Here is a 112,411-nt window from a genome sequence, read left to right as displayed (position 1 = left end):
CTTAGCAGGAGTGCTTCGTCTGTGAACTCAGCCAGGACTGACGATGCGCCCCTGGCATACCAGGTGAGCTCCAGCACAGGATCCAGACCAGGAGCTGGAGCCACAGCTGCAACCAAACACCCATGAGAAGTTTGTGACATGCACTGTGACAGACGCTGGCACAACGGAAGAGCAGAACCTTTGAGGGGATCATGTCATGACATGGCACACGCAATGACAAAGGTCTATACTGCCACACCTGCAAGGGACGCCTCGCTCACATTTGGGCTTGGAGCGGGCAGCTCTCCAAGTAAGAAGCCATCACGTACCCATGCCGTCTCCCAGCCCGTCAGCCCTGGCACCCCGCTGGGAAGCTGCATATCCATCGCTTGCAGCCAGGCCTGTAAACAAACAGAACAGAGAAGCTCCCCTGAAATCACACACCTCCGCCCCAAAGTCACCCGCCTCCCAGGTACTGCCACACCTCACAGGGCACGCAATACCAATAGTAACTACAATGGGTAGGGCTGGAGTCACTCAGGCTCCACCTGAGTGTCAAGAAAACGCACTGGTCTGGGACCAAAATAAGCCCAAAAGGGGGAAGTTGTTGTCTCAACTCCCAAATTACTACACTCTGGTTTAGAGGGTAACTACACGTGAAACAAATCTGTGCACAAAGTTCAGGTCAAGCTGACCCACTCTCTGAAGCAGTTATGCATGAAGGGACTTCTCATGAAGGGAGGCAGCCTTAGGAAAGCCGGGAAACAAAGACCAGAGAGCAGTAAGAACACCATTATCTAAGCAATGCAGAGCGAAGCCTTCAAGTGAGGAAAGTTTTGGTCGCGAGAGAATGCAAGCTGACAAGACCTTGCCATCCGCTGACATCAACAGAAAATTAGGTGAAAATAGGACAAAGACAAATGTGGCAGTGGGAGGTCACGACCTCCAACCCAAATAGGTCCCTCCAGAAGAGGGCAAAACCCTGCCTGGGAAGCACGCGTATTTAGTAAAGTCCTTCACCAGTGTTAGCTGAGGCACAGAAGAGCCCACGGTCTCCCAAAACAAGAGGAAAAGCATGACCAAGGTACCAGAACCACAACTAGAAAGAGGTAAAGCACCACTGACTCAATGCACAGCCCTTCAGTTTAGCTGCCTTCAAGTCAGGTGTCCTGCCTGAAGCTGGGTGTCCAGCCCCCACCTCTCCCTGCCCCCAAGGTGTCACGGAGAGTCTTCTACCCGTCAGGGACAACAACGGGCATGAAGGAGGCTGTGAAGCTGGGGCTGCTGCGATCCTGGCCAGGGCATGCCTACAGACGCAGCAAAGGCTGCCAGGCTCAGTGACCCCAAGCTGCCTGTGCATCCTCTCGGCCACCCACGGGCAGTCTCCCCTCCGGCAACTGGCAGCAAGGCACGAGCATCTCCAGTTCCTGCCAGCTGGGTACCAACAGCTGCCCACAACAGCTCTGGCCGGGAACGGTGTCACCAGGGCCGCAGCTGTGCCTGGGACTCAGCCTGAACCACAAGCCGCAGCAGAGACTCCGGACCATCTCTGCAGCTCACCAGTGCTTGCAAGGCATGAAATCCAGCATCAGTGCAGCAAGGCTCTGATCGATCCCTTTCTGCTTGTGGAGGCTACGGCTTCTCCACACATGCCTCTGCCCTCAGCTTCCCAACTTCTCTGGTTCAGAGGGACGTATACCCACCTGGTGCTGCTTTATCCAGATCTTTCATGATTTCCTCTAGGTCTGGCGATGACACGTGGGGAGGCTTCTCTGTATTGCCAACAGGTTTTCTTCCTTGAGGCACGTGAAAGAAAGTATCAAGTTAAAGCTCTCACTAATAAGATACTTAGCAGGAGTGCTTCGTCTGTGAACTCAGCCAGGGCTGACGATGCGCCCCTGGCATACCAGGTGAGCTCCAGCACAGGATCCAGACCAGGAGCTGGAGCCACAGCTGCAACCAAACACCCATGAGAAGTTTGTGACATGCACTGTGACAGACGCTGGCACAACGGAAGAGCAGAACCTTTGAGGGGATCATGTCATGACATGGCACACGCAATGACAAAGGTCTATACTGCCACACCTGCAAGGGACGCCTCGCTCACATTTGGGCTTGGAGCGGGCAGCTCTCCAAGTAAGAAGCCATCACGTACCCATGCCGTCTCCCAGCCCGTCAGCCCTGGCACCCCGCTGGGAAGCTGCATATCCATCGCCTGCAGCCAGGCCTGTAAACAAACAGAACAGAGAAGCTCCCATGAAATCACACACCTCCGCCCCAAAGTCACCCGCCTCCCAGGTACTGCCACACCTCACAGGGCACGCAATACCAATAGTGACTACAATGTGTAGGGCTGGAGTCACTCAGGCTCCACCTGAGTGTCAAGAAAACGCACTGGTCTGGGACCAAAATAAGCCCAAAAGGGGGAAGTTGTTGTCTCAACTCCCAAATTACTACACTCTGGTTTAGAGGGTAACTACACGTGAAACAAATCTGTGCACAAAGTTCAGGTCAAGCTGACCCACTCTCTGAAGCAGTTATGCATGAAGGGACTTCTCATGAAGGGAGGCAGCCTTAGGAAAGCCGGGAAACAAAGACCAGAGAGCAGTAAGAACACCATTATCTAAGCAATGCAGAACAGAGCCTTCAAGTGAGGAAAGTTTTGGTCGCGAGAGAATGCAAGCTGACAAGACCTTGCCATCCGCTGACATCAACAGAAAATTAGGTGAAAATAGGACAAAGACAAATGTGGCAGTGGGAGGTCACGACCTCCAACCCAAATAGGTCCCTCCAGAAGAGGGCAAAACCCTGCCTGGGAAGCACGCGTATTTAGTAAAGTCCTTCACCAGTGTTAGCTGAGGCACAGAAGAGCCCACGGTCTCCCAAAACAAGAGGAAAAGCATGACCAAGGTACCAGAACCACAACTAGAAAGAGGTAAAGCACCACTGACTCAATGCACAGCCCTTCAGTTTAGCTGCCTTCAAGTCAGGTGTCCTGCCTGAAGCTGGGTGTCCAGCCCCCACCTCTCCCTGCCCCCAAGGTGTCACGGAGAGTCTTCTACCCGTCAGGGAGAACAACGGGCATGAAGGAGGCTGTGAAGCTGGGGCTGCTGCGATCCTGGCCAGGGCATGCCTACAGACGCAGCAAAGGCTGCCAGGCTCAGTGACCCCAAGCTGCCTGTGCATCCTCTCGGCCACCCACGGGCAGCCTCCCCTCCGGCAACTGGCAGCAAGGCACGAGCATCTCCAGTTCCTGCCAGCTGGGTACCAACAGCTGCCCACAACAGCTCTGGCCGGGAACGGTGTCACCAGGGCCGCAGCTGTGCCTGGGACTCAGCCTGAACCACAAGCCGCAGCAGAGACTCCGGACCATCTCTGCAGCTCACCAGTGCTTGCAAGGCATGAAATCCAGCATCAGTGCAGCAAGGCTCTGATCGATCCCTTTCTGCTTGTGGAGGCTACGGCTTCTCCACACATGCCTCTGCCCTCAGCTTCCCAACTTCTCTGGTTCAGAGGGACGTATACCCACCTGGTGCTGCTTTATCCAGATCTTTCATGATTTCCTCTAGGTCTGGCGATGACACGTGGTGAGGCTTCTCTGTATTGCCAACAGGTTTTCTTCCTTGAGGCACGTGAAAGAAAGTATCAAGTTAAAGCTCTCACTAATAAGATACTTAGCAGGAGTGCTTCGTCTGTGAACTCAGCCAGGGCTGACGATGCGCCCCTGGCATACCAGGTGAGCTCCAGCACAGGATCCAGACCAGGAGCTGGAGCCACAGCTGCAACCAAACACCCATGAGAAGTTTGTGACATGCACTGTGACAGACGCTGGCACAACGGAAGAGCAGAACCTTTGAGGGGATCATGTCATGACATGGCACACGCAATGACAAAGGTCTATACTGCCACACCTGCAAGGGACGCCTCGCTCACATTTGGGCTTGGAGCGGGCAGCTCTCCAAGTAAGAAGCCATCACGTACCCATGCCGTCTCCCAGCCTGTCAGCCCTGGCACCCCGCTGGGAAGCTGCATATCCATCGCCTGCAGCCAGGCCTGTAAACAAACAGAACAGAGAAGCTCCCATGAAATCACACACCTCCGCCCCAAAGTCACCCGCCTCCCAGGTACTGCCACACCTCACAGGGCACGCAATACCAATAGTGACTACAATGTGTAGGGCTGGAGTCACTCAGGCTCCACCTGAGTGTCAAGAAAACGCACTGGTCTGGGACCAAAATAAGCCCAAAAGGGGGAAGTTGTTGTCTCAACTCCCAAATTACTACACTCTGGTTTAGAGGGTAACTACACGTGAAACAAATCTGTGCACAAAGTTCAGGTCAAGCTGACCCACTCTCTGAAGCAGTTATGCATGAAGGGACTTCTCATGAAGGGAGGCAGCCTTAGGAAAGCCGGGAAACAAAGACCAGAGAGCAGTAAGAACACCATTATCTAAGCAATGCAGAACAGAGCCTTCAAGTGAGGAAAGTTTTGGTCGCGAGAGAATGCAAGCTGACAAGACCTTGCCATCCGCTGACATCAACAGAAAATTAGGTGAAAATAGGACAAAGACAAATGTGGCAGTGGGAGGTCACGACCTCCAACCCAAATAGGTCCCTCCAGAAGAGGGCAAAACCCTGCCTGGGAAGCACGCGTATTTAGTAAAGTCCTTCACCAGTGTTAGCTGAGGCACAGAAGAGCCCACGGTCTCCCAAAACAAGAGGAAAAGCATGACCAAGGTACCAGAACCACAACTAGAAAGAGGTAAAGCACCACTGACTCAATGCACAGCCCTTCAGTTTAGCTGCCTTCAAGTCAGGTGTCCTGCCTGAAGCTGGGTGTCCAGCCCCCACCTCTCCCTGCCCCCAAGGTGTCACGGAGAGTCTTCTACCCGTCAGGGACAACAACGGGCATGAAGGAGGCTGTGAAGCTGGGGCTGCTGCGATCCTGGCCAGGGCATGCCTACAGACGCAGCAAAGGCTGCCAGGCTCAGTGACCCCAAGCTGCCTGTGCATCCTCTCGGCCACCCACGGGCAGTCTCCCCTCCGGCAACTGGCAGCAAGGCACGAGCATCTCCAGTTCCTGCCAGCTGGGTACCAACAGCTGCCCACAACAGCTCTGGCCGGGAACGGTGTCACCAGGGCCGCAGCTGTGCCTGGGACTCAGCCTGAACCACAAGCCGCAGCAGAGACTCCGGACCATCTCTGCAGCTCACCAGTGCTTGCAAGGCATGAAATCCAGCATCAGTGCAGCAAGGCTCTGATCGATCCCTTTCTGCTTGTGGAGGCTACGGCTTCTCCACACATGCCTCTGCCCTCAGCTTCCCAACTTCTCTGGTTCAGAGGGACGTATACCCACCTGGTGCTGCTTTATCCAGATCTTTCATGATTTCCTCTAGGTCTGGCGATGACACGTGGTGAGGCTTCTCTGTATTGCCAACAGGTTTTCTTCCTTGAGGCACGTGAAAGAAAGTATCAAGTTAAAGCTCTCACTAATAAGATACTTAGCAGGAGTGCTTCGTCTGTGAACTCAGCCAGGGCTGACGATGCGCCCCTGGCATACCAGGTGAGCTCCAGCACAGGATCCAGACCAGGAGCTGGAGCCACAGCTGCAACCAAACACCCATGAGAAGTTTGTGACATGCACTGTGACAGACGCTGGCACAACGGAAGAGCAGAACCTTTGAGGGGATCATGTCATGACATGGCACACGCAATGACAAAGGTCTATACTGCCACACCTGCAAGGGACGCCTCGCTCACATTTGGGCTTGGAGCGGGCAGCTCTCCAAGTAAGAAGCCATCACGTACCCATGCCGTCTCCCAGCCTGTCAGCCCTGGCACCCCGCTGGGAAGCTGCATATCCATCGCCTGCAGCCAGGCCTGTAAACAAACAGAACAGAGAAGCTCCCATGAAATCACACACCTCCGCCCCAAAGTCACCCGCCTCCCAGGTACTGCCACACCTCACAGGGCACGCAATACCAATAGTGACTACAATGTGTAGGGCTGGAGTCACTCAGGCTCCACCTGAGTGTCAAGAAAACGCACTGGTCTGGGACCAAAATAAGCCCAAAAGGGGGAAGTTGTTGTCTCAACTCCCAAATTACTACACTCTGGTTTAGAGGGTAACTACACGTGAAACAAATCTGTGCACAAAGTTCAGGTCAAGCTGACCCACTCTCTGAAGCAGTTATGCATGAAGGGACTTCTCATGAAGGGAGGCAGCCTTAGGAAAGCCGGGAAACAAAGACCAGAGAGCAGTAAGAACACCATTATCTAAGCAATGCAGAACAGAGCCTTCAAGTGAGGAAAGTTTTGGTCGCGAGAGAATGCAAGCTGACAAGACCTTGCCATCCGCTGACATCAACAGAAAATTAGGTGAAAATAGGACAAAGACAAATGTGGCAGTGGGAGGTCACGACCTCCAACCCAAATAGGTCCCTCCAGAAGAGGGCAAAACCCTGCCTGGGAAGCACGCGTATTTAGTAAAGTCCTTCACCAGTGTTAGCTGAGGCACAGAAGAGCCCACGGTCTCCCAAAACAAGAGCAAAAGCATGACCAAGGTACCAGAACCACAACTAGAAAGAGGTAAAGCACCACTGACTCAATGCACAGCCCTTCAGTTTAGCTGCCTTCAAGTCAGGTGTCCTGCCTGAAGCTGGGTGTCCAGCCCCCACCTCTCCCTGCCCCCAAGGTGTCACGGAGAGTCTTCTACCCGTCAGGGAGAACAACGGGCATGAAGGAGGCTGTGAAGCTGGGGCTGCTGCGATCCTGGCCAGGGCATGCCTACAGACGCAGCAAAGGCTGCCAGGCTCAGTGACCCCAAGCTGCCTGTGCATCCTCTCGGCCACCCACGGGCAGTCTCCCCTCCGGCAACTGGCAGCAAGGCACGAGCATCTCCAGTTCCTGCCAGCTGGGTACCAACAGCTGCCCACAACAGCTCTGGCCGGGAACGGTGTCACCAGGGCCGCAGCTGTGCCTGGGACTCAGCCTGAACCACAAGCCGCAGCAGAGACTCCGGACCATCTCTGCAGCTCACCAGTGCTTGCAAGGCATGAAATCCAGCATCAGTGCAGCAAGGCTCTGATCGATCCCTTTCTGCTTGTGGAGGCTACGGCTTCTCCACACATGCCTCTGCCCTCAGCTTCCCAACTTCTCTGGTTCAGAGGGACGTATACCCACCTGGTGCTGCTTTATCCAGATCTTTCATGATTTCCTCTAGGTCTGGCGATGACACGTGGGGAGGCTTCTCTGTATTGCCAACAGGTTTTCTTCCTTGAGGCACGTGAAAGAAAGTATCAAGTTAAAGCTCTCACTAATAAGATACTTAGCAGGAGTGCTTCGTCTGTGAACTCAGCCAGGGCTGACGATGCGCCCCTGGCATACCAGGTGAGCTCCAGCACAGGATCCAGAGCAGGAGCTGGAGCCACAGCTGCAACCAAACACCCATGAGAAGTTTGTGACATGCACTGTGACAGACGCTGGCACAACGGAAGAGCAGAACCTTTGAGGGGATCATGTCATGACATGGCACACGCAATGACAAAGGTCTATACTGCCACACCTGCAAGGGACGCCTCGCTCACATTTGGGCTTGGAGCGGGCAGCTCTCCAAGTAAGAAGCCATCACGTACCCATGCCGTCTCCCAGCCCGTCAGCCCTGGCACCCCGCTGGGAAGCTGCATATCCATCGCCTGCAGCCAGGCCTGTAAACAAACAGAACAGAGAAGCTCCCATGAAATCACACACCTCCGCCCCAAAGTCACCCGCCTCCCAGGTACTGCCACACCTCACAGGGCACGCAATACCAATAGTAACTACAATGGGTAGGGCTGGAGTCACTCAGGCTCCACCTGAGTGTCAAGAAAACGCACTGGTCTGGGACCAAAATAAGCCCAAAAGGGGGAAGTTGTTGTCTCAACTCCCAAATTACTACACTCTGGTTTAGAGGGTAACTACACGTGAAACAAATCTGTGCACAAAGTTCAGGTCAAGCTGACCCACTCTCTGAAGCAGTTATGCATGAAGGGACTTCTCATGAAGGGAGGCAGCCTTAGGAAAGCCGGGAAACAAAGACCAGAGAGCAGTAAGAACACCATTATCTAAGCAATGCAGAACAGAGCCTTCAAGTGAGGAAAGTTTTGGTCGCGAGAGAATACAAGCTGACAAGACCTTGCCATCCGCTGACATCAACAGAAAATTAGGTGAAAATAGGACAAAGACAAATGTGGCAGTGGGAGGTCACGACCTCCAACCCAAATAGGTCCCTCCAGAAGAGGGCAAAACCCTGCCTGGGAAGCACGCGTATTTAGTAAAGTCCTTCACCAGTGTTAGCTGAGGCATAGAAGAGCCCACGGTCTCCCAAAACAAGAGGAAAAGCATGACCAAGGTACCAGAACCACAACTAGAAAGAGGTAAAGCACCACTGACTCAATGCACAGCCCTTCAGTTTAGCTGCCTTCAAGTCAGGCGTCCTGCCTGAAGCTGGGTGTCCAGCCCCCACCTCTCCCTGCCCCCAAGGTGTCACGGAGAGTCTTCTACCCGTCAGGGACAACAACGGGCATGAAGGAGGCTGTGAAGCTGGGGCTGCTGCGATCCTGGCCAGGGCATGCCTACAGACGCAGCAAAGGCTGCCAGGCTCAGTGACCCCAAGCTGCCTGTGCATCCTCTCGGCCACCCACGGGCAGTCTCCCCTCCGGCAACTGGCAGCAAGGCACGAGCATCTCCAGTTCCTGCCAGCTGGGTACCAACAGCTGCCCACAACAGCTCTGGCCGGGAACGGTGTCACCAGTGCCACAGCTGTGCCTGGGACTCAGCCTGAACCACAAGCCGCAGCAGAGACTCCGGACCATCTCTGCAGCTCACCAGTGCTTGCAAGGCATGAAATCCAGCATCAGTGCAGCAAGGCTCTGATCGATCCCTTTCTGCTTGTGGAGGCTACGGCTTCTCCACACATGCCTCTGCCCTCAGCTTCCCAACTTCTCTGGTTCAGAGGGACGTATACCCACCTGGTGCTGCTTTATCCAGATCTTTCATGATTTCCTCTAGGTCTGGCGATGACACGTGGGGAGGCTTCTCTGTATTGCCAACAGGTTTTCTTCCTTGAGGCACGTGAAAGAAAGTATCAAGTTAAAGCTCTCACTAATAAGATACTTAGCAGGAGTGCTTCGTCTGTGAACTCAGCCAGGACTGACGATGCGCCCCTGGCATACCAGGTGAGCTCCAGCACAGGATCCAGACCAGGAGCTGGAGCCACAGCTGCAACCAAACACCCATGAGAAGTTTGTGACATGCACTGTGACAGACGCTGGCACAACGGAAGAGCAGAACCTTTGAGGGGATCATGTCATGACATGGCACACGCAATGACAAAGGTCTATACTGCCACACCTGCAAGGGACGCCTCGCTCACATTTGGGCTTGGAGCGGGCAGCTCTCCAAGTAAGAAGCCGTCACGTACCCATGCCGTCTCCCAGCCCGTCAGCCCTGGCACCCCGCTGGGAAGCTGCATATCCATCGCCTGCAGCCAGGCCTGTAAACAAACAGAACAGAGAAGCTCCCATGAAATCACACACCTCCGCCCCAAAGTCACCCGCCTCCCAGGTACTGCCACACCTCACAGGGCACGCAATACCAATAGTAACTACAACGTGTAGGGCTGGAGTCACTCAGGCTCCACCTGAGTGTCAAGAAAACGCACTGGTCTGGGACCAAAATAAGCCCAAAAGGGGGAAGTTGTTGTCTCAACTCCCAAATTACTACACTCTGGTTTAGAGGGTAACTACACGTGAAACAAATCTGTGCACAAAGTTCAGGTCAAGCTGACCCACTCTCTGAAGCAGTTATGCATGAAGGGACTTCTCATGAAGGGAGGCAGCCTTAGGAAAGCCGGGAAACAAAGACCAGAGAGCAGTAAGAACACCATTATCTAAGCAATGCAGAGCGAAGCCTTCAAGTGAGGAAAGTTTTGGTCGCGAGAGAATGCAAGCTGACAAGACCTTGCCATCCGCTGACATCAACAGAAAATTAGGTGAAAATAGGACAAAGACAAATGTGGCAGTGGGAGGTCACGACCTCCCACCCAAATAGGTCCCTCCAGAAGAGGGCAAAACCCTGCCTGGGAAGCACGCGTATTTAGTAAAGTCCTTCACCAGTGTTAGCTGAGGCACAGAAGAGCCCACGGTCTCCCAAAACAAGAGGAAAAGCATGACCAAGGTACCAAAACCACAACTAGAAAGAGGTAAAGCACCACTGACTCAATGCACAGCCCTTCAGTTTAGCTGCCTTCAAGTCAGGCGTCCTGCCTGAAGCTGGGTGTCCAGCCCCCACCTCTCCCTGCCCCCAAGGTGTCACGGAGAGTCTTCTACCCGTCAGGGAGAACAACGGGCATGAAGGAGGCTGTGAAGCTGGGGCTGCTGCGATCCTGGCCAGGGCATGCCTACAGACGCAGCAAAGGCTGCCAGGCTCAGTGACCCCAAGCTGCCTGTGCATCCTCTCGGCCACCCACGGGCAGTCTCCCCTCCGGCAACTGGCAGCAAGGCACGAGCATCTCCAGTTCCTGCCAGCTGGGTACCAACAGCTGCCCACAACAGCTCTGGCCGGGAACGGTGTCACCAGGGCCGCAGCTGTGCCTGGGACTCAGCCTGAACCACAAGCCGCAGCAGAGACTCCGGACCATCTCTGCAGCTCACCAGTGCTTGCAAGGCATGAAATCCAGCATCAGTGCAGCAAGGCTCTGATCGATCCCTTTCTGCTTGTGGAGGCTACGGCTTCTCCACACATGCCTCTGCCCTCAGCTTCCCAACTTCTCTGGTTCAGAGGGACGTATACCCACCTGGTGCTGCTTTATCCAGATCTTTCATGATTTCCTCTAGGTCTGGCGATGACACGTGGTGAGGCTTCTCTGTATTGCCAACACGTTTTCTTCCTTGAGGCACGTGAAAGAAAGTATCAAGTTAAAGCTCTCACTAATAAGATACTTAGCAGGAGTGCTTCGTCTGTGAACTCAGCCAGGACTGACGATGCGCCCCTGGCATACCAGGTGAGCTCCAGCACAGGATCCAGAGCAGGAGCTGGAGCCACAGCTGCAACCAAACACCCATGAGAAGTTTGTGACATGCACTGTGACAGACGCTGGCACAACGGAAGAGCAGAACCTTTGAGGGGATCATGTCATGACATGGCACACGCAATGACAAAGGTCTATACTGCCACACCTGCAAGGGACGCCTCGCTCACATTTGGGCTTGGAGCGGGCAGCTCTCCAAGTAAGAAGCCGTCACGTACCCATGCCGTCTCCCAGCCCGTCAGCCCTGGCAACCCGCTGGGAAGCTGCATATCCATCGCCTGCAGCCAGGCCTGTAAACAAACAGAACAGAGAAGCTCCCATGAAATCACACACCTCCGCCCCAAAGTCACCCGCCTCCCAGGTACTGCCACACCTCACAGGGCACGCAATACCAATAGTGACTACAATGGGTAGGGCTGGAGTCACTCAGGCTCCACCTGAGTGTCAAGAAAACGCACTGGTCTGGGACCAAAATAAGCCCAAAAGGGGGAAGTTGTTGTCTCAACTCCCAAATTACTACACTCTGGTTTAGAGGGTAACTACACGTGAAACAAATCTGTGCACAAAGTTCAGGTCAAGCTGACCCACTCTCTGAAGCAGTTATGCATGAAGGGACTTCTCATGAAGGGAGGCAGCCTTAGGAAAGCCGGGAAACAAAGACCAGAGAGCAGTAAGAACACCATTATCTAAGCAATGCAGAACAGAGCCTTCAAGTGAGGAAAGTTTTGGTCGCGAGAGAATACAAGCTGACAAGACCTTGCCATCCGCTGACATCAACAGAAAATTAGGTGAAAATAGGACAAAGACAAATGTGGCAGTGGGAGGTCACGACCTCCCACCCAAATAGGTCCCTCCAGAAGAGGGCAAAACCCTGCCCGGAGAGCATGCATAAAGACCTTCAGCACTGCTGTCTCAGGATGGGTACAATTTTGCTGTAGAAGCAAGAAACATGTAATCAGTCCTGTGTATGATAAGGAAGGTGCAATATACTATGAAGTATAAGAAGTGTGCACTGGACGGGGGAAGGGAGGGAAGATTCCATCGTATCTTCGGGGATCTGTCGACAGGCTGAACCTGTCTTCTCCCACATAGAGATGCCAACTGGGTAAGAACTATATTCAGTGACTATCTCATACCAGCTTTTATTAGGTGCGTTGTTTTAAGCTTGATTTGCAGTTACTATATTATCACCAGCAGTCTTTGAACCTTATCCTTTCATAAACTAGCAGTTTGTATAATAAAAATCTTGAGCTTGTGTAAGTCTCTGGAGATCTGAATAACTGATATAAGGATCTGGCTCAGTGACGTTGAATAGGTTAGTTGAATCACTCTCGTCTACAGTGGGCTGTCAAAACGCAGGTAGCGGGCTAGCTGGTCGGCCATGAGGGTATCGTCTGTCTGGGGAAATTGACAGGTTGATCAAATATGAAGGGTTTGAGGAATCCCCCTTCTTAATGTGACACACCTGTTGGCTGGGACCGGAAAGCTTTCAAAGTACTGTTTCCAGGCCACGTGCAACACCCTTCAAAGACCAGGTGGACAAACATACAGCCTCTTAGGAATTCTTACTGGGACAACTCTACTGGGCACTAAAGAAGCCCACAGGAAAGGACTGGAGGGAAAAAAAAAATCACCTTTTTTTTTGTCTCAGGGAGAAGTGCCTACTTCTGAGACTACTGAGAGTCTGCTGCACCACAGCTGCCCTGTTACTTCCCCTGGCCTGCGAGATGGGGCTGTGTGTTGGGGACCTGGCGTTGCCCAAGGAGAGCACTGCAGGGCTAGAGCAGGAATGCTCCCGCCTTCCTGAATGGACATCTCCCAAGGACAGATGTCCCCAAAGCTGATAGCCAGAGCGCAGCCCAGGAGCAGTGGAGTCACGGCACCAGGCACGGCTGTGACCCAGCCAGAGGACAAGCACTCCCGTGGACTAATGCCTGGCCCTGCTGTGCAGCTCTGGCCCCGACTCGCAGGCCGGGGAAGGCTGCCACACCACACTGCCCAGGGTTGGGTTCCAGCCCTCACCCGCCAACCTACCTAATCGCCATGGAGCAGCCCAAGTGTCCTGGGCTTGCAGGGCCACCAGGAGGAAGAGGATAAGGATGCAGGAGAGGGACACAGCCCCCTGTGCCTGCACCATGCTGCTGCTGCTGCTGCTGCTGCTGCTGCTGCTGCTGCAGTCACCACTGCTGCTGCTGCTGCTGGCACTGATGGACCACGCCCACGGCACAACGTATCATGGTGTGGAACACTGGGGCTTGTGACCTCACAGCCCAGCCTCCTCAGGGCAGCCATGCCCCCGTCATGCTGCCACCCACCCAAGCACCCCCCTGGCACACCCCACCCCAGGAAGGCAGGGCTTCCAGTGGAGACCGAGACTGACACTGCGCTAAGGAGTGTTTTGACTGTCTAGAGCTTGATGATAGTGATGAAAGGGCCGAGTGTTTATGGGTACGAACGAGGGGAAAGGCCAGCAATGCAGATGTCATGGTGGGAGGCTCTTAAGACCACCACAGCAGGATGAAGAGGCAGATGAAATATTCTATCAATCAGCAGCTGGGAGAAATCTCACCATCGCTACCCTTGTTCTCATGAGGGAATTGAGCTTCCCAGATGTCTGCTGGAAATACAGTACAGCAGAGAGGAAAGGCTCTAGGAGCTTCCTGAGCTGTGCGGACGAGACCTTCCTGACCCAGCTGGTGAGGGAGCCTGCTAGGGAAGGAGCACCCTGCAGCTGTTGTTTGCTAACAGAGAAGGACTTGTGGGTGATGTGATGGCTGGAGGCCATCTGGGCCATGGCCATCGTGACATGTTAAGAGGTTTGATTCTTGAGAAGTAAGGAGGGGGGGCAGCAGAACTGCTCCCTTGGACTTCCAGAGAGCAGACTGCATCTGTCCTCTTTTTGAATAAAAATGCCGCGGTTTAGATATACGACTTATTTATAGAATTACAAGCATGGAAAACCAGTCTTTTCCATAAGAAAGCAACTACGGAACCTCTTCACTGACAGTAAATACCTCAATACGTGAGTACCCCATGCCACATGCCAATACCAACTCCAATGCAACATAACTGAAATACCTCCACTGGAGATACCAGTTCTGCAATTAAGTCTTGAGCTTTCCTCACAGAGCCTGCCACACCACCCGCTAGCATGTTCCGTTAACCTCCCAAACACTGGCCTTGAGAACCTGAGTGTGAAGCTGTTCTCAAGCACAAGCATGGAAATCCAACCATCAGTGGTCCGAGAGGTATGCAAAGATGAACATCTATGTCTCCCCTGTTGACACTCCTGAGGATAGGAAGCCAGAAGAGCTGTTCAGTTACCCAAGTCTAAATAGGTTTAGTATCTTTACTGAAAGCTGGCGAGACACAAGCCTAAGAAATCTTTGCTCCATATCTAACCATCGCTGAAACACTGAATCGAAAGGAAGCAAAGGAAGACAGAAGACACGCCAGGTCTGCCAAGCAAAGAACATGAGGAAGTTTCTCACCGCACAGAAGCACAGCTGCAGACAGAGTTCCTGCTGACAAGCAGGCAGTAGGAGTGAACTTTATCCATTTGGGACCCTTTGAGAACACCAGGCACCCAGATAGTGCTGAAGGATGCTTTGTACATAGCGGACCCTCGGAGAGAAGCAGACATGTCCAGTTTTATGCCCTGGGGAAGTGCCCTGACACTGTCCTGCCCCTCGGGTGGCGTAGGATAATTAAAATACAGGAACTTATTAGTAAGCATGGGCTAATTCCTGGCCCACTGTGATGCTAACAGTAGCCCACAAATCTCTCAACTAGTTTTGCTCAGCCTGTATTTATGACAGTTACATTGCTCTATGTTGTGGGGGAAAGCAGGTGACACAGCTTGCCCCCTTGATGCACAGGGCTGTGTTTCAAAGGACTACGACAAGCCCAGAAGAGCACAGCATAGAACAGCTTATACGTAATTGAGTATCACATCACAAAACATACTGCATGCATCTATCCATGAAAATGGGGTTTATGTAGGCACATGCAAAATGGGTCTCCTGCTCAAAACCCAGCAAATCCTGATTTTAAAAAATCATATACTGAAATGTAAGACGACATACCTTTGGGTTTGTTGCTAAATCCCCATGTCGATGTAATTCCTTCACTGCCATCTGAAATCGTTCAGCTTAAGGCACTTTCCACGCCAAGCAAAGAAAGCTCAACTCAGAAGGGAAAGATCCTTCTTGATGGGACGCATCATCTGTGACAACCGGACACCTTCCCGCCCACTGAAACATAGCAGCAGAGTTAAAAGCAGCTTTTAAATTCCAAGTGGAGAGGTGCAAAGTCTGAAAACTACAGGACATTCTCTTCCTAGCACAAAATAATCAACTTTTTCCCACTTCTCTGCAAACCCCAACCCCGGTGTTTTGTGTTTTTCACACTGCAGCACAGAAAGCCAGTACCCACAGCTGCACAAGGACTTCCAGTGCCAGTGTGCAAAGCATCGAGGAGTCTGGGCTCAGTCTTGGCAGTACAGGAGCGATCCACCTCAAACGCACTGCACAGTCTGCACCTGGGGGTATCACAGGTCAATAGTTAATCACTGCTTTTCCTCCCAGTAACAATAACGAGAGAAAAAAAGAAAATCTCCTTACATCCATGGCTCTTCTTTACAGGCTAGAGGTTTATGGAAGTGATGACCCATTTCACCCAACATTCAAGACACCTTCTGAACAATTTTCAGAACTGTCCCAAAACCCCCAGATCTTACACAACAATCAGTCCAAAGAAAGTACAGAGGTCTCTGCGCTACTGGACACATGCAGGAACACTTGTGTTTACTGGACACCTTTGTAAAGGGAAAAGGCATTACACCAGCGTACCAGATCCTTGCCCAAAAGACTTTTCAAACCACCTGTTTGTTGACGCAGTCACTGCACTTCAACCCTTCCACCCACGACAACATCCTCTCAGGGGGCAGACTTGCCTGCTCTTGATCACAGAATCAGTCAGCAGAGCTCATATTGAACCAAGCTAAAAACTGGGCCCAGCCTCTACGTTCACGGTTGGGATACACGGCTCCTATCACAGGGCTCACATGGCAGTCCCACCTGGCTTACGTATCTGAAGTTGCATTTCCCACGGGTCAAATATTCCTCTTCACATCTGCCTTGAAACTGAGGGCTCATGGTCAGCGAGAGAAGGGAGTTCCTTGCCTCCTGTGCAGTCAGGTCACGTTCCCCTGCTAAAGGCAGCCTGCTCAGGCCTCCCATTTGTGTACAATCTGTTAAAAGAGTAAAATCAAGTCTGAAGGTTATTCATTTGCTTCCTTAAACATTCTACCATTTGCAGCATTCGGCCCCCAGAAGATGACTTCTGACATAGCAACTTCAACCAAGCAACTGGCAGTTCAACAGAATCACCAACAGCCAGGTCTGTACCCTTGGGGAGACACTTTCAAAGCTCTTTGGAGGATCGCACTGGATCTGTGTGCTTTAGACCCCACTGCGTGGATTTACTGTTTTACTGGCAAAGGTTTTATGTACCACACGTGAACATCTTCAAAACACCTGCTGTAATGGTCTCATGCGTAAACAGACACAATGATCCTCTAATATCACACACGAAGAACTCAATGGATGCCCCTACCAAGGCAGTGGTTCCCTTCTGTAGCCACTGAACAAGCAAAAGGATGGATCAGAATGACATTATCAAGCTCTGAAGCAAAATTTCTGTCCTCCTTTAGCTGTAATTTAGAGCTTCATTGAGTGCTGAAGAGTGTCAGCCTGACAGCTCTGAAGCAGGAAGCGCTTGATCCTCTGTGCCAGAACCACACCGGCACTGGCCACACAAGCTGCCTGCGTACTCGCAGGGTCAGGGTCAGGGTCCGGGTCCGGGTCAGGGTCTGTACTGCCCTGCCACCGCAACACAGAAGTGAGGAAAGTGAAATGGAGATAGAAGTGTTCATTTTCCACGTAGTTGATGCTGGCAGCTTCTTGCCTCCAGCATTCCTGCACCTCAGGAGCCTGGGAAATGACAACAAATGAGAAAGTTCCTAAAAATAATTTGCCTAACACACCACAGCGTAGCACTTCCATATGCCCACACCACACTTCTGGCTCCCAGCTGCTCTCCTGTGCTTCCCTTTAGCTACCTGGGAGGCACCTTTTCCATCTCCTCAGATCTCAGAACACCCAACTCATGGCTCTAACATTCTTCCCCTTCCTCTCAACATCTTCCTGGTGGTCTCCGCTTTCTGCCCTCCAGATTAGGGCCTTATCATAACAGGACAAGGATAGCACTGGGGGTTTTTTCTGTAAGGAAGCCAAATACTTAAAACTCTTAATTAAAATATAAATTTTAAAGAGGAAGGGAAAAGCCAAAATGACAGCCAAGTGGAAGTTTCATTTGGTGCTCAAACCACCTGAACACTTCTGCTGCAGCTGCAGCCGAGAGCTGGCCCTTAGATGCCTGATCAGGATAAAGCCCCAAATCCTGCCACTAAGGTTTCAAATGACAAAATAACATCATCTAAGGGAAGGCAAAATGGATAAACACAAACATCGCCGTATGTTTACAGGGCCTTCACAGCACAGTGGTTCTCTGATGGCACCCAGAACTTAGCAGTATGAAGAATTACAAAGGTCAAGTGCTCTTTATAAGCGATGCACCCTTAAATCAACACTAGTGACAAAAGAGCCAAGCACTTGACTTGCAGAACGGCAGACGATTCCTGACTTTCTCCACAGCTTCTACTACTGATGAAGCTTACAACCACCTCACCATTTGGGAACAACATCCGTTGCTAGTGTTGCTCTGGTTGGAAACCCAGCAGGCTGGCACGTTCCTTCCTTCAGAGCCAGAAGGAATTTGTCGTTACAGGAATTCTCATGCCACTGAACTGGCAGCAAGGTACACAAGCCTCTTAATCCCTTTTTATACTTCTGCGCTTGTGCCATATAACCATTCTCCACTCTCCATCTCACCACCTCTCCAAGCAGAAAAGTCCCATCTGCCACACACTTGTCACAAACTACGTAGGATATGACACAGGTTTCAAATACACCGGAAAGTATCAAATCAGACACTTTAAAACATAAAAGAAAACTAAAAAAAGGTGGCAGTGGGAAATTATTTTCTACCTTGACTGTTAGGTTCACAAGCTGCTAGTAGTTAACATTAATGGCGCACTATTTCAAGGTCGCTGCTAGTAGTTAACATTAATGGCGCACTATTTCAAGGTCGCTGCTAGTAGTTAACATTAATGGTGCACTATTTCAAGGTCGTGATGGCAACCTGCAATGTGTGGGTATCAGCGAGAGAACTGCTGCCTTGCACCAGTTCAGGTGCTCCACCTATACCTTGTCACAGATTTGAATTTTTTGTTTGCTTGTTTTAAATGCTTATCAGGGTAGGATTTGCCTACCAAGACCAGATTTTAAGTGAAGTTACATTAAGCTGCTCTTGCTTTAAGTACAGCAAGATAGCTCCACTGCTACATTCAGCCACAAGAACGTAAACGCCTCCAGCTTCATAGACACCCATACATTATTTTTGTAAGGAACAAATGACTAAACATGGAACAACACTATGGAAAAAGCAAAAGAATGCACACAATCAGCATTTCCCTATTTGGACCAAAACCCAAACATCTCTAACAGCAGATAAGTCTGAATTAAAAATCAACCACATCCAGATCCCAAACGGGGTAGGGGTTATTGTATGCCACAGACCTGGACTTGACTGTTGAAGGAAATCACGCGCTACGGAAAATTTGAGGTGGTTCTGCGGAAGGTTAACTACAGCCTTGGCAACTTCCTTGGGACATGAAAGGTACGTGCGCTACAGTACCACCCGCAATAAAGGAAACCAGTCTCGCAGTTTGAGTTCAATACCACATCCGCAAACCAAATGAGGCTGCTACGTTTGAGGAACACTGATGGAAACCTCACCTGCCATCCCAAAGTTATGCTACGGCATTTCTTCCCTTTTTGCCACTTTCCTCAGCCTTGGTACATCTTTTGCAGAATCTGAAGCAAGGGCCCATAGCTTCTTCCTGTTTCTAACAGTGAATGTCTGGGTTTCACACGTTGGTTTCTTGTGCGGCGCCAATAAGACCCAACACTCGCCTTCAGAAATGCATCCGTACACTAGGCAAGAAAAGGAAAATTACCAGTCACGACATTGTACTGCCCACAGGGCAACAGAGTGCCCCACTCGTAAGAGGATTTAAGGCCGTAAATAACCCTCAAATATCTTCATGAACAAGCACAGTTTAATCATGTGCTTTTAATCTGACTACCGACACAATCTAACAAGAAGACACATTAAGGGAAGCAGAGCTGTAGTTAAAAAAGTGGGGCTTCTCTTTCCTCTCCTGAGGGTTTACCATCCAGAGCTGGCTGAAGTTCTGAACCTGCAAACCGCTCCCCCATGCTTGTATGCTCGCTCTGGGAAACAAAGACGGCTGTTTGAATTCTTTTGCAGGTACAATCTTTCTTTACTTTTGAGTTGGAATGAAATGAAAAGCTGCCATCAGTCCCACTTACGGCACAGAGACACCCCTATGTTCCACGCACACGCCTGCCCAGAAACGCATGCAGAGGGAAGCCATCCCTTGGGTATCAAACACAGAAACAGCACTGAAAACCTTGACTTCTGAGAGTCCCTGCAGCGTTCTCCCAGGCCAATACACAGCATGCTTGTGGCAGGATCACCACTGCGTGTGCGTCACTTGCTTTCATTTCCATCTTCATCTCTAACCTGGCACTTGCCACCTCCAGAATGCAGCATGCATAAAAGCAATTCCGTTTACTACAAGCACAGCACCGTGTGAACCTTCTGCATGAAGCCCGGTATTTAAAGGAATTGCTATAAAGAATAAAAATCTGCCGGCACCACTGACACACAGACACGCTGTGTTTTCTGAAGAGGGCCGATACATGAAACCTGCAAACTAAGGACTGCGACAAACTAAGCTCGCTCCTTGCCCCTCTTCTTTTGCCCTCAGGCTGGTGCAGGAGCTCCTTTCACCAGAGCAGGCACACCACAGACACAGCCTCACCGAGGGGAAGGGTGGGGAGGGGATAAGGGCAGAGGGGGAAAGGAAAGACCCACAGAAGCAGCTTTGCTGCCCACTGCCAAAGTCACAAGCCGCTCACGGATCCTGTCCCCTCGCCCTGCCTCTGCTGGTCTGTGCCTCCGTCCCCCTTCCCGCCCCTCCGCTCCTCTCCCTAGCCCTCTCTCCTGCTGCTGATCCTGCATCCCTTGCGGCACCCCCCTGCCCCTCTGTCTCTGTCCCGCTGCATCCCTCTGCCCGCTCCTCGTCAGTCCCTGTCCTTTCTCCATCCCTGCCCAGCCCCCCCCGCTCTCCCTGCCCCTCTCCGGCCACCCCTCCGCCTTGACCCACCTCTCCCTGCTGCTCAGTGCCTCCCTTCCCCTCGTCTCTGCCCACGGGGGCTCCGGGGCCGGGGCCTGTGCTCGGGCAGTCCCGGGAAGGGGCCATGGCGCCTACAGGGCCCGGGCTGGGGGCTGGTGTCCCCCCAGGGCCTGACTGCTGGGCAGGGATGTCCCATGGCCTGCTGGGAGAAGGCGTGCCCCGGGGCATGCTGGGAGCTGTAGGCCCGGGGCCGCCCCATGGCCAGGTTGTTCCCGGGGCATGCTGGGAGCTGTAGGCCCGGGGCCGCCCCATGGCCAGGTTGTTCCCAGGGCATGCTGGGAGCTGTAGGCCCGGGGCCGCCCCATGGCCAGGCTGTTCCCGGGGCATGCTGGGAGCTGTAGGCCCGGGGCCACCCCATGGCCAGGTTGTTCCCGGGGCATGCTGGGAGCTGTAGGCCCGGGGACCTGAGTGCATCATGGTGCAGGGACGTGGCAGTGCAGTAGAAGCAGATACTGTGGTGTCGCTGGGATGCCCGGAGAACTACAGGGAGGTCAGAGCTGGGACCACCCATCTCATGCCCTCTCCTCGCTGCCCGTCAGTTCTACTGGGGAAAGACACCCTGGGTTCAGGCTTCTTGTTCCAGCTTTATTGAATTGCAGCCGTTCTCTGGAGAAGAGCTGCACCTCTGCCTGGCTTAGCAGCACCAGCAGCACAGTGATCGCAGGGTGCATCGTGTCGTTTGCCGCACCCTTGGAGTGCTCAGGATGGAGGTGGTCTGAGCTGCCAGGGAACAGATGGAGGGTCCACTGTCTTCCTCCAAGGCCTGAAGGGCTGTGATGGAAAGAAACGGAGCAGAGATGAACTGCCGTGTCTGCGAAAACCACCAGGCATCCCCTCCAGCCCATGCTCCCTACTCACTGCTGCAGATCTCAGCCAGCTTCTCCTCCCTTTGGTCCCTCAGGAGCTGCCCAGCAAGCCCTAGGGACAGAGCTACATCAGACCCCCCACTCCCCAGCGTGCTCCCAGCAGCACAGCCCCCAGCTCAGCTGGCTGGGCTGCACGCCCTCCTCCCCCTCACCGGGCTGACCCCAGGGAAGAGCAGTAGCTGAGGCCGGTGGGACTGAGCAAGGCAGCCACCGAGCCCACCTGCATGGTCAAGGGTGGGAGAGAGTGGCCAAGGCCCTGCACGGGGCAGCCGAGGCTCTGGCAGCCACAGGGCTGCTCCTTGCTGCCGGTGCAGCAGCGGGACTGGGGCTGGGCTGCCAAAAGCGGGACCCTGGGGGCTGTGGCTCACCGATGAACCTGACGGCCGTTGTTCGCAAGGTGGCCTGAGCATCCTCCAGGTATGGCAGGCTCTGATTCAAGTACCCTTCGGTCCTGCGCCTGTCCCGCCGTAGCTGGAGAGAGCACAAGGATATGGGCATGTCACACAGCCTCCCCAGCTGGCCAGAGCAGTCCCGCCTGCCAGCACCCGCCGCTGCCCAGAGCCCTCCCTCCCGCTGTGTGCAGGGAGAGGGGTGTGGAGAAGAGCCCTTGGGGCTCTCTTCTCGAGGACAGGGAATAAGGATGCAGCTCCAGGCTGTGGGCTGCGGGCTGCAGCAGGGCAGGTGAGGCACAGCTGCAGAGCGCACAGGGCAGACCCGTGGGGCAGCCCTCCTCCAGGGGTTGTCCTCACCAAGCACTCTGCGATCCTCCATGTCTGATGGCTCTGCAGCAGGTTTTTGAGCTTTTTCCACTTGAGGAGCTCTGCTGCAGCGAGGAGGGCTTCCCTGGAGGCCTGCAGAACAGCAGAAACTGGGAGGTGGCACCACGGCCTGGGGAAGGAGATCTGGCATCTCCCTGCCTTTTCCTTTCTTCCTGGGGTCATCCTGCCCTTAGGAAGCTGGGAAGTACCCTGGCCCAAACATCTCAGGTTTTCATCCCTATATCTCTGCTTAGCTTTGGAATCTGTGCCTTGGCCACGCTGTGGATTTGGTCGCTCATGTGAAAGATGAGAGGGAACAAGCCCACTTCCACTTTTGTCTTCACCTGCCTCTTGTTTTTCCTCACCACAGTCTTCATTAGGTCTCTGAAGAGGCTGATGGAGAGCTCTCTCAGCTCGCTGAAGCCCTGGTAGGGAGAAGCAGAGTAGGACTTGCGTCCTTGTAGGTAGCTGTCCCCAACCAGTGCCTGCCTGCCCACGAGGCTTGGGCTCCCCCATCAGCCTTACCACAGCAAAGAGGGGCAGGAGCTTCTCCAACAGCTGGACAGCGATGGGGCTGGCCTTTGTCTTCTTCAGGTGACCCACGACGTTTTGCGAGACCGCCAGGGACTTCATCTTGATATATCCACAATGCACATCACACCAGTGTCTCCGCTCGTGTGACTACGTCCTCAAACTGCTGTTTTTTCTCACCACTGGCCAGTACTCTCCCCATTGATGACACAGTCAATGAACACACCAACCATTTTCACAGTGAGCCTGTCAGCAGCACCTTATCGTTCCTGGCGATCACCTTCACCTCCACCAAAGGCCCTCATGGGCAGCAGAGACAGCACTGTCAGCAACCTCTTTTCTTGTCAGGGCTGTGCTTCCCAGTCGTGTTTCTCTCTGCTGTTGAGGACAGCAGCGTTTGCTCACGTCCTTGGCATCCAGTTTCAGCTTTAAGATTCCAGGTGCCATCCCCTCGGCCTCGTCTGCTGCTGCTGATCGTTTCCCAGTAAGGGACAGACCTTACACACTGCAGGTGCTGCAAACTGTGCCTTGCACAAAGGCACAAAATCTGTCTACAGCGCTGTCTGGGGTGCCCTCTACCCTGCCTGGTGAGGCTGCATCTGGAGTGCTCTATCCAGTTCTGCAATTCCTAGTTCAAGAGAGATGGGGAACTACTGGAGCAGGTCCAGTGTATGGATCCAAACATGAGGGGACCTGGAGCATCTCTCTTGGGAGTAAAGGCTGGGAGCTGGACCTGTTTACCCTGGTTTTCACCCTGCCCTGGTAGCCATGTGAAAGACATGGTAAAAGTTTTGCTACCTGCTTTCTGTGTTGAGAAATTTAAGTGCTCCCTTTTGCATTCGTACAGAGCCCAAATGCTCCGTGGAAACCTCCAGCCACAGCTCCCCCAGAGAAGGTGTCAAGAAGGTTTTCTCTTGCTGGATCTCACCTTGCCCTGGTGCCTATGTGCAGGACACCACAAAAGTTTGGCTACCTGTTTTCTGTGTTGAAAAATTCAAGAGCTCATTTTCGCACTCGTACAGAGCCCAAATGCTCCACTGAAATATCCAGCCACAGCTCTGCCACATAAGGTGCCACAGAAGAATTCTCTTGCTGTTTCTTACCCCGCCCTCCTAGCCATCGAAAGGCACACCACAAAAGTTCTGCTACCAGCTCTCTGTACTGAGAAGACTGGCCACTCACCTTTGCACTCATGCAGAACCCCACAACACGTTGGCAAAGTGCAGCAGTGCTCTCCTGGAGAAGGTGCCAGGCAGGAATTCTCTTGCTGCTTCTCACCCTGCCCTGGCAGCCATGTGAGGCACAGCACAAAAGTTCTGCTCCCTGCTTTCTGTGGTCAGAAAATTGACCCAACACTTCTGCACTCATGCAGAGCCAAAAAAGTACGTCTTGGGCAAGTGCAGCATTGCTCCCCTGGGAGAAGGTTTATTACTTTTGCTACAGAAAGGAGGCGATACAGCTGGTCCTGGGAAAGGAGAAAGCCAACAGCTTAAAACAGGCAGGGGAAGGCAGGGCAGTTAGGACTGCCTTTATGGAGTTCGGTGTTGTTCGCGTAGGCACATACACCTTTTGGCACGTCAGTGAGTGTAGGGAGTAGGGTTATGGCACTGGCTGCATGTGCACAAACTCGTGCTCTCCGTTATCTATGGGTTGCTTTTATGGCGTGTAGAAACTAGGTTGCAAAATTGAGCCTTGGAGTCCAGAACGAGGCAGCACTGTATTTGTGGGAGTCCAAGTAGCGTCTTCTCTCCCGAGAGCCACACCTCACCTGTCCCCCTTCAAACCTTGCAGCCGGTCACTTGGTTCACATGTTATCAGAGAATACCAAACAGGTGCAAGAACATGCTGGTACCTACTCCCTGTGAGAGCTTGTTCAGCACTGCTGTCTTTCTCAGCTGCTGGTCAGCCAAGACGACTGCATCTGTGTGTGACAGCTGGCATTCCAGCGGTGACCTCTGCACGCCGCACCAGCTCCAGCAGTGCCGTCTTAATGGCAGCTGGCTGTAGCCCATCCAGCTGTGTCAACAGCAAAGTGCCGCTACACAAAAAAGTCAAATGCCATGAAGCAGTCAGCCACGAGTGGAGCTGACAGCAAGCGCCAGCCCTGCCAGGCAGCCATGGATGGGAGGAAGCCCAGACAGAACCACCTGTGAATGCCCGGAAAAGCAAGCGAGGCTCTTGGCAGTGCCGCAGCCCGGGCGGGTCTCTCCTAGGGAACCTGTGTCCCCCCAAAGCCTGCCGGGGGGAGAGGCTGCGAGTGGGGGTTAAAACCACCACAGCCCCCCCGCCAGCAGGGCCACAGGCTGTACCCTGCAGCACAGCTGGTGGGGCTGCCCTGCAGCAGGGAAGGGCTGCGGGTTTCCCTGGAGAAGTGACCCCAAAACGTGAGGCACATCCCAGCTGGGGCTGCTTCTCCCGCAGGCAGCTGCCCTTGGGCAGGCGGCTGTGCCAGGGCTGCCTCCCCCAGCCCTCAGCAGCACAGGGGTGTGGGGGCAGGAGAGGAGAGGAGGGTCTCCCTGAAACCCCCATCTCAGCTGCTTGCCTCGCCCTGGCCCTCAGGACAGCAGGCACTGGCCCCTTCGGGGATCTGCTGGCAAGAGTCCCAGGGCACTCCCCCTTCCCCTTCTGGGGATGCATCCCATCCGCGCAGCGATGAGCAAAGCAGCAGAGAAGAAGCCAGCAGTGGCCCCTCTCCCCCAGTTCTGACACCCACATTCCTCCCTCCCTCCCGGTTCTTGAGCCATATGCCAGCCTCTTCCCCAGTTCCCAGGGCCATACCCCTCTCACTCCCCGACTTGTGCAGCGATGAGCAACCAGACACAGAAGAAACCAGGTGTGGCCCCTCTCAGCATCCCCAGTGTTTTTATTTCAGAGGGGCCCTGGGGGGCCCGGCCGCCTCACTCGGTAGCAGGGCAAGGGGAGGCGGCGCGCATGGTCCCCTGAGCCCGGCTCATCCTCCAAGAACCTGCGCAGCCACTGCAGACCTTCGCTGATGTCTGGCAAGCGGCGGAGGGGGCTGCGGTCTCTGTCCTGCGGGCTGGACATGCTGCGGATGCGCTGGTGGGGCTTGGGGAGTCTGTGCTCCCCAGAGCTGTCAGAGAGCCTCCGGCGCCGGGGACCTCCGGGGCCCCGCTGCTGCCACCGCTGCCACCGCCCCTGCCACCGCCCCAGCTCTACCTGAGGATGGAGACGGCCGTGATGATGGCGGGCTGCCCCACTGTGGTCCACCTGTCCCTGCAGGCGGTGGATGGCCACAATGCGCCCCCGGCAGATGGGGCAGGTGGCAGCGACGGTGGTGTCAGCCCAGTGCTGGATGCAAGCATGGCAGAATGCATGCCAGCACGGATCCACAGCAGCGGGGCCCTCAAGGGGACCCAAGCAGATGGGGCAGGTGTCCTCCCGCCGGGAGATCCTGGTGGCTCCCAGTGCTGCTGGCTCATGCCTGGACGCCTCCATCGCTGGTGCTGGAAGTTGGTGCCCTGTCAGCTGCTGGCGGCACTTACTATCTCACCTGCCACTGGCAGGGCTGGATGGGTGCCGCCGGCAGGACTCGAAGGCTCGGGTGCTGCTGGTGGGACTTGAAGGCTCGGGTTCCACGGGCAGGACTCTCTGGCTCCTCAGCTGCTGGCAGCTCTCAACGTCTGGCGTGCTGTGGCAGGACTCGATGGCCTGGGTGCTGCCCACAGGACTCCACGTCTCCCACGACGCTGGCAGTACGCGACACTGGCAGTGTTGCTGCGCAGCCCAAGTGAAGTCAAGGGGTGACTGTGACCCTCTGGTGACATCACAGTGGTCTCAGGGGTGCACCTGCAGGCGCACCCAGGCACTCGCCCAGCCTCAGAGACAGACCCTGCGATGCAAAGCCCCTCCGGCAGCGTTGCTTCACACCTCCGTGTCTGCTCAGGCCCCTTTCAGGCGGTCCCTGCTGCTGCTGGTAGTTGTGCCAGCATCACACGCTGGTGCAGTGTGTTGGGCTGGCAGAGCCCTCCGGGGGCCACCTGGTGCCAGCCCCTGTTGAAGGAGGGTCACCCTGAGCCGCATGGATGCTGGGCACCCCTGGAAAGAGCCAGGCTCCAGCTTCTTCGCGCCCTGCCTTCAGATAGTGACCTATATGGAGAAGGTGCCCTGGGCCTTCTCTTCTGCAGGCTGAAGAGTCCCATCTCTCTCAGCCCCTTCTCACCGGAGAGATGTGTTGTCCAGATGGTTGGCATCAGAAAGTTTGTGAGAAATATCATGGCCCAGGCCTTCCCTAGAGCCACACACCCACCACAGAAAGCCTTTGGAGACAATTGATGGAGACAACTCTCTCCCACCTCTGCCGTGGGCCAGAGGCAGTGCTAGACCTTTGCCTCCCACCAGTGAGGGACTCCAGGACACATTTCACAAAGGTCAAAGGCTGCATCATGACTCCCATGCTAGAAAAAAAGAGCTGCCGAGATCAATCCCACTGTGGGCAGTTTCTCTTCTGTCTGTTGGCTCGCAGTTCTCACCCAAACTCTCGTGCTGTTCTGCACTGAAGCTAGGCAAGGTCTGGTCCTGACTTTCAGGACTGCCCCAAGTCCTCTCAAGTCAGCTGGACGGCACCATCAGAACTGGGTCCTGTGACAGGTCTCCCGGTCCCACAGCAAGATGTAGGTGCTCCCTCCGAACATTTGAGCCGAATTTCATTAGGCAGGAGCTGCAGTTTTCAGGGTATGTCCCTGCCACGCAAATACATTCCTGACCCTGCTGCTGCTTGCAGCGTTATTCAGGCGGCGGAGAAGGGTCCGGGAGCTTGGATTGCAACCCAATGCCTACTAATGAACAGGCACCACAAAGCCCCTCTCTAACCACTGCCAGAGCAGAGGGATGCACAGACCACTCTGCAATCACACCCAAGGACACAGCCAGAAAAAGAAAAGCTTTTTATTTCCTTTTTTTGGGGTTGGGGTTTTTTTGTAAATATACAATCACAGAAACCTCTGCATAACATTCTCAACAGGACAGGCAGCTCTGCGGCCCTTAATATGACATTACAGTGATTATTTTAAGCAGTGAAAGCCTTTAATCCTCCCCTTTTACCTAGCATAAGGGTTGCTCGACTGAAATATCTACTTTCTTCAGTGAATATAGCCAGGGCGTACCAGAGGTTTGAGCAGTGTTTTGGACTCAGTCATTCTTTGGCTTAACTTCAGGACCCTTCAGGGTGAAACAGCCCTTCGCTCACCATCTGTTCGGAGCAGAGACACAAACCCACTGCCCCTCCAAAACGCTTTACAGAGTGAGAGCTTCATTCAGGGCTCTGAATCAGTCCCTGTGGCTTATTGATGCACGGACTCTGAGAGCAGATTGAAGACTCGAAGACAATCAAAGACACCTCAAAGACACTTTACTAAAATCAAGCAAGCCTTTTTGCCTTTACAGTGGGCTGACGTATCAGCCTGTGATTGTGCTCAGTAATTTTCCACTGTAGCTCTTTTTTCTATTGCAGACACAGCAACTTAGCAACTGCCTTTACCTACAAGGCCACGAGCTCTGCAGACAACTCCGTATCTTGAAGTTTCTCTTCTTGCTCCCATGACTTCCTCCCAACAAGCATAACTGTGTCTCTCTCCCAAGGTCAGTTTTTTGCTCACTGATGCTGTCGAGCTAGCTCGAGAAATATCCACAAGTCCCTGGGGAAACTTATATTCACCATCTATGTTCAAGGTTAATCATAGATTAATAGCAGTATTGTCTAGGTTAAAGTAGTAAGATTAGTTGTTAGCAGCAGTTAAAACACAGGTGCAGCAATAACAATATAACCACGTCCATTGTACAATTCTTTCCATGATTGATTTAGCCTTCAACTGAGTTAATCGGTAGTTAAAAATAAATGTGTATGTTAAACAGTAAGCAATAATCAAATAAGCCTGTCAGATGATTATGATTAGATATAAATGACTTTTATGATTTTGAGTCAAGAAGAGAACAGCATGACCTACACGGCCAACAATTGGATTGAATGATGAGGATCAGCTGACGGGTGAGAATTCAAAGTACTTTCCGGCTGACCAAGAAGAACAGAAGAATCGGAAAGATGATGAAACTTTAAGTGGACTCATATGACTGGACTTTAGGGATTATGTAATTGCTTTAAGAAATCTATCTAAGATGCAAAATGAAAAATTGCAAGTTGCCACTCACTGAGGTGATGCCCAACTCTGTATTGTGATTAAAAGCAAACCTAGAGAAACCCATTCGGCTTGTGGAAATTCTTTAATAATCCATCTATGAAAGCTGAATTCATACCTCTTGCATATACATTCAGTGGCTGATGTTAAACGGCATGAATACCCAGCCAGAGGCTTCTGGAGTTAAAACTGACAGATGCTCAATAGATGGGGTCAACAGAAACCTCTTGTTTTTAGAGGAAATACCAACAACTTTGAACTGTCATTAGACAGAGTTAGAACCAGGAAAATTTCCAGTGCTATTGAAATAGATGCAAATATGTATGAAAGTTCACTGAGAAAGATCTATGGACATCTTTAATGTCTGTGACCTAGAGAAAAAAAAGTTTCACATTTAGAATTCCGGGTTTCCCTTGAATTTGGAAGGGCTTTGCAACATTGCCATGTAACATTTCGCCCCGAGAGAAACGGTTCTTACTGGGAGTGTTCATGTCTTTGTCACATAAATGCCAAGGTAAAAAACCCTAAAAGCTCGGTAACACCAGAGGCCTGCCCCAATCTTACCCTATTTACCGGGCAGTTCTTGGCGTAGTGGCCAGGTTTTCCACAGCAAAAGCAACTGGATGACGGTGGAGGCAGATCCAAGGGTTCCCTCAAGTAACTAGAAGGTTTGGGGAAAAAAAGGAAAAGGTATGCATGTGTCTCTCTTCTTAAAAGAAACATCTCCATACTTTTTCCATGACCTTTGAAGATCACATTTGATACTTACTTGGATGGATCGTATTCATGGCAGGACTGTATCATCATCGCCTTTATCTTATCCTCTTCGGAAGCATTGGCTTCAGCCAGGTTGGCAGTCTGTTTAACAGGTAATGGTTATTTGACACACACATTAGGCTACAAATAGGCTCTCTTTGTACCTTACATAAAGACTTGTGAAGCCAACCCAAGTTTTGTCCAAGCGGACTGAAGCTATGTGTAGAAAAAAGCCCACCAGCCAGCATTTTGAAGCTGGTCTTTAAGCTCCAGACTAGTTGAAGAAGCTAGCCATAGTACATTTAACTGAGAAAGATGTGTGCAAGTAGCATTATTTACATTCTGCAGCATCAAAAGGACACACAACCTCAGAGTCGTGGCAGTTGGTTTTGCTTGCTGAAATTCAGCCTCAGACCCAGAAGCATTAAAAGGAATCAAGCTTTCTGTAAGCCCTCAGCAAGAGAAAAGATTCTTTTCAGCAGACATCTGACCACCATGTGCTGTAGGCAGTCCAAACCGCACGGTTCCGCCCCCTCCCCCGCCGGCACTCGCTTCTTCATAGGAAGTGACTGAACTACAATTTTTTTCCAGTTGGCACTGTCCTTTTAACACGCAAATTGTAATATAAACCTTACGCAGAACTAGATCTTCGAACTATGGAAGCCAGATGTGGTTTTTTTTACACAGTACTTCTTCAAATGTTTCTATTACACACTAGTCCAGATACAAGCAGGGTCGAAGGGGGTGACTGTAAATTATTTGGAACTTCAAGCACCTATCCTACAGACCAGCTGCTCATGTTTTTCTTTTTACATGCATTCACTCACAAAAGCAACCAACTAGTTTCCACATGTTATTCCATCTAGCTGTTCCATAGACGCAGGAACATAATCCAGATCGCCATCTATGAAATCATTTCCAGTAACATTTGCAGAGAACTTTTATAGACACTTGGCTGATTTGTTTGAACCCAAATGGTTTACAAAACACATCCAAAACCCACAACACATTTCTAGGAACAGACCACCATTCAAATATGGCATTCAATACATAGTCATAACAAAGCAGAAAAGTTCTTACTACACATTGCCTCCTGTGCCAGCCTGCACTAAAGAGGTTAGGGTAACAGTTCGGAGCTGCTTTGTTACCTCTCTCCGTATTTCTGAAATCTTTGAATTTCTCAAAAGCTTGGACAGTTTTCCACATTTTAGAGTAAATTTCACATGACTTTACAGAACCAAGGGACAGCCCTGAGGGAGACCAATGTCTTTTGGTGGCTGCTTCCCAAACTAATTCTGCACACACCACCACCACCACCACCACCCTGCCGCAAAATGTTAATTAACACAATTAAATTTAATTAAAAAATAAATTAAATAAATGCAGTGAGCGAGGGAAGATGTTCCCAGTGGGAAGGATTTCTTGCTCCTGGAAATGAGCTCTGGCCTTCATTTTCAGAGGAAAGAACTAGCTCCTCTGCGTTAGGCCCTGCCTTCTCTAGTCTTTGTAACTTTAAAGACTATGTTTTTAATCACTTCTGTGGCTAGCACTACGCCTCTTCACCAAGTGCAATCACTAGTGTTTCCCCAGACAGTGTTACACGTTGCTGAGCACAAAATACAAGCAGTTCCATTACAAAACATGCTTTCAGGCGGTCACATCTGCTGGTGTGCCTCGCATAAACACTGACACAGTCCTATCAACAATTAGGTGCACTTGCACACTTTTCACAGTCTGCACGTAAACAAATTAGGTTGCGTCGTCCTCTGTCTGTATGCCACAATTCAAGCAGTCCCGCACCATTCAAAGAATGGATCTGTAACTGTAATGAGTAGAAATTCAAAAACAGCCATGCAATTGTCCGTGTTCCAGAAACACGTCTGTTCTGGCTGTTGCAAAGGCCACAGAAATGTCCATAACTTAGAGCAAATTACATCCTTCTGTAAAAATTGTGTTAGGTTCCAAAGAACAATTAACGGGACGTATGAAAAATGGTAAACAGCTTCTGAAGTGCTGCTTCTTTGTGTCTTGCAGATGAGTAACACTGCAGCATTACGCTGAGGCCAATAAGGTGCTCCCCTTCCATCTTCCCAAGCTGGGAACTACTCTCTACAGGATAGTATCAAAGTATACGCACCTTTTAAAGTTAGGAGAAACACTCTGAATTATTAACAATTAATGTTTTGCTCATATTACGGCAGATACCCAGCTAGAGAGCACAGTGTAAGGTTTAAAAACACTATTTCGCAAGAAAGTACATCTAAGCATACCTTAATAAGCTGGGCCAGAGAAAGAGGTGCGGAAGGGTCGCCAATCTATTCAGAAAAATTAAACACATATTCAAGTTCTACAACCAAAACATAGCAATAGTTCACCCCTACTGCTGTATGAAAACCTGCGCTATATCCTCTGAGTGTCACCGGAAGAGCCACCTCCAAGCCAGTGGAATTTATACTTGTTCAAAACAAAGTCCAAACCTTAAACAGCTTAAGTTGTTTAGGTTAAGTTAAGGTTAAACAGCCTACGTTGTTAATGAGAAGAAACTAAAGTAACCAACCCTCTTGAGATCAACCTATTGCTCAGAATACCTCAGAGGGGGACCCTTGTCAAATGCTCACAACTGCTTAAAAGACGGAGGGTTAAGGAAGCTGTCCATTTGCAGCTCAAAAGGATCTAAAAAAATTATTTCCGTTTATTTCAGAAGGAAGTGTCACTACAGGAAACATTGTCAGTGCAGTTTATAAATTAATCAGTTAATAGCTCAGCATTTACTAAATGCACACAGGTATGGTTCATGAACGCAGTATAGTTTTTGCGCTGTCTTTCATTTACTTTCATTAGACCCCAAGTTCACGAATTTCTAGATTAAGTTATCCTAAGAGCTTACAAAGTGATCAGATCCAGTGACCTAGAGCTCGTGTAATGCCTCACTCCATGCTAGTGAAGAACAAGCAGTTATACTTACAGATGAAAACCAAACACCACCGCAAAGTAATGTTTGTACTATGAGGGCTATTTTGAAATGCATCGTTGCACGCAGCATTCCCCCCAAGGGCCAAATGGAGATCTAGGCCATTACTAGTCAAGTATCTCCTCGAGTTACTTATTCATGTTTTAGCAGCAGAACAACAGTGTTTCCTGACCGGAAGAAAAATGCTGCCCCTTCTCCAAATGTAAATTCAAAGTGGTGGTGTACTGAAGAGTGGCACCAAGTTCAGCGGTGCAAACCTTGAACCTGCAAGCTCTACAAATGAGCATACATTATTGGTACAACACACAGTCATACAAGAAATAGTCTAGCCTATTCAGTACGAAATGCAATGCGTTACCAGGCACAAATACCATTATTCACATTAGAACCGCGCAAATGTTGGCATTGCTCAGTTTTCACTATGCTGAATCAAATGCATTGGATTTACAGCATACACTATGTTTCGCTGGAAAATATGTTTGAGATATATATATTATAAATATCATAGATAAAACATGTATATTTTATATATTTTTATATATATTAAAAAATTAGTACAAGGCTACATTTCTTAGACTTAGGTGCAGCATGTAGAAAAAAGTTTCAGCTTGTGTTTTTACATACCTCTTTTGATGTTCTACTCGCTGGCTCAGTTTGACTTCTAGAAGAAGAAAGAAAGATGATCAGAACTTAAAATAAAGCACTTGTAACCAACATAAAGCAGTGAAAACAGTTTATAAAACCTGAAAATCAAAACATTGTGTACTGGTAGTCTTATGAATATGGAAATTTATTTCGATACATAAATGTGCTCTCCCGGTACATTCAGTGCAACTGAAATAAAACCCCAAATCCCATTCCTTCTTTGTCCCCAATGACTCTAAGATACAGAATACAGCAGTGCAAGAAGAAGTCCTCAGATATTTTCTTTCTGCTCTCTAAGTACCAAAACTGTGAAGACTGTGCTACATTTTTCTGTTCTTAAATAGTCAGCCATCCAAATACGAAGGCACCTTCAGGCAATCTGTATAGCCCCACTATCACAAACAGGTACCCGATAGAGCACTTTGGTTTCTACACTCCCCTGACAAAACAAGAACAGTTGTCTGTAGAAAAGTGCTTCTTTGTGGAAGCCCAAGCACTGTGTTCAGGTACCTACCATACTTAGCCTAAAGTGACTACCAATAGCAGTAGAAACATCACCTGAAAGCAGTTCCTAGGATTTTCTGTGGTCGAGGAGGCCTGTGTTAAAAAAATAAGAAAAAAAGTCTTGATTACCAGAACTTGCTTTAAGATCATCTGGAACATGCTACAGTATTTTAGGAAACACTTATGACACACAAGCCCTTGCCGAGATTCCACATACTCATTGGTCCGTACCTGCATGCTACTCATGAATCACACATGCAACCGTCCATCAGTTAACAAACAATTCGTACATCATCCAAAGCGTCCCACGAGCAGAGGCAACCCAAAGGCTGCTGTGCAAGTCCTGCACAAATAGAAAGGCTCATACTTCCTGCCACTGCTACACCACCACCAGGCTCGCAAGTACAGCCACGTACCTCCCGAACATGAGGAAGCGCGAGGAAAAGCTTTAGATTCCCACACCATGGTTTCTCCATCCACTTGCCTTGAGGAAGATACTACAAGGTGACTAACGCATTTCTGAAGGCCTCTCCACCATGACAGCATGCATTCACCATTCCCAAACACTAACGACTCTACCAGTTGTTTCCACAATGGTTCCAGCTGAAGGAATAGAAAGCTGACCTGCCCGATCCATTTGCAACTTTAGCAGAGCAGCGGCATTCATCCCTTATCCCCACGTGCAGGTATTTCTTGGATCTTTGATGCTAGTGGCACCTAGCCTCTCGTTTTAGGGCAGCATTCCAACACTAGGAGAGGGTGCCATCCAACCACAAATGGAGGCTCTATTGACAAGACAGCACTAAGCATCCCGATCTAAATTAACCCCCCAAACAAGGCCATGCTTAGCAGCACAGCGCTGTGGCATCCAGGAACTCTTGGTAGTGCCTGAAAGCACTAATATGCCCAAAGCTTACAGGAGAGCCACATAAGTTCAGGGGGGTTTGCTTGCAGATGCTTCATGGGTACTAGGATGCTGCTGTACTGTTTGTTTGAGACACGCTGAAACTCGCCGGTATACTTTATTTATTGAGAACTAACATTAGAAAGACACGGCAAAACCACAAGTCAGTAATATCTACTAATGGTGGAGGAGAGGTCTGTCTTGAAGAAGGCTGGAAAACATGACCATTCAAACCGTGCTGATGCAGCTGATACAGAACTGGACTGTACGAATACATCGATGACAGCAACAATGCTGTAGTCAGGCTTACATTTGAGTATCTGCAATTGTAATCAGATCTCTGTCCTCCATAAATCTGAGGAATACAGCAGTAATACCTGGAGCACAGAGAGCAGCTTAGGGGGAAATCAAACTTAGAAAGGTAACTACTAACATTTGGGAATGTGCTCAACTGCTTTCTGAGCTTCAGGTTTGGAGAAGATCAACTGTTCCTTCACCGTCCTGGCACAAAAGGCAATGCGCTTTAGGACGTTGCTCTTTTTCTCTTGCCCGACACAGGCATTGTCTTTAGGAAACTAATAGGAACCACTGAAGAATGAAACTTCTTGTTTGCACAGTTTGCCAGCTGGCCACTCTCAGTCTTTCCTCTGGAGACAGCATGCAGCCCCGCCACCCCCACCCCTTTGGGGTGTAAGAATACCCTGCCCCCCCGCCCCCAAACAAAGGAAGCAGTCAAACACGGAGACTCGGACTGCTGGCAGATGGGAACAAATCACCGGTTCACACTGCAACGTGTCTCTCCGTTTACTCTAAAAGCACTACAAGCAAAAGCATAAAATAAGGAATCTCTCTGCTTAGAGGAAACAGGATGGAGAACTTGACTCTCAGAAAAACCAACCCCAAGAACAAACTCAATTCAAACATCAGAACAGCTACCACTGTTGGACTTTGAATGTCACGTCCCAGCGGGCTGAAAAATCTAAGTCTGCTTTGGGACAGATACATTCAAATCTGCCCTGTCACAACACAATTTAACAGCAGCTTTAACAAGAAAGAGACAACCGGAATGCCTCCGTAAACTAACAGCCACAAAGAAGGTGAACACACTGAAACCCCTCCCACAGAACACAACGCGTTATGGCTACTTACCCAAGGTCTGTCTTGCCGGTAGCTTTAACCCCTCTAACAGGGACTCTCCTAACAGTTACCGATGAGTGCCTTGGAATCAGGGCATTGTCATCTGTGTATTCTGGAAACAACATCAATACAGAGAAAGCATCAGTCAGCTCGTAAGAGTGATATTAATATGTCATGACACAGCACTTCAGGGAACCCTTTACAGATAGAAAGGCAACATTTTACACACAGCGTCATGCTTTTATCATCTCCACACACTCACGGTACCTTTCCAGAAATCTGCAGGTCTGATAGTCAAACACAAGCAGCAAAATCTTTTCCATTTGTTTTGAATCGTTTCAATGCCAACAGCAAAATGGTCTCTAAAGTCACTAAAGCAGAGTCTGCTAAAACATGAGGCTCTTTCCTGATCTAACTTTCATTGCTTTTGCTCCTGTTAGCTTACAAAACCCTAGAACATGTCTCTATAATAGCGAGCACGGAAGAGGACACCCCCACCCCGCCTCCCACCTTTTCAAACACATCCCAACCATCCATTTTGCCTTCCCACCATCTTCAAAAAGATTCCACCATCTCTTTTTTTTTTTTCCCCCAGTGATGTGTAAAATCCTGTTTACTTTTAGCTTCTATTAGCATTGCTTCTATTACGAGATTTCCGTGATCACGCGGCCCCGAAAAATCTGAACAAGTTGGCCATCTTCACTCAAGGTTCACTGAAGGGTCTTTCCAAGATCATGCCAACATTTAGTCAGGACTCCTGCACAAAGTTATAAAACCCACTACCATATCTCCACAGGGAAGATCTCCAAGAACCCCCTTTAGGCAGAGCATCCTGGCCTAGTTCTTTCCTTCGTCTTCTGAAGGTGACTTTAAGCACGTAGATGCTGTTCAATAAAAACGGAAATTCACGGTTATGTATAAAACCCCAAAATCTGGCATACATGTGTATGACACTGAATTGTATTCCTTAGCTTTGCTCTGACAACCACTGGGGGATTTTTGCATTTTCACGGGGAAAACACCCTTACAAAAGTTCCAGTAAGCATCTGTGTCACAACCTGCACATCTGCCTCTACCTGCATGTCTGTCTCTACTGCTGTATATGACACGCGATCCCGTAACACCCCCAAGACCCCTAACACCGTGCTGTTAAGTCTCCTCACAGATACTCTCCTGAACATGCTTTACCTATCTGTAGGTAAACAGCGTGTTTAGGTCCAACCACTTGAAAGGCTGGGGCCAAAGTTACAGTTACCGCAGCAGGCATGTTATTCTGTTTAAGTTTTAATACATCAAAGAGGAAGAGGAAAAAATCCTGTGAGCACACATTGTCAAGAAAAGACTGTTGTGGGAATGTCACAGAACCACAGGAAAAAAGAAAAAAAACCCAACCGATAAAATTTGAATGTTTAAGGAATGGAGACGGTTTCCAAGTCTTTGTATTTCTGACAAGTCATATCCCAAAGTCTTTAATCACATGCAAGCTTTGCCAGACGGTAGATTACCAAACTGAAACAGCACACTCAGTAATACAAAACCATTACCGTCTCTGAGAATCAAGCACCATTTCTCAGATTCAAAAGAACTGAGGGTTTCTCTAAGAACATTTCTAGGTATATTCACCATAACTGATCTGCCATAAAACTTCAGTACTGCCCTGACACCGTTTGACAGAAATGAAGAAATGATGCTCAATAGCATCTGAATGAAAATGTCTTTGGTGTAGCAAAGAAGCTGTATTAGCAATAATGCCAAGTATACTTTAGACAGAACACTCGTCTACAAGATGGCTTGCCAGGGTCTGCATAGATTCTCACTCACAGATACACTCTTGATCCAAAACGTTGCTACTGAGCACTTTCTGCAGCAGCCAAGCACCACTTTTCCAATGCGGTGGAGTGAAAGTAGCTGAAGACAAATTTCAGTCACCAAACCCACTTTTTTTTTCCCTTTAAATTAGCCACCCACTCCTTTTCTATCACGTTCAGCCTTCTCTGCCGGCTTTCAAAGAAATCTGGCAGGTCTGTGATGACAAGGCATTGTCCCACATTCCCTTATCGTTTTAGCTAGAAGGGTTCCCAGAAACCAAACCTCTTCCACGCGCGGTGTCGCACACGGGCCCCGTACGCTGCTGTGCCTGGCTGCGCACACAGCCCTGACGGCAGCTGCCAGGGCACAACCACAGAAGAGCAGCTCTGAGGCCCCAGCACAAGTCACCACTGCCGGCCGTGGCCCAACCGCCTCACTGGCCGCCTGCGCCATCGCCAGCCGGCCGGTCCCCGGTCCCCGCGCCCGCCGCCCCCACGCACCTTCCATGGTCTGGGCGTTGGTGACCTGCAGGTCGCAGTGGGTCGCCTTCAGCCTCTCGCGGCCCATGATCTGGCGCCTGAGGTGGCGCAGGGAGATGTGGGGGCCGTGAAAGGTGACCACATCGGAGTTCAGCCTGGAGGAGAACTTGTAGTGGACACACGACATGGCCGGGGCCAGGCGGTGCCCGCTCCGCGATGGCACCTCACGCAGCAGCTGGCCTCGCGGCCCCCACAGCAGGTCAGGGCCCACCGAGGGGCTGGGGCCAGCAGCGCAGGCTGAGCCCGCCGGCTCCTCCTCGCAGCCCCGGTGGGAGGACGATGGGGACAGGCCCTGGCTCGGCCTCCGCTCCCTCCTCGCACCAGCGCTGCCAGGCCAAGCTGCTCGCTATGGCAACCCAGGCGGCTCCGCATTGTGACAGAGGGGCTCAGGGGGCCACTCAGCGCCCCTGGGGGAGGGGCCTTCATCAGCCCCGCCTGGGCCGCCGGTGTCCCTGCTGTCCCCCAGCCTGTCACCGCCCCGTGCCCTGTCACCCCCCAGGGCTGCGGTGTCCCTGCTGTCACCCCCTGGGGCCTTCACCACCCAGTGTCACCTGTCAGCCCCTGCGCCTGTGGTGGCTCTCCCAACAGCCCTGGGCACATCACCGCCCCGTGCCCTGTCACCCCCCAGGCTGTCACGGCCTGCTGTCCCCTCCTGTCACCCCCCAGGCTGTCACAGCCTGCTCTCCCCTCCTGTCACCCCCCAGCCTGTCACGGCCTGCTGTCCCCTCCTGTCACCCCCTGGCTGTCACGGCCTGCTGTCCCCTCCTGTCACCTTCCAGGCTGTCATTACCTGCTGTCCCCTCCTGTCACCCCCCAGGCTGTCACGGCCTGCTGTCCCCTCCTGTCACCCCCCAGGCTGTCACGGCCTGCTGTCCCCTCCTGTCACCCCCAGGCTGTCACGGCCTGCTGTCCCCTCCTGTCACCCCCAGGCTTTCCCCAGCCGCTGACCCTTCCCGTCACCCCCAGGCTTTCCCCAACAGTTGTCCCCTCCTGTCACCCACCAGGCTGTCCCCATCAGCTGTCTCTCCTGTCACCCCCCAGGCCTGTTACTACCAGCTGTCCCCTCTTGTCACCCCCGGGCTGTCCCCACCTGCTGTCCCCTCCTGTCCCAAGGCAGCCTGGGGGAGATGCTGGGGCTCTGCCAAGTGGCACTTGGCTGCCCGCACCGCAGGGACAGCGCAGGGAGGGGACATCTCAGGGTGTCGCAGTGTTGTCCTTGTTGTACTCCTCCATGGTATTAATGATGGTTCCTTTTGTAACTGGCTTTTATTCACTCTGTCTGACGGGGCTTCCTCTGGTAGAACCAGTGCCAAGAGGAAAAAAGGGCGCAGTCCAGTCGTAACGGGCGAGGTGCACACTGTCATCTTTTGTAATGCTTCATAAAATAGCTTTTATTTAAATTCTGTATCCGCAGTTTTTTTTCCAAAAATGTTCAGTTAAGGGAAGATGAGAGAAAGGGTGAGTCCACTAGCACGAGCGGGGAGAGCCAGGTGACCTTGACCTTGAGCGGGGATAACCACGTGACCTTGAGCTAGAATGACAGCCCCGACTCTTCTCTCTGCCTCTTCTTGGATATGGTGGTGATCGTGGGTAGGAATGAGAGGGGGCACGACTAGATGATTGAGAGCAGCAGCGAGGGTGGGAAGGGCCTGATCTTGACTTGCAGTAGGTATGCGAACTTCTAGAGCGAGAGGAAGTGGCATAGGGAGACCTGGACCTTAAAAAACAGAACGCAACACAAAGGAAATGAATGAAGTTAATTCAAAACAGTCACTCACACCATTTTTTTTTTTTCCCAGATTTTTTTGGGTTTGGGTTTTTTTCCTCTCCATACGCTTATGTCAAAGCTTCTTTCAGCTGCTGATATACTGCGCTGCAAACCAAAGAGCACGGCGGCATGTAAAGGTTTCTGCTTACGAGCCAGAACGGCTGCTGCTGTGGTAGTGTAAAAACACGCAGGAAGGGTAAGTCTGTTCCCACTCACTTCTATCGCATGGACTGCCCTAGCTATGGATGGATTCCAGGGGTGTCTACTGGTCTCTGCTGGTACATGGACATGCAGATGTCTCACTACCCAGCATCCACCTGCAGCGCAAATCACTCTTGTTGCCGTAAGATGCAAAACAAGTGAGTCTCAATGGCTACAGCGCAGTATCAACTGTCAGGAAAGCAGGGTTTAGCCTGGAGGCAGTAAAGCTCCATTTGAAAATGCCAGCTTAGTCTATTTAACTTCACTACGTATTTGGCAATTTGTACAGGATGCAAAATGCCCCACTTCTAGCCAGTGGTAGCCAAATTCTGCACATACCTCTAGCTCCAACCAAGGCCAGTGACTGCATTTCAAGAAAAATCCTAGCTAAAAGCTTCTAAACTCAGTCTCTAGTAAGCTGACGGAATGCCACTACTCTGGGAAAGATACTGACAGCATTACTACAGAGAGCTCTTCAGATTCCTGCCCAAGGGCTTTTTAAGGACAGAAGACAGCAGCTATCTTTAGATTTTTCTTCACAAGTTATTCCACGTATGTTCATTCCTCCTCCAACTTAAGATTTCCTTACGCAAGTCTGATCTTTTAATTTGTAAGAAAAATTTAAGGATGTCAGCAGAATCTGAGCCAAAGGCACCAGTTTGCAGTCCAGGTTGCAATCCGTCTGTGTGAGATTAGATGACAGAGGCAACAAAGGCAATTCCTCTCACGGATCTCCTCCAAAGTGCTTTGAGGTAACAGTTACAGTCAGAGCACGGAGGCGCAGGAATCCACACCTGTCCAGTTTCTAGCCTCCTCAGGGCTGTCAGGAGGCGAAGGATGTCACTGCAGAGAAGCTCTGGCAAAGAGACACCCGTTCCTTCTCAACTGCTGCCCAGTTATAACTATCAGTCGCCTCCCTAAGGATGGCTCTAAAGTCGCTGAAAAGGAAAAAAAAGAAGGTAAGTTCTTAGCCTGGAATGCAAAGGCACCATCTTGGCTCCCAGGCAGGTGGCACAGATGGCCCAGCAGGGTCATGTCCCCACCTTCCAGGGAAGATAAAAAAAGCGCAGGACGTCTTAGTGGGGTGGGTTTGTTGCATCCTTTCCGTTTGCTGAAAGCCTGAGGAAGGATGTATTCCACGGTAGGACCGGTGGCACATTAGACCTGAGGTTAAAAAAGTGCTGCACATCAGTGACGCTCCCCAAGCTGCTTTCACCACCAAACAGAAAAAGATTTGCTTTCTCCACTGTGGTGGGAATGATACCATAAAGTCTGTCAGGGAGAAAAACCCTCTAAGACTTGCTTGCAAGTTTCAGAAGGCCGGCATTCTTTAAGGCAGTGCTGGGAGCACGGGGGAATGTTTCCTCTGAGCGTGCTCACCCAGTTCCTCGAGGGCACGCACTATGGACAGCAGAGCACTTGCACACTCATAGCGCATTACACATGCATTTTCAGTCAGGCATGGGATGGGTTACAAGTTGCTTGCTTTAATGCAAACGAGCACACACCCTCAGACAGCACTGCTGAGGTTTTTTACTAGCTCCCCGTGCTCCCCAAGCGGGGCCTTGCCCTCTCTCGGGGGGCTATCTGAGTCAGAGGTCATGATCTCCCCCCACAACAATTACCTTTGTCCGAATTCCAACCAGCGTTCTGCGGATCGCAGCACTCTATCGGCTTGTCTCCTCCTGTGGCCACAACGTCCTCACCCAGAGGCGCTTTCTGCATCACTGAAGAGAACGGAGATCTTTTCCCCATCCATTCCTTGATCCCCATCCTTCCCAAGGCTGACTCCCTGGATGAGAGGTCCCTTAATTCGTCACTTCTAACAGCTTTAGAGAGTCAGCTTGGCCTAACCTTTGTGCGCAGGTGTGTTTAACGTAGAGCTACACAGCAAATCAGAGCGTGGTAACTGGGGAGCTCAGACATCTTGTCCCTTTGCCGAGCCAGCAGCCTTCCCTTAACAGAATCCCTGGACACAAACGTATATACAGTGGAATCTATACAGTGGCATCAAAGGTCTCCCCAGACACCACATCTGTCCCTAAAATCCTTCCCCCCAAACAACCCTGAAAGACTTCCCTTGACCCCCTCCTCCACCCTGGCTGTTCCTGAAATCATCCCCCACCTCCACCTCCCCGCCCTGGCCCTAAAACATTTCCCCTGGACCCTGGTGTAGCCCTAAAGTCCCTCCCCCAGACCCTCGGTCTAGCCCTAAAGTCCTTCCCCCAACCCCCCCGTCCTTCCCTAAAGGCCTTCATCAAACCCCCGTCCGTCCCTAAAACCCTTCCCCCAGACTCCCGAATCTGTTCTCTAAATAACACACACACCCTCCACCGCCTACCCCCACCCCCACCCCCCACCCGGTTTATCAATACACACACACCCGCCTCCTCAAACCTCCCCCACCCCCCATACACCCACTCCCACAAACACACATCCTTGCCCCACCCCCGCACACCCCACTCCATCCCTAAACACCTTCATCCATTCCCACCCGTCTGCCCCTAAACCCCTTCCCCCCGCCCCCTCCCCTGCCCCCGTCCCTCTCTCCCTGGCATGGCCCAGCTGCCCAGCACCACCAGACCACTCTGGCCCAAACACCGTAAGGCAATGGCTCCCACCTGCCAATAGCAAGTCGAGGAACATTTTTTTTTCCCTAAATAGAGAGAGTTTTACTTCGTACGTTGCCAACTACTCCAAATTATGTTTTGCTGGCTGACTGGATACACAGCAAAGCTGAACTCCACATCAAATATAATCAAATCTATCAAGTATATCAAATAATGGAATACATCAAATGCAGTTTCTTGTATTACAATAAAAGAAAATAGCATGCAATATAATAAAAGGAACCAGTAGCAGTTACTGTGACCGATATGATAAAAGAGCAATAGGAGCGAAGCATCCATTTGTTATTCCAAAGCGTTAACGTGACTAAGGAATGGAGACATCACTGATTCCCACCCCAACAACACCCAGGCCCACCCTTCGGCTGGGAGCCCCCTTGCAGCCGGTGCCAGGAGTCTCTCGGGAACTGGGAAATTCCCCTGGAGAAGGTACCAGGAAGGAATTCTCTTGCTGCTTCCCACCGTGCATGGCAGCCATGTGAAGCACAGCACAACAGTTCTGCTCCCTGCTTTCTCTGGTGAGAAAATTGACACAGCACATTTACACCCATACAGAACCAAAAACATGGTTTGGGAAAGTGCAGCGCTGCTCTCCTGGAGAGGGTTCCAGGAAGGAATTCTTTTGCTGCTTCTCACCCTGCCCTGGCAGCCATGACAGGCACAGCACAAAAGTGCTGCTCCCTGCCTTCTGTGGTGAGCAAAATTAATCCTTCAGAGTTGCAGTCGTTAAGAGCCCAAAAAAGTCACTTTGGGAAAGTACAGCACTCCTCCCTTAAAGAAGGTACCAGGAAGGAATTCTCTTGCTGTTTCTCACCCTGCCCTGGCAGCCATGTGAGGCACAGCACAAAAGCACAGCAGTATGTAGTAGTAGGTACTGGAGTAAAGGGAGCGTGGGGGAGGAGGCTGGAGCTTGGCACCCTGCTCTGGCACACCTGGGTTTCCTGAGACACGTCAGGAATTGTACCCCAGCCCTGGGTATATTTCCTCATTGCTTTTCTGAGGTGATGGTAGCTGTTGTGTCCTGGCGCAGCTGGTTCCCCTGCCCAGGGTTGGGGCGTTCATGCTCTGAACCCACAGTCGAGGTGCCCGAGCCGTCTGTGCCCTGAGCCTGGAGCAGAGGGGCAGTTGCAGTCTGTCCTTAATTTCTGGGGGGGGTGAAGGGCTCTCTGAGGTCGGGAAGATGGAGCTCCCCGTGCAGCAGCCAGGGGTGGTGGCTGGAGGTGGGCTGTGTTGCGGTTGCTGTTTTGTCCTGCCCCCGCAGGAGAATGTGGCTGCTTTCTTAGTTCTGCTGCTTTCCTCCTAATGCAGGAGGCTGGTCCCTGCAGGCTCCAGGGAAGTGGGGCTCTGGAAGTGCCTAACTCTGGGGCTAGAGGGTAGGGGAAGCTGCTGGACTGGTATGGGGGCATACAGACTGGAAGCCCTCTGGAAATAACTGGTGTGGGCATGATGAGCAGGATTAGTTTCAAGTGAAGTGAAATTATAGTTAGAAAATTGAAACAAATAATCCAGTTACTCTCAAGACCCAGTAATAAAGCACTGATACCCAGATTAGTGTTGTATCATCCCCATTAGATTTCTCTCTTAACTAATAGTTATTTCTAGCTTTCAATCCGAGCTCCAGCTGCAGCATGCCCGTGTGTCCGTAGGACCGTGCTGTTCTCTCATGTTCCTGGCAAGGACAAAAGGAAATGGCAACCCTGTTGTTCCCTGAAACTATGAAGGGCCTGGTACCGTGAACATGCGCAATGCTGTAGCTGTTTCGGGAGTAATGAGCTGAAAGTATTGCCTCGTTTGCAGGATGTGGGTCAAACTTGAGGGGAAGGGAATGGTGGGCTTTGCATAGAATGGTGTCTGGCTGTGTACAGCAAGTCCACATGAAGAAAAATGATGTGGAACAGGAGGAAACAGGAGGGGGTAGGATCTGTGATTTTTTACTTATTGTCAGGATGTACAATAATTTTAGGGTAGAGCTGGGTTTGAGGCCACTGGTCTTTCAAGTCCCAGAAAAAAAAAGAGGTGGGGACATCCATCTGTTCCTTGGCCCAGTTAGCCAGAAAGGGAGGGGAAATGATTTCTCGTCCAAAGTAGTGCTTAGTAAATGCTGTACATACTTACCTTTGACTTTTGTCGGTGCTTGAGACCCACTTTCTGGGGGTGTTTTCTTTCCCTTTCTTGCACACCCACTTTTTGAGAGACAGGTGGGGAGGCTGTCAGCAGGCTGGTGATAGAAGAAGGATGGCCCATGGACCTGTTAAGCCATGCTGCCTGCAGGATAAGGGTGCTTGAGAGGAACTGCCATTAGGATAGCCTGAAGTGGCCAAGCTTTCACATATGCTGTATTTATATTTGAGCTAATTGCTCGTGCGACTTTAATGGTTTCATGCTTTTATTTCTGCTGCTACAGCTTTTAATGCCTGTAGGGAGCCTAGAGTTTGGGTGTTAGTAAGTGAAAAATAAGGCCCTCATTCTCCATGGAGAAAGGCTCTTGGGCATGGTAATTTCATGCCTGGAAGGAGTCATATTTGCTGGATAAGTTTTGTAACCTAACCAAATTAGCTTTGAGAAACCATAGTTGTTAATCAGAGTATTGAACTCTATGGTCCCTTAGTCAAAAACATCACCAACCTCCTTGCACAAAGGATGGGTGTTTGGTTTGCAAAGTAGGAGAGCAGTCTGATTTTGATGCTTGGGGCAGCAGCGATCCCTGGGTTTAAGGTTGTTCATAATACTCTGAGCACTTAGTAGGGTCAGGCACAAAGTCACATCGGGTCAGCTGTTTTTGCAAAATGAAGCAGTGAAGTGACATTTATCCTTTGTTCCCACCAAAAAACTTTTAAAGAGTAATAAAGGACAGTTTGGGTGTTTGGATAATTTGGATAATAATTCCAGCAAATAGTTCCAAAATACATGGAAGAGGGGGAGAAGATGAGAAGTGCCAGCAGTCTTTGATGCGTGTTTGTGGCTTGTGGGACTGCGCCCACAGCAAAAGGCTGTTTTGGAGTGTTTGTTCTGGGCTTTTACTTCTATCAGTCTTAACTCTGCCACTGAAATATGGTCTAATTATGAAACAGGGTGGGGATGCCGGCTGCTCTCCAGTTATGAAGGATGCCACAGCCCGGAGACACAGCTGTCTCCTTTGGGTCTGCCATGGAAGGGGATGCTGGATTTTCCAAGTCCCGTTGCTGTTCCTTGCAGGTCAACTGAGGCATGGCCACTGGAAAGCCCCGCTGGTTCACGGGGTCCTCCAGGATGGCTGGTGGATTCCCGAGGCAAGTGGTAGTGCCTCGTAAGCCGAAGCTAGCCAGAGGGACAGAGAAGCCTGCAACTGTAAGTACCTGCTGCGGCCAGGTAGGAGCTGTGTAAGGCTGGAAACTGCCCCCACGTCCTTCCTCTACCTGCCCCTCCTGTTGTCTGGCAGCACTGTGAAGCTGGACACCACCTCCCCGTCTCTCTGCTGCCATGCTTCTGTCGGAGGTGGTGACCATGGTGCAGTAGGGGATGGACTGTGTGCTGCTTCAGGGGAAGTCCAGAGTTGTGTCTGGATGTGCCACTGGAGCCAGTTTAAAGGAACGTACCGGGAATTGCACCGGAATAGCTGAAGCATGAGCGTGTGCTTCTCTCCGCCCCCTTTGTGTGGGCAGTAACGTTTTGTCACGTCGGGATGCTTGCCAGCGCTGCTCTGACCATACCTGCCCTCCAGGCAGCTGCGCATGTGGTGGGCTGCTCAAGCTCTGCCTGAAGGTTTCAAGAGGTATGGCTGGTCCCAGATGGAACAGGTTCCAAAACAGTTGTTCTGTCCCGTATCCCGTGTGGAGCACAGATCCAGCGCTGCAGACAGCAGCGGAGTCAGGGCAGTTCCTCCTCCCCATCCTCAGACGTCCCTTTTGCTGACCAGAGCTCATTTGGCTGAAGATGACCTGGTGCTGAAGCTCTGTCGAGGAGATACCTTTGCATACTTCTGTGGAGGCGTCTCGGAGGCCCAAACAGAGAAAACAAGTGCTAATTCAAAAGAGATAACTAAAACTTGGAGCCATTCCTCTCCACCTCAGTCTTGGCACAGCACTGCTTTTCTGCTTTCCTGACTCACCCAGCAGTGACATCTCCACATGTGTGGTGGTTGTGAGCGTTGTGCAGGGATGGAGTTAAGGGATTTCTGGTAACTCCTCCCAACCTTTTTCAAAGGTCACTGGCTCACTCCAGCCAAACTGGAAAGGAAACAAATGCCCGAAGAGCAAAATCCCCCAACATGTCACATCAAATCACGAAGGAGAAGCTAATGGGACAAAGCTACTTGTTTGGAGCATGTGTATTGCACTCTCTATCATTAATTTATTAATGGTAAATATTTCAACAGGTAATTATGGGACTTCCAGGACTATCCTAGCGGCTATGATCACAAATTATTCATTGGTGGCTCTTGAAGAAGAAAAGCCTTTCTGAATAAAGGCACTTCTGTAGCTCTTGCTGGTGTTTTGCATTTCAGCTGACTCCCTCTGCACTCCTGAAGGAGATGTCTCTTACCACCAAGCAGAGGCTGGCCAGCACTCGGGAGATGCGGCGACCCCAGATTATCCAGATTCTAGACATGAGCGAAGCCTCCCATCATAAGGTAGCCTTTTCTTGCCCTTTTCCTTGCTGCTTGCTGTGACATTTGAAGAGAGCGCGTGCTTGTGACAGGCTTGCCTCCAGCTTATCTAAATGCCTTGGTGACTAAGTCCTGTTGTTGTTTCAGACTGCTGCCGGTGTGGAGTTCCTTCTGCTGGGGGAAAGGTAAAACATTTTTCCCCAGTGAGATGTTGAAGTCCTGACCCGCGCTAAGCCCATATAAACAACCTCTGTTGAAGTTGGTGGCTTTTGCTGGAGATGAGCTACTGTGGCTAAAGCATGATACTGGGGGAAGGCTGGGGCGGGCCACAAGGACGCAAGCTTGCCGTTTCCCACCTTCCTGCTGAAATAGCCAGCCCTTGGTTTGGTGTAGTCTCTGTCAAACGCTTGGGGTCATAGGATGCCCTCAGTGGTGGCAGCGTTGGCCTTTGAGGGCTGAGGGCCTACGGTGACTACTCAAGGTGTAGCTAAAGCAATTGCATGAATGCTTTGGGTTGGAACATCGAGTGGGACCCGTACAGGGTGTTAGATTTTTCAGGCTGCCAGGTACACAGGGGAGTGGCCCTGGGCAGAGGGGAGTGGGTGTGCTTTATCTGGATCAATGTTTATTTACACGTGTGTTTAAAGCTGCTTTTCTTACAGATCTGCTTAGTATAACACACGTTCCAAAGGGGTAGATGGCTGAGGTAGGCTGTTGAGTGGAAAACTGCCAGCAAGAGACCTGTAGCAAATTGGTTAAGGATTGCCCTAGACAGCATGTGAGGTTGGGAACGCCTCGGATGAGCACACACAGAACCGGCCGTGTGCTGTGGCTGCTGGCTTCAGCACGACCCTGACTCCTGTGGAGAAGCAGGAGACGTGCCTGTGTCTTGTGAGTGTGAAGAGTTCAGCTGGAAGGGGGGAGGCAGAGCAGGGAGGAGTTTTCTGAAAGTAACGCCTCGGCGCTGTAAGCATTTGCTGTTTCGGTATGTTTTCAGACCTGCTTCTGTAGTGGTATTAAAGAAAATGGCAATAATAGAATATAATGACGCATCCATTTAAAGCTCCTGGGAAAAGGAGATGCCAAGTCCAGCCTTGCTCAAATTGCCCAGTGATGCTGGGAAAGTACCTGGAACTTACCACCTCATCTGTCGCTTTCTTAACGGCGGTGTTCCTTTCTGGCCTGTCTTCTCTTCTTCCTGGTTTCTGGGCTGTGTGTCAAAAAAGAGATTTGAGGATGTGTTGGGCTCGGTCTCTGTGTCTCAAAGTAAAGATGATCCCCAAACTGTTTCCCATGGGGTCTCCTGTAATTCTTGGCTTTCCCTTGCTCGACGAGTGCTTACAGCTCTTGCAGTGAGTGCTCTGGAGCTGTGTGACCGTGTTAGCCCAGGGCTCTGCCGGAGGTAAGCGCTGCCTTGCCTGTTGGAGAAGGAGACCTGGAGAAACACCTGCCAAAAGAGCTGCTCACTTGAGCCTGCTTGGCGTGGCCCAGAAACTTTTGATCTGCTCAGAACACAGGTGGGTGAGCTTCTGTTCCCCGAGCGTGAGCTGGGCAGGCGTACTCACCAAGGGACTGTCCTTCACTGGAGGCCAATGTTGTATTCTCTCACCGATGAGTCTTTCTCCCCGCGGCTGAAACTCTCTGCTCTCTTTTGCATCTCCAGTTCTCGGCAGTTGCCCCGGAACAGAGCTTGTTCCAGCCTTTCCCATCAGAGGTGGTATTTCAGAGCTACGTCCCCGATGAGGTCTATGAAGTGCCACTGATTCTGAGGAACGTGGACAAGGTAAGTGCTGGGATGTGGAAGTTTAACCCTGTGCTGGAACTGGAGAGCAGTGTCATCCGTGCGGTGCACAGCACAGCCAGTCGCCTGCTGCAGCACAGCGCATCCAGAATAAAACGTCTCACTGCCTTTATTTTGCGAGACAGTGGAAATCTTCCCATGCTGAGGTTTCTCGCCCTGGTTTTGGCTGTGTGTTGGTAGTTCCTCGCTGAAAGGAGCTTTTCTAGTCAGCACCTTTCCCCGTGGAAGCCCTGCACGGGTGGGAATGTTGAGGGCTGTACAGTTCTTCCCTGCCCTCGTGCTTTCCCTCGAGTGTGCACCGCGTCCTGGTGGCTCTGTGGTTAATCTCAGTTTCCACAGGGCACCTCTGCCTCTGGGTGAGCTGCACAGAGAGCTGAACGGGCTGTCAGAGCTCGGGGTGGGGTCTTCTCCACTTTATGCTGGAGTGAGTTATAATTAGTGGTAACAGCGCTTCAGGAAAGGTGTTTTGAAACAGCAGTGGAAGCAGGCTGATTTAGCAGCAGCAGCGGGAGGCCTTTAGGTGCCCCTTCAGGCTCCTGCTAAGCTTAGTTGGGTTCTGCTCAGGTTTTCCTGAGACAACGTGATGCTCTGCTTGCCCTTTGGAGAGCCACAGCATGTTCGGGGTAAAGTGCCCTCAAAGGTCTCCACCTTTACTTGAAAAAAACCGATCATGTTGAGACTTGCCAAGAAAGTTGAGAATGGAAAAGTTGAAAAATGTCAGCAGTTTTGTTCCACTGTCAAGAGGGAAGTTGGGACCTTTTGAACTTCAGCTGGGGAAACGTTTGCTGGAATGAGGCATGTGCCAAGAGCAAGCTGGTGGGAAAAGGCAGGAGGGAGGAAAGGAGCTGAGCTCGGTGTTCTCTCCCTGCGCACTTTCATACACGCAAGGGTTTCTCTTGATACGTAGCAGTAAGTGCACGGGCAGTAGAGACAGGTCAGAAAGAGGGGTGTAATTAAGGATACTCTTCTGTAATGAAGAGGAAGAGGTATGCGTGAGGGCAGGGTGGGATGGGAAGATGGAAGTGTGCACAAGAGATGGTGAATTCGCCTCCTTTCCAAATTTCCCTGTTGGGGAGGGCAAACAGGTGGACAACAAAAAAAAGCTGTCGAGGCATATTGCAGGTGGAAGAACAGCAAGTCCAAGTATCTCCTGAGATAACAGGTTGTGACAGGGATATGGGTGAAAATGGAAGACCCTTTGGCAAGGAAGGATGCAGGTGTGCTCCCTCAGTTATTCCGGGAGAGTACTGCACCATTCCTGGTCTGGCATTTAACTTGGGAACATTGATAAGATGCAGCATGGGCGCCTGCACCCGGGGGATGCCACTGGTGTGATCTGCGCTGAGTTTTGGGCAGTCTTTGCTGTAGGTATCCTCGTCCCTGATTAAAATGTGCCTCAGTTTCTCTCTTCCTACTCTCTGCTTCATTCCCACTGAGTCTTTGGCTTCACCTGCTCCATTACCCATGCAGCACTTCAAAATGTTTATCTTTGCCAAGTACCAGCCAACAGGCAAACAGTTAATTTGCTCTATTCATGCTTCCTCAAGTGGAAAAGATCATCTGCATTAACATTTCTGCCATTCCCAGTAAATGATAATAAACTTGTACTGTGTAAAGCTGCACCTTGGGATTTACGTGCCCTGTGAAGGGGAAGGCAATGTGTGAGCTGTGGTTTTTTTCCCAAAACAATGTAGTTTTGAAGCTAGTAAGAGCTCAGCCATTGGAGAGCATGGGTGTAAAAGTAAGGTAAGCTCCAGGAAAATCTTTGGTATGTTTTAAATACAGAAAGACAGAGAGGATAATCCTGCGAGGGTGTTATACTCTAAATTGGTTGGCTTTTGGCGATGTCCTGGAGAAAAGCAACGTTGTGCTCTGTCTCAAGTTTTTCGTGCCAGTTTCCCACATTCCTCTGAATCATACTGAGTTACACTGCATGGTAGCCTGAAGTTGTCTGCCCCCTAAAAATCCAGCTGACAGCAAAATGTATTCCACATAGAGGCTCTGTAATCATGCAACTACAGAAGTGCTGTACTATATACTTCCTGCTCTTACCTGTGTTGTAAAATTGCTTTTCTGTCTTCAGACTGTTCCTCAGCACCCTCAGATGTTCTGGGTGGCTTTTGCTGAAGGTCTTAGCCACACGTGCTCCCCTTCTAAGGGACATGGTGACCAAAATGCTTGTCTGCACTGTGAAGTTGGCTCCGGGAACCTGCTGCCCCAGGACATTGCTGGGTTCCAAGGGCGTTTGGAGAGTTCAGGACTGCCTGGGCCATGGGTTACCAGGCTCGGGTGGGTGGCGCAGAATGAGCCTCCATTTTTTCCAAGCCTCATGTGGGGTTGTTGTTGATCCGTGAAGCTGCCCACCAGTCCAAATCACCTGCTTCAGACTTTGAGATTTGGCGCTCAGGGGTTGCTCTCTATGTGCTAGGAAAATGCCTGTGTGCTGTCTGTGTGCTGGTGGTGCCCCAGAGGGCAGAACCGTGCAGCAGGGTGCCTGCAGGGACTGCTGGGGGTGGGCAGGGGTCCCCAGGGATCTGGCTTGCCCGCGCTGGCAGCTGCCTGGCTACAGTCACAGGCAGCAGGAGCCTCCGGAGAGCAGAGGTTGGCTTTTAATAATGAAACCACCACCAGCCAGTGCCAGTCGTGTATCTCGGGGCAGAAAATGCCTTTGAAGCCCCTAGTTGATAGGCACAGCCTGGGGGGTCGCCTGGCTTTCCATCACTTTGCCAAGTTGCTGGCTCTCATCCTCTGCATCAGCCTTTCCTTGTAGCATATTGTGCTTCTCCCTTGCTTCTTTCCAGCTCCCTTTGGATTTTCCCAGCCATCTCTGTTTCTGGGGTTGTGTCTTTGTCTTCCTGTGTCTCCTCCTTTTGCTCTTCATTTGCTGCTTTTATTCCCAGTAAGGCCACAGTATCTGTGGTCCCCTCTTGCTGGTCTGCCTACATGGCTGTAGCACCGCAGCTTGACTGCCCCGCTCAAACCCAGCACGTTAAAGTGAATTTCTTCCTTCCGCCAGGATTAACACGTACTGTTTGGCCTTCAGATAACACAGTCCCCTTCTAGGGGCATGTCTGCCTGGATGTGTACGGGCAGAAGCCAGCAGATTCTCTGGGCTTATTGAATACACGGGTGACTTGATTCAGATATTATACCGACGTGCTGCTGGTGTCTTCCCTGCTTGGCCCTTCCTTCATCGCCCTGCTGCCTCTGGCCTCGAGCTGTTTTGCCCAGGCAGAAGGGATTAATGTTCACTCTTATGTGTTATGTGCATGTACCTCCAGAGCTAAAAGTGCTTTGTGAAGGTGGTATCACCAGGTCTCTTCTCCTCCTGTTTCCACAAGCTGCAAGATCGTACTTTCTTTTCTGCAGGTTCCTTGGCTGGTGAAGGTCATCTTGGAGAGCTCACCTTATTTCAAGCTGATCAGCCACCATGCTGTGTGCTGCAAGGTACTGCCTGGCATGCTTGCGACTTTCCGCATCGTTTTCTCCCCTGATGAGAACAAGGTGAGACTGGAGGTCCCAAGAGATGTGTGCCTTCAGTGGGAGGTGAACCTGCGGGGCTGGGTTCAGAACAGGGCATCTGCTGTGGGTTTTGAGGCACTGTCCTGGTTTCAGTGGCATTGCACTGGATCTACAGCTGGGGGAAACTTCTCCTGTGGTGAAGATGATGCTGTCATAGGCTGGAGGCTCTTCTATGCTTCAGACTGTGATTATCCTTCAGTGCTGGAACATTTAATGCCATGTCTGTTGGCTTCAGGGATAAGAGTGCACTGTGTGGTGGGGTGGCCTCTCATGGTGTTGGTTTCTAGTATCTGACCATTGCTGCATAATTACGGGTTTGCTCTGATAATTATAAATACAAAAGCCTGTTTGCATAAATACAAACCTGTTGTTTGGAGGACCCAAAGCTGAGCCTGATCAGAGTGAGGACCACCACCTTTGAAAACTGGAGTCGCTTCTTGAATGCGTATCGTGTTGGACGCGGTAGTGAGACGGCGGAACGTTCTGTCTGAAGCCGGCACTTTTCTTGCACACCGGTTATAGCCCGTGCCGTGCTGCGAGGTTTGTTCTAGGCTGTGGTCAGGCAGCCTGCAGCTGGTCACCTCCTGGCTGGCAGCACCATGCGATGCCACCGCAGCAGGGACTGACGAGCTGTGCGTTCCCTCCCTGTGCTTTCCTGGGCGTTTTCAGGGGAAGGCGCACGTGGGACAGTAGGGAAATGGCAGGGAGGGGTGCTGATAAGGTGTTTAGCCATCGCACCTCTCTACTCGATGTTAGGGGCTTCATTATGATGGAAAACGCTAGGGGAATGGCTAGATCCAGAGAGCTTTCCCCTTTCCCATCTGGCAACCAGTTCCCTGCCTCACCCTGGGCTGGAGCGAAGGTGATGCTTTTTCATACCCTCTGTGTTCCAGCCTTGCCGCTGTGCTGCCCCTGAGGATACTTGCCCACCTGTGCTCCAGCTGTGATTCTAGGGGAGAAGATGCGCTGTGCTCGTGGCAGGGAGCCAGCCTGGCCCAGACACGCTGAGCTCCAGATGTCTTTAACCAGCAGGAGGCTGGTGTGCTGCAGAGGACTGAGGCATCTGGAGCGCACACAGGAGTGAAGGGGCAGGTAGCATCTGCAGGCAGAGTGTTAGCCTGGAGCCTTTGGGCAGTCACGCTGGTGTGGCTGTGCCTGCGTGCATGGGGCTGTGGTTGCTGTGTCAGCTGGCACCTATTCCCTGCCCCGTGTGCCATGCTTTTGCTCAGAGGTTGGAACATCGGTGCTGTGGCCCTGGCAAGTCTGGCACTGTGCCGTGATGTGAAGGGGCGGCGGTGTTACCTGGAGGCTTGTTAACGCAAAAGGGTTTAGTACCTGGCATGGAAGGGAGGAAGCCCTGCAGGGGAACACAGACAGACAGGCTGACTCTTTGCACCAGCACTCTGCTGCCTCTTGGCACAGTTCTTTGCGTGACTTTGTGGGTGATGCAAGGTGAGGGGGTCGCTCTGAGCCAGCTGGTGTTTCTGCGCCAGGCCAGAGGTGCAGGCTCTCTTTGGGCACAGCTATTCTCTCATCTTCCGTTTGCTGCTTAGATGTAGTTGAACACCCTGTCCTATCCTCAAACAGCATGGCTGTAGCAAACTAGAGAGGAAATGCCCTGTGGTGCCTGGCTCCCCATGCTTGTGAAATGATCTGTTGCTTTGGGGAGGGACTGAGAAATTGTTTTACGTTAGGTTAAAATGATGTTGGCCTAGGGCAGTTCTCCATACTGCCCAAGTGACAAAAGAGCTTAATCTCACCGAGGTAGGCTTTGCAGAGGACACTGCTTCCTTTAAAATGTGATTTATTAGTATTCATGAGCATTCATTTTTGGGATGGAAGTAAATCGGTTCCCATGAAGGGCAAAGAGCTGCTCTTCAACTAGAGAGAAGCAGCAGAGCAACACATGAACATCACCCCAAATAGAAGTAGGGTGAGGTAACTCCCAGGAGCACTCATGTCCAGTACTTTGCCCCTTGTCTTGCCCTTGAACTGGTGAGTGTGTGGCATTAGGGAGCTGTGCCAGCGAGGTCCTCTGCACAGCTTGAGCGACACCCTGGTGGTTTTTGCCGACCTGGGTTTTGTGCTCCTTGCAGGGCATTGGGAGAGGGATGTGGGCTGCTTGGTGAGGAGCACATGGGGACTCTACAGCAGAACCAGGACGTTGTACAAATCGGACTTTTTGTCTCGTACTTGATGGAGTGTGAGTCAGCAAAGTGCCGGAGTGCTGTCGCTCAGCTAGAAATGCATCAGTAGCATGGTCAGGATGTGCAGAGCACCTTGAAACACCCTTGGCCAAGAGGCAGGCTTTGGGAGACGGTTCTGTAAAGCCACCTGTGTTGGGCTTGCAGTTGCTTGCCTGCAGAGTATCTGTGTGTTAGTTGTGGCAGGCTCAGGAGTGCTGCCTTTGAATAACTCCTACATCTCTGATACTGCATGATCCACAGGGACTGTGGATAACCCAGTGAAGTGGGGTCCGGGTCTTCCTGATGAGGAGTTGGTTTATGTCATTCTCTTGCTTTGAATCTGTTCTTCCCTGGAGTAAGTCTGACTTCAGTGAAGTCAGTCCTGATTGAAAGGAGTAAAATTGTGCCTCAGCCCTAAGTAATAGGGCCATGTGAGTTGTTAGCGGCTGAAATGCCACGTAGCCCTTTCTTGGAAAATGAGCAGTTTCCTACTGTCTCGCAGTCATTTGGGAATGTGCCACGTGCTCGGACTGTCAGCAAAGAAGTAGCTGGTGTGCCTTTTGGTTTATTGGCACTTGTGTTATAAATGAACTGCTAATTTTTCTGCTGGGCAACATTTCCAGTTTGTTACTCTTGCTGCGTCTGATTTGCACGTTTCTGTTTTATGGCTCCAGTTGTACAGCGTGGGTGTTCTCGTGCCAGCCCCTGTTCCCGTGTGTTCTTGCGTTATGGTCTGACGGCCTCTGCTGAACTGGAAACCATTGTGGCACTGACTGGCAGATAAACAACAGACAGAAATACTTCCATTTGTGCGTCCTTCAGGCTTATTAGTAGTTTATTGTAAAGGAAGAAGGAAGTAAGAAGCACATAAGAACATAGCACAGCTTCTTCTGTGTTGTCCTCTTGCTCTTTTCACTGTAGCAGTGCACTGTTTTCAGGCAATGCAAGTTCAGTCTGTGAGGTTTGTGAAATTCATTACTGGTGCTCGGTGGAGACTGAATTAATGCACATTGATTACTCTGAAATATGACAGGACGGTGAGTTATTGCATGACTGAAATGAAGTCCTTTAAAACTCAGCCCAGCCCTGTTAGATGTTTTGTTGTGCACAGAAGCTATTCCAAGAATACTTTTAAGATGACTCTTGTGAGGAGGAAAGGGGCAGAAGACCAAGGCAAATGGCGCGGCGCCACAGGAACCTGAAGCCAAGTGACTCATTTCAAAGACTCCTGCGAACCGGCGGCTGAGGGGGGCAGGCGCAGGGGCACCCCCTCTGCTGCGAATGGATCTTCATCCTCCGGTCTCTCCTCTGCTGTCACGGCCCTTATTTTCCAGACTTTCTGGTATCAGGGTTTCAGCGGGAGCTTTCCCTGCTTGGCTTGCCGTGTTACCTCATGCTACAAGGATCTTTTCTTTGCAAGTTGGCTGCTGCAAGGACTTCAGTGAAGCATTTGGGATAGGTTATGCAGGGAAACTGACATCTGAGTTTGGGGTTCTGGGACGTTAGGGTTGATACTGCTGTGACAGTAATTACTGTTAGCCTGAGTTTACAAAGAGCCTGAAACAACACCCAAGACGAGCAGCTGCTTCAGTCTCAGTGGGTGCCAGTTCAGATGCCAGTGGTGATACCTGGAAGGCCAGAGCTTGTAATGTACTGCTTGTCACAGGGGAGCACGAGAAGGGGAACCATCGTACAACTGTCTGTATCTTCCGTGAAATTGAGAGGGGAGTTGTATGCAGGATGAAGTCATATTTTCATGAAAACCTATAGCCTGAAGCTGTGTCTAAACACAGCAAACTTTAACGCATAGATGGGATGCAACCCCTCTGTCATCCAGGCACGTTTATTTAGAAACCTGGTCTTAAACAGTCTGCTAAGGGTTTGCAGTTGCAAAGTAGAACAACATTTTGAACTGGTCTCAGCTGTGCCCCTAGGCTGCAAGCAAGTGCGTAGCAGAGTTAGCGCCCTGGTAACACGAGGCAGTGCTGCAGGAGAGACTTTGCAACCTGTGGCCCCCAAGGGAGGGCAATTCAGCTTTCAAAAGCTTAAGGGACCATGGGTTCACAGTGTCACAAACAGCCAGCTTCTGCCTAGCACCCCTCTTGCCTTGGGTTTCCCCCTGTTTGGGCTGACGCTGCATTCAGCCTGGTGCAAGGTCCCACGTTGGTGGGGTGGTAGAGTGTGGCTGAAGGGTCAGCCCGCTCTGAAGTGCTGAGTCAAGCCTTGCACGGGATGCCATGTCCCACGGTGTCCCTGGAGAGGGGGCTTGGAGCATAATGTGCATCTGCATGAATGGCGAGAGGCATCTTTCTCTCTCAAGGTCGTGGTTGTCTCTGTGAAACCAAATCCCTGTTGCTTTAGCCTTGCCCTCAGGTCCCTGGAGAAATCCCTTGTGCATTGCTGTGCAGGTGGTCCCAGCGCCCCTCACCAGCAACGGAGCTGGGAAGGCTGCCTGTGCTTGCTTTTGGGGGGGGATTTATTTCTTGGGCTCTTAATTGCATTGCTGTTGATCCATTTGCTCCTTAGCAATGACAACGCCTTGACAATTACTTCCTTTTACTTGCTCCAAGTAGCTCCAGTTGTTGAAGTTCCTTTTTTCTTTATCCTCCTGCTGGTCTTAACTTGCATCCTCCTCTGCCTACCTGGCACCTGAAAGAGGGAGCCAAGTAAATATGGCATGCCAAGACTTAATAAGGCAGGTGGCTTTCAACTGGCTTTGCAATGCCTTTGTTACAGTAGTGTGGCCAAAAGAACAACAACAACAAAAGCAAATAACATTCTTCATTTGCTAATGAGTTTCTGAGGATCGAAACAGTGCAGGACGTGAAGTACCCAGATAATAGGTGCTTTAAATTCATATGGGCTGCCCATAGCTTTTATTTTAGAGGGCTTAGGCTGCAAGATTGAGTACAAAATTGCCAATTCAGAACGACTTGCTGAAGATGAAACGCTTTCCTGAAATGCGGTATTAAATCATGCAGGTTGCTTGCTGCAGTTCCCTTCCTAGTATTTTACCTTCCAAATAGGAAAAGCAAAAGCCCTTCTGCAGTTTCTAGGGTGAATATTTGAGATGTCTAGAAAAAGAGATTATTCTTTTTGTCTTGGATGGGGCAGCATCTGTATTGACAAGCTTAAACCCCAGCTGAGCAGGTGGTAGGCGAGGTGCTGGGTGGTGGGTGAGGCGCTGGCTGTCAGCGCTTGCGTTAGAGCAATAGGTACGTGTCTGTGCCTGGGCTGGCTGCCTTAGGGCCCTTCCAGGAGGGGATGGGGACGGGAGCAGGCAATCCCAGCTGTGGGGGAGTCTGGATCGGTTCTGCTGAAGGGAGTTTGCTGCTGTATGCCATTCCTAAATCATTAAAATCCTAAAGCGCTTGCTGCTTCAACAATGATAAAAATATCAAATTAATTAAAAGCACTGAGGAAAAAATCAGGGCAGCCAGTGAGTGACGAGAAGCAGAGTTTTTATCAGCTCATCCATAAGAGCACTGCTGGGGGTAATGGCTCCTGGCCCTATGGCAGCAGATTTACCACTGATTTCAGTGGGGGCAAGGTGATAGTTCCAGCGCAGCGATGCCACGCCATACATCTGGAGACTGCTCTGCTCATCTCTACAGTAACATGATTTTGGTAATTTGATTTGCCTTTCTGCTGCTAAACGCCAGGCAGCCGGGGCACGGGGGGGATTGCCTGGCTCTGTTCTGCAGAAGGCAGTGGCTGGGACTGCACAGCCGGCTTTGCTCTGGTGGGGTGTCTGAGTGTCCCCCGTGTGCAGCTCCCGATGCCGCCTGCCTGGGGTGGGTGTGCTAACCAGGCACCCCGTCACTTACTCCTCTAGAACAGACCTTACAGAGGGGTGTGATTACGGCATCAGCCAGAGCTGTCTCCTGTGTCCCCTGAGGCTGGGTGAGATGTAAAGGGAAACGGAGTTCAGACACAGGAAGAACTAACACCCTTTAATTCTAGCGCAGAGGTGGCATAGGCTGCTGAGGGCAGGGGTGGAACTGTTAGCGCTTTTAGGTACTTGTGAAACCTCTCGCAAAAACAGTTTGGGTCTGGAGCTGAGCCAGCTCTGGTGTGGGGAGATGGGTCAGATGGCTTTTGAAGGGTGCGTGTCCCCAGCCTTGGCCCTATAACGCTGTGAGAAGGGGCAGGAAATACAGCCGTACCCTGCACTGCCCTGACGCTGCCGCAATTACCGTGTCCAGCTTGTGAAGTATTTCACCGAAGACTGACCGTTGACTATGCATGTGGTGAAGTCCTTTTGAAAGTGTACCTGAGCATCCCCTGCCAAGCTTCAACGAGGTCGCCGCGTTGCTGGCACTGGAGTTAGTGCTGTGGCACAGCTGGGTTCTCAGTGGTGCTTCCAATAGTCTGCAGTGGCGATTGCAGCAGGTTGCGTTAGTGCTGTGATCCCTTGCATGAAGAGACTGTTGTGGTGTCTCAGAATCAAAGCATCAGATAATTGTGGTGCTGCCAGCTTGCTGCAAAAGCAGGTGAATCAATGGGGTTGTTTCTTCTTTGCAAGTTAATGACCCTGTGCAAATCATGCTACTGGAATGAAAGCTCATGAAGGTAAAAAGTACTGTTGCGTTACTGAATGATACTGCTACAGCCATAGAAAACAGCAGTTTTCCTTCTGCCTGGGGAAAGTACTGAAAGCATTGTGCTGAGATTGTTTCTTTCCCCGCAGGATTATTTCCACGAGCTCATCTGCATCACAGAAAGGGAGAAGTTTGTTGTGCCTCTCCGAGCTATAGGTGCCCGAGCTATCCTGGACTTCCCCGACCAGGTGAACTTCTCAGCCTATCCAGTCAAGTACAGCACCCAGAAAACACTGCTGGTTCGCAACATCGGTAACGGGGCGGCCTGCTGCTGCATCAGCCCTCAGAGGTCGGGAGCTCATCTCTTTTTGCGTAAAACACTGTTGTGTGATAATACAGTTGGTAAACAGCGACAAAAAAGGAGCCAGAACATGTGAGCTGCTGTACTGCTGCTGTGGCTGGAAATGGGCAGGGCACGTGGGGTTTGCTCTTGATTATAGTGTTTGAAGCATGGCGCAGCCTCTGCTAAAACTCTGCAAGCTGCAGAGTGGAGTTTTATAGTGCAACAGTGTCTTCAGTGCACAGTCGTGCAAGACTGATTCTGTTAGATTGAATGAGCAAATGTAGGAAGGCAGCTGGACTGCCCTTGGGCTGTATAAGATCCTGCGTGGCAGACGACAGCTTCAGGAGCTCAGCTGCTGAAGACCAAAGGCAGTGTTAAGAAATGGGCAAGCTCTGAGCTTGGTGGAAGGGACATTTAGGAATTTATCGTCAGCTTTATCAGCAGTTTGTCTATAGTAGCAAGTGCAATCAGAGATGATAGATCAAAGCAACTTGTATTGAGACCCTGACAAAAACCCTGTGGGGTCCAGAACCTGGTTTTCCAGTAGGTTTGATCTGGTCCCTGGGATCCAATAGTCTTCATTAGAATGAGCTCTTAAGTGGAGATGAGCCAGCAGCGGCTTCAAACCTGCACTTTAGCCCCAAAGCAGAATGCCAATGGGCGCACAGGCAAAAGGTGCAGCAGATAGCTGGTGCGTGGGTTGGGAGCCTTTTCTAGAGCTTTGTCTCTCTCAGATCTCCTGGAAAGTGCTCTAGCATGCTGTAGTAGCTACCAGCAACCTCCTTGATCTTCAGTACCTTCTGAAATGGTTATGTGGCCCTATTGGCCAAATATACCCATCCCCTGGGAGGCCACAAGCACGTGGCATTTCGGCAGTCTCCTGGTCAAGCGCCTGATGTGTGCTGTGTCGTGGACAGCCTGTACTGTTCTTGGTCTGAGAAGACAGTCACTGGTTTTCCAGTTTGCTGAACTGGAGAGGGTAATGCGTTTTGGAAACTGCACCTGCAAGGAAACCACTTCAGCTGGCTGGTAGTTAGCTCCGTGTTGCTTGGTCCCAGAGGTTTTGGTGTAGGAGCTGAGGTCCAGAATGCAGCAAAGACCTGCTCTCTGCCTTAGTGCACCTGAGTTGCTTCGGTTTCTTCCCCAGGAAAACAGGGGTCTCTTTGCTCTTTCTCCTGGGAAATGTGAAGGTCCAAGAGGCTTCTACCAAAGCCTGGCAAGGCTGTTGAAGCAGGCTTCCAGGATGCTGTTCAAGCAGGCTGCTTCTTTTCACTGTGGAAATACATAGGCAGGAACTTGTAAATCCCTGTACAGCTTCCCTCTGGGATTTCCAGATCTAGTCGTCACCACCAAAACAAGTACCCAGTCGTGCGTAGCATCTCTTGGCAATGTCCTTGCCAACTGTTCTATTGAGTGATACAGCGTACGTTGAATCCTGCTTGATACGGATTTTATGCTGAACTTCATCAATTGAATGTTTCAGTCCTGATTTGCAACAAAGGGATGGGAAGCGTTACGAAAGCTTTATTTCAAACTACACAAGAAAGTACAATTCTGAATAACTGGATTGCATGTGTGCAGAGATCAAAAGCTGGTAAGATTTCCCATGTCAGCCAAAGGCATCAGTCATCTCTTCCATTTCGTTATGAACTTTTGAAAGCCAGTTTGAAATTTCAAGCTGATGATCTTTGAATATAAGCAGCGTTTTATTCTAATTAGGTCGCCCCCACTTTCATTCAGATTTCTTTTTAAATCCTCTGAGGTTCCTGTCTTTCTGCTCTTTTTTTTTTTTTTTTTTTTGCTTTAAGTGTTCAGCAAAATGTCATAATGAATTCCTCATTGGGAACGTTCTTAAAGGTTGAGTCCCTCTAATGCCTGTCTGTCTACCATCTGCCTATATATATGCACAGATGTATAGGAAATAATATGAGAAATCTGAGGAACATGTGGAATGGATTTGGGCTGCTGGAGAAGATAAAATCATAGAATAACTTTGGAAGAGACCTCTGGAGATCATCTGAGCAAACACAGTGCTCAAAGCAAGACCGGTGTCAAAGTTTGATCAGGTGTGCACTCAACACGAAAAGTAAGACCAAGTGATACCAGCTTTCGTCTTTCCTTCTCAAGGCTGTGCAAAGCCATTTATCCCAGCATCTCCCTGTATGTGCTGTGCTCCAGCCCCTAAGCTCCTCTTCTGTAGAAAGGCTTTCGTGCCCACCAGCCTGCACTGCCAGGGATTCTTCCATCCCAAATACAGGTTTTTGCATTTTCCATCCCTCGGCTGCATGCGGTTCTGCTGTGTCCCCTGAATAGCAGCCCAGCCCTCCAGTATCTCGACGGTACTCCCCCAAGCTTGTATCCTCCACTCAAAATCCGAGTGCTCCCCACTCTTGACCAGGTCACCACGTCCCCTTGCAGCCTGGGAGCAGAACAACCACGTTCTCCCTGCGCGATGAGGCCATGGTGGGCCAGGAGTGGTTTTCCCAGCCAGTGCTGGGGACTGCACTGGGTGACAGTGGGTTCCCTGCTGCTTGTGCTGTGAGAAGTTGCTCAGGTGCCTGCCCCGAGGTCCCAGGTGAGCTCAGTGTCTCCAGCAACCCCAGCAGAAAAGAACTGGCCTCCCGGCTGGCATGACAAGTTGGCTGGAGAGTCACACCAATACACTGCTCCACAGGCGAGTAGGTCATTAGCTGTTAATTGTCTTTGAACAACTCTACTTACAGAGGCTTTCGCGGGAGAGACCGCTTTCCTCCTCATGTCAGGGGATTAATTTCCCTGCGTTAGAGGCTGTGACCAAGGCTGCATCATTATTAACGACAGGGGAAGTTTTTAGTTTAATGTCATGCATTCTTTTGAATGACTCCCGTAATGATTGTTCAGCATCACAAACACTTAAACCTGTGCTTTGGACATTAATGCGTGATGTTTCCTGTCCTGGAGAGCTTAATGTGTAGATACGAGATGCAGTATTTAAGAGTTATGGCATAGGTGGTAGGAGTGCCAGCCTTACAGACTTAAATTCAGGACTGTTTTAGCTTCTTCCTATTTAGTGGAGAACTGAAGCCGCTTTAGTGTGTGCTTAACTTCTGCTGAGTACAGCTGTAGTGTTGTGTTAAAGCCAACATTAATATCACATGATAGTTTTGTGTGCTGCTATGTGTAAGCATGCGTGCACGTGAGAGGGGGAGGAGGCTTAGTGGAGTAGAAGGGAATGAGAGATCAAAGTTTGTAGACCATCAGCTGGCCTCGGTGTCCTTTATTCTCTCTCTGCACAACTGAGACTTCTTAGTTGCTGCAGCTTCTGTCATCTGGCCTGGGCGAATTCAGGCTCTTGCCCCTTTGCAAGGCAGCTGCAGGCGCCACAGTTTCCTAGTCCAATGCGCTGCTCCTGTCACTTCTCTCTGCCTCCTTTCTCAAGATTCCCTTCTCTATGGCATCAAGTGTAACCTCCCAGCTTTCACCTGCAGTGCATTTTTCAGCCCATCTCCAATGCTAACCTTTCCTCTCGGTCAGTACTGCGAGCTCTGCTCTTGCAGCGGGTCACTTCATAAGGACATTCCTTGCCTCTTACAACTTTATCTAAGGACTTGTGTGGTGTATTTCACTCCACGGCAGAGCTCTCAAATGAATCCACGGGGCCAATTCAGCATCCTTCTGCTGTTGCTTGTTCAGAACTCTCCCTTGCCATGGTATCTACCAGAAAATATGGCCACGTTTTGACTCCTCTTTAATAAGGGCGGGGGGGCGCAGGGACCCTAACACCGAAGCACTCCCCATTATGCAGCTTGGCTTTGTGCCTGTCCTCCCCCTGCATGTCCATACCCAGCTCTTCACTGCATAGCGTAGTAATAACAAAATAATAATAGTATAAATATAAAAAATCTCTTCCTGCCGTTCTCATTGTTAAGGCTGGATAGAGAGTTTCTCCGCCACGGCATTCACGGAGATAAATGTCATTCCAGTACATTTCAGCTGAAAATGGTGCCTGGAAGCAGATCTCAGTGCAGCACTGCCTTTTCCTGACGTTACACTGCGCTGTGCTGTGCTATGGGTTAGAGAGGATCTGTCTGAGAAGGTCCATTTAGGAATGTCCCATCAAGCTCTGGAAGCTCAGGAAATGATCCTACATGGCACAGTGCTAGGAGCCGCCTTGCATCCCTCCCTGCGGTACCCATTATACTACACGGAGGTGTGGGATTGGAGAGTTACCATGGGGTGTACAGGGATGTGACAACAGAGCCTACGGGCAGGGAAAGAGGGAAAGAGAGAGCCTGTGAGATGCTGGCTCTGTGCAGGATTTTTTCAGTATGGAGATGGAGTCTTGGATGCTTTGACCTAACAGACTGTCTTTACCGGAGTGGTTACAGTGCTTGACTTTGGCTTTTATACCATTACCAAAACATTATGTATGCCAAGATTAGATGATCTTTGGGTTTTTCTCCTGCAATAGGTCTTAGTTGACAGATGAGGCAATTCAATCACCAGTAATTTTACTGTCGGTCTTGGGCTTGGAGGCAGCTTTTAATGAAATCAATTCTCACAAACTCAGATGATTTTATAATGCAAATTAAGGCACCAGAGGAGTAAAGGGGTTTTGGTTGTAGAAGAGAAACATGCCATGGGACGAAGTATGTTGCAGCCTCGTTGCACGCTGCACTGACTAAACGTATGGTTCCAGGAGGAAAGGCAGCGCGGTAGTCGGGAGAGCTGAGCCACAGAACTGTCAGCGTTGTTCGCTTGTCAGTTGGTTGCTAAATTGTCAGGAGTATTTTGCCCGTGGTATCCTCATGGGATTTAACTTTTGCCCAGCTTGGGGAGCTGATGCCTGGTGAAAGCAAGCCAGATGTAAACGCCAAGACAGATCACAATGAAATTGCTTACTAATCTGGTGTTGTTCCCTTTCTGAAGGGCTATTATGGGCAAGATCTCAGCAGGTTCTGCTGGGAAGGTCTCCTTCAGATTGGTGCGGCTAGATGAGTTTATACAAGCTGGGGATTGCAAGGCACCGCTGGGAGATCTGGACCTGTGAAAGTTTAGATGTTGTAGAACAAAGCAAACGTACAAATGGACGTAGTTGAAAAGCATGTCAGAAGAAGAGCTATTAATAAACCTCCAAACCTTATCTTTCCTGTTTTGTCAGGAGCAGTAGTTATTCATTACAAGGGTAGATCTAACAGGACAAGAATTACCGTAAAGAACAGCTCACAATTAATGGCTAAAAGGCCAAAGTTTAGCCTGCCAGCTTCGTCTGTTGGCAGTGGTTTCCGTGTGGCTATTAGTGTGTCAGGGACGTTTCCTTAGCATCTCTTATCTGTAGGCTGCAGGGAACAGCTTAGTGATGTGGACTGAAGTTCAGAGTTCAGGTGAAGCATGGACCTTACATCCCTCTGGGTCTTGGAGAAGCAGGTCTACGTGAGGGATACCAAGCTCCTGCTACAGCAGGAACCAAGTTGTCCTGTGGGTACAGCGTGGGGTGGGAGGCAGGAGGTCTGTGTCTGACTTGGGCTCTGTTTCTCAGTCCTGAGAATGAGTCCTGACCTCGGTGGGATCCTCTTCTCTAGTAATTTGAAGATGTGAAGGTATCTACTTTCTCGGGCATCCCCTGAAGTCATCCTCAGGAGTGTCATTCCCATCCCAGCTATCTGAGGGCAGGGGTGTGCAGACGTGGGGATGGAGTAGGAAGGGCATGGGATGGGAGGTAGTGCTGAAGTGTGGCCTTTAACCAGCAGCTTTTCTGTTCTGGCAATGTTTCTGGTAAAAACAATAAAATAAAAGAGGTGGGGGGGAATTTTTCTGTGCCTTTCCCACAGCAGGCAGTGATCCCCGCCAAGCACCAGCAGAGCCCTGCCCAGTATAACCAGGCACAACCCCCAGTGCAGGTGCAGGGCCATGTAGAGCAGCCCAGTTCTGAGGCTGGCGGCGCCTTGGCTTTCCTCCTCCCTCTCAAAAGCCTCAGGTCCAGCACGTGAACATTGCGGGCCCAATGCTTCCCCATTAGTCACTGGCGATGTTCTTGCTAGTCGTGATGGGAGCAGGTCAGGCCCCCAATTGCATCAGTGTCTCCTTAATGAGCAGGAACTCCAGCAATTTCATCAGCTGTCACTGCTTACATGAGCGAAGCTCAGCTTGCGCATGGCTCCATTTTTTCTCATTATTTTTGTGGGCTGCATTCCCCAATCACTGTAAAACTCTGCAGAACATATTTTTAAGGTGACAAATTGACCACCAGCAAAGCACTAAATCCAATAACTTTTGCTTTCTAAGTGAGGCTGTACAAGAGCCGCAAAGCCCAGCTGCTGTTGTGCAGAAACATGTTGCATCTGACTTTTCCCTGAGCGTTAAAGGACTAAATTATGTGTCTGTCAGCTGAGAGCTGTTTACCTGGCGACAAATCATAATTGCTCTTGTTAAATCTAAAGTACACCGACATGTTTTCATAATATTTCCCACACATTGCACAGAATTTCTCTAGTAGGCCAAGCAAACAGTTACCAAGCCTGGATTACAACCCAGAGCCCCAGACTGCATTGCTTGTGAATACGCAGAAAACCTCCTGTTAAAGGTGCCTTGATATGCTCCTGCTAGCGGTGCTTCATTTAGATACAGATTTAATTGTTCAGGCTGTAAATGGGATACTCCTTTTGTGTCTTGTTTTCTTGTTTCTGTATCACTCTAATCTGCCTTTGCACTCGTACAGATTTTTCTTTGCTTAGAACAGCTTTCATTGAAATGCTGATAAAATGTGCCCTTTCTGAGGCAAAACCAGGATCCTTTCATGGGGAAAAAAGAAAAAGATAGATTAATTCTGCCAGTTAAAGTCTAATTATTCTCTGGTCATTCAAGAATAAACTTCTGTTCTCCCTGTCTGATTTCCAGGCTGTAATCTCACTGGGACAGGTATTGCCTTGACATTTGCGTCTCTTGAGGTTTATAGGTGGCAGGAAAAGATGGATTCCTGAGGAACTCAGTGTCAAGTTGTGCATGCAAATAACTCTTGCCATCTCCGTGCCCTTCAAAAACCCTCCTCTGATCGTATCGCTAGCAGTCAGACTCTTGAGCCTTGCTGCAGAAAACTGGATGCAGGGTATGGGGGAGATGAGGTCATTTTATCGCTTAGGATCTTCTGAGGGCTGGAGCTCTTCAGGAGTCAGGTCGGTGGCTCAGTTCCTGGCCCTGTATGTTCTCTTTTTCTGCTGCTGACTGTGGTTTCTTGGCCCCTTGCTAATACAGGTGAGCTGGAGTGAGCTAGACGGCAGAAGGAACGTAGTCCCCAAAGGTCCCACAATAATCCTGATGTGCCTCTCCGTGTTGCAGCCCTTTCTCTGTTGATCCCTCCGTTGGGACTCTTGGGATTGGCGATGCCATGCAAGTAACGGTGGACTTCCACCCAGAGAAGACTGGTGATTATTCCAGGCCCCTGACAGTTCACTATGACACAGGTAAGGTCTGGGCACTGCATGGTGCCCAGTCTCTGCGTCCTTCAAAACAGAGACCTTTCAAAGCAGAAGAATGTTAAGCTTGCTTTGCAGACTAGTTTTAAAACCTTCTCTTTCAAAACCTCTGTATGTTTCGGTGCTTAAGTGAGCAGGTGAGGGGCAAAGGCTGCGTGTGCCCTCGTTCTGTGTGGCTGTGTGCCGGTCTCTCCCTGGGGGATGCTGGTGTCGGCTGGGTGCTCTCCACCCAGCACCCCCCATGACTGCCATCTGCCATCATTCCCTGTTGTCCCGGTCACCTTAATTGCCTCTCCAGGTGCATCTCCCCTGTCCCGGCTTTGCCTCAAAGAAAAGTGACAAATAGTTGGTGTTTAGGGGGCTTCTAAAGTGCATCCCCTCAAGCAAGAACGAGTTTTTTTGGAATCCGGTTTTGCTGGGAGTTGCTGAGTCGGAGGCGGGAGGAACCTTGATTCTCCGTTACGGTGTGCATATGCACATGTGAAGCTTCATTCCTTGGCGGTGCTATGTTTGAAGCGCGACGTGGGAATGCGTGCCTCTGTCAGACTCGCTCCAATGCCGCTGTCTCTTACACATCTGTCCCCCACACTGCTTCTACGTTGTTTTGCCACAGACCCTTGTTCCTTCTTTTTGCCTTTTCCCACCTGCGTCCCACAGCTCACGACATCAGGACTAATGCAGCCAGGACTTGAGGGCTCTTGGGATTTGGCAGGAAGAGCTCACTGCCTCCCGAGATAGGTGTAAATGAGGTCAGGCCACAGAAACACCATCAGCTTTAAGCTTCACTTAAGAGTAAGTGGGGAATATCTTTAGGAAAAGGCGCCATGTTAGAATGCTTCTGTCGGCCTTGGCTCAGCAGGGGTATGTTGTGGTGCCGAACGAGGCGCTTCCTCAGTTGTGTGAAGGCACTTGGCGTGTGTTTCCTCTCGCCTGAGAGGGAGGTTTGGTTTGTCCCTGTTCCTCAGCGTTGGTCCTTGGAAGTGTGGTGTCCTAACCGAGGGGATACTGTGTGCTGCTTTAGCCCGGCAAAGAGCATTTTAGTTGTCTTGGGTTTGTGGAAGTTACAAATGCTCCTGTATCTTCCAAGCGCTTATGTAGCCGTACGACTTACTGCAGCTTTGTCTAATGTTTTCCAGTTATTGACATATTCACGGAGAATGGTTGATGCTCACTCAGAGGAGCTTATTGTTTTGGGTAACAGTTTCTAGGAAGGGTGACTGAAATATCAGCTAGGGAAGCACAAAAACGTGCCTTATTTGTATGCCTATACAGAATCTATAGGATAAAATTCAGAGGGCTAGAATTTCTCTGGGGAGATGAGCAGTAACAGTGGAGATTAGGGCCGTAGGGTTTATACTTTGTGACGGAACAGAGTGAGCGAATAATTAGGGCCAGGATCTTCGTGGCTTGCTTTGAAAAACCTGAGAGTCTTGTTCTTACTGAAACAGCTGGTTCCCCCATAGTCAATCTTTGCAAAAGTGATTTGTGTGGGTAGGCCACGGGGATAAACTCTCTGCTGGCTCTGAGATGGGTGTTTTCCCAGGAACACGTGCAGCTCCCTGGGAGATGAACCCAGGATTTCATTCCTGCCTGCCAGGACAATGTTGCAGTTATTTTGAAATAAACTACGAATTGCGAAGGAGAGCAAGGGGATAATGAAGGGATTATCTCTCTAGCTTTGAAGCGTACAGGTAAGTGAAAGGCTGCTGAGATGAATTGGTAAAGTGAAGCAGAAACATTTAATCAATCAGTCTTTCGAGGTGTGGTGCAGAGCTTATTGCAGGAGTAGTGCAGAGCACCAGACAGCGTTCCCTGACCTCGCGTGGCGAGCCCTGGCTAATGTGTCCGGCACCACGGCAGGCTCCCTGTGACGCGCGTACAGAAAGCAGCCGGGTTGCTCTTTCAGAGCCACCAACAGAGTGTTTATTAAGAAGCAGAAGTGCTAAGAGCAAAACAGCAGTTTAGGGTGTTGGGAGGCGTTTCCCTCGCTTGGCTGTGTATCAGTACTGACTTGCTCGCAGGCAGCAGTCGTTCTCAATGGATCACACCCTTCTTAGGGTGACTTACGCAGGATCAGGTGAACATTGCTTAAATTTCTGCTGAAGCTGGGTCAGATCTGTCCCTAGCATTGCTTAAGCAAGCATGGAGCTCTTCCATGTGAACAAGTCACAATTTTTCCCTTAGCGTATGATTTGGTTGATTTCAATTGTGTGTCTTTTGGGCTGGTTAGGAGCACAGGTACTGTCCCCTGGATAGACTGTGTGTGTGGTGGCGGTTCTGTTGCTACAAATTTATGGATGAGTGTGGAGAAAATGTTTGCTGCTATGAGCGTAATGATTTACAATGAAAACTTGTCCTTCAGTGCTTTACATGCCTAAACTCCTCCTTTTCGCCTGTGTACATGTGTCTGGGTGTGAAAAATCCCAGCTCGTACTGAAATGAGGGTGACTTGGGATGTTCTGGGCTCCAGCATATCCCTGTCCAGCACCTTAAGATCAGATTATGGTACTTGAAAGGGTTTCTGAAACCTGCGTGCGAAGCACTCGTACAGCTTTGGAAAAGGTTTCAACACCACTGAAAGTCCTGTCGGTCACTTGGCCTTTCCCAGATGACGTTCAGGCCACCCTGTATGGACCGTGTGGATGTGGGAAAATAAGTTGATGGAGGTAAGTCCTAGTCTCAACCAAGTCAGTATTCATAAAATTTCGATATTCTTTCAGCTGTCAAGTCCTGCTCAAGTGAGATGATGCCCAAGCTCCTTGCCCTGAGTGCTGCTGATTTTACACCAAACCCAGTTTGCTGCAGTAACAACATTTATTGCAACCTGGCAGCGTAGCACCAGCTTGGTGTGGGAAGGTGAGCTTTGCTCAGGGACACGTGGCTGAGGAGATGCATGACGGGTTCCCAGAGGTGTGCCAGAGGTGCAAAGCAAATCCGCCAGTCCAGTGCCACCCAGAAACGTCTACAGCAGGTGCTCCATGCAGGTGGAGAAGGCTGCCAGAGACAGGAGGTGCCAGCGAGATGCTTGGAGTTGTGGAAGGAGAATTGCTTCTCTGCTCAGAGCTCCCTAAATGCTGACTCACATTAGGCTCCTGTCTCCAACGAGTACTAGTATAGTATGGTGGGTGGTCTTCAAGGTGTAGGACCAGATCCTGTGCCTGTATGTGGGTGCCTCCAGTGCCCACTGGCCCTTGTGGCAAGGCGCTACAACACGCTTCTAGCCCAGGGGATCTGTGGTGCGGTATTGAAATTCCTCTGTGCAGTTTTTCCCCATCGGTTGCTGCATCCCTTGGCATCTCTTTGTCAGCACAGAAAACTTCAGTAATTAGCAAAGCACCACTGAGCTTGTGCATGGCTGACAGGCGCTATATATTGAGATGCTTTTATTGCTGTCAGTAATAAAAGTAGTGATGCAGATGGCTCTCTTTCAGTAGCTCTGTGAGTCTAATGCAGAAGCAAAAGTCTGGGGGCAGGATCTCACCCTCTTTGAGGGGGGGGATCAGAACCCATACCCACAGGAGTATTTTAGGAGACAGCATACCCAAGAGGAGGCAGCCCTCAAGCAGAACTGCCTATTCCATTACTCTTCTGTCTCCCCTTGGTTCGGAGCCCCAAAAAGCAGTTTCCCTGGAGGAGAGGTAACGTGTGTGGCTCAGGAGTAGTTCTCGGTGGTTTTAGTCCTGCTGGAAGCCTCCAGCCTAGTGCTAAAAGCCTGCTGAGGAACCGTCTAGGTGTTTGGCAGATGAATACCCTGTTTTCCCTCAACTTCCCACACAGCTTGCAGGAGGGCTGACAGCTGCTGAGCAGGAGCTGTGCTAAAGCAAATCTTGGCTTGTTTGCTGTGGATGGCAGACCCAGGCTCAGAGCATCCTTTGTGGTCCTGCACGCCCAGGGCACAGATGGGGGAGTTCAGCCTCGGCTCCTCAATTGCATACTTCAAGGGCAGGTAGAAAGTGCGAGCAGGGTCTGATTCTGGCTCCGTGGTTGTTAATCAGAGTGAGTTTTCCTGCACTGGCTCAGTTCCTGTCCCCGTAGGAAGTGGGTGAAGTCATGTCTCCCCTCCTGAGCCCTGGGATGCAAAACTTGCTCTGTGCCAGATTCAGGTTATTCCTATATGGCAGGAGGGAGCAGCTAAATAGGCTTCTTCAGTGCAGCACGCTGGGAGCTGGAGATGATGTGGAGCAGAGCTTGCCTTGCCCTGGGTCAGGGAGGGGTCTGGCTGCCTTGTTCCCCCGCCGCTGAGCTTTGCTGCCTGGCCCTGACGGCAGGGGGTCCCCAGCACCGTTTCCTCCCCATTGCTGCTTGCTAGGCGTGGGGCAAATGCCATCAGCCTCGTAGAGGCATAGAATGATGGAGGTTGGAAAAGACCTTGAAGATGACCAAGTCCAACTTAACCCCGGATTGCCAAGCCCACCACTAAACCGTGTCCCGAAGCACCACATCGGTGTGTTTGTCGAACGCGTCAGGGGTGGTGATTCCAGCCTGCAGCGTGGAGAAGCAAGCCCTGCCGGAGCCGTCTCCTCCCTGGCAGGGTCCCGCCAGCCCCCCAGTCCCAAAGGCTGGCCAGCAGCTGCTGCTTAGGCTGCCCGCACGCGGGGGGCTGCTGCAGGGGGGTTTGGTACTGAGCACCGGAGAGCTACTGGGATGTGTGGTTTGGGTTGGTCAGTAAGCGTGATGAGCTGGCCTCAGATCTTCCCCTTCCTCTAAGCCAGCACCAACACTTGCACGATAGACAAGATCTCCTTAGGGCGACGTAAGCATAAAAAATAACAACAAAAGAATTTCTTGGGTAGATCTGGAAGAACTGGCTGGGGATCACTGTATTTAGTGCGGCAGCAATGCTCAGGGTGGCAGGGGATGTCAGAAGAAGATCTGGGTCTTCTGCCCTACGCAGGACGGCCTGAGCCACTGCCCTGAGGTGCCTCTGCCCTTCTCGGTCTAACCACAGGCAGCTTCTCTGTGCTGCAGCAGCCTCTGGAGCTGTGAGTGATAACCGCCAGCTTGAGAAAGCACCGAGGATTCATCACAAATGGGGAAAATGAGGCATGAGATCACAGGAAAAATCAAGGCATATGAAACACGATTAATTAGGGAGCTGATGTGGAGCTCTTCAGTCACCTGTGGCACAACAGAGAGTTTGATGTGGTGTGTTAGAGCCATTTGGGTTTGGTGAAGATGACGGTAACTACAGAACCAGGTGTGCTCGGCTGGCAGCAGGGCAAGCACAGCCTGTGCATCTCGGCCACGGTGGGAAACTGTGGTAGGGGCTGCATCGCGTTGCAAATGGGCCGAGGGGAATTGTCAGGGGCGTTGCTGACTGCTCAGCTCCTGCACAGATCAGCATGGGGTTCCCAGCCGGGAATGTCGGTGTGTTGGGGTGCTGAATCCCTTTCTTCAGCTGAAATTGATGCTGGGCTTAGCTGAATCAGCTTACGTTGGTAAATGAGGCCACCTCTGCAAGGGCTTGGCAGTGTGTTAGTGGCCACTGTACACACGCAGGAAGCTCATTAAATCCCAGCCCTACGTGTTTATTGATGTTTGAGGCTGAACGAGTAACGGCAGCATGGATGTGCCATCACCTGTGGGCATCTCAGCTACTCGCAAGAGTAAAACATTACCTCGCTGTGATATTAGTCTGTGGTTTTGTGCAGACTTTGGAGAAGACAACCACCTCTGCATGCCTCTCTTCTCTTTCCTTTAAGAACCCCCTTTCTACCAAAGGTCTTGTCATCTTGCCAGGCTGGCACTGCCATCAGTAGCTTCCAGGAACTTGTTTGAAAACAAAATGAAAATCCTATTGACTTAGCCTCTAGATCAAGCCTTTTTCTTTGTCTTTTCTCTCTGCAAACCCACGGATGGATGTGGATAGGGAGCAGGGTTTAACTGAGGTTCAGCCCTCGCTCTGTTGTGTTTCACGTTCCTGAGATCACTCAGGTTGCTGAGCCCTCGCGGTTTGTGCTGACTACAGCCAGAGCGGAGGAGGCTCAGGACTTGCCTGAGCAAACCCTCTGCCTCGCTGCATCTTGACCTGAGCTGTGCCTGTGTGGTGCAGGATACCAGGGTGGAAATGCCAAAACCATTTCTGGTTTTAACCTTGGTCTGGTGTGAGCGTTCACAGGGGCTCTGATGTCGCAGTGTGTTCGGTTCCTATCGAGCTAAATTCACGGCAACAGCCCCATAGCTTCTGGTGGCCACCGCTGTGTGCCACTGCTGGTCAGGTCTGTAGCTCTTCATCGCCGCACAATTCTCCGATCCTTCACCACCAGGCAGGCTTGTAGTGGCTTCTTACCAGTGCTGAGAGGTGAGGAAACCTGCTGCTTCCCTAAGCAGCAGCCTCTCTTGGCTCCAGAGCTTTACTGTAGTGCGTGAACTGATGTAATTATTTCCGTTTGTGTTTAGTGCTAGCAGATGCAGACAAACTTGTTTTGTTTGGTGAGTTTTTAAAGATCTTGTTTCCCATGTTATCCAAAGGTGTAAGCCAGGCTCTGATGCCGTGGTTATTACAAGAGGCTTCTCTAGCTTTTCCTTGGACTGCCAGGCATTTAAGAACTTTGCAAAAGGATTTTCCTTTCTGCTTGCCTCCGGTCGTGAGTGCATGTTGTGCTTTTCTTCCTTCACTTGTGAGAATACCCAACAGGATTGGCTAGTTTCTGTTGGACTTTTACGTTCTTGTACGTCTGCTTCAAAGCGAGTGCAGGGTGGCAGATACTGTAGGCAAAAAAAGGTGTAAATAGGCGTTTGTGCAATTATATGTTGACTTTGCATCTTAATCGTAGCAGTGCTGCAACGGACTGAGGATTGGTAACTAATACTTTATACAAATAATTGGTTATATAGGCTTTTATAGTTCAAATCAATTAGATTGATGGGTGAGTATAATTGGTCTCCAAAGTGTTCCTTTATGTCAGATCAGCTAAAAGTTAACAACTGTTTCCTGTCTTTGTTCCCCTTTTCCACAACTGCTTGTAACAATGATTTTTCTTTATATATACTGTTTTAGATAAGGTTGTTAAATTTCTTGCAAACAGAGTATGGCCTTCGCCCCTCTCTAGGGCCTTGTGTTTCAAAGCCGATGGTCTGTCGCTTTGAGGGTAGAAGAAAAGAAATTAAGTTTGTGCTTCATTTGCTTGATCTTTTTTTTTTTTGTTATTCATGGCTTTATATCTCCAAAACTATGTGACACCCCTTCTGACAAAAATGCTGCTAAAGCAACCCGTGGAGTTGACTGCAAGAGCACGGCTGGGGGGTGGGTGCTAGGAGGGTTATTTGGAGTTAAAAGTCTCCTTTTGGCTGTTTTGTTCATCCCCAGAAGCAGACTTCCATGTGATGCCACCTATCCCGTTCTTAGCCTGTGAAGGATTTCTGGAAGAATGTAGTTTTCAGCTCTTTGCAGGGCATCCTGGACTGCAGCTTGTCTCTTCTATCATCAGTGGAAATCACTAGTATGTTCTTAGGTGCCATGAACCATGGATGCGTTTTGGGGCAGAACTGACCATTCATTAGTCTCCTTTCCTCGTGGATCAATCAACGTCTGCTGAGAAGCAGAAGAGTAGCTTGAAGGGTGATTGATTTATGAAGTGGCGTATTAAGCATGCCTTTGCCAGGCAATCAGAATGAAGGTTCCTGCCCTGTTTTTTCCCCGTGGGCCAAAAGCAGTGTTTCAGCTGATCAGGGGCCGCAGCGTATCATGACTGTAGTGGCAATAATGATTAAAAATAGCCCATGGCATCCTGGATATGCGGCAGCGCTGTCTTGCGTTATCCAACAGTTTCATTGTCCTTTCAATCCGTTCTGCGAGGGTCCTTCACGCTGGGCAGCACAAAGCCTCTGTGGTGGCTCCCAGATATTCCTGCGCTGGAGTATTTCTTCCTGTAAGAAAGCCAACAGCCCTTCCTAAGCACGGTGCGGAGGAGGTAATGGGGAATACTTTGGGTGCTCCATTACAGGAGGATGCACAGCAAGGAGCCTGGTGGAAAGCAAGGTGACTCCTAAGTGCAGGAGAGCCGTCTGAAGAGCCTGCGACCTGTCCCGTAGACGCTGTGGCTGGTCATTGCTCTCCATCTCCCTTTTCCTGCCCATCTGTTGTCTCAACGGTGGCTTGCAGTGCTCTGGGGTAGCAGATCCTTTCCTTGCGATGGGCTGCATGGGCTCAGAGGGGGCTGTGCTGGGGGCTTTAGCTGTTGACAGCATCAGCTGTGGCAGCAGTGATGATTAGGGTGCCCTGAGCTTTGTTGTAGCCTGGGCAATGGTCCTGTAGAAACCCCTGTGTTGGCAGCAGTTATTTAATGGTGAGGTTTATAAACAAGCTGCTCCTAGGGCTGGAGTAACCAGCGCGATGGTTTTAATGATGTCTGAAGGTAGCTCATGAGCACTGCCTCAGAGAAACACTTAAAAATGACTGTCACTGCCCTGTGTTTTGCTCTAGTGCTGGAAATACGAGCGTGGGGACTGACAGGTGGCCTTTGTCAGAGACCCAGCACACTTTGTAGGTGATGCCATTAGCTTCCTGACAGCAAAACAGCTCAGAGCAGCGCTCCTGACTCTGACCAAGGTAGCTCTGTGGGAGCTGCAGCAAAAAGCATATGGTGGGGAGGGCTGGATCCAGCCGCAGGGGACTCCTCTCGCTTTCCAGAGATCGTTAGCCTGGTGAAGTGACTCCCTTCTCCGGTGGTGAAGTGGTAGCAGCAGACCTTTGCATGCTGTTTGAAAACCCAGGATATGCTGGTGATGGTGAGGCAGTTGGGTATCGTGATAGCAGCAGGAGCAAAAGAACTGCTCAGAGGGTCGATGTGGAGGTACAATGACACCCTTCTGAGTGAAGAGCTCGGCTTTCGTTGCTTGCTTGTATTTTCAGTGAAAAAGCAGCAGGACCTGTCTCTTTTAGAAGAGGTGAGAGCCAGGCATAGTTTTCTGGCAAACTGGGCAAATTAATTTAAACTTGCTTTCCCTGTTACCCAAATATTCTGAACCTGACTGTCATGCAGTCCTAAAAAGGTTTAAAATCCAAATTCAGCGAGGAGGGAGTTACAGGGATAGAGGGAGAATATTACGGTGAGGACGAAAGGCAGCAGAGTGCTGTTTTGTTTCTCTTCAGTCTAATCCATCTGGCTACCAGCTTCCTAATATTTGGAGCAGTAATTGATGGAGGATGGTACTGGCTGTTGAATGCTGGGAACGCATTCTTCATAAAACCTGAAATTTGTTTTGAAATCTGGTTTGCTTAATATTCAGAAAGATATACCCTCTCCTCCTGCACAACAGGCCCCACAGAGGATGTCCCAGTGCTGGATTTCTTACTTTCAGATCGTTAAAAGTTACCGTGATGTGCTAAGATACCGGTGGCCATAGCCATGCAGATGGATGCTGGAATAAAACACGGTGGTGTTCCTGCTGTCTCAAAGAGCATCGTTCAGGAGTGCACAGCCCAAAGCACCTGCTCTACTGCTGTATAAGAAGCTTCTCTTTTAATTTCAAGTTCAGGTGTTGCTTTGTTCAGGTTGCAGAGTGAGCTGTGTCCTGCTGTCTCTGGGAAATACATCAAAAGCATGTAAGAATGAGAGAACTGACAGCCTGTAATAAGATCATCGTGTTGTGTAAGTAACGATAGAGCAGGTACGTCTGGATTCAGTAAATGTGCTTCCATGGCAGCAAAGCATCCCAAAGCACAGACCCACGGACATCACCCCATCAAGTGAAATACCTAGGGCTACATTGCTGTTACCGTACAGAGATTGTTTTGTTGTTGGGTTGGTTTTTTTTCCTCCAGACTTATATATTAAATAACCAAGAGTCTTAAATAAATGTCACATCTAATTTGGCACCCAGGCCATGAAGCCTGCAGCTGCCCTGGGCCAACCCTGACAGCTCTGCTGTGTCAGTTTATCTGCCTGGCAGAAAGACCTGCTGCTCCCTCCCGACTCGCTGGCATCCGCACGCTCTCGTCTGTACCGGGAGGTTTGTGGGTTTACACAGTCAGCACGATGCCAGATCCTTCTCTCTGTGGTAGAAGGTGCTCCGGCAAAGCCCTCCAGCCTTCAGAAGCGTCCTCGGTGCCTGCAGCCGGGAGTGTAAGTGCTCTCCAGGAGAGCAGCAGTAGGGGATGCTTAGCAAAGCGTGTAGAAGCAGGCAGTGCATATGCTTTCTCCCTCGTGGGCCTTGGGGGCAGCATTTTTCTGTGCTGGAGGCTTTATTCACGTCTTTGTTTAATCGCTTCTGATGGTTTTACCTTCCAAGCCTTCGTCCAGTTGCTTTGTGGATTTATAGCGATGAGTGTCTGTAGGCACCTATGGCAGTACGTTCCAAAGGAAGGAATATTCCTTGGAAAAGTACTAGTACTGCTTTTCTCTAATTTTGACTAATACTATTTCAGGCCCTCGGGTTCCTGTTTTACAACAAATTGTGACAATTTTTTCCGCGTTAAGTTTTTCCCAGGCCATTCATACTTCTACAAACCTACCTATCTCCTATGTGGTTTCTAGGCTGAGGAATCCTGTTCAGTCTTCCTATAGAAGCTGCTCTGTACTTGGGAGAAGGGCAGAAAGAATGATTAAATTTCAAAGGCTTCAGCTTGGTTTTTAAGATCAGAACTATACCCATTATTTCAAGACCCACCTGGCCATGGTTTAGACAGCGAGATCATGATAGTTTTCATGGAGTTTATTTTGCAGTAGTTAGTTGTCTTGTAGAGCATTTTTCATGTCATGTTTCCATGAACCGGAGTTGTACATGCTCAAAGCACTGTGCATGTCTCCCATTTCTTGGGTCCTGTTTCCTCTGCTTGCCAACGTACGCCGAGGATTCAGCGGAGGGGGGAGGCAGTGCTTATAAAGCACACCTGCCTCTGTAACGCTTCTGAACCTCAGTTATTTTTCTACGCTAAGTTGTCCGTTCCAGAAAGCAGGCTGTCCAGTCATTGGAGACGTTGCTGTTTCTCTCGCAACATAACTCATCTCTGGCCACGAGTCCCTCCCACTCCTCCTGGGCTCCCTTAAGAGCAGAGAAGTTGAGGTTATACAGGCACGAAGGCCGAACTCTCCATGTGTGGAGGTGAAGGAATGGCTGCAGAGATCTGTTTGAAGGGTGAGTCGTTCCCAACCTCCCTCCAAGAGAGGGGCTCTCTTTCTCCTGGCACGGCTGTGATTCGCCGCATTGTGTCCAGCTTAGGGTTTAAGGAGTCCGTGTAGGACACCGCCAGCTCTCCCCCGTGCTGTTGTGTGGCCGCCTTGGAAAGGCAGGTCCATCCCCTGGCTGCCTTGCTGTAACCCGTGCAGCGAGGAGAAGGCTCTGCCTCGGCAGGGGGATGCTCTCCAGGGATGGCCGGGTCGCTGCCCTTCTCAGCTGGGGCTGGCTCTGAGGCTTTAAACACACTCCACAGAAGTGCCATTTTGACGGAGAATGTCTCGTGTTTGTGGTTTGCTTCTCACCTGGAAACCCTCACCTGCAACAGGCAGAGTAGGCTCGGTGCTCAAGTTTGAGATGGTTGACTCCTGGGTGTTGCTTGGTTGGGAAGAATGAAGGTTTGGAAGCTCTGGCAGTGAGGGACGCTTTGGTGGGGGTCTCTTCTGGAGGGTGAAGGGCTGGCAGGTGCTCCAGCAAGACTCCAGGTGTTAATCGGCTGCTGTGCGCAGCCAGGGGCTCTCTCCTCTTTGGTCTGAGGTGGAAAGCAAAGGTGTGCTCACTCGGGTTGTGGAACAGCTTGGGAATACTCGGTGCAGGCTTGCACGCTCAGGCACAGGCACCGACAGGCTCCAGGCAGAAGAAATGGGCTTGCAGGGCTGTGATGGGCAGGTTGGCGTGGGCCGTGCCCCACCAGTCTCGTTCCAACCTGTCTGCACAGACACACAGCAAGTGAGGGTGCTGCTGCTCCAACACAGTGAAGTTCTCATCTGCGTCCCATCCTGCCGTGGGCTGTCACTTTGCTTGCCTCCCTCTTCTGCCTACATGCCCCAGGCACCTTCGCTTGTTGGCAACAAGGGATCAGGAGAGACACAACCCCGGTGGCGTGCTTGCAGGAGACTCTGGGCGAGCCGTGACCGAGGTGCGACTCCTGAGAGTCACCTGAACGACTCAGATGCAGAATTCCCTGTGACCCGAGTGGGATGGCCACCTGGGCACATCTGAAAAAGTCCCCCTGTAGACAGGGTCACCTTGGGAATAAATCTTTACAAGCCCACCCAGAAATAAGGTGCTTAAGGTGGTGTCCAGGACATCCTCGTGCTGTACACATGCAACTATCAGGCTGTGATAAAGGTATTGATCTGTGGAACTGCTAATACAGCTAAAGGCTGTGACACTTCTGTTCCCTGTGGCTTCCTCCATTCCTTGTACTCCCATCAGCAAGGGCGATGAGCAAAGTCTCCCTTTTGCTTTGTTCCAGGTGAAGATATTCACACAAGCCTTCATGGAGCCGCTGAAGATGTCAACATCAGGCTAGACAGGAACTCCTTGACAGCTGGGAAGACCTACATCACGCTGTCAAACCACAGATCCATCGTCATCCACAATCGGAGTAAAGTCATAGCCCACTCCAGTGGAAGGCTTTTGTTAGTCAAGAAGAGGAGGATCAGGAGAAGCTGAGGTTCACTGGGAAGATTCATTTCAGTAAGATACACTGCCCAAGGGTAAAACTAACGTACGGCCTCAGAGGGATGTTGGTGCTTTTTGAATGGCATAGGACAAGTAAACCATCCACGACATCAGGGTGTCCGTCCCTGGGCTTCAGGGTAATGGAGCTCAGTGCTTCCCATTCCGGTTCCATCCATGTTCCAGCTGATGTTTTGGGGAGGAAAGGTTGCATTTCCTCGGAGAGCAAATTGCCATCTGTGGGAGCCCTAAGTCAGTGAGGCCAGGTCCCTGGGCTCACAGGGGGTCTGTGAGGCTGAGGAAGGTGTCGGCACTCCTTACCTGGGACTGCGTTGAGCGGTAGCACCTAACAGCTGCAGGCAGCGTACCTGCTGTGATATTCACTGCAGTTTCTTCCCCTCCAGCTTTGATAAGATGGCAACCTTCTTCAGCCTTCTTGTCCAGTAGTGCGCAGGGCAGGGTGCTTTGCTGGCCCCGAACGTTGAGGCCATCCGGCTGTAGGATGCTGAATTGCCTTGCGCTGTCCCGGCTTCCAGCACAGCGAGGTATCCCTGCCCCTTCTCCGGGGCTGGGGAGAGTTCGGAGGTGGAGGGTTCTGCGGGGAAGGCAGGGCAGCACAGGACTTGGAAGTGCCTTTGGGCGTCAGCACCTGTGTCTTCGTGGTGCTGAGAGGTGGGGCAGGCTCTCCAAAGGGTGTCTCTGAAGCTTTGAAATTCCGTTTGGGGCAGCAGGGAAACACTTCTAGCCCAAGGGGATGCACTGGGAATGACACTTAGAAGCTGGGGTGATTTAGGGAGTCCTTGTGTGACTTCTCAGAGTTGAATGGCTGTAGGTGTATAGGAGTTAGTCTGAACCCAGAGCTGGTCAGGAAACTGCCTTCAACTGGAGCACTTTTTAAGGGCTTCTGAGCAAATAAAGTTCAGTGTAATTAGGTCAGAAATGCCTTGAAGGCCAAAACTAGTTTTCCACTGTTCTCTGTTTTTAATTGCGCAGTGTGTGACTTCTGTGCAAGATCAGTGTGTTAACAGAAAAAGTCTCATGACCTTCTCTTAGTACGTCCCTGCACCATTCTTTTAGCATCTCTTCCCACCTGCCTATCTCAGATGGGACCCTGAGTGATCCTCTCTCCCCTCAGAGGCAACCAGGTTTCCCCACCGTTAACTTCAACCCATTTTTTCCCAATGGCACTTGATCTTATGCCAGCTCGTGTTCTATACTCTGAGCAGAGTGCTTTGTTCTTCCTTACTTGCAGTCTTAGGGGTGGTCATAGCTCCGAGGCCACTGTCCTGCTGTAGCAGAAGCTTTTGAGATCTCAGAGCAGAGAGGACCTTTCCAACGGGAGGAGGCAGTTCAGCACCCTGCGCTTGGCTGTCACCCAAAAAGACCTGGATCATCACAAGGTCTACCCAGGGGTTTGCTGTGTCTCCCTCCTGCAGGACTTTCTGGGATTCAACAATGGAATTATTGTCTGTTGATGAAGGCTTAGTTGAGGGTTGCTCATCTCTGTGCCTGGAAGCCCCCCTCATGCACAACACTGTAGGTCAGCCGTGGAAAAACATTTCTCATGACACTCCACAGGGAGCAAGCCAAAGAAAGTATTTTTGGCACTGGTGACAGCATTTGCCTGAGGCTCTGTCTGCGTGCTGCTAGTAATGTCCATGGCTGTGTTTCCTTTCTAAATGTACTGGAATTTAGCTGGGTGGTGATTGCGGTCCTGTTTATACCACGTTGCCCTGATGTGCTGTGTATGGAGCCTTCCCCTCATCCCCCTCGAGTAGTCACCTGCTGGTCCTTGGTGGCCAGGGGACTGGAGCGTGAAGGGGGCACATCCACGTGCCAGCTGGGAAGCAAGTGCTCTGCAGCAGTGCTCCCTTCTCACCTCTCGGTTGCGAGCTTTAAACACTAGAATGATTGCTGCTACAACTACCGAGTAAGGGAGAGGTGACCTGTGTCAAAGCTCTGTGGAGAAGGCCAAAAAGAGAAAAATGTTGAAGTGGCTCAAGGCTGGATGTAAGGGTTTGGATTCAGAGGTGCTGGTCCTGCCTTCGTTATTGGGTGATGCTAGGCAAAGTCCCTTCACCTCTCGGGGCCTCTGTCTTCATGCATATAAACCCATTAATTTCACTGAAGTGATGCAATGCCCGAAAATCCATGAGTTTGCTTATGAAATGCTCTGGGATCCTCTGCTGGATGGCAGTGTAGGCAACGGAGCAGATCTAGTTTGCTTATCCCTGCCAGTCCAAAAGGGAAGGTAAAAAAGAGTGATGCTGGTAACCTGCAGCTGAAGCCCAGCTGCTCTCCCCTTGCCAGCGAAGCACTGCACTGTGTGCTCCTTCATCTTCATCCATCTCCCCCAAGCACCTCTACGGGAGGAAAAGCCATCTGAGGGTGTTGGTGGGTTGTCCATTAGTCGTGGCAGTAGCTTTGAGCCAGAAGGCTCTCCTGAGGGTTGCTAGCTTTCAAAAACCTCCTCTTAGCTCGTGAGTGTGGCGTAAAACTACCTGCCACGCTAGCGAACAAGTGATAACCTGATCTGCTTGGGACCCCGTGGCTTGGGGTCAGCCCCTTGCTGAGCTGCTCCTGCTGTTCCTCCCCCAGTGCGTTGCTGCTCCTGCGCTTACGCAACAGTCTCTGCAAATTTTATTAAATGATCTGCTTGGTTTGTGTCTCTCCATGGCTGCAGGCGCTGTCGGAGGCTGCAGAAGAAGGAGGAGAATGAGAGGAATTCTTTTCTCAAGCAGTGTGCAATGGACCCCACGCTCCAAGAACGCCTTTCCCTTCTCTCCCGTGCCTTCCAGAACCAGAGGGCAAAGGTGCGAGAAGAGTCTGTGCTTTTCTCCAGTGATATTTTTGCCATTGAGCCAGTGGTAAGTGATAGCTGAGAACCTCTCTTCCTCCTCCTCCTCCTCCCTGAATGAGGTCACTTGGCAGATACCCACGTCAGCGTCTTGATGTGCCAAGAGGGAAGACATGAGGTTTCTAGTGAGGCTGGGAGAGGTTGTTGCAAAAAGCGTTTCTAAACAGTGAGCTCCTGGCAGGCGGCGAGAGCCTGCCTAAAGCTGAGCTCTGCTGCAAGGGCTATAAATTAAGGGCACTTCCTAAGTGTCCTGACAGTGTTCAGGGGTACTGATTATTATATATAAGGGCAGGCCTTACACGTAGCATATGGGGATTAACCATGGGCATTAGTTCACATATTATTGAAGAATGAAAAGGTCCTCTATGGAAAAGAGGCCAGGTTCAGCCCAAGTTTAATCACGGAAAGACCAATCCCTTCATATAATCTGGATTTATACCATTTGTGACTCTCCCTCCCAGCATCGTCTGTGAGCCTGCACGCAAGGCTGGCAGGTTTAAACGGACTTTTTGAGTTTCATTGCAGACTTGGAGAAAACTTTTTGCTTTTGTGTTTGCGCAATCAAAACCTCATGTCCTTCAATGAAACAGAGCCCTGACTCTGAGTATTTGCATGGTCTGAGATGAAGAATGCCTGCTGCCTGAGCAATGCAAAATCCCTTCTCATCTTGGAGCAAACCCTAGAATAATCAGAGCCTCTTCTTTCTTTTATAGTAGGTGAAACTATTTTTTTTTTTTTTTAAGGAAGGGGATCTTGTTCTCTTCTTGGTTACTCCTATAGCCCGAATGAGGCTGAGAGCCCCCCATGTCAGCACAGCTGCAGTTTCACACCACTGCAGCTGAGAGCAGCATGATGGGACCAAGAGCCTGTGTCAGAGCAGCAGGGGTATTGCAGAGAGCGGGAGCCGATCGCCTGAGCTGTGCCAGCTGGTTTTGGAGCATGTCCCAGGGCTCCTGCTTCATTACAACTGGGCTAGGTCTCCATAACGAGCTTAACCTGCTCTTGGGCTCCTGAAGTGCATTAGGGTGAGGTCCAGCAGCCTGGCTGCCCGCCGAGTCCTGGTGCTCCCTGTAGCGCTGTACGGACCCAGAGTGTAGCCTGGCCTCAAGTCTTGAGTGGAAACCTTTCCTAAATGGCTGTGTTGATGTTACAGTTTGCTTAGGACTGGGTGTAAGTGGGATACTACAGGCGTCGTTCCCCTCCTGTCCTGTTCAGCATTATCAGTCTTTAGATTTCCATTAAATCCATGATTTATGGAACAATGGGTTTCACATTCATAGTTTTGCTGATGTCTGTCTTCCCCCCTGGCGTACGGGTGTTTTCACATCAAATGTTAGGGTTTTTTCCTATCAAATGTAAAATCTAAAAATCCACTGCTGCTGACTTCCACAACCTTCTCCCCAGTGAGAGTCCCGTGGGACAGAGACGTGTCTTCTAGCGTGGACAGAGACCCTTCTTGCAGCGCCGTGTAAATCTGCTGGAGGGGCCCCACCAGAGCTGGGACCTTGCTGCCTCGGACCTCCTGGCCAAAAGCGGCAGCTGCTCTTCCCACCTATCACCTGTGGTGCCTGGGAGCACCCTATAGAAAGAATCAAACCCTTGGAACAAGTGGCTGGAGGTTTCCAGAGGTTAGGAGGTTGCTGGAGGGACGATAGCCTTGGAAAGGCTCTCTGGGCAGGGTGGCTTTGCAGGGTTTGTGCAGCAGCTTTGCTGTGTAAGCGGGCCGTTAGCTGCCAGGGGTTGCTCTCAGTGGAAGCTGCAGCAGGCTATTTCAGCCTGTATAAGGTTAACTTGCTGATGAAAATAATAAGAGAAAAGAGGAGGAGCGGTTTTGCAGTCAGCCTGTGACCATGAACATTTTGAGCAGCCGTCCAAGCCTGTGGGAAACAAGCTGTTCTGTAACTCTGACTTTCTGAGTGCGTCTCAAATTTGATTTATTTTTGCAAAGACGCATGGTATGTCAGCAGAAGCATCTGTGGTAGAAGCCCAGGTGGCTCTCAAAGGACAAAGTCCTTTGCTGCACCTTCTCCACCACAGCTTAGCTGTAAGTCACAGTACAGACACGTGGGAGCTGACTCCTTGGAAATGGAAAGCAGAGGAAAGGGAGGAAAAGGATTTGTAATCATTGCTCTTACCTTGACAAGTCATCACTGTCTTGTCATTGCCTGGTAGCGACTCCTCAGTGCCACGGGTCAGCTCTGAGCCGATGGAGATGGTCTTCAAGATGTGCAGGTTACGCAAGTGCTACTGCTGTTGGTGCAGAGGTTGGGCCAGGAGATAACAGCGATATTTGTTCCTGCAAACCTCCACCTCAGCTGAGGTGCCCAGCTGGTCCCCATCCAAATGAGAGGGGACTGCAGAGCACTTTGGTTTTTGGCAGAAGGCGCCATCTCCAGTGGGAGCTATGGTCCATCCCTCCGCTCGCTGTGGGTTCGGTTATTTGTGGGAAGGGGCAGATGCTGGCTTTGGCGTTGCCTTTTCCCTGAGTGCCCTGAACTAACAGGATGCACTTTGGGGAGTCACTTCAGTACTTGTGTTGCCAGCTCTGCCTTTGGGGGTTTTGGTGTGCTTTGAGCAGTGATTTCCTTTCCATGGATCACCTTCTCCCTCCACCAAACAAAGCAGGCCGACAGTTGGTGGTGCCCCACTTTCCAAGACCAGCTTTTTCCTTTTCAGGCTGGTGGAGATGGAGGAGATTCGCATTATTTAGGGGCTGAGGGAGGGGAAATAGGATCTGCATCTATTTACGGTTGGTCTCCTTATTGAGGTCACTTCTGTAGCGGTGAGTCATGGTGTGCCGTCCCCTCGGGTATCACGTTGGCATATGCTGTAGCAAAGCCAGGGCACAACAGCAGGAGTTTTTGTGCTGGATCATCATACATCCACCGTCTGTATTTTATGCCACCTGCCAGCTGCAGCCTGCCTGAGGCTGACATTAAGCCAGCAGTGTTGCAATATCGTGTTCACAGCACTGCATAGTTGCATTTCTGTCCTGGCAAGCATCCACGGTAGTTTTCCATGATCTGACTCAACTGCCATCTTACGGAGAATATGCTAGCCGCGGCAGACCGCTGGCTCCTGCCGTGTCCTAGGGCTGGTACGCCTATGTAGCAGTAGCCCGCAAGGGTGAGTAGTGAAGTGTATCCTTTTAACCAGCAATTCTTTCTTTCCCGTGGGGTAGCAGGAATGTGAGGAACCTTTCCAACAGCCTATTTTCATTTCCCAGGAGAAATAACTTGCAATATTTTCCAGTTTTATGGTCTGACATACAGCAGTAATGAAGGGAGAAATGACAAAGGTTTCCCAAAACAGTCATGTCCTTAACAATTTTTTTTTTAGCCGCAGAATAGTAGAATAATGTGTAACTGATGATTTCTTCTTGCCCTCTCCCTTTGAGTCAAACAGTCTGGCGTGCAGCTTCACTGACAATACAGGGAAGCTGATTGTGGACGTACTGCCTCTAGTTTCTGTCCAAATACATTGAATCCTGGAGAACGGTGATTTCATGTCAGAGATTTGAGTCTGTTAACTGCTGGTGCAGGTTTTCTTGGGAGGGAGGATATGAGTGCAAGGCTCCATCAATAATGCTGCGTTAGGATTGTTGCAGAGAGCTGTGCAGATGCATATGAATGGATGGGTTGTGTTGCTCGTCCGTAGGCTTGTTTCCTCTGATGCCTTAGAGCAGTCTCATCTGACTGTGCCTTGGGATCCAGCAGCACCCTGGATGTAGGGAGATATGTCCCTTACCAGGATCTTATTGCACCACTGACTGGCTTCCTGGAGCATGGCAGGACATCTGGTGAATTATACAGCGTACAGAGAGATCCCAGCAACACTGCAGCAATCACCGTGGTCTCAGTGGTGTTGGGCAAATCATCCCGCTGGGGCCTCGGCCGCTGGGAATAACACCTGCTGGGACCCATCGCCACTCCCTCGCTGTTTGAAGATTTACGCTTGCAGGGTTCTCCCAGGTTCTTGCTGAAGCTGGATTTTTTTTGTGCAGCGGAAGTTCACCATTTTGGTGTTCGGTTTGGGTTATTTTGAGCCAGGATCACATTGTAGTGTCAGAGAAATGCCACGTGGGCACTGACCCAGCTCCGGTTCCGCTTCCGACAGCAGTGGTGATGCAGGAACGGGAGGAGGCCAGGACAACTAGGGCTTTGTGTCATGGGCAATGTCTCATACCCCCTGTGGAGACCTGCAGGCAGCTGGAGCAGATTGCAAAGCCCTGATATTCCTCTTCTGCCAGTTGTTGCCTGCAAGCAGAGGGAGGCTTGGACAGTGAGCCCTGGCCGGGGTAGCCAGCTCTGACGGGACCTTGCCTTTGTTTGTGAGCTGGTTTGCAGATCTCTTCTGCAATGATGAAGGCAGGCATGGTTTTCTTTCTTTCTGTCTTTGTAACTAAGAATGGAAAAATCCATTTGACTTGCTAAATCTCTTCTGATCTGAGAAAACGTGTTCACATGGCTGTAGTGACACAGGGATATAAGGGAAGGTTTGGAGGGAAACCGTATCTTTTCTTTAGGTCAGCTGGCACTTCTGAAGAGATCCTTGATATGCTGAAGCCAGCCAGTTTAGGTCCTTTATTATAGCCCTAATTAAAAAAAAAAAAAAAAAAAAAGCAAGCCTTTACCAGGTGCTAGTAAAGGTAAGGGACTTAAATTTTTTCACAGCTGATTCCAAAGTCTTACACATTTTGTAAGTGTTGTTTGCTCCTTGCTTGTCATTGATGCTCTAAATAAAGGCTTACAGGGCTGTGGTTGAAAACAAGAAATGTAACGTTTGAAGATAAATGGTTTGTTGTCTCCTGTCTTAGGAGGGAGATGTCTGGCCAAATTCTTCAGTTGAAATGGACGTGATCTTCAAACCCCGAGAAGCCAGAGTGTATCGACAGTCTACTGCGACATCTCAGGTACAGCTCCTTTCTCCTCCTCCTGCTACCCACAGCAAAGGCGAGGCACAAATACTCTTCCAGCCCAGTTGGTTCCCACAGAATTTCTAGGAAGAGCCGGTGGTCAGCAGGGCAGTGCCAGCACCTTCCTGCTGTCCCTGTGGCTCCCAGCTGGTCTGTGCAGAGCCAGGGCTTAGCGCGCGTGGCTCCGACCGCTGATCCCAGAGCAGCCAAGCAGCGAGCTTTCATGCCATGCATTCGTTGTGCTGCAAGGTGTTTGTAAAGGCAGAGAGGTACACAGCAGAAGAGCTTTGGTGGACGAGCACTAAGCCCCTATAGACCTCCAGGATGAGCCTTTATTACGTGGATGCGCCATCGGGCTCCTGAGGCGGTAGGAGCTGAGTGAATCGTGCTCCCTGCCCCTGGGTCACCTCCCGCTCTCCAGGCACTGCCAGACCGTAGGTGGCTGAGCCCCGCTGAGCGCAGGGTGTCTGTGAAAGTACCACACGTGTGCTGCTGTCCCTGCGTGGGAATCGTCACCTCGTGGCTCAAGTCTCTGCTTCATCTGGGTCGCGTGTTACAGGGCTCGCTGCCCTCAGCAGGGTGAGCACCCTCCCCAGAAGTCAGAGTGCGAGCAGCCTGCTAGACAAGCTTTATGCTCCTCCCGGCTGACAGAAGTGCTGTCAGGTCTTTTTCTAGGATCGGTTATCACTGACCCACCGAGTTATGCCGCCTTTGCCCTTACAGAGGTGATGGCCTTGCTGTGCTGGCACGGGGCAGGGAATGCTTGCAGCAAGCTCCGTGGTTCAGGTTACCTTGTCCTTCCTCTCCGTCCGTGTGGTGCTGCTTGAGGTGGTTTTCAAGAGCGGGAGGTCCCTGTCAGATTTCCATCCAGGGAACACTCTGGTTTTCCCCATCTAAGAGGAAGGAGGTGCGAGGCCCGTGGTCCCCAGCAGCCAGGCTCCCGTTCTGGAGGGTGCTGAGATCACTAACCCAGCTGCTTCGAGCCATTCCTTACTGCTCCAAGCTGACAGATACAAAGGCCATGAAACAGCTTTTTATTTATATGGTAATTGCACAGGGTTTACTTGGCAAATGCCACCTACAGTAATTAACCAGGGCTCATGTTAACAAACCGCCTTCCTGGCTGCCAGCTGCAGTTGTTAGAGCTGTGGAAGAAAAGGATTGATTTAAAAAGTTGCTTCCAAGGGAATCCTGGCTCAGCGCTGTGCTCCTGGCCCTGGGATTTTTGCTCTGGTGGTGGGGCTGTCCATCACTTTGCTGCAGGGATCTCCAGGGGTTGTGCCTGGAGAGCTTTTGTTGTTGTTGTTGTGGCAGAGAAATAGGAAAATTACTTACATGCAACCTGGGAGTTACAGGAAACAGAGCTGGGCAAGCGATCGGTGTTTAGAAAGAGGAGCCTGCTCTGGAAAAACCCTCGTGGTCCCTCAGGAGGTCTGAACTCTACCATGGGCCCCTTGGGAGAGGACCTCAAGGAGGTCACCTACCCCCCATCCCTCACAAAACAGAGCTGAGCCGCTGTATCGTCAGGGTGGAAACTGTCCCAGGGTGCAAAAAGAGTTTAAAGAAGAAACCAGTGATCTTTAACTAGGGAGTCATTAATTTTGCTTCTTGACGACTCTGAGCAGTGTGACTGCCTTCCTCGTGCATTTGCATGCCAGTCACAGATCCCTTTGGAGGACAATTTGCAGACAGTGTGTGCCCCTTGCAGGGAATATTTAGAAGCTTTGCCCTAGTGCAGCACTGTGAAATGTGCAGTTGGATCTCGAGCCCCATGGGGAAGCGGCTGGCCTCCACGTTTTTTTGCAGTTGCCTCCATAAATTGCTTAGCCGAACGCTTCTGGATCAGGTGATTTACAGAACTCATCAGCACTGTGCAACTTGCAAAGCCAGCAGTTAAGAAGTGGTTTGAAATTTGTTTTGTTTAAGCTCAAAATGAACTTTCTTAGTTATTCATGCAAATAAAGCCATAGCTCTTGAGTGCTGGAAGGAAGCACATAGTGGGAGGGCTCAATCACCTAAAATTCTTTTTTTTGGTTTTTTTTTCTGGATATGGAAATGTACTGGGTTACATCTGATTTCTTCCAAAACCCATTTCTAAGCCACTTTTGCAGGGAGAAGCAAAATCCTAAATGCTGATCACTCCTCCACCTTGCCATGTCCTACATCGTGTAAAACTGGATCTGTGTTGATGTGGTTGGATGAGAATCACATTCAAAACCAATCTCAAAACCTGGGGACGTTCTGTGGGCAAAAAAATGAGTGCCAGAAGGCAGCAGAAGTTAGGGACTTGGGAAACAGTTCTGTGCTGTTGGGCCACCCACACCCCTATTTCTTTGAATGCCGAGTTGTAATCCCTCCATGATGTGCCAAGGTGTTAACCCGACTGAGATCCGAATTCTCACTCCACAGAACCAGGTGTGGCTTTGGGACTGAGGACAAGGAGGCTGCGGCCCCTCCATGCCCTGGTCCATGTGCTCTGGGACATGCTGTGGTGGGAGCGTCACACGGTCCCAGCCCGGGGTACCCAGGCCTTGGGCAGAGACTGGGTGCTCCTGGAAGCCCCAGCTGCTAGCGAGGAGCGGGACATACTCTCTTTTTTCTTTCTTTTTCTCTCGGCTGATGGTCTGCATTTCACTCTGCTCCTCCTCCTTTCAGGAGAGCACTCTCTGAGGTTCACCTGGAAGGAGAGAGCGTAAAACTCCCAGGGTTTCCGAAAGTTCCAGCATCAATGTAGGGGTAGAAGAAAGGATAGCTTCCGCAGACCTTCCAGGAGAGACTGAGGGCCTGCTGCAGAAGGGAAAGAATGGCCACTGATTTTTTTTTTATGATAGTGGCCATGGGACATGCCTCACCCATGATTATGGGCAAAACTTGTCCCTTGGAAATCTTTGTCATTTCCTAAGAGCTTTGATGGTTTAGAACATCAAGTTTTGTAATGAAAATTAAGCCACATGTGATGCAAGATGGATCTGCATCTTTTCGGGTGTCTGTGCAATAGAAGTACACAGCCCTCTGATGCGTGCCTGAGCTGTGAAGTGTAACTCATCTCTGCTGTCAGCTGGGCTTCGGCTGGATCCACTTAAAACCCACTGAATTCAGCAAAAGCTCCCTAGCTCTTCCTTTCTGCCTTTGGGTGTGATCAAACATCCCCGTGCCACGGTTGCAAGCCTAAAGTCAGCGATCACTGAAAAGGCTGTTCCAGGAGGGTTTTTTCCGAGTTGTGATCTAGTCACACATGGGCTTCTCTTTGCAATAAGAAGTTGGTTTGGACATTCTGGAATTACTAAGCAGCAGACATTTGTAAAAAAAGAAATCAACTTTCAGTCCCTAAGCTTTAGTTTATGGTGGGTGTCACACAAAAGGAGCTCAAAGGATAGAGGCATAGTTTTGCACAAAAGCCACAGTGACGGTTGTGTACAACTTCTGGGGCTTTCTTCTGCTCCTTGTGCTACTCGCTTTCCGTACAAGAGTAGAATGGGATGGCAGGGTGACCTAAGCCAAAATCTGAGCTAGAATTCAGGCACTTTAGGCTGCTCCAGTGGTTCAAGAAAGGCTTCAGACTGAAAGATCCTGCACTATGCCATCTTAGCAGACTTAAGGAAGAAAATCAGCATCTTGGAGTTCAGCTGTAAGCCTTGTGGAGTCAGTTGCCTTTGCAGCAAGGGATATGTGTGTTAGCAGTACACTTAGAGCTTATCTGGTTTCAGTAGCGAGGAGGCTGATTTCCGTAACTGCTTGGCATGCTTCAGGTGGGGCGTCTTTACAAAGCTGAGCTCTTGGTTTGATGGTGGGAACAGGTGAGTGCTGCTCTCTGAAGACCGTAAAGCCCCGTCTTAACAAGGCGCTGCTGCAGGCGGTGAGCCCTGGAGCACCCCGGTACGGAGCCCTACGTTAGGCGCAGGTGGTGGCTGAGATGCTCTGCCTGCTTGAGGCAGCGCTCGGGTGCGCGTGTCGCTGTCAGCAGGCTGCTGGGGTATCGCTGTCAGCAGGCTGCTCTGCCTTGCTTGGGCTCATACTTCTCAGCTCCCGTGCAGTCGTCTCCGATTGCAGCGATACAGACAGCAGATTTTTCTCTCCAGTTCTGTTTTGTGAGCTTTGTGCCTTCTCTGAATGGATTTCAAAGCTCATTTACGTGCACGGGAAGGAATTCAGAAATCATGTTTTGTACGCAGCATCACTTTCTGAGGGTGCAAACTGATTGCTAAGTTACAAACCAGCCCAAGGGCTCCGTCAGAAGTTAGAAACCAGCCGCAAAGTTTATCTGCTGAGGGAAGAGAAGGGTCCCGTATCTTCTCGCGGAGCATCTAGTGCTGGTGCCACCCAGCCCGGAGTCAGGGACTGGCTCTGAGGCTGCCTGGAAAATCCAGGCGAACCGAAGGAATTCTGTACTGACATGGCAACCTCTCCCCAGGCCGTGAGACCAGGCTGCCCCTGCGCATCAAAGGGAGCGGCATAGGGCCCCAGCTGCGCTTCAGCTTTGACCAGCTGGACATCGGGAAGGTTTTTGTTGCATCAGCCCCCAGCTACGAGGTGAGCAGTGGGGTTTGCTGGGGTTGGGGTGGATCCTGATGGCCCCTGGGGCAGCAGTGAGCTTTGTGCACCTGCTGGATTTCTGGCAACACAGGCAGTTACATGCACACATTATTTGATGTAAGTTAAATGTGGGAGTTTTTGCAGAATCCGGATAGTTTTGATGGGGTCTGAAAGGTGTGTATGTTGTCCACAAAGCCCCAATCCCTGCGTTTTGGCAACCTCCCTTTGAGACCAGCTGGGAGGCTTCATGCAGAAGATCCAGCCCTTGACACATGAAAGCAACACCGGGTCAAAAAGGTCAGGATCCAGAGGCTTTTGTTTCAGCCCTAGATGCGCTGCACCCTGGTACCCTGGTGGTTAAAAAGCAGCTGGAACAAAGGTGTTGTGTTCCGACTCGAGTCCGTTGCAAACACCTTTCAGTGAAGCGCATCCTGCTGGCTCCTGGCGCCGGAGGGAAGCCGGGCAGCCTCCCCGCGCAGAGCTGCCCACGCAGGCACCGGGAGCGCTGTCCCTGCTGACCAGCCTCCTGCCACCCTTCAGACCTGGTGCCCCTCTGGCTCTATGAACAGAGCAGAGCAGTTCTGGAAATGAAGCAAAGGAGCTTTCTGGGTATTTGCCTCCCCCCGCCGATGGTGGCAAGTTTTCCCCCCCCAAAAAAATAAAAAATGAAAAATAAAAAAAATACAGTGACTGGAAGAGGTAGAAAATGAGGCAATACATCATGCCAGACACTTTCAAAAGCTTGACTGTTGCAGGGAAGGACACGTTAAGGTGTTTTCTTGCCAAAATATTGTGCACTGTATGCATTTTTAATGCTGATTCTTTATTGATTCTATATATCTATCAATGTATTGGTTTCATTACTGGAGAAAATGCGAGTAAGTAGATGATACTGTAAGTGCTGTATTAAGTAGCCAGACTGGAGGTAAACCTCCATGTAGGATCCCTAAGTGCAATTTGTAATTAAGGTGTAAAACATATGAGTAGTTTCCAAGTTACCAGTGCAGAATTTGAATACATGGATGTTTTCAACAGCAGCTGCAAAATAAAAAAATAAGGGCTGTACCTCTGCTTCTGTCTCAGTTTTTCTGACAGGTTTTGCGAGGACAAAACTTAGGGAAAATAACTGCCAAGCAGGTAGATAAGTCCACAGAAATGGCAGGATTTCACCTGCAGCCTTCGGAAACTGTAGAGCTTTGCTTTGGGTAGGTTTGGTGACCACCAGTGTGCTGATACTCACAGGCAGGTGTGGGCATTTCTTGCTGAATCTCAGCAAATGCTGCAGGATTGTGTAGCTGTTGGAACAGTAAATAATGGTAAATTAGTAGACGATAGCTGTGAATAGTTATGAAAGAGATTCTTTAGAGCAGGTGGAGCTGCTATGCACCTCACTCTCATCCTTTCTTGACATGTCTGGTTGAGCAAAGACAAAGAGACTCTCAGATTAAAGAAAAGAATAAAATGCGCCTCACTGACGTACCCTAGCAGAGTCGGGGAGTGCTGCTGACGCTGGTTATAGGGCTGTCCCGAGGTATTTTCTACATCCAATAAACTTGCTGGCTGTAATGGGAGCTGAATGTGTTTTGCCCTTGGCAGGACTGGGCTCATCTGGAGCGGGAGCATTTAGGTGACGATTCGCTAGTAATGCTGCGACCGCCCTTTGCTGCTCTTTGGGGCAGGTCTGCATCGCCTCGGTGATGCTGAGCACATCCTCAGCCCTGCAAGTCCAAGCGGACTGCTCTGTGCCCGTGGAATAAACCCAGAGTGACTCTGTTTATGTGAAGTTACCACTGGGGTTTTTTGCATGCAAAACCCCAAAGGCAGAAACTGTCCTGTTGTGTTTTCTTTGGCTTCAGCCAAGCAGCAGCACACAGCATCTTTTGCCTTTTGTAGATGTTTAATTAGAAAACAAATCAGCCTTCTGTAAGGAAAGAAGATTCCTCATGTATTTCCATTTTTCTTTCTTGCTGCTGCAGGTGATCCTGTTTAAAAAAGGAGTCATTGATGCCCCCTCCAAGTTGGTCCCTCCAGCGACCGCTCTGGGCTCCTGCTTCTCCTTTCTCCCCCAGGAGGGCATCGTTTTACCAGATGTCCTCCAAGTCATCCAGATCTCCTTCAGTTCCACCGCCCTGGGGCAGTTCGCAGAAGGATTCCGGATCAGTGTGGATGGGTCCCCTGAGCCCGTGACCTTGACCGTCAGGTGAGGAGGGTTACAGGAGCCTGGGGGGTGCCTCCACAGTAGTTCCCACTGCAGACTCCTCTCCTCGAGATGGCATCTGCCTCCTTGCTTTCTGTCTTGCCTTTGTTCCAAGGACCCCTGTCCAGCCCTTATCTCTCATTCTCCAGCCCCACAACTCAAGCTGTTTGTTTCAAATGCTTTTGAGATGCCCACCCACCGGGGCAAGCCGAGCCTCCCTCTTCGGGGGGGTTGTGCACTGGATTTAGTTCTCCAGGGAGGGAAAAACTCCCAGTTCTTTTGAGTGGAGGTGAGCTGGCCGGTGGGACACGGGGCTGCGGAGGAAGGAACAGCGGTGGGAATGCAGGTGGTTCCTCTCCTACCTTGTGCTCCTTCCTGCTCTGTGAGGACCCCGATCTCCCTTCAGAAGCACTATTGGAAGATGTGGCTGTTGCCATAAAGACTGCCCTCTTCCCCTGTTCTCTTGCAAGCTGCGCTGTTACCGGCTGTAGCGCACAGGGCTCTGGGCTGGCTGCTTGGCCGAGCCCTCTGGGCAGTCCTTCAGGTCTGACTTCCTTGAGCACAGCTCCTGTGTGCTCAGCAGAAATGGCAGTTATTTCCCCCCTCGCTGCAAGGCTCACCCTTGGCAGTTTCCCAGTGTGAGACCCAGTTGTGGCTGGTTTGGAGGCAGTTTTCTATTGTCTTTTGGCAAGTGCTATTACGGAAAGCATGTCTGCTCCCTTTGCTCCATCCAGAGTAGGATGCTGGGGCTTGGCAGGTTAAGTCTGATTACGTGAGGTCCTTGGAGAGGGAACCTCATTGTCAGAAGGGATTTGCTACCTAACTTGTTCTCAGGAACTAATTCAGCTCCGGGAATCGAGAATTAGCATGGGATTGAAACTCCTGAAAGTCAGATTTTGAGTGCTTTTTGATTGTGCAGTCAGAAGATGCCCAAACCGTAGGTGATCACTCTTTACTTGGAAACAGACCTGACGAGGTCCTGAACGCTTGTTCTTTTGCTCTTTAGAAAGGGATGCTGGAACTGGGACACCACGGGTGAGTGCAGGTCCCTCCTGCGGGAGGCTGGGGTCTGTTCATGTGTACGAGAGACCCGGTGGCAGTCCTGTGAATAAAACTAGAAGGCACAGGTCACTGTGGTCCTTGATCTGTATTTGTTTTTTTCACCAAGAGGCAGAGCTGGCATTGATTGGCATCAACCATGAAATTAATGAATGTTGTGCAGCTTCAAGTGCTGATTTCAGTGGATGTTGGTGAGTTTTGGAGTTTGGAACCTCTCTGAATTTAGGGATGGGCGGGCTGGTGTGGTGGCTTCAGGACACTCATGTTCGGTCGTGCAAACAGTCTTGCTCTTGGATGTGTCAGCCGGTGCACTGGTGACAAGCTGATACTTTCCTCCAAGATTCAACCATCCACTGTGTAGAACTTGTGCTGCGTTTCTCAGTAGATGTCTGGGGCTCCTGTGGATTCGTGCCTCAAAATCCTGCACGCATAATGGTAGTGTTGAATAAGATCTGAGGAAGATGTCCATATAGGCCATGGAAAGGCCAGTTCCAGCAAAGAGATACCAAAGCAGGGAACCTGTGGCTGAGAGGGCTAGTTACAATGAACCTGCTTCTGCATGGACAGCTCTGCCCGTCACATGACAGATGGGGAAACTGAGGCACAGAGCCATCACTTGTTCAGGGTCCTTCACTGGGCCAGCAGCAACCTGGGGGTGTACCCTGCCTGCCCTGGTGCCCTGAGCCACCTCAGCAGCTGCCACCTGCTGACCACGTTGCTTTGGCTGCCTCCTGTGCACAGGGATGCTGTGCCGAGCGCAGGGGTGACGGGTTGGTTTGAAACCCACCGTGCTGCTGAGACCAGCTTCTGTCCGTCCCGGTGGTAACGAAAGCCGAACACTTTGCAGTTCTTTTTAACCAAGCCAGTTCCTCCTCTGCCTTTGTCCTTACAGGGGCTGTGTCATCGGACCGACTTTCCCTTTCAATGCACCTCCCCTCCACTTTGGTGACGTCTCCTTTGGTGAGTGTGCCCTGGGCTTGGACCGCTGGTGGGGAGGTCTGTGCCTTTCTGAAATGAAGCGCTTTGGGAGTGTCTGTCGCTTGTGTTCCTCCACAGCAGCCTTCAGGGTGTTAGAACCAGGGCTGCTGCTTGCTCAGGTGGTATTTTGCTGCCGTGAGATCAAACAGGACCAAAGGAATAGAAAGTCAGTATTTTTCTGGTGCCCTCAGAGCCTGCTCAGCCCCAACCTCCCAATCCTTGGCGACAGAATGATGGTGAAAGCCTTTGTCCAAGAAGGGCCCAGGGGATGGGGCTGCAGGAGAAGGGAGTTGGAGCCACACGCTAGCCTGTGGCTGCTCAGGGTGAATGTTCCTGTTGCAAGGCGAGGACACCACTTACCCACTTGACCTTTAGTGTGAGCTGTTAATTTGTGCTGTGAGGGCTCCTCGTTATCACCTGCCCGGTAATAAGCCCAGGCAGTAGCTCGGCATTGGATTGGGCAGTGATGTCTCCAGAGATGTGGGCTCCTTCTTCCCCAGCCAAAGCACTGTGGAGCTGGCGGAGCCGGTGGCTGAGCACCCAGAGCTTCTCCACTGAAATGCAGATTCTGATTCTCCATCTCGAGTCTCAGAGAAAAGGCTTTGTACTGAGATGATCTAAAGTTTAAATGTGAGATCAGTTGTGGACTGATTGAAGGGCCATGATCATTCTGTGCCCAGGATGCCTCTGTGGTTTCATGCTGTTCGTGGACTTTCTAGGAAAACTCGATACTTTCCCTGAGCCACTTCCCCCTCTCCCTGCGTCACCACTCGGCCACGTCTCTGCTTCCTTTTGAGTAAATAAACCCACAAGAAGCGCACCAGCAGAAATGCGGTTGTGTAATAGGAGATTCATCCTACTTTAATCTGATTTCATTAACAAGGCCTTTTCAGCTGAAGGCAGCTATTGTATTTTTGCTTCTTGTCACTGTGCTGCTGGCTGTTGTCTGCATCTGGTGGCTTCGGTCCCATTTGGGGCTGTGCAGTGGGTCAGTCGGTGCATGTCCTTTCTGTGCCCCACCCCCGCCTCCCTGCCGGAGTAATTGCTGGCGGTGGACAATGGTCACTGCTGCTGGGCACAGAGGAACTATCTGCTGTGTCTGCAGGTGGTTTTCCTCCCTGTCTTTATTCAAATAGCACTTGGTAAGCAGGGCATGGGAGGTGTCTTCTTCTGGCAGAGCTGGTGACCGCTCCAGACCAAGCTGCGGGCTGGTGTCCTGCCTCTGCAGAACAGCCACCCCCTCACCCAGTGTGGTTGTACCACTGGTTTTCCGTTGTGGAAAGCAAGTGTCAGAGCTAAAGTGATGTCAGGCTTTGTGGGCAGTAATCAAAGGCAGTGTGGATGTGATGTCCCCGTGTGTTAGGTAAGGTGAGACACAGTTCCTGCTCATTTCTAAGGAAGCATCAGGTTTGCCTGCAGTGAGGTGGGCTGAGTTGTCATGTGCTCAGTCTGGTTGCCCCAAAACAGGAGATGCCTTAAGGGTCCTGCCTAGAGAAACTGCATTAGAGTGCAATGCATCATGTTGTAGTGCCCAGTTTCATCCTTTCTTTTCCTTACACGACAATGCCCTACTTTCATATATTGAAAACTGGAGGAATGCTCATGGAGTTAATGGGGGATTTTACAGACTGAATTTTCAGAATAAATGCTCTGTCTGGGTGCACACTGATCAGTGAGAAAGAGTTTGGGCTGGTTTGGGGGCAGGTGAGAGAGCTCCTCACAGGTAGAGACAGCTCTTCAGCACCAACGGCATTGCCCATTGCCAAGGAAGCAAGCTGTGCCATCCATGGAAAAAGCAAATCCGGTCACAACTCACTCCTCCCTGAGCTTCTCCATTACCTCTCATTCACACTGAAAAGAGATAAACAACAAGCACCGGTCTATCCTAACAGGAGAGTCACACCAGGAATCACGGGATAACCGGGGACTTAACTGATATTTGTCTCACCTTTCCAGGCTTTCCTCGCACCCTGCTGTGTCACCTCACTAACACCTCCTTGGTTCCCATGACTTTCAACCTTCGCATCCCTGGCGATGGCTCAGGACAGTGCAGCGTCACCAGTTTTGCTCAGATATCAGACAACACTTGCCCGTCCTGGAGAAAGGGAGCCCAACATCACATCAAGCCAACTGAATCCACCATAATGCCCTGCAAGGGGACCATCCGCTCCCAAGGAGCCCTGGGTATCCAGGTATGGCACGAGCCCGGCCATACGTGCTTCAGCAGGTGGAGCTGAAGCTTCACTGGTGCGCAGGAGGGCTGTAGTGCTGCTGGCTTTGGGCATAACGCAAGTAAGAGATCGGTGTTCGTGTTAGTTTTTTGTGAGCTGGGGTACTCTGGGGCGGAGCACCGTTTTGTTTCCAAAGTTGTAAGCCAAGGATCATGTACCCTACGGTCAAGCACAGAAGCCGTGCGTGCGTGTCCGAGCTGCTTAGAGCAATTTGATTTAAAGTGGGCCGAGGAAGGATGGGGACAGAAGGTGACTGTTAAAAGAAAGATGTCATTGCATAAAGCAGTTTGCTATTCTTCCCGGTCTTATCTTTCCTCTTGTGTTGAGCAGAATGGTTGCATCCACTGCAGCGAGGACTGGAAAAGCTCCAGCAGCCGTGAGCTGCACAGCTGCTGCTGGGCCACGTTTTGCCCTCAGCTTCCCCCTGTAAAGCTGGATTCATTCTGTGAAAGTCAACAGATTTCCTCTGGATTTATGCTATTGTAGTCGAGAGTAAAAATTGGTCCCAGTGGCAAGTAGAACATGAATTGTGCTTTAATTTAGCTTACATATGCCCTGGTATGCAAGGCGTACTTAATAAATCGGATATCGCCAGAAGAGTTTTGTTACTCGGAAAGACAGTGGTCTACACGTGGACCAGCAGGAGAACTAAGGCAAAATATCGCTCCCTTTCCTGACCGTGGGTGAGAGCCAGAGGACACCACGCGTGGCTGATGGCTTCTGGCAGTGATTAAGTATCTGACGCTCTTCTCCTCTACCAGGTCACCCTGTGTTCCAGCACGGTGAGGCGATACGAGCTGGCGCTGGTGGTGGGCGTGGATGGTGTTGGCCAGGAGGTGTTGGCGCTGCCTCTCACAGCCAGGTACCGGCGCTTTCCTTGCAGCTGGCCACCTCTCCCCGCGTACCCATGCCCAGCACGCTGCCTGGCGTGGGGTGTCCTGGCTTCAGCTCCAAATGAGGAATGTTGCTTAGCGAGCTAGTTCTGCCCAGCTCGCTGTGAGCACAGCCGTGCTTTGAAAGCAGCCCATGATGAGAAGCACCTGTGCTCAGTGCTCAGCGCCATGTCTCTGTCTTATTTTTATTTTATATTTTTTTAAGGGAGCAGTGATTATATTCACTATTGGCCTGTTGTCTGGGACTTCAGGAGTAACGAATCTCCAAAGGGCTGCCCCTGCTTCTCCCTGCAAGCGGTGGGCTTGTGCTGGGTTGGCCCAAAATGCAGCATTTGTTTGGAAGGCGGCAAGCAGCCTGCTGGAAGCTGGGGTCTGGCTCAGTTAGTGAAGGCGTGTGCAAATGGGAAAGGGGCTTACGGCAGGAGTGGTGAGGGGAAACTAGTCCTTGGTGTGGCAGGTGAGCTCAGGTTTCTCTGGTTCTCTTGAGCATGAACGTTCCCAGACTTAAGCCAAAAGCTGCAGCCACGTTCAATGCCGTTGCGCCGCAGCGGGTGCCAGTTTAATGACGAGAGGGACGCAGTTCGCTGGCGCTGTTCCCTCTCCCCGGCAGAGTCACCCACTGGGTGCCTGGGCTGCAATTTTGTAAAACGAGTGGGAATGGGAAGAGTCAGTGTGTGGGCTGGTGTGTGGAGGACCCAGGCAGCTGCAGGAGCTGGGAGCGGCTGGTCACCCACTGCGAGAGGCAGGCAGTGCTGGTGCCCTCCATCGCGGGGGCAAGTGGCTGAGGTTTCAGGCAGGGCGAGAGCGGTACGGGAGAGGAGGGAGTTGCTTTTACTGAGATGCGGGAGTCTTGTTTTCCTTGAGCTTTGGGGAGCGCTGGTCCTCAGCGGGAAGGCTCCCGCAGAGCTCGTGCCTTGCTGGGACTGTGGGAGGGTCCTTGCCGGCCTCCTGGGGCAAGGGAGGGGCAAAGCTTGATGAGAGAGCACTGGGGCAGGGCACTGGGCAGCCTCTGCCACGGGAGTCTGGGGCTGCCCCTCCGTTACAAGAGGCTGTTGAGTAAAAAGGAGTTAGAGGTGATCGATTGCCGTAGAGGTAGGAAATGTCTATCTGGCAGACAAATGCGTTGTGTCTGTTTCATGCTGTTTGGGGAGTAAACAACTTCTACATTCTCTCAGTGTCTCTAATTCCCTTTGGTCGTCTCTTCACCCGGATGTGTCGTTCCTCCGCTGCACGTGCTCAGCCCTCTTCTGACATTTGGACGGCGCTTTCTGAAGTTCCCTTACGAGTGGATGCTGACCCTTGTGAACGACAGCGATCTTCCAGGCTGCTATGGAGTCCTTCCTCAGGCTTGGCCTCGTGTTCGCCTCCTGCCCTCAAACGTCGTTATTGAGGGGTTTATTAGGAAAAAAATGGGGTTTGGATAAGACCTTGCTGTTTTATATTCAAACCTAAAGTTTTGGAGAGAACGGGAAGGTACCTGAATATGAACTTCAGGAGCGGTTTGAACTCTTCAGGAAGCAGTTTCGGTTCTAGTCTTTGGGGTGCTTTCATGCAGGAGAACTTTGAGGGTTGTGAAAAGCTGCTGCAAGGAGGCCACCAGCACCGGAGTGGGTGTCTGTGAGTGCAGCAGCTTTTGGATCCTGCAAGGATGCTAATTAGGCCCATATAAATCTTGCACCTTGTGTTGCACCTTTCTGCTTTCTCCTAGGGATTTTTAAAAATGTGGGTGAATTGCCATTGTGGTAGATGTTAAGGAGCTTGAAGTTTCCTCAGAGGTCACTCTGAAGTTGTCTTTGATTCTGTCCCTTATAGGAGCACAAGGAGGATGCTGCTGTGTGGTACTCCAGCCCTGTGCGTTGTGGGATTATCCAGCCTCACAGCTCGGTGGAGATGCCGCTTACGCTGGAAGCCCAGGCGATAGGAAGGCAGGACACTGTGGCTAGTGTCTCAGTGTTTGGGAATGAAAGATCCCCGCTGGTGAGTGCTAGGCGAGATGCGTGCCTTTGTGTGACTCATCTTGGCGGGCATAAAGTGTTCAGGGGTTCTGCCAGGGAAAAGGAGAAAGTCATAATATGTGGCTGGTGCGGACACGGAAAGAAGGGATTCATGGCATAAGTAGCAGCTAATGCCTAGAGAAGGGTGGTGTCCTCTTAGGTGGAAATCTAAGTGTCTGAGATGGTGTTTAATTACGGACGTGTGAGGCGGGATAACAAGCCCGGTCTGAAACCCAGAGCAATTCCTGGGTGTCTCTCTCTCGTGCGTTACGAGATGAGCAGCAACTGCTGCTTCTTTAGAACTCTTGTTCAGGAGCTCATGGGGACATCGCTGAATGCTGCTAAAAGCAGGAGCGGTGTAAGAGACCGTGCTGAAATGATGATTTCTGTAAAGCTGGATTTAAGCTTTCCTGAAAGTAAGGTCCATCCCGCCTGAGAAATAGCCATCGTATCTCTTTGCCAAAAGCCCCAGCCAAAGACGCATGAGACTCCACACTGCTTGCATCTGGAGCATAGGCTTTTTGCTCTTTTTTTTTTTTTTTTTTTTTCCCTACCAAGCTTGGAAAGGGGTGAGGCAAAGCATTCCTGGACTAAAGGCTCCTACAAGACATTTGCATTCAGGCATATACAGCAGCAACAACAAAGTGCGGGCAAGAGAATGTTGTATCTGGTGTCCTGGCTTCCACTGGCTGAAATCGAGAACAAATATAGTTAATTAAACTTTAATTTAAAAGGATACTAACTTTTGAAGCAGCTGTTTTAAAATGTCTAGTCCTCTCTCTGAGCACGGAAGGGGATATCAGAGGATTCCCAAGAACCTGAAGCTTTCTGTAACAGAAAGGAAGGCTGACATTTTGAAAACAATTGCAGGGATATAAACTTTTTATAAACCGAATTGAAACGATGATGCCAAATCCCCTGGATGCCACTGATCATCTCAACCCTGGCTGCTGGGGGTGTGCATGTAAACCAGTCAACAGCAAGGCCAGGCAATGCAGGCTTTGCGGGGAAGTCTCAAGTCTGACAAAACAGTTGCTTGCAAACAGAAGGCATGCTTCCCCGAAAGAGGAGGGTTTCTCCCCACTGGAATAACCAGTCAGCTGGTTTTTGAACTACAGGTACCTTGAAAAGCTTTGACCCTTGGGCTAACAATTTATAAATTGAAAGTTGACCTTACCTTAATCTTTTCTATTTGGACGTGAACGTGTCAATGTTTTGCCCAAAGGGCGAGCATTTCAGCTGGAGAAGCGTAGCTGTCCCTAAGGAAAGGACTAGATGCGTTGCATTTTCTATAGGTCTGTCTTCTGGTTGCAGTGCAGTTCCAGCAGTTCCCTGGTAGCTGACGCACCCTGGGCTGGCAGAAGAGCTGGCTGTCTTGTTACGTGTCCTGCACTGGTGGCAGATCCTACCCGTACGGCTGCAAGTCTGACCTTGGGAATGGCTGCGTGTTCCAATAGAACTTCAAAGCTCGTTCTTGCCTTAGGCTGGGGTGCCCAGTGTCGATGCCTGGTCTTTACTACCGTTACAGTTGGAACGTGGTACAGATCTTTCATCCAGCTTGTGAAGAGTCCCTCCACAGCTCTGTTGTCAGGTATTTGGTTTGCAGGTGACCGTGTGCCCGCTCCAGTTTGGCGTGTGGCATCTGCATGAAGGAGCTGGTAAATCCCAGCGCTGGCGTTACTGGTGGCAGAGCTGCCATCACTTGTTGCTGCCTTTCCCTGTGCCATGTTGCCTGTAACGCTGTTGAATGGCATTTTCCTTGTCCCTTTTAGAACCCTGTAGATGAAGGGGTTGGGGTTTTTGAAGCCCTCTCCTTGGTGGTGAGGATGCGTGGTGTTAGTACACAGTCTGCCAGAAGGCAGCTCTCCTGGGCATCCTCCAGATGTTGTTCCGCTCATCCCCAAAGGGCTCTGCCCTGCCTTTGCTGCTGCTGTCCCGCTGTCACCGGGGAGCCGAGCTGGCTGGCGAGGCGCAGCTCTTCCCTGCAGCTCCTCCTTCCCGGGAGCTTTGGGCAGCATCGCCCAGACATGCATCATCATGCATGGCTTCAGTTCCTTATTTTGGAGGCCCCAGCCTTGGCAGGTGAGGTTTTTGGCTCTTAGTTGCACGCAGCAGTGCCCTGTCAAGGGATGAGCATTTCTGGATGCTGCTGCTTCTGGCTGAGTTGGGCTGGTGATTCTGACAGCGGTCAATACCACTTCCTTGAGCCAGACATCATTAAAGGTTTTTCATCGTGGAGGCTGGTTTCTTTTTCGGTTAAATCGTACTCTGTGCCCTCCAGTGAATCCTACGGCGTCTGGTCAGTGTTGGGAGTTCTGTGCATTCAGACCCTGTTGAAGTGTTGAGGTGTTTGGAACCAGTGAAATCCACCGCAAGACTGGACAAATACTGGTTGTTTTTAATGATGTGGGAAGGTGGTTTAGCAAAGGGATCTGTGTTCCTCCTCCAGTAGTCTGTGCCAGTTCTGCAAGGAGAAAGCTTTTGGGTCTGACTGTCAAGAGAAAAAATACCGCTTGAATGATGTAATTAATAATTATTGCCTGTTATTCATGTCATACCAGGAATACACATAAGCACACATCAGAGGCCATAACTTGCACGATCTCTGCTCTGAAGAGCCTGCTTCGCTTCTGGCTTGTGCTGGTTTTCAGAGGTGCATTTTTGGGAATGTCAGAGAAGTAACTGTCCAAGTGTCGCTGTGCAGCAGCAGCGGTCAGGGAGGTTTGGGGCAAGGCTGAGCGGCAGAAGGAGCGGGAGCAGGCACAAGGCAGAGAAAGGAGAGCTAACTGTGGAGGAGGTCTGGAAAGGAGAGCGTGGGACCCAGGGTTTCTCTGTCCCCTGAGAACGGGAGCTTGTGGCTTTCAGATGGGGTCACTCCTGAGCCTGCACTTGCCCCAGGCCTTCTGTTTCAGCCTTGCAACACTGAAAACTTCCAACAGCCGTACTTATCGCCCCGTCGAGGAGGACCCTTAGAGCTGTCTCATATTTTTTAACTTCCCCTGCTTTTCTTTTTTCTTTCCTACCTGCTTCCTGGAGCAGAATATCTGTTTAGTGAGCGTTGGAGAAGGACGGGTTGTCTACGTGCATCTGAGTGAGATCAATTCCGGCAGTATTGAAATTCTACAAGATGCGTCCAAAACTCTCCACCTCTCCAATCAGGCTGTCATCCCTGCATCCTTCTGTGTAGAGATGGTAAGTATCTGTGGGGCTGTTTCCCAATGAAAATTGACTGGTCTGTAGCAGCCTGTGGCCTGATTTTTACATGCAACGTTTCCATATTGCTGTCTCGGAAAGAAAGCAAGATATTCCGTCCCAACGCAGCGAGAGGAGCCTGGCTCTGGGGGCAGTGTTAGCTGGGGCACCCCTCAGTAAAATAGACAGCTTGCATAGACGTTTGTGCAGAAATGAGTCTGGATCATCTTTACAAGTCTTCCCTCTGTTTTTTGGACGGTATTTAACAGAGAGTCATGTCTTTGGAGCTCTGAGATCAAGAGGCCCCTGTGGCCCTTTGCTCCTGGACGGGCATGGATTTCCCGACGCTTTCCCCATTAGGTCTGCGTTTGCTTTGTGTCAGACTGCTGTTTGTGACAGAGTCTGGGGTGTGAAGTTTGTCCTCAGCCTGCCTGTGGTGAGGTGAGTTTCACACCTGCTGGGGGCCCAACCAGCTGTGGTGTTGCACAAAAATATAACGGTAAGGGTTGTGTAGCTACAGAGTGTGTGGGCTCCGTCGCGTTGCAGGGCATCTCCGGAGGCCAGCCGCAGGGAAAGGCCGTTGAACTGATGGAGGCTGCAGCTGACAAGCTGCGTGGCAGGAGGAGGTTGGGTCGCTGCCCTGGCGGGGGGGGCAGGGCTGGTGCAGCCAGGGAGGGCTCCGTGTGGAGGCTGGGTGGGATGTGCCGCTCACTGGAGGTGGGATCTGTGAGGGGCTTAAAAACAGGGTTGGGAGGAGGTTTGTTCTGCTCCACACTAGGTGGGCTGGATTTGTGGAGCTGGTTCACCCAGGCCTGGCTCTGTGGGCTTGGTTGGGTCTGCGGGTAAAGCATCAGGCAGCGTGCGAGAGGCCAGGCTCAGCCTCCTGGGCCAAGGAGGAGGGGGGCGACTTTCCTCCTTGCTGCTCTTCCAGCTGTTTGGGGGACAAAGGTAACCTCCAAGTGGGGGAGGGATTCCCAGGGCAGCTTTCTTTGAATCCACCGTGAAAACCCGCTTTCCACCTGTGGCGAGAGCAAGCCACCAGGGATGGCTGGTACTGGTGTTGAAATGATGGGTTTGCATGCCTGTCGCAGGCAGTGACCCGCAGAGCTGTTCGGGTCCTGCTGCCCCGGTGCAATGCCTCCCTCCTCCCCGGGCAGCTCGCGGTGTAGCCGGGGGGCTTGCAGGGTACATCTGCCCCTCCGTTGCCTCAGGGCCCTAACCCATGGGACTGGGCAATAAAGCCTGTCGTGCTTCACCGCCATCTCTGCCAGTCCTGGGGCTGATCAGTCACTAGAGCAGTAATACGAGGCGGCTCAGGGACGGTTTCTTTCCCTGCAATAAAGACGGGCTCTGCTTGAGCAGTGGCTTGGACCAGATGATCTCCAGAGGTCTCGCCAGCCCCAGCCGCCCTGTGACTGTGTGTGTGATGATGATCCCCCCTGCTGACTCCACGGGGCTGAGTTCCCCCATGGTGAGCATCTCTGCTTTTCAGGGCAGCTGCTGCTCTCATGGAGACGTGCCAGGAGGCAGGTCCTGGGAACCTGCTCCATCAGCCGCTTCACCAAGGGCTCTTCAGACAGACTCCGGGCACGGTGCTGCTGAGGCTGCCTGATGGGAGCAGCGCGGGCGTGGGCGAGATGTGCCCGAGCTGCGCCCTGGCCCTCAGCAGCTGCCTGCTCTGCTGCTCTTTTGCTGCCCCAGTTGAAGTTTTGTCCTTGGCTGCCTTACGCTGCCTGGCAGCTCCTTGATGGGAAGCAGAGGGGACTGAATAATTGTGGAGATAAAGCCTGAGATGCAGTTGGGTGTCAGGGTGACGCACACGTGTCCACCTGAGAGCGGAGCAGGCTGCGCTGTGCCTTAGCCCAGCTGATGGGTGACACGGGCATCCTTCATTCCCCCGTGTCCCTGAACCCAAGCCTTGTGTCCTGTAAAGCGCCAAAGCCGCTGCTCTGATTCCTGCTTGGAGGTTGCTGCAGGGGGGTGAGCCGTCATTTCCCTGTCTCCCATTTGTTGGCCAATCTGCAAACAGTGGCTGTGAGGCTCAGAGATCATGGTCTCCACTTGAAAGAGCGAGTTATTGACTGAAATTTTCACAGGAGCATTGCATCGGGAATGTTATGCAGACTGACGGGCAGCTTGACAAACTGAATGAGGTTAATTGAAGGGGCAGCCACAGGGCAAACGAAAGGCTGGTGTCTTGTTTGAAACAGAAAAGGAAAATGCTGTAATGCAGGTGGCCGTGCTGCCACCTCAATGGTACTCTTAACCATCGAGTGTAAATTGCTCTTCCTGTTAAGGCAAGCTTGCTGCTGGCTTTGGGGGAGACAAGATCATTACCTGAGCAAGCCAGCATGATTTGTGGTGAACTTCACTTTGGGAAAGTGACTTCAGGAATTGCTTGCAGTACCCCTCAGGCACCAGCTTCCCTGTAGCCCTCTCCTCTCTGCTGGGTGAGTTGTGTCTGTTCTGTTCTCAGTTGCAGGGAGCAGCAGGGAGCATCTCTGCCACCCAAAGAAGATAAATAAAACCCCGCCAAATCTGTGCGTTGAGACGGGGCTTTTTGAGTTGGAAGAGGGGTGTAGGGACTGCATACCTGCGTCCTCGGTTGGCTTATCCCTGCTTGCCAGGGTGTCTGCAGATCTGCGACCCTTGGGACCAGTGTGTCGTCCTGTGCTCACCCAGCAAATCCTGTGTCTGTCGGGTGTGCTTTTCCCTGTCAGATTGCTTTCCCAGCTGCCAGGCAGCCCAGCCTGTTAGGGAATCCTCTGGATCCAGCAAGGGGAGGATTTTTGTCTGTCTTGGGTAAAAAAAGACTGGAGGAATGGGTCAACATGAAGGAGCTGTTGCAGCTTAGCTGGGGGCGGATGTAACCTGCTGACAAAAGTGGCTGTTTCTCCTCCTTGCTCCACTGTCATCTTCTTTTCCTGCCTCCCTAAGTGCCTGATTTTTGCCATATTGACAAGTGCCAAAGGCTTGTTATGGACTGAAGGAAGTGTTTGCTCTCCCTGCAGAAAGGAAAAAGCATCATTCTTAGATCATTTCCTCCTTGTTCTTTGTCATGCTGTCTTCTCTGGGATCTTTTGTGTGGCTGCTAAGGCTGACATCTCTTGGCACCACAGAAGGCAGCTGCATGTCACGTCTCTGTGATCAGGAAAGAAAAGACAGGCCTAGGGTGTAAGTTTTCTTCATCAGTGGCAGCTTTTTTCTGCCTGCATAACCCCTGTGCTGGGTCTGTTATGTGCTGCCACAGGGCGCAAATGGTTTCCCAGCGCCTTGTAACGAGGGAGGAGGCAGAAGACCTTCCTTGGGATTTCCTCTTCTCATGACAGTCGTAATGCGGGGTCCTGCCTCCTTCAGCCTGGTCCCTGACCTGCCTGATCCAGAGCCCTGTGCTCCAGGTGAAGCTCGCTGCTGCCTGGTTTCCAGCAGCGGTCGTACAGCCAGCTGCATCGTCTTCAGGAGGGTGCCTGGTGGCTCAGTGCAGATCCCCTTCAGCGTTCCCAGGGATGCGCTGCTGTCACATTCAACTGGAGCTGACCTTGCAGAAGAGACCAAGTTTTGTATGTTTTTTAAAAAAGAAAAAAAGCCGTAACTATTTGTCTTGTCACTGGGATTCACTGCAGATAACTGATTTTTCAGGCAATGTATAAAGGCTCTTGGTCAGGTGTGGTGTAAGCAAGGGCAGAACACGCAGTTCCCATTCCCATACTGGCTTCTCCCCTCTAGCACACAATTTTTTTCATTCACTCATTTAATTGTTTATTACCTCAAGCCTTTGGCGACACTGCCTTTATTAACAAAACGGCCATATGGAGAGACAGCAAAACACGGAGGAGATAAACTTAAAAACAGTTCTGATGAGGGGATGCTGCTTTAGTGATTCTGTTCCTTGTTCTGGCTGACGGGCGATAGTGTTGCTCTCTGAGCAAACCGTGCAGGCTGCGGGCAGTGAAGGCTTTGAAGAGCATGTCAGCATTGACTGCAGCTCTCCCCAGCTGCTCTCACTGAAGTCGGAGCAGACTTGAATTGGCAAGAGGGTGGTTTTTAAATCTACTGCAAATTACCACCACCACCACCACCCCCCGCACCCCCAAAGCAGCTGAATAATTAGCCAGCGGGTCAGTGTTTGCTCATAGTGAGACAGAGGCAGACAGTGCTGTGCCCTTCAAATGGTATCTGCAGTGCTATTTAGAAATTAGGGTTAAATTAACCTTCCAGGGTACGGGCAGCGCTAGCCCTGCATATGTGGCCTCTTCCAAGGTGAGCAGAACTTTTGAAGATGCGTAGGCTTAACTCTTTCCAGAGCTGTCCCACCAGAGCCTCATGGTGCTCCAAAAGCTGACCTTTAGAATGAAACCCTTGGTTTGGGTTTAAAGGCTGTGCTGCTTATACAGCAGTACCAGTTTCTGATTTACACCCAGTTTGGTTTTGCCAGAGCTGTAGGGAGCTTGTCATGTCATGGCTGTTCTGGAATGGGGTACAGTGAAAGGAGAGATAGAAATGGCAAATTTTCCCCCTTGGGGCGGTCAAATGCTGGCAGAGGTTGTCCAAGGAGGTTGTGGAGTCTCTGTCCTTGCAGATCTTCAAAGGCCAAGGGCACACAGTTCTCAGCAACCTGCTCGAGGCGAGCGTGCTGGAGCAGAGGGCTTGGCCCAGAGGACCTCCACGGGTCCCTTCCAACCCCCCCCTCCTGTGTGGCTCTGTGCTTTGCTTTTCCTCCTAAAGCCCCACAGCTCAGCCCCGATGCCCGCTGGAAAGGGTGCTGGGGCAAGTGACGATCCCAAACTCCTCCCCGAGGGTCCTTCCCAGCACAGGCGCTCCCCACTCCACAAGACCCTATGGCAGACACAGTCAGGAGAGGGAAAAGATTCTTTTATTGTCAACAGCAGCTGCGGGGGCCCAGGAGTCACAGCTGTTCAGCCGGTGAAAATCAGTCAGCACCTGCAATGACAGAGTCAGAAAGTTCTGATAAGCCCCCAGAGGCAGGAAGAGGCAGGATTTGGTTCCCCCCTCTTTGGGGGACGCTGTTTCCGAGGAATTCCTCATGGCCCAGAAGGGACAGCTCTTGCTGGCCTCCACTCGAGGCCGGCTCCGGTGCCTTCTCCCCAGGGGTGATGTCCCTAGGGAGCTGTGCGTGCACAGGGATGCTGACAGTGCCCCTGTGCTGCGCAGCAGGGCTCGACGGGGAGCCCCTGGGGAGCTGCCATGGGGCTCATCCCAAACCCTGCTCAGCACCAGCCCTCGCCAGCCCTTGCCAGCCAGCTGGGCTGACTTAGGGCCGTGTTCAGGGCTGGGAAAGATGGGCAGCAGCGCGTGGTACGCACCTGGCCTTCCTGACGTGCTGCAGCTTCCTGCATTTTCTCAGGTTTGGGTCCACGACGTCATTTCCTCTCTTCTCCTTTTTATTTGTGCTTGGCTGTCCCTCTCCTCTGCCCAGGCTTCTTTTCTCTTCCTTTTGCTTGACTTTTTCTTCTCCTGGTGGGAGCCTGCAAACCTTTCCATCCCACAGCGTGATGAGCTGGGGAAAGCCCCAAGCCCCTGCAGTGAGCTCTCAGGTCAGGCAAGGGGAGCTCTTCCTACCTGGTTTCCTGGGGCAGGCTGGTCAGTTGTGGCAGGCGTGCCAGGGACTCTGCCGTGCCCTCGGGGGTGCCTGGAGGCAAATCTAGAGGTGCCTAAACCAGAAATCTGGGAGGTAACGGGTGGCAAGTGACAGCCTGGGGTAGTGAGGGCCTGACTGCCAAATTGCTGTATGAGCTCTACAGAGGAGATGCTGGTTTGCATCGTGCACATTTTGCACAGTCCAGCCAACGCAGCCTAGACTGATGAAGCTGCGACGGAGTAGGATTTGAGCAAAAGCCCTCTCAAGGTGGCAGCTACTCCTTTCTGTCCTTTTGTGGGTATTTTGTAGGTATGTTTTGTTTGATGAAGCAGATCATACTTAATGAAGTGCATTCCAGAAACAGCCTTTCCAGTTTTCCTTAACACGCACCACTCTGGGGGGAGAGGAGGAGCCCCAAAGGCACAAGAGAGCGGCTGCCAGGAGGAGGCCCAGCGGCTGCTTGGCCTCCTGGGAAATTACTGTCCCACTTGAGACATGTTGCCCCAGCGTCTGTGGAGCTGCCGTACCTCTGCCGCTTTGGGCCCTGCCCCTGTGTCTCCCCCAGCTCCTCTGTCGATGCCCAGCAGAGAGGCGGCTGCATTCAGAAAGGCTTTTGCTGGACGCTGGGTCTCTGCTGTGCCTGCGGGGCCACTTTGCTCTTCGCACCGCAGCTCTGGAAAGCAAAAGCACGTGCAGCAGCGTGACTTCTTGGAAGTCAAGAACACCTAAGCAAAGCCCAGACAAGCCCTACACCGCTTGTCTCCTCAACGTTGAGGTTTCTGGCATCCCAAGCCTCAGTGTCTGTGACAAGCCTCAGCCCCTCCTCCTACCTGTGCGCCTGTCCATGGGTGCTGGCACCTCCTCGGCTGATGGAGGGGAGAGGCCGGCCACCTCCCCCCCAGAGATGTCCCCGCAGTTTTCAATGAGGAACTCCACCAGCACGTTCACCTGCAGACATCAAAGCCTTGGTCTCAAGCCAGGTGCCTGCAGACATGTCAAGCAGCCTTTCCCACTGCTGACCCTTCGTCTGCGCAGGCGGCTGCGGCTGGGGGTTGCTCTTCCAGGCACCCAGCCCACCAGCCCTGGCCCAAGGGAGGAGGCAGCCAGGGACCTCGCAACAGCCAAGCTCCGATGGGCCGGGAAGGCAGCAGCCGGCTGCTGGGTAGGGCGTACCTTCTCGGTCACCGCCAGCATGGCCTGCAGCGGGAGCAGGTCCTCGTTGGGTGGGCTCAGCAGGTTGGGCCCGATGCAGATGGCCAGGTTGCTGCAGCTCATTCTGCTGGTGGCTGCGTTGTGGCCGATGTGCTGCAGCAGGGCCATCAGCCGCTTCAGGAGGAGGAGGTTGGCCGCAGGCAACTTGTTGGCCACCCTGAGGGAAGAGGAAGACAAGGCTGATGAAGCAGAGGGTGCCCACAGCCGTCCCCGCAGCTGGCCCCAGGCGGGTGGGAGCCCGCAGCCGTGTTGCACAGCTTTGCAGCTGCCCGAAAAGACAGCTTTCTGAGGAGCCCGTGCCTTTGCAGGCAGGTCCCAGAACTCTCCCGGTCCCTGCTCACCAGGCAGGCTGCTGCCCACACTTACGCTTTCAGCTCCTCCACCTTGGCCTGCTTGCTGGCCCTCTCCATGGCTGCCATCCAGTCCTCGTAGAGGTCGACGACGAGGAGCTTGGTGGGGATGCTTCGCAGGAAGTCCTGCAATGCCAAGGGCTGCAGGTGAGCCTTTGAACGCTGCAGGCCAGCCAGGAGCTCCTCCAGCTGCAGGTCAGAAGTGCTCACCTTCAAGATGACGGCCAGCAGCAGTGCAGGCTGGCTTCCCATGTCAATGTCCTTGCCGCGGTCCAGGGCCTCGCGTAGCTGCCGAAGTTCTGTGCCGCTGGCAGCTCTGCGGAATATCCCCTCCGTCGTCGGTCCTTGCTGGCGCAGGACAGCCAGCAGCTCCTGCAGGAGAGGCAGGAGGCCACTTGCTTGGCTGAAGAACCAAGCGGTGGCAAGGACCAGAGCTCTGCCCCAGACGTGGTTGCCTAAGCGCCACGAAGGGTCTGGGACCAGAAGCAGGTTCTGGGGGTGCAGAGTCCAGTGCCCTGTCCCCGCAGCTGCTGGGGACACGCAGGCCCTCTCCAGAGCAGCCGGAGGGAGGGCTGGGGACCCCGTCTGTCCAGGCTGGCTTACCTGGATGGGCCGGGGCAGCGTGTTGTCCTCCCCACAGAGGGCTGCCAGGGGCTGCCCAAAGAGCGCCCTGCTGCAGCTGGAGCCCGCCTGCCCTGGCGCCTGGGCAGCGGCTGGGGTGCGCCGCAGGGCGAAGGGCCAGGGCAGCCCCATCCTCCTCCTGCTGGTGC

General features: G+C 51.2%; 1 protein-coding gene and 1 pseudogene across 1 annotated transcript; one reads left to right on the top strand and one right to left on the bottom strand.

Annotated features, from left to right (window-relative positions):
- Window positions 1-33,089: 33,089 nt before the first annotated feature.
- LOC129735107 (E3 ubiquitin-protein ligase RBBP6-like) lies at window positions 33,090-38,151 on the bottom strand. The gene is made up of 3 exons (XM_055700489.1): window positions 37,986-38,151; window positions 35,689-35,788; window positions 33,090-33,147 (listed from the first exon to the last, which is right to left on the bottom strand). The coding sequence occupies exons 1-3, from the start codon at window positions 38,149-38,151 to the stop codon at window positions 33,090-33,092; spliced, it is 324 nt and encodes a 107-aa protein (XP_055556464.1).
- A 7,676-nt stretch (window positions 38,152-45,827) lies between these two features.
- LOC129735101 (hydrocephalus-inducing protein homolog) lies at window positions 45,828-105,649 on the top strand (annotated as a pseudogene).
- Window positions 105,650-112,411: the final 6,762 nt, after the last annotated feature.

Source organism: Falco cherrug, unplaced genomic scaffold, assembly GCF_023634085.1.
Source record: "Falco cherrug isolate bFalChe1 unplaced genomic scaffold, bFalChe1.pri scaffold_35, whole genome shotgun sequence".
Taxonomy (NCBI): domain Eukaryota; kingdom Metazoa; phylum Chordata; class Aves; order Falconiformes; family Falconidae; genus Falco; species Falco cherrug.
This window is presented reverse-complemented; position numbering and strand designations above follow the sequence as displayed.

Bases quoted from the DNA above. Each gene is read 5' to 3' on its own strand.
- LOC129735107 (XM_055700489.1), bottom strand. From the start codon at position 38,151: ATGTCGTGTGTCCACTACAAGTTCTCCTCCAGGCTGAACTCCGATGTG. The intron at 35,789-37,985 runs GTGCGTGGGGGC...TGTTGTTTCCAG, and splicing joins CAACGCCCAGACCATGGAAG to AATACACAGATGACAATGCC. The intron at 33,148-35,688 runs GTAAGTAGCCAT...TTCTTCTTCTAG, and splicing joins ACCGGCAAGACAGACCTTGG to AAGTCAAACTGAGCCAGCGA.